The sequence below is a fragment of the Crinia signifera genome, chromosome 8 (genome assembly GCF_055691185.1).
Source record: "Crinia signifera chromosome 8, ASM5569118v1, whole genome shotgun sequence".
Classification (NCBI taxonomy): Eukaryota; Metazoa; Chordata; class Amphibia; order Anura; family Myobatrachidae; genus Crinia; species Crinia signifera.
The window spans coordinates 115,100,950-115,245,128 of NC_139224.1; the positions used below are offsets into that span (position 1 = coordinate 115,100,950).

The 144,179-nt window shown below is 44.9% G+C and overlaps 1 protein-coding gene across 1 annotated transcript; it reads right to left on the reverse strand.

Annotated features, from left to right (window-relative positions):
- Nucleotides 1-31,512: 31,512 nt before the first annotated feature.
- ALG14 (ALG14 UDP-N-acetylglucosaminyltransferase subunit) lies at nt 31,513-95,956 on the reverse strand. Its single transcript, XM_083157053.1, has 4 exons — nt 95,720-95,956; nt 91,442-91,593; nt 86,809-86,931; nt 31,513-32,058 (listed from the first exon to the last, which is right to left on the reverse strand). The coding sequence occupies exons 1-4, from the start codon at nt 95,862-95,864 to the stop codon at nt 31,828-31,830; spliced, it is 651 nt and encodes a 216-aa protein (XP_083013179.1). The 5' UTR covers nt 95,865-95,956; the 3' UTR covers nt 31,513-31,827.
- Between the last annotated feature and the right edge of the window lie 48,223 nt (nt 95,957-144,179).

Sequence of the window (144,179 nt, forward strand, 5' to 3'; positions counted from 1 at the left end):
AACTGTCTGCTGTATGGGGGCAGCCATTTTGTGAGGGGTGGCTTTCATTAGCACTGCAGGTCAGGAGGAGATGGTCCGGAGACAGGAGGAGATCTGCGCTGCGGGAATGAGGCGGCGGCATGAGGAGGGGTAAGGGGGGTGTTTAACTTTACGCAAGGGGGTGGATGGGAGGGCTAGGGGGAGGGGGGTGGCGCTGCCCACATGGCCCGGTCACACACAGATGCATAGTAACATAGCCCCTCAGACCCGCGCCCATAGTTATTCAGCACCTCCCCGCCATAGCGGGTGATGCAGGGCTATAGTTACGCCACTGGGGTATACCCACTATTCTCCACCCCACAATTCACAAGCACAGTGATTGTTTTTTGTTGACTGCATGACCTCTCAAAATCGAATTGAAGCTTGATTGGTTGGATCACCTTGCCATAGAACTTGATATTACAATTGCACAAACATTATCCTCTCCACATCACTGGCGTCTTAATGATACCTTACTCCTTAAACCCGCTACGATCACCCTTATACTTGCTTGACTCGGCCATTACTGAGTACTATACTCTGAACAACACTCCAGATATTCCTCCGTCAACAATATGGGAGGCCCATAAAGCCACTAATCGCAGCAATCATCAGTATTGCTGTGGCACAATGGAAAGCTACCCTAACACGCATACATAAATCGGAAACTACTCTAACATCTCTTTCTGTGCACCCTAAACGACACACTTTAGGGCCAAACAATTTAGCGCTTTCTATGAATCCCTTTATAATCTTGCATCCAATAATCCTTCATCTGTCACTGACCAGGAGACAATTTGGAATTACCCAGCTTCATGTCACCTCCCTAAACTTACCCCTACTCAAGCTACTGCTCTCAATTAATCGATCACCCAAGAAGAAATCAGTGGCGTAACTATAGTTCCGCAGCCCCCGCAGTGGCGGGGAGGCGCTAGGCAGGTGTGGGCGCCTGGGGGGTCTGCGGGACTATAGTTACCACCTGGTCCCGGCTCCTGACTCCTGCCCTCCCCCTCCTTACCCCATTGCCGCCGGCGCCGCTGCCTCTAACCCGACACGCAGATCTGTGTCGGGTGACGGGCGGTCCCCGGCTCCGGCTGCAGTGCTAATATAATAAGAGACACTCGGAAAATGGCTGCCCCCATAATGCTGTATGGGGGCAGCCATTTTCCGAGTGTCTGTTATTATATTAGCACTGCAGCCGGAGCCGGGGACTGCCCGTCACCCGACACAGATCTGCGTGTCGGGTTAGAGGCAGAAGCGCCAGCGGCAATGGGGACGGGTAAGGAGGGGGTTAATATTTCGGGGGGGGGGGGGGGGGGGGCGCCCTAAATGTCCGGCGAGGGGGCGCAAAAAAAGTAGTTACGCCTCTGGAAGAAATATTAGATTTGCGGCGCCCTGGTACAGGAAGAGTGCAGGCAGCTGACATCTGGTGACGTCATCTGCCTGCCCGCAGGCACCTGCGTCACCTGCGAATTACAATGGGAACGCCCAGCGTTTTCATGGGAACACCCATGAAACGCTGGGCGTTCTGATGGGTGCAAGCCATGTCCGCCGCTTCACTCCCCCTGTCTGCACTGATGCGTGCGAATTGGCCGCCGAATAGTCAATCTGGTGCACCTGCTCGCACAAAGAGGCTGCACATGCGCATAAATGCTTATACGCATGTGCAGTATCTAAACATCGCTCGACTGTAGACCACTGTCCCTGAAATCAGTGTCCCTCTATATGATATCCATAAGATATGGATTCAAATATTGTCACCGCGGAATAGCCTGGCAATTGCAATTTGCAAATAACTGTGAGAAATATAGGTGTTTAAATATCTACTATCATATGGAAGTCTATCCATATACACATGAATCTTCTTTTTCTTTGTCTTTTCACCGTTTACAGTCGTTTATCTTTAACAACAGATACAAGTTACATTTTGTTGATCTCTATAGAACACAGTGCTCTGCACAATGAGGTTAGCTTTTTTTGGGGTGATTCTTTTTTGACCATCCCCCCTGTGTATTCCGATACCCTACTCCTTGGTGCACTACCAACCAAACGAGGGGATGATTCCAACCTGCTCGTAGCAGTCTGAATTCATGCCCCAGTTCAACGTTTTGAGTTTGCGCATGCACAAATATGCGCATGTGCAAACCTCCTGAGCGAATTTCACACTCACAAAGGCATTTGGGCAGGGGACAGCATGGAGCGGAGGCAGGGGAACACCCAGCATTAATGGGCAAACCCATAGAAACACTGGGTGTCCCCCAGCAAATGCTGCTGGAAGCGGGCAGCTGGCATCACGCCAATGCTAAAGTAGTGAATAATAGATATAACTTAGGGGTTATTCAGACCTGATCACTTCTCTTCTAATTTGCAGAGCCCTGAGATCAGAAAGCCGCAGACCTGCCAGAAAGACAGCCCGAAAATATCGCAGATCTGCGAATAGCTGCAAATCCATTCGGAAGCCACTCACCATCTAATGATTTTTCCACTGTGTGCAGTCTGTGGTAGCCCAGAACCTACTCTGCCAGAGGTGACACCACACACCCTCCATGAAAATGCCTGGGCACACCTGCTTTTTTTCTGACACTGCCTGAAAATGGCCAGTCAGCACCCACAAACCCTGGCTTCCTGTCAATCAACTTTCCGCCGCTCGACTCCGGAGGGTTCGTGTCAATAAAATATATGCAGTGTATGGAGTGTGGTTCCCTGGGACTCAGAGGCCCATGTGCAATGCGCACACTGCACCCACATTGAATAGAACCTGATCTCAGTATTAATTAGGAGCCTAGTAATAAGTCACGAGTAATGTCTCTGCTGTACGAGGACGATACTGCGCATGCGCCGGAACCGGGATCCTGAATATGCCTCTGGGGACTGATTGAAGCAGCACCTAGAGACTGGGGGTCAGTGCAGGTGCAGTACCGAAGAAGCTACTGCGAATGCGCTGTCCCAGCGACGGGGACTGGAATGGTGACTGGGACAGGGATTGGCAGTGGCAGTGGTGGGGACCATGAGCGTGGCATCAGACGGCGGGCCTGTATCGTGGCAGCCCCCCTCCTTTGCAGAGGTAAGAGCCGTCGCTGACTAAATTGCTTTCTAGTCCAGAGGGGTGTTGTGCAGTGCAGAGGGGTTTGTGCTGTGCATTATAGTATATATATATATATATATATATATATATATATATATATATATACATATATTGTAGTAATTGTACTGGTTGTGTGTAAGGCAGGCTGTCAGTCAGTGTAGTGGGGTACAGTAGTACACAGACAGGCTGTCAGTCACCTTTTCTTTTTTTTTTTTTCTTCATTGTGTTGTGTGGTCACTGTGGTGTGCTGCATTGCAATCCAATACACCATATACTGCTGTCAGAAGAACAAGTTTTGTGTGTGATTATTCTGCCTCCATGGTCCACGCAGTGTTATACAAGCCCCGTCCATAAAAAAAAAATATATATATATATATACATTTTGCTGTTCTTTATTTTGTTGGTGTATACACGGAGTGTTATGCAAGCTGCACATTAAAAGTAAATTAAAGTAAAAAATCCAAATCAATTTTTCTCTTCTTTATTCATTGTTTGTGTGTACTGCACCATACCTCCCAACAGTCCCGATTTTATCGGGACAGTCCCGATTGTCAGGGCCTGTCCCGCGGGCGGCAGTGTCCCGCGGTGTGGGGGGGCTGTTGGGAGTCCCCCCTGTCAGCTGCTAAGCAGCGGGGAATAAACGCTGTGCGCATGCGCACAGCGTCTATTCCCGCAGCCAGGGGGCTGGGGGCATGGCTAGAGGCTCACAGAGCCTCTGGGTCATGCCCCCATAGCGTCAAAATGGGGGGGTGGCCTCGCGGAAGAGCCGCGAGTATAGACCACGCCCCAAATTAGGCCACGCCCCCGGAAATTTCGACGCGCCTACGGCGCGCAGCAGCAGCGTCCCGCCTGCTGGGATGCAAAAGTTGGGAGGTATGCTGCACCCATAGTATACTGTCAGAAGGTCCCTGTGAGATTGCTTGGCCTTTACCCAGCATTATACAAGCTGCACATTAAAAATAAATTAATTAATCCCTACTGTTTCCACCTTCCCTCTCCTTCCATAGTCTATGTCTACATTTTGTTATTAAGAGGATATTACCACTAGTTATTTTATCAACATTATTCTGTATTTTGATCTGACAATAATGGGAAGTACTGTAGGATAGTGGATTAGCTATTTATTTGAATGTTTATTATATTCACTGTCTGTTCTGTTACAAGTATTATACAACAAATTATTGTGACATTATTGTTGGTTGTATTATTCTCATTTTTCTTATACAAATCTATACTCATGACCATACTTACAGGTTTTGTACCTTAACCTTGTTAAAATCCAATAAAAATATTGGTACTTGTTTAGTTTCACGGCGGCAGATATATTGCATGCGATTTGCATAGGGTTCGATGTGCAATGCGATTTAGTACCTGTTCATAACTCCACTATCGACTACGGCATGCGCTCGCCACGGAATACATGTAATGTCTGCTTGCCACGCTTCGGGCTGGGTGGCTCGCTGTGCTCGCCACACTATATACACGCATGCGATATTTGCCGCCGTAAAACTAAACTAAACTAAACAAGTACAAAAATATTTAAATTAAAAAAAAAATTTAAGTTAAAAAATCCAAATCAATTTTTCTCTTCTTTATTCATTGTTTGTGTGTACTGCACCCCAATACACCATACTGATACTGTCAAAAGTTCCATGTGTTAATAACCAGCCAACTTGCTGAAGACCTCGGCCTAAATTGAATGAAAACATTGTGAGCTGTAAAGTGGACAAAATTGTTTGGACAGGACTGGAAATTCATGTTATTGAGGTTAATATTACCCCAGGGACAAAAAAAAAAAATTACGCGATTTGGGCGTTTTTTGACCATATTTGAAAAAATTCCAAATCCAAAGCCTTTCACCGCTGTTTAACAATGCCAAATCCAAATCCCGGCGACGTATCCAAATTTTCGGCCCCGGCGCTCATCTCTAGTTAAATAGCCATACCATTGCTACTGCAATTACTTTAAGATAAGGCATCTATCCAGCAACAAAAATCTCTGAAATATAATGTATATTATTATGGAATTAAAATGAGGGGTTTCTGCATTGTACCGCTGCCTTCTGCTGTCATGCACGCTTCCTTCTCCGACAGACAGAACAAGCAGCATGACATCCTTTATTTCCCCTAATTTGTGTTGGCACTGTATAGTCTATGTTCCTTTATTGCGGTTTTACCATTCTGCAATATAATTTGTTCAACGTGCTGTTTATGACATAGAACAAAGCTAAAATAGAAGCCACATCATTTATCTCATGTCTCTGTACATAAGTTCCATAGAAATAATGTGTTATGGTTACACTATTATTGTTATTATATACAAACAAGCACAATAGACACAACAATATATATAAAGACACAATTATAAATCTAAGAGTGTGTACACACGGTTCGATGTTCTGTGCGATCCGATGTACGATTCGATGTTTTGTCCGATTTTTACTTTTCCCTTTTTTTCTCTACTCCTTAAGATATGCCTTAAGATATGCTTAAGATTTTGACTTTTTACCATACAATTTGCTATGCGATTTCCTATTTGATTTACTATACGATTTCCTATGTGCCTTAAGATTTGCTTAAGATTTTGACTAAGTGATTTTGACTTAACAACAGGATGACTGACAGGGCCCTGGAAATCGTATAGCACATCGCATCTTAAGCATATCGCAAGGCACATACGATGCATGCGATATGCTTGCGATTTGTGCTAGATAGAGTGTGCTACCCACTCTATCTCCCCTCCGATCTCTCCTTAAACGGGAGCGCGCATCGGGCTAGGAAGCCCTTACAATGCATACAATCAGTATGCGATATGTATACGATATGGCTTCCGATGTTGACGATATCGTCAACATCGGAAGCCATATCGAACCGTGTGTACACACTATAAGATATCATGTAATGATTCTTACATAAACTTCAATAATGTAAAATACAGTACTGTATAATTTATATACAGCTATCAGCGGTGCTTTTTTTTTTTGTGTCACATCCAATCTAGGGGGGGTGACTTCAAGAGCCAGGCAGGGGGACACCAGGAGCCGGGTGGGGGGAGGTAGAGAGCCGGTCAGGGGGAACATGGCGAAAGGTAGATAGATAAAAACCATTCAAATGAATAGGCAGCCACTGATTGGCTGAGAGAGCTCTCTCTCAGCCAATCAGTGGCTGTCCATTCAATGTATGTTTTTTCTTTTATTATCCTGAAGCCCGGCTCCCGGCACCCCTGCCTAGTGCTCGGCGTCCCCCCGACCAGCTCCTAGCTCTGTCCGCCTGCAGCTTCCCAGGAATTGCATTTGATAAATCGCACACAGCAGTACGGGTGGGAGCAGGGGGTGGCAGTCTGTGGTCGTGCCCATGGGAACGCCCAGCGTTTCATGGGCGTTCCCATGAAAATGGTGGGCGTTCCTATGGTAATGCCGCCGTGATGCAGGTGCGGGAGGTGGTACAAAGTAGCTGCAAATCTTTGACACCAGAGAGTATCTTAGATGCATGAGCACCCTAGAAATCATTTGATGATCGGTGACTATAAAATGATTTCCTTCATGCAAAACACCCATTTGCATGTGTGCGGGAAAACTCAGCGTGCGAGGGGGGGGGATGGTCATGCGGGTGGCGTTTGGTTGACTTGCAAAGCTGCAAGTTAAATTTGCAAACAGTAGGTTATACTGGACATGCATTGGAAAGAAGAATGTTACTGTAAATGAACTGGTGGTCTGACACTCAGCTTAAATACAGTACATGAATCAAATACAGTTTACACTGTGCTATTAGCAATACTTATGTTTACATTGTTGGCATATTTTATAAAAAGCCAGATTAAATATTTCTCACTGCTAGATTTGTTTCCATATAGACTGAATATTAGATTCTGGCACCGGGCAGAGGGGAGTAGTCTCTGTACTGGAGATTAATATGGAACATCTGGCAGAAGCTACTCTGAGCTCTGATGGGAATTCCTTGGGGGAGAGAGATATTCAGGCTATATGCCATGAGCACTGCCTACCTATAACACATGCAAAAACACACCAGCAGGAACGATTAATGCTGTGCAGCATTTTACACAAACATATTCTTAATTCTTACAGGCGCTTTATACAGTACAGAGGTATGCAAAGTAATTCAGCAAAGCTTGCTTTTTTTTCTGAACTGCCCATCAGCTGTCACTCCATCTGCATCATCTCCAGCCCTGGGGCGGGAGGTGGGAGCAGATGAGGATCTCATATAGGCACTTAAATATTGTTACTCAGCGAGTGCAGGGTTGCCTACTTTTAGGCTGTCCTCTACGGGAGAGGAGCCAGATAGAGGAAGCTGGGGGCGGGGCTGGTGGGTGTGCCGCCAACCAAAGAGGGCGGAACCTGGTGTGGGGTGTGGTCATTGCGATCACCTCATTATGGCTCCCGGGAGGCATACCGGGTTTTCGAAAGCCTTGTATTTGGTAGGCAAGTACTATATGAGAGTGAGTTCAATAAGGTTCTGTATTAGATTATATAAAAAAGTACTTGAAAGCTGTGGGGTAAATGTATTCATTTTCATTATGACATGTTGTCTGCTCCAAGGGACATCGCCAGAGGGGGGAGTTTAAGCTCTCCCGCCTTTGTGGACAAGATGTTAATACATATTGTCAATGTCCCTACCTGAGGCGAAGCAGGAAGTGATATAACGGTGCAATAAGTGCCGCTATTATACATCTACCCTTGTATTCTGTAGTCCTCCTGAAGAAAAGTTGCTGTTCATATTCCTTTTATGCCAGGCACCTCCTGGTAATACACACACCGGTTTGATTCTATACATACCTCTTTGCCGATTAGGTGTGAGACACTTAAGGCCCCCATACACTATCCGATTTTGGGACGATTTCATCCGATTTCGGCACTTTGTGCCGATAATCGGGTGAAATCGGCCCAAAATCGCAGGTGTGTGATATCTGATCCAATCCGATGCGCGGTCCCGTGCGCATCGGACCGGATCAGGGAGGTCAGATGGTCAGTACATACGATCACGTCCGACCTCCCTGTATGCATATGCCTGCCCACCTGACAGGCATATGCATGCAGACACCGGGGGAGCAGTGGGGCGGGCAGCGGGTCCCTGAGCGCCGGGGAGTGCTGACCTGGCCGGGCGGTGATGTTCATATATATCAGCAGCGCTGCGGGAGTCAGGAGGGGACGTGGTGCCGGGTGCGGCGAGTTGCTATGGGTAACACCTCCATTTCTATAAAACTCACACTTTAGTAAAATATACCCCTAAGCATCAATATGTGCATGATGTTTAGATGCAGGGCCAGTGCTAGGGTGTTCGGCATCCCCCGGCAAACTATAAATTTGCACACTTCCATACTTTACAAAGAACAGCGCATGTTGAAGGCGCACACTGAAAAAAGTGTATAATGCCTGTAGTAGTAGTAGTGCCTCTTATACACCTGATGTGCCCAGTAGTAGCAGCACTGCAACTAGACATTTAGGTGCCCTTTGCCAGAAGAAAAATTGGTGTGTGTGTCCACAGACACACACACACACACACACACACACATTTAGGGCGCGGCTTTGTGGGAGCCGTGTGGGGCCACATAAAACTACCAATTCACATTACACCAAACAGTAGTGTCCATTGTTCATTTTACACCACACAGTAATGCCACTTACACACATTGAGCCAGCTAGAGCCCCTTAGGCAAATTGCACCAGGTAGAGTCCCGTAGACATGCATATCAGCACTTATTGAATGGGTCCTTAAATTATCCAAATAGTAATAATAAAGGATGGCAACAGGGGTGGATTGACGACTAAAGGTGACCCTGGAAAAATTACATATTATAAAACACTGTAATGCCTATTACATATTATACAAAACTGTAATGCCGGTTACATTTGATGCCACACACTGTAATGCCTATTACATATTATACAACACACCATAATGCCTATTACATATTAATTGAAAACTAAAACAATCCAATCAGGTGCTTCACATTAACTGGTTTGACTATAATTCTGGGGCTGTTATAGTGACAACTAAATACAGCAGCAGCTCAAGACTATTTGACCTCAATTTTACTCCACTTCTCCTTAATTCACGCTCAGGCCTTCAGTCTTGGAAATCGAAACCATTTTCCTGGTTTGGCAGACTGGGTATTCCCTTCCCAAAATTCTATATCTCCTCCAAACTCTGCCAATTAAAAGTCCCCCCAGGTGGTTCAGAGATGTTCAGATATTGATTAGAGACTTTGTCTGGGGTGGGAAGAGACCACGCCTAACACTTTCCCTATTACAGAGACAGAAACATGCAGGTGGTGTTCACCTTCCGAACGTTCAGGGATATTACCAGGCTTGTCTATTGAGTAGAGTATTGGATTGGTCTAGGATGCACACCTTCAAACAGTGGGTACAAATAGAAAGTTACATCTTACCATATCCCATTACCGGTGTTCCGTGGCTCTTCCACCTCCCTATTTCCACGCACTCCACAGTTGGCCCAACCCTGGCATGCTGGAAAGTTGCTCGGAAACGTCCCTCTGTCTCCTCGCTATCATACCCTTATAGGGCCTTCCTTTACGACAAACGTTTTTCCCCAGGTTCTGAGGCCAATACTTTTCGGCCGTGGTACAACCAGGGTCTCTTTTGCATAGGGCAGCTGGTGAACGAGAAAGGAGTCATTCCTTTTGAGATTCTTTGGAGGGAATAGAATTTGCCAGCAAGTGATTTTTGGTGCTACTTACAAGCTCTCAATTTCATGCTATTTCTAGACCCTATTACTTCTTGGTCTTCCACTCTAACTCCTTTTGAACTTCTTTGTGCAGCAACAGACCCCCCTTTACATCCTGTCTCCAAGATTTATAATTTGTTGTTAGAGGATACAACCGTAGTCGGAATCTCCCCTGTTTTGCTAAAAAGTGTAATAAAAACTTGAGGGTGGATGTAACACATACTTGCCTACCTGACCCTCTCCATGCAGGAGAAAATACTCTGCTCCTGGACTTCCCTGGTAATGTATGATTGCCAGCACCTGTGGTGAAACACCTTTACCTAGCTCCCCATCGGTGATGGCAATCATACATTACCAGGGATGTCCAGAAACAGAGCATTTTCTCCCGCATGGAGAGGGTCAGGTAGGCAAGTATGATTTAACATCTGCAAAATGGGAAAAAAATTTCAAGCTTGCGCATGCTTGCTCCCCCAGCACACTAGTGGTGGAAACACAATATAAACTAATGACGCAGTGCTATAGATGTCCTGATGTTATATCTAAAATGGGGATAGGTTTACCTAATGTGTGTTGGCACTGCTCCTCGGGCCCGGGGAACCCTTTCCATTTTTGGTGGGATTGTCCCTCCTTACAACCATAGTGGAATAGTATCATCTCTATATCCTCTAAGATACTGGGTGAAGCGGTCCCTTCAGATCCCCTGTTTTGGCTGTTTCACTATACGTCTGGTTCTGTTCCAAGATATAAGAAATCCCTCTTATACTGCATGAACAATGTAGCGAAGGCAGTCATTCCAGTGTGCTGGCGCACTTGCTCTCCTCCAATGGTCAAAGATTGGTTTCATAGATTGGATCTATTTATGTCCTCACGTTCAGCCTCACGTTTGGCCAGCCTCCCCAGAAACTTCCTGGTAACTTTAATGGCCAATCCACCACTGGTAAAATAATTAACACCACTGTAAGTAAACACACATACCATTTTCTATGTCCTGAAAATCCCATACAAAACACAGAACCTTACTTTGTCCCAAATAATTTGCTGCATTACTTCCTAATTAATATTAATTAGAAATGTGTATATTTGCTTTTATGCATGCGCAGAGCTGTGCCATTGTCCATTGCTGTAATTGAGTAAGTATGGGCGCCGAGGGTCTGCGTGGGCTATCGCTGTGCTGCACCACTGCTGGGAACTGCCTCACCCCTCCATTTCCTGTTTGCTGCCGGAACCCGCAGCAGGAGCCAGGAGGAGCGCTGGGACCGCAGACAAGTAGATCTGCGGGTCCTGGTAGCAACGGCGGCATACAGAAAATGGAGGGGTAAGGCAGGTCCTGGCAGTGGTGCAGCACAGCGATAGCCCCTGCAGCCCCCCGGCGGCCCCACTTACTCAGCACCTACCTGCCACCACTGGGTCCAAGGGGCTATTGTTACGCCACTGATTCAGAGTATACTGCACCCCGTCCCCCGTCAGCCAGAGCACAGTGACACTAGCTCTCCTAATATGTGCCCCAATGTGTAAGTAGTGCAGAGCCTGCTGTTATTCTTTCATATGACATCATACAGTAGAGTTAAAACAAAATAGGCTCTCAACTAGGTGGAGCTATAAATCATATCAAAGCATCATTACATTATTACTTTAAATCTAATATACTCCAGTGGTTTAAATATACAAAAATCCAGACCTCCCAACATGACCCATTCCATATCTACCTGAACTTATTACCCTCTTAATTTTATCATTGCAATCAATTCTGTTGACATTTCTTTATTCCCAATTAAATAGTTCAACACAGGTGATGACATACGGTACATACAGTATATTAAGAGGGAAGTACAGATAGAGATCATTTGTCCCTCCTGTAATGGGCTATGTTGGGATGTATGCACAACCTAATATACTCCCCTTCCCCTGGGCCCCCTGGCTTAAGTGCCAGAAGCCCCCCAATCCTTAATGCGGCCCTGGCGTCAAATGTCCATGCAATTTCCCCATTATTGAGAATCTGCACAGGTGACGGACCTATTGCACATGTGCAGAAGGGTCCTGAGTGATTGCCCCCAGTCCTCCTGCTGCCTCTATTGGTTCTTGTGGACTAAGCTCTCACCATGCGCGAGTCTTCCTGAGGTTTACCAATAAGTGACTTGTATGAACAAATAAATGACCTACTTTTACCTCATATTGCAGGACCTGTATTTTATTTTCTTCATTAACACCATTTGGTTGTAATACACCACAATTACACATTGTCTATTGGGTACATGAACACACAGACGGTGAGTGACTGCTTAGTCCACAGGAACCAATAATCTTCAATTTAATTGGGAATAGACCCCCCCCCCTTCATTAAAGCACTCCCTTTGAAACAATTTTCCCTAATTGAGCGCTGATATCAACCTATAGGGGGAAATTTACTAAGATGTGTATTCTACTTCACATGTGATGAGTAACCAATCAGAATCTACTTCTTATTTATTTAGCACCCTCTAGAAGATAGTAGACAGGATCTTATTGGTTGCCCAACATCACATGTGAAGTAGAATACACATCTTAGTACATTTCCCCCATAATATCACACCCCTTCTGCCTTTGCCTGATTGATAGGCAGAGGCATTTGGAAGGTGGGTGAGTATAGGAACAGCCGGCATTTCTGGAAACTAGGGCACGTCACCCATATTTTCTGTGAGTGGCAAGGCCAAGGTCTGCATCTAAGGGCGCATACTTTGGAGCCTCAAAAAGGTACCCCAGCTGACCATCTGCAGGAAACATTGCAACCACCTCCTTCTGGATTTGCATTTTCAGTGGATGCAAAGCTGCTTGTTTTTAAATGGAAAATCCATCTACTGCTGTAGCAGGCCCTTTGTTTTCTATGTAACAACTTGCTGGCAAAGGAGCAGAAGGGTAATACAAGGTCACTTTTGATTTTACAGTTGAGAGTATTAATCACTGAGAGATAAACATGACCACCCTCTTGAGATCAGGGAGGAGATGCAGAAGGAACCAGTAGTGGGACGTGAAGAACTGATTTGTGTAACCATGGCCATACTCCTCACTGATGCATACAATACCGTGTGGAATTTGGCAGGTAATCGAGGCGTTTAGCAAACATTCAGGATGAAACCCCAAAAAACAAGAAAAAAAACACAATAGTGTAATATGGTTTTAACAGTACATACAGTAGGAGCAAGTTTCATCTTTGCTCTTTTGGTCATGGCTAGCCATGGCTATTCTATTGTTCTCAGCTGCAATACAATACGTATTGCAGCTGAGAACAATAGAATAGCCATGGCTAGCCGTGGCTAGCCATGGCCAAAGGAGCAAAGATGAAACTTGCTCCTACTGTAACATGATGCTTTGAGAAAGATACCGCAAGGTATCAAAACCGGTTGGCAGTGGTCATTTGAAAACACTCTGAAAGGGGACCGGACGGACTTCACCTTACAGCCAGTATCCAGGGACGCCTGTGGTGGTCTAACATCTTATGCTTTTGTGTCTACAATCACTTGTGGACATAATTGAATGGTGAGAGTCCTGAGATCCCTTTCATTGTGTGATGTTTTAATTGTGTGTGAATAAAAGTATGTTATACTGCACCATGAAGTTTCTCTTATCCGTTTGAGATTCATCAGCATCTAAAGGAAGTGAGAGGAGTCCTTGGTTCCATTGTGACAAGCATATGTCCCTCCCTACGCCTTATTGTCTAACTCATATGTAGACCATTTAATACGGTACAAGTCAACTCCAGTATCATTTGAACTGTTATGTACTGTTAAAACCATATTTTACAGTACATACGTTGCTAAGCGCCTCAATTACCTGCCAAATTTCACACGGTATTGTATGTAACTATCCTTTGGAGTGGTTCTCCAATTTTTGGTTGTGGTTTTGGGGCTGCTAATTAAGCGCAAGATATATTAGTCCAAACCTTTTGTCTTTGTATCCTCACTGATGCACTTCTTGCATCATGTCTCCGCCATCATGTATTTAAGGGCAAATTGCTTCATCAAGGCCACACATTATCCCACTTCAATAGAAAATGAAGTGGGATAAAGGAGGATGGTCGGCGCTCTAGAGTGGAGTCCACAAAGTATGTTAACTTCAACATAATTCCGGGAGAGTAGACACACATATAAGACTGGGTCTCCTGCACTACAGCTTAAAAGTGCCAGTCACTTTACTGTACATGTGGCGGCTTACTGTTTGACACTGGCACATATGAAGCTTCATATAACAGATCTCACTATAAAACAATAGGACAAAACTACTGCTTTATAGGATATTTGTGTTATTGTAAATATATAGTTGACTCGAAGAGACAGACCACCACTTACTTCTGCTTACCCCAACTGAGGGAGTTGCGCTGGCTTTTCTGCTATGTACTATATTAATGCTGGTGCACAAAGCTCTCTCGCACTGACTGACCTGTGTATGGGGAGAAAGGAAAGGACTGCTGACTGGAAACCATTACTCACTTTATGGATTTTTGTTCCTCAGTTATAATATGTGGGCTGTATAACTGGTTTATGTGGGGTAATTCAATTGTAGAAAATTAGCTTTCTTTGAACTGGGCTAAATGTATTATGTATAATATATAGTATGTGTAGAGACATACAGTACTGTTGCAGTAATATCAGGATGCAGATCTAACAGGAGGGTCCACAAGTCCTGGAGAATGAGGCCTGATATAGATTTCCACATACAGTAAGTTATCATCAGTCTGCATCCGCACAGCCGTCGCCATGGTGCAAGGGATCCAACTGAAGGTGGACAGATCTCTGCATGTAGTCAGGATCCCTGTAATCAGAATCCTGACATGATACAGACAGCAGAATATGGATGGTAAGAGACCTGGCAGTAAGTACTGGAGGCGAGGATTAGGCACTAGTGCAAGAGTTACGGTTAGGCAACTGGGGGTGCCGGGGGTGTTTAAGGTTAGGCTATTGGGAGGATAGTTAGGGTTAAGCTACTTGGTGGGGGTAGTTAAAGTTAGGGTGTGCGGGGGGGGGGAGGGAGGGATACGGTCATTTGGTCTAAAGCATTATGGTCGACAGTCATTAGGTCGACATGGGTATATGTTGACATGGAAAAAGATCGACACGGTTCTAGGTCGAAAGGTCATTAGTTCGACAGGTCACTCGTGCGACAGTGTCTAGGTTGACAGTCAAAAGGTCGACATGGAGTTTTTCACAGTTTTTGGAGCCAACATGTGCCGACAGGCGGTATTTCATGCCCTACCATCCACTAGGTCGCGGTGGGAGAATAAAATAGTGTGCTGAGCATAGCGAGGCACCGTGCCCGGCACATTGCGAGCACAGCGAGCGTTGCGTGGGGATGCGGTGCACTTTAAACTGTGTCCATGTCGACTGTGTTGACATTCAGGTAAAAAAAACAGTAAAAAACCCCATGTCGACCTTTTGACTGTCGACCTAGACATTGTCGAACTTATGATATGTCGAACTAACGACCTGTCGAACTTATGACCTTTTGACCTATAACCATGTCAACATTTTCACATGTCGACCTAATGGTGTCGACCATCCGGCAGGGATGGTTAGGTATAGGCTGCAGGAGGGGTAAGTTAGCATTAGTTATAGGGGAAAGGTTAAAATGCTTACTGGGATAAATCTGAATTTAGGGAACCTGCTGTCGGCATCCTGGACTGTGAGTGTTCGGATTCTGTATCCAACCCATGATATGCCAATGGTAAATTTATGTGTGAAAGACCCATTCCTTCAATTCCACCCACTCAGGCCCAGGTGGAGCTACAACTGAGATCCAAACTCTGAATAAATTGTAATTGCTATAATTATTGATACCATGCATGATCAGGCTGCTTCACCAGATCTGTCCGCAGGGGAATTACATGCAGCTGTTAGAGATACCACCAGGATACTCACTTGACCTTCATACATACTGTGGAGCATTACAGTTTGCTGCACAGAGAAGTTAGCTAACTGGATAACAACATGGATTTGAGCTGTGCATGGTCGCCAACTCCCCCAAGCCCGCCGCCTACCATGAAAGATGCCTCAAATGGGTACAAGCTAAGCAATAGAACTGAAAAGCCGCAGTCCACTGGCCAAAGATGAAGAAGACTTCACGTAAGCCCCGGTGGAGGCAGCAGCCCTGCAAAAGAGATACAGGGGGAGATTCTCTAAAGCAGAAATGCAGTAAAAAACCCATAAACTTACCATCGGCAATCTTTATGCCCCAACACTTTAATAACTTATCTAATCTTATCTAACTTAACACTACAAATAAAGAGACAGACACAAGTGCTGGCGTTTCAATATGAATGTCAAATTTATTGATTGACAACTATTTATATTATTCTATAAAAAAGAGGGTGGCAGCCCTAAAGAGCAGTCATAGAGAAAAGAGGGGTAAGATGACATCACACCATTCACACATCATTGGTGTTCAACTCTCCCACGCTACCCACCCGGGCAGATGGTGTATCCCACCCCTGTCCAAGGGGCATGGGCTACTAGCGTATCATTGACGGGAGAGCGCACCCCACTATCCTCATATCACTTCCATTTGAACAAGGACCGTTCTTTACCACCGCCAAGAAAAGATAGAAAAATAGGGAGGGAGGGTGGGGAAAACCGGGCCAGAGAGCAGATCACCTGACTCTCTGGCTATTCCTACTACAGGAAACTACTCCCTAGCTCCCTTATTGGCTATTGCTGCAGCATCATAGCCCTTATCAAAACTACAACTTAAAGTGCAGGCATCTCAGTCTCCTTCGGTAGTTTATGTCACCTCTAGCTTAATCAGCCCTCGGTTTACTTTATCTTGGTTTTTACCGCATTTCTGTATGGAAAGCGCTGCGGAAGGAATCGCCAGCAAAATCTGGCGATTCCCTGCAGAAGCCTATGGGCTTCTTACCGCAGCGCTGTGTGAGGGAGACGTCACAGATCCCTCCCAGCATGCCCTGCGGCCGGAGCCGTGCTCTGCACATGCGCAGATGGACTCCCGGGTCACAGACCCGGAAGTCCAGCACCGGCGCCGCATCGCAAGGGACAGCTCTTATCACAAGAACTGTCCCTTGTGTTAATGATCACATATGTTAGAGCATATGCAATCATTAAGAATGCGGTAGCCGGCGAACAGAGCTGCGGATGTTAGAACATCCGCCCTAAATGTCCACACTTCCCACAGAATTCACGACTCGGGCTGACTAGTTATGGTGGATTAATGCTTTAGCCACAGGAACCGTGAATTAAGTATGTCTCCTGGCTATGGCATGGTCTCCTTGGCTAGTGGAATACACTTAAGCAGCCTATGGAACTGCAGGTCTGAGCAGTTATGCGGCACACCCATCCCACTCAATGACCACAATCATCCCACTCAGTCACACTCACTGAGTCAGCACAACAATCCCACTGTGTTACAACATCCATCTCATTCAGAATACACATTCAGTTTAAACTATAATATTCTATTGTAGTCTATTGCCTATGCATCTACACTTTCTTCCCATATATGCCTCAGCGCTGCTGTATTCCCCAATCCCTCCTGCTATGCGTTATCCCATTTGTATTAGTCAATATTTACTCATCCACACCAATCTCTTTCCACGGGACAGTCCGTTTTTTTGGGACTGTCCCGCATCCCACCTGGGGCCGAGCACGGTGACTAGAAACTGTGCACATGCGAACAGTGTCTACTCAGTGAGACAGATTGCCCAGCTCCTCTCAGAGTACTGGCCATGCCCCCCACAGCATGGAAAATAGGGGCGTACACAGGGCCGGCGCCACCACTAGGCAGCATTAGGCATTTGCCTAGGGCGCCGGCCACTGGAGGGCGGCAGTTCTGAGCAGCCAGGCCTCCCAGGTCCCCCCAACGGAGTTAGCAGAGATGAACAGCAACTTACAGAGCCCCGTCGGGTGCCTCTGTCCGGCCAGGAGAGAGGGAGCCACTTGCTGTACCGCCAAGCTAGAGTGAAGTGCTGCCCGCTGCCATCTATCGTCATCCACCGGGCGGCGGCACGGGAAGCGCTTCTGGGTTTGAAACCACTGGCCGCACGCTGAGATTCAGCCAATCAGCATGCAGCCACTGTTTTCAAAATCAGAAGCGATTCCCGCGCCGCCGCCCGGTGGATGATGATGGACGGCAGTTGGCAGCACTTCACGCCGGCTGGGCGGTACAGCGGGCAGCTCCCTCTATCCTGGACGGACGGCGGCACCCGACGGGTCTCTGTAAGTAGCTGTGGGCGCCGCAGGTACCCCTCAGACAGCACAGACCCCCCCTGTAGCCGGTGGGCACCAGGGCGCCCCATCACACCTTGCCTGGGGCGCTCCGGTGCCTTGCACCGGCCCTGGGCGTACATAGATATATACATCTGGGCATTATACAAAGGTATATACTTTTAGTCCGTCCGAGTCAACTAGAATAAGGGCCATAGTGACCTTTAAGGTCCATACACACTGGGCGATTATGCTCAGCGCGTATGGACAGCGATGACTGCTGTTATCACTGGGGGGAAAGCCGCTCAGTACATACACACTGAGCAGCTTTTCCTCTGCCTGGCGCTGTCAGCAGGGGGCGGGCGGCTTTGCATAGCGCAGTGCTATGCAAAGCTGTCCACAAAACCGCTCATCTGCTTTTAATACCAGCAGATGAACGGCTTTCCCGGCGATAATGCAGGATTGCGCAGCGGCGCTCACCGCTGGGCCATACACACTGGGAGGCTTTGAGCTGAAAGCTGCTCAAACTTGGTGTTTTGAGAGGCTTTCAACTCAAAATCGCCCAGTGTGTATGGGCCTTTATAATAAAACACATTGCACAGTGTTTAACTGTCTGGCTAAAACGTGTGAAATAAATCCGTTTGCTCAGCTTTATTCACCGCTTGATTTGCTTTTGGTAAAAAAATGAAAACAAATAATATTATCAGCTGTAAGGCATATAGTTTTGGTCACCATGCCCTCTGGGGAATACTGTACCAAGTTTTTCTTTCAGTCATTAAGCTCTCTTCCTACTGGAGCTTTGTGACCGGACATTTGAATCAGTATTTTTTAATAAACAGTTGAAGGATGAAAGGGGAAAGTGAAGAAGAATGTTACCAATATATGTAGAAAAAAGGATATAAATAGGAATTTGTCACAAATATGTAGTTCTGTTTTGTTATGAGTTATGTTATTATAGATGGGGAATTATTTTTGTATCTGTAATCTGGGGATATTTTGACATCATTTTAGTTTATTCAAATAATGTATTGCACATTTAGACCTTGCAAAACCCTGGTCAGAAGATGAGAAATGAATAACTTTATAAGATCATGAACATTCATTACAAAGGACTTGTCTTTATAATAACTGTAATTGAATAATATGTCAGGGTAAACGTTGACATTCTGCAGCATGGTCTTCGCTAGTGATGTCTGCCCTGCATGCAGGCGAGACGGAGAATGTCGCTGATGACATCTGGCAGCATGACTGCGAGTAGATAGCCGTAACTCAAGCATAAAGAAAACCCGCCGGTATAAAACTATCACAGATCACCATCCACTCGCAAATCCATGCCTAAGTAAACTTAGGCATGTCTATGTTGACTATGTCAACATTCAGGACAAAAAAACGCAGGGCATCTCAAGTACCCGGATTCTGACTGGAAGTGGGGCAGTGAGCGCACATGCGTAGTACAACTGCACGGATGCCAGAAAGGAGGCAGAAGTGCCTCTCCCAGACACACTTAAATGACTTACGATATTTAGTTGTTTCCCTTCATTTGTTTTGAACTTGCATTACTGGTACTTAATCTGTTGCTCATAGATAGCAGCTAGATACCCCCTAATTCAGTGGTTCCCAAACTTTTTTGAACCACGGCGCCCTAGAGCATCAAAATATTTTCAAGGCACCCCTAGGCCAAATGCTTCTTATCGAGAAATTCAGAAAAAACATATTAAATGCACTTAGCATTGTGTTTATATGTCACAGTTATCTGGTGAGGGACAGGATTGGCTTATGTTTGTCCACATACAGTATATTATGATTGGCAGCCACAAGCACTGGTTTTGCCTGGTACATTGACCATAAATAATATGAATTGATCCTGGTCCACCAACCCAAGGCACCCCTGCAAGTGTCCTGAGGCACCCCAGGGTGCCTAGGCACACAGTTTGGGAACCACTGCCCTAATTACTATTTTATTACCTGTATTCCTGAATTAGAAGCTCTGAATAATTAACCTGTAAACATGTGACAGGAAGTGGGGTATTAATACCAGCCCAGTCTCCGTGTTGTTTCACCCCTTGGCAGGATGAAACGCGTCCTTTTCCAGAAGTTAAGAGCTTTTTTTTGTTATCATTACTTTATTCCGCTGCTTATTTAATTAATTGTTTTATAATACTTCAAGCTTTTAAGTGTTTTTACTACTAATTGTTGATTAAATTGATTGAGCCATAGGTGGCTTACACCCATATTCACCTTTCCTATAGACTTGCCTTAGTGATTTACCATCATTATATATTTAGGGGCAGCTGACGCCTGTACATTACTGGGAGTGTCCACCACTTAGAAGCCTAGACCCTAGTGACCTTCATATGTGGTGCTGCACTTTTCTTTTGTGTCTGTGGGTGACATTTAATAGGATGAGAGTTTTAGTAACTTTTCAAAATCGCCCATTATCGCACTTTTTGAAATTGCATGGTTTTTTACGCAAATTCGCATATTTAATGACTAGCGCGTTCCAGGCAAAAAAAGTGCCATAAAGAGCGATAATAGTGCAATTTAAGTCATGAAAATGTGCGAATTTGAGGAACTGTGCGAATTTATGTTTAAAAAATGAAAAAAAAAAAAAATGGAGTGAGGTTAGTTCGACATGATATGTCGAACTAACGACCTGTCGAACTTATGACCTTTTGACCTATAACCATGTCAACATTTTCACATGTCGACCTAATGGTGTCGACCATCCGGCAGGGATGGTTAGGTATAGGCTGCAGGAGGGGTAAGTTAGCATTAGTTATAGGGGAAAGGTTAAAATGCTTACTGGGATAAATCTGAATTTAGGGAACCTGCTGTCGGCATCCTGGACTGTGAGTGTTCGGATTCTGTATCCAACCCATGATATGCCAATGGTAAATTTATGTGTGAAAGACCCATTCCTTCAATTCCACCCACTCAGGCCCAGGTGGAGCTACAACTGAGATCCAAACTCTGAATAAATTGTAATTGCTATAATTATTGATACCATGCATGATCAGGCTGCTTCACCAGATCTGTCCGCAGGGGAATTACATGCAGCTGTTAGAGATACCACCAGGATACTCACTTGACCTTCATACATACTGTGGAGCATTACAGTTTGCTGCACAGAGAAGTTAGCTAACTGGATAACAACATGGATTTGAGCTGTGCATGGTCGCCAACTCCCCCAAGCCCGCCGCCTACCATGAAAGATGCCTCAAATGGGTACAAGCTAAGCAATAGAACTGAAAAGCCGCAGTCCACTGGCCAAAGATGAAGAAGACTTCACGTAAGCCCCGGTGGAGGCAGCAGCCCTGCAAAAGAGATACAGGGGGAGATTCTCTAAAGCAGAAATGCAGTAAAAAACCCATAAACTTACCATCGGCAATCTTTATGCCCCAACACTTTAATAACTTATCTAATCTTATCTAACTTAACACTACAAATAAAGAGACAGACACAAGTGCTGGCGTTTCAATATGAATGTCAAATTTATTGATTGACAACTATTTATATTATTCTATAAAAAAGAGGGTGGCAGCCCTAAAGAGCAGTCATAGAGAAAAGAGGGGTAAGATGACATCACACCATTCACACATCATTGGTGTTCAACTCTCCCACGCTACCCACCCGGGCAGATGGTGTATCCCACCCCTGTCCAAGGGGCATGGGCTACTAGCGTATCATTGACGGGAGAGCGCACCCCACTATCCTCATATCACTTCCATTTGAACAAGGACCGTTCTTTACCACCGCCAAGAAAAGATAGAAAAATAGGGAGGGAGGGTGGGGAAAACCGGGCCAGAGAGCAGATCACCTGACTCTCTGGCTATTCCTACTACAGGAAACTACTCCCTAGCTCCCTTATTGGCTATTGCTGCAGCATCATAGCCCTTATCAAAACTACAACTTAAAGTGCAGGCATCTCAGTCTCCTTCGGTAGTTTATGTCACCTCTAGCTTAATCAGCCCTCAGTTTACTTTATCTTGGTTTTTACCGCATTTCTGTATGGAAAGCGCTGCGGAAGGAATCGCCAGCAAAATCTGGCGATTCCCTGCAGAAGCCTATGGGCTTCTTACCGCAGCGCTGTGTGAGGGAGACGTCACAGATCCCTCCCAGCATGCCCTGCGGCCGGAGCCGTGCTCTGCACATGCGCAGATGGACTCCCGGGTCACAGACCCGGAAGTCCAGCACCGGCGCCGCATCGCAAGGGACAGCTCTTATCACAAGAACTGTCCCTTGTGTTAATGATCACATATGTTAGAGCATATGCAATCATTAAGAATGCGGTAGCCGGCGAACAGAGCTGCGGATGTTAGAACATCCGCCCTAAATGTCCACACTTCCCACAGAATTCACGACTCGGGCTGACTAGTTATGGTGGATTAATGCTTTAGCCACAGGAACCGTGAATTAAGTATGTCTCCTGGCTATGGCATGGTCTCCTTGGCTAGTGGAATACACTTAAGCAGCCTATGGAACTGCAGGTCTGAGCAGTTATGCGGCACACCCATCCCACTCAATGACCACAATCATCCCACTCAGTCACACTCACTGAGTCAGCACAACAATCCCACTGTGTTACAACATCCATCTCATTCAGAATACACATTCAGTTTAAACTATAATATTCTATTGTAGTCTATTGCCTATGCATCTACACTTTCTTCCCATATATGCCTCAGCGCTGCTGTATTCCCCAATCCCTCCTGCTATGCGTTATCCCATTTGTATTAGTCAATATTTACTCATCCACACCAATCTCTTTCCACGGGACAGTCCGTTTTTTTGGGACTGTCCCGCATCCCACCTGGGGCCGAGCACGGTGACTAGAAACTGTGCACATGCGAACAGTGTCTACTCAGTGAGACAGATTGCCCAGCTCCTCTCAGAGTACTGGCCATGCCCCCCACAGCATGGAAAATAGGGGCGTACACAGGGCCGGCGCCACCACTAGGCAGCATTAGGCATTTGCCTAGGGCGCCGGCCACTGGAGGGCGGCAGTTCTGAGCAGCCAGGCCTCCCAGGTCCCCCCAACGGAGTTAGCAGAGATGAACAGCAACTTACAGAGCCCCGTCGGGTGCCTCTGTCCGGCCAGGAGAGAGGGAGCCACTTGCTGTACCGCCAAGCTAGAGTGAAGTGCTGCCCGCTGCCATCTATCGTCATCCACCGGGCGGCGGCACGGGAAGCGCTTCTGGGTTTGAAACCACTGGCCGCACGCTGAGATTCAGCCAATCAGCATGCAGCCACTGTTTTCAAAATCAGAAGCGATTCCCGCGCCGCCGCCCGGTGGATGATGATGGACGGCAGTTGGCAGCACTTCACGCCGGCTGGGCGGTACAGCGGGCAGCTCCCTCTATCCTGGACGGACGGCGGCACCCGACGGGTCTCTGTAAGTAGCTGTGGGCGCCGCAGGTACCCCTCAGACAGCACAGACCCCCCCTGTAGCCGGTGGGCACCAGGGCGCCCCATCACACCTTGCCTGGGGCGCTCCGGTGCCTTGCACCGGCCCTGGGCGTACATAGATATATACATCTGGGCATTATACAAAGGTATATACTTTTAGTCCGTCCGAGTCAACTAGAATAAGGGCCATAGTGACCTTTAAGGTCCATACACACTGGGCGATTATGCTCAGCGCGTATGGACAGCGATGACTGCTGTTATCACTGGGGGGAAAGCCGCTCAGTACATACACACTGAGCAGCTTTTCCTCTGCCTGGCGCTGTCAGCAGGGGGCGGGCGGCTTTGCATAGCGCAGTGCTATGCAAAGCTGTCCACAAAACCGCTCATCTGCTTTTAATACCAGCAGATGAACGGCTTTCCCGGCGATAATGCAGGATTGCGCAGCGGCGCTCACCGCTGGGCCATACACACTGGGAGGCTTTGAGCTGAAAGCTGCTCAAACTTGGTGTTTTGAGAGGCTTTCAACTCAAAATCGCCCAGTGTGTATGGGCCTTTATAATAAAACACATTGCACAGTGTTTAACTGTCTGGCTAAAACGTGTGAAATAAATCCGTTTGCTCAGCTTTATTCACCGCTTGATTTGCTTTTGGTAAAAAAATGAAAACAAATAATATTATCAGCTGTAAGGCATATAGTTTTGGTCACCATGCCCTCTGGGGAATACTGTACCAAGTTTTTCTTTCAGTCATTAAGCTCTCTTCCTACTGGAGCTTTGTGACCGGACATTTGAATCAGTATTTTTTAATAAACAGTTGAAGGATGAAAGGGGAAAGTGAAGAAGAATGTTACCAATATATGTAGAAAAAAGGATATAAATAGGAATTTGTCACAAATATGTAGTTCTGTTTTGTTATGAGTTATGTTATTATAGATGGGGAATTATTTTTGTATCTGTAATCTGGGGATATTTTGACATCATTTTAGTTTATTCAAATAATGTATTGCACATTTAGACCTTGCAAAACCCTGGTCAGAAGATGAGAAATGAATAACTTTATAAGATCATGAACATTCATTACAAAGGACTTGTCTTTATAATAACTGTAATTGAATAATATGTCAGGGTAAACGTTGACATTCTGCAGCATGGTCTTCGCTAGTGATGTCTGCCCTGCATGCAGGCGAGACGGAGAATGTCGCTGATGACATCTGGCAGCATGACTGCGAGTAGATAGCCGTAACTCAAGCATAAAGAAAACCCGCCGGTATAAAACTATCACAGATCACCATCCACTCGCAAATCCATACGCAATTTCCAAACCATTAAATGATTTTTCCAGTCTGTGCAAATGTGCGTAGCTCCGACCCTTCCACAATTCTGCGGCAGAGACAGGTTGATCGAGGCTGTTGCTGGTGTCACAGATCCTCCTTTAAAACGCTGAAACGCGCCTGCATTATTTCTGACACTAACAGAAAATGGCAGATGTCTACCCCCCAAACGCTGGCTTCCTGTCCGTCAACATCTGGCCACATTGCATATACATTTTCTGTCAGTATTTGGCCTTGCGCATGTGCAATGCGTACAGGACGCATGTGCAGTCATCGATAATCGATTGATTTGGGAATTCGCTAATCAGCGATCAACTCTGAATAAGACCCCAGATCTCACAATAGGGATAAGGTCATTAGGTCGACCCTCTTACGGTTGACAAGCATTGGGTCGACAGGCCTTAGGTCGGTACTCTTTACCTAGAAGGGCGCCCATCGCGGGCATCGCATGTACTAAAAAATCGCATGCGATGCGACCGACGCGATGACCGCGATTTCCCATAGGGAACAATGTTAAATGTCCCAATTGACCCCATTTTCCAAAGGGAACAATGTTAAATGTCCCAATTGACCCGATTTTCCATAGGGAACAATGTTAAATGGCCCACAGAGGCCAAATAGGCACCCTGAAGTGTGAAATGGCCCCCCCAATTGTTAATGCCACCCCGAGATCAACGTCAACCTGAAGCGTGGCGAGCGCAGCGAGCCCGCGACGGTACGCGTCCTACGACCTTTTCATACCCCCACTATCCACGTCGGCGTGGAGTTGAGAATAGAAAGTGTGGCGAGCGCAGCGAGCCACCGAGCCTGAAGCGTGGCGAGCTTCGGGCTCAGTGGCTCGCTGCACTCGCCACACTTTCTATTCTCAACTCCACGCCGACGTGGATAGTGGGGGTATGAAAAGGTCGTAGGATGCGTACCGCCGCCGCTCGCCACGCTTCGGGTTGACATTGATCGTGGGGTGGCGTTAACAATTGGGGGGGCCATTTCACACTTCAGGGTGCCTATTTGGCCTCTGTGGGCCATTTAACATTGTTCCCTATGGAAAATCGGGTCAATTGGGCCATTTAACATTGTTCCCTATGGGAAATCGCGGTCATCGCGTCGGTCGCATCGCATGCGATTTTTTGGTCGCATGCGATGCGACCGACGCGATTTTTTTTTCCTTACGATGCCCACGATCAAAATCGTGGGCGCCCTTCTAGGTAAAGAGTACCCTTAGGTCAACACCTGAAAAAAGGTTGATATGGCTAAGGTTGACAAAGCAAAGGTTGCCAGTCAAATGGTCGACATGAGTGTTTTACTTTTTTTTTTTATCCGACATACCGACGGGAGGTATTTCATGCCCTACTATCCACTACGGCGTGGTGGGAGAATAAAATAGTGCCCAAAGCAAGGCAAGCGTAACGAGTCATGCGAGGGGCCGCAGTAAACTTAGGCATGTCTATGTTGACTATGTCAACATTCAGGACAAAAAAACGCAGGGCATCTCAAGTACCCGGATTCTGACTGGAAGTGGGGCAGTGAGCGCACATGCGTAGTACAACTGCACGGATGCCAGAAAGGAGGCAGAAGTGCCTCTCCCAGACACACTTAAATGACTTACGATATTTAGTTGTTTCCCTTCATTTGTTTTGAACTTGCATTACTGGTACTTAATCTGTTGCTCATAGATAGCAGCTAGATACCCCCTAATTCAGTGGTTCCCAAACTTTTTTGAACCACGGCGCCCTAGAGCATCAAAATATTTTCAAGGCACCCCTAGGCCAAATGCTTCTTATCGAGAAATTCAGAAAAAACATATTAAATGCACTTAGCATTGTGTTTATATGTCACAGTTATCTGGTGAGGGACAGGATTGGCTTATGTTTGTCCACATACAGTATATTATGATTGGCAGCCACAAGCACTGGTTTTGCCTGGTACATTGACCATAAATAATATGAATTGATCCTGGTCCACCAACCCAAGGCACCCCTGCAAGTGTCCTGAGGCACCCCAGGGTGCCTAGGCACACAGTTTGGGAACCACTGCCCTAATTACTATTTTATTACCTGTATTCCTGAATTAGAAGCTCTGAATAATTAACCTGTAAACATGTGACAGGAAGTGGGGTATTAATACCAGCCCAGTCTCCGTGTTGTTTCACCCCTTGGCAGGATGAAACGCGTCCTTTTCCAGAAGTTAAGAGCTTTTTTTTGTTATCATTACTTTATTCCGCTGCTTATTTAATTAATTGTTTTATAATACTTCAAGCTTTTAAGTGTTTTTACTACTAATTGTTGATTAAATTGATTGAGCCATAGGTGGCTTACACCCATATTCACCTTTCCTATAGACTTGCCTTAGTGATTTACCATCATTATATATTTAGGGGCAGCTGACGCCTGTACACTACTGGGAATGTCCACCACTCAGAAGCCTAGACCCTAGTGACCTTCATATGTGGTGCTGCACTTTTCTTTTGTGTCTGTGGGTGACATTTAATAGGATGAGAGTTTTAGTAACTTTTCAAAATCGCCCATTATCGCACTTTTTGAAATTGCATGGTTTTTTACGCAAATTCGCATATTTAATGACTAGCGCGTTCCAGGCAAAAAAAGTGCCATAAAGAGCGATAATAGTGCAATTTAAGTCATGAAAATGTGCGAATTTGAGGAACTGTGCGAATTTATGTTTAAAAAATGAAAAAAAAAAAAAATGGAGTGAGGTCCCCCCTCCTGAGCATAACCAATCCGGGGCTCATTGAGCCGGACCTGGTTCCAAAAATACAGGGGGACAAAAAGCATAGGGGTCCCCCGTGTTTCTGAAACCAGTACTGGGCTCCAACAGCCTGTGTCATGCCACAGCCGGGGGACACATTTTACATAAGGTCCCCTTGCCATACTATGAGCACCGTGGGGGAGTGGGGACCCCCCAATAAAGGGGTCACTCCCCCAGGCTTCACCCGTCCAGGGCTGAAGCCCGGGGCTGTCACCGGCGTCCACGGGCTTTGGATGCCCGCCTGATAGGGTTAAATCACTCATTCATAACATTGCTTTATACATTTGAACTACAAGTGCCAGCAGGCCTCCCCCGTATGCTGGGACTTGGCGAACCACAAGTCCCAGCATGCGGGCATTAATGGGCCTGCTGGAACTTGTAGTCCACCTGTAAAAATAATGTTAAAATAAAACACACACAGAAAAGTAGAACTTTGCTAGCGTCGTCCAACCACGCTGGGACAGCGCTATAGAAGCTGTGATCAGCGCCGGAGGAAGCCAGCTCACCCCGCTGTCAGTGCAGGGTGAGCTGTCTCTGGAGGAGGGAGTCAGGGCTGGACCCTGGGTCGGTAAGTATATTGGTGTAAAATTGAGGTGTGTTTGTGTGTGTAATAAAGTTCTACTTTTCTGTGTATGTGTTTTATTTTAACATTCTTTTTACAGGTGGACTACAGCTGTAGTTGTAGTTCATTAATGGGAATTTTTGGAACCAGATCCGGCTCAATGAGCCCGGGGCTGGTTATGCAAATTCAGAAAAAACGGGCGATTTTGCCCGTTTTTTTTAACCTAAAACTCGCACAAATCACATTTTCGCATCTTATTAAATGTCACCCCATATATCTGCAGACGGTTACAAGACAGAATAAGTTTTGGCCATGTTAATCTGTCTAACAATTATTTCTTGTATTAAAATGTTTTGTACAAATATACATTAAACAGATAAAGACAAAGGGCCACTAGTTAAGTCTGTTTTGGCAGGATTAAAAAAAGAAAAATAACACATCAATTACCTGCAGAGCAGTGTTTAATCATAAACAGCATTATACTGTAATCATCTTAATGTTATATTCTTTCCAAGACACTGACTCTTTAATATGTAGAAACAGTCAGTCATTGTGTTCTATCTCATCCCAATGGAGAACACAGAACCCTTTGTACTGTTGTATTAAATCAGCAAATAAAAACTCTACTAAATAGAAATAAATAGAAAAAAAGAACGCTCTAGTAGTCACATATGTGTGCAAAAGTTTCCACACAGTGAATGAAGTTAGAATACTTGATAATAGGGGGTTATTCAGACCTGATCGAAAAGCTGTGAATTCAAACAACTGTGTCGTACGCAGGCATGAGGCCATCCTGGAATAAAGGCCTTTATTCTGGTTGACTCACAAAGGCAAATTCCTTTTCAAATGGACAAAACCATATGCACTGCGAGGGGGGGGGGGGCAGATGTAACATGTGCAGAGAGAATTAGATTTGGGTGAGTTATTTTCTTTCTGTGCAGGGTAAATACTGGCTGCTTTATTTTTACACTGCAATATGGATCTCATTTTGAATTAAAACCTCACCCAAATCTAATTCTCTCTGCACACGTTACATCTGCCACCCCCCCACCAGTGGACATGGTTTTGTCCATTTGAGAAGGAATTTGTCTTTGCGAGTAAACCAGAATAAGGGCCAAAATCCTGCTATTTTTTTTTTTATTGCTGATGGTACGCAAATTGATGGACAGGAAGTCGGCGTTTAGGGGTGGTAACCGGCCTTTTTTGGGAGTGTAATACCCCTTTCAGCCAGAGAAAAAAACCCTGTGTATTTTCCGGCTCCAGGCAGGTAGACCTGGGTTTTTCTCTGTCTGAAAGGGTTGACCCGGGTCTAACATGCCAGGGCTTCCACCCTGTAATTTACCAGGGTTTTTCCATCTTAATTAAAAAAACCTGGGTCGTCGGCTGTCTGAAAGGGTGCCTCAGGTCACGGAATATGGCTCTGATTGGGTGACCTGGTGGGGCCCTGGCTGATTGGCTGAGCGGACATGGCACTGTGGCTATTAGGGAGCTGCACATAAGAGAGCATGGCGCACCAATGGTGCACTGAGCAAGGTGCACACATGAATGCACACAGTGTGCAACAATGGCTCACTGAGTAAGGCGCATGCATGCACACAGTGCGCAAGCATGGCACACTGAGCAAGGCTCACGCACGCATGCACACAGTGCGCAACAATGGTGCACTGAGCAAGGCACATGCATGCATGAACACAGTGTGCAACAATGGTGCACTGAGAAAGGCGCACCTCCTCTCTCTGTGCTCAAAAAAAACGGTCCTTTTCTTATGACACACAGTATATGGCAGGGATATCCAGGCTTCTGTGTGAATTGGGACGACCCGGGAAATGTGCTATTTGAAAGGGGGCAAGAACTTTGAGCCGTGTCCTACCCGGGTTTTTGTATCTGGGAAAAACCTGGGTTTTGGGGATTTGTCTGTCTGAAAGTTGTCTAAAAGTGGTATAAGAGAAAACACAGGTGTGTCCAGGCGTTTGAAGGCAAGTTGTGTGACGTCAGCTCTGGCCCCGATTAGCCTGTTTCTAGTCCTGGGATACGCACAGACAGCAGCAACTGGAAAAATCATTTGATGGTAAGCAGCTTGTGTATGGATGTGCTGTGAATCACAGGACTGTGATATGTTCTCGCAAGCCTTGCACATGAATTTGCTGGCTGGGCGGCGATTACAAGATCGCATGGCTCTGCAAATTAGCAGTCCAGCGATCAGGCCTGAATAACTCCCAATGTATGTAGCCTTCCTAGTTACCTACAAGTCACTGTCTTCTGCCATCTACTTATATTACCCTCTGAAAGGCTCCAGGCACCTTAACGGTATATTTAAACAATATTTATGATGTATATAGGTATAAAAACCTCCCTCACCAAGGTTACCTAATATGTGGCCTATTTATTATTGGTGGCAATGGGGTCACATCAGTGGCGTAAGTTCAGATGAGGCGCCCGGAGGCAGTATAGACAGGTTGCATGTTGCACTATTTTTTTTAGGCAGGCTGAGCCCAGGGCCTGCATTATCAGCTGCAGACTGCCGAATCGCGGTTGCCAGTTCTGACAGCCAGTCTGAGGAAGCTTTAAATTACGCAGATTGCCAGAGGGCTGTGATCATCATGACTAGTGGTCTCTATAGTCAGATGCCGCGTTCTACCCTTCAACAAGCTTGATTGATAATGTCTCACCCACCTAAGTTGGTTCCATCCCACCTTAAAGGGCCCTTTTTTGTTCAGGTCTCAGGGCCAATTTCAACAAAGTCTAAAATTAAAGAGTGATTACTTAGATAAGGGGTACCCCAACCTTGGTCCTCAAGTACCACCAACAGTTCACATTTCCAGGTCTCCAAACAGAATTGCAAGTGAAACAATTAGCTCAGCCTTTGGATCTTTTAAAATGTGTCAGTGAATAATGAGTACACCTGCCAGATGACCTGGAAAACCGTGAACTGTGTGGGGTACTTAAAGACAGAGGTTTGGAATCATTTGCACTGTGGCATCTTGTAGCAAAGCACTGTAGCACCCTTTCCATATCTTTAATTAAGTAGGATGCGCAAACCAAACATAAATCCAGATGTGTTTTTGAGGGTCGTGACAGATTTATTTATGCCCAGCACCTCATCCATCTAATGGATTTTAAGCTATAGGCAAAATACCACAGGATGTTCCTTGTTTCAGAAATAAACTCTGGGTGAGAACATTCAATTTTTTGCCGCAATTCAATTGTTCTGCCATTTGGCCATGAGTGTAGTGACCAGAAATGTAATAAAAAGTGTCCAGTTTGGGAGCCCAGATGGCACTCCTTAAATTTCAGAGAGGACTTTAGTCCGATTTAGATACTTTGCTTAGGCTAATCCCGAGCATGTCAGAAGTAATGGGGACTTGAACAAAGCAACAATTGAATTGCTTTGACGGAAGCCCAAAAAACTGCATCGTCTTGCGGATGAAGTCACAAGCGTAGTAGATAAATATTCAAAACTTAAGAAAAATGTGCCAGAGCCTCAAATTTTATTCCATATATAAAAGTACACAGCAATATTGCAGATTGTATTACACATATGTTTTCTGATCACCCTAGTATTTCCTTAAGTGCACTCGTGTATTTTAGTTTGAATATTATAAGCAGGTAAAAAAGTGTAATTCCAGTCTCCAGACTTTATTCTTCTCATGTAACAGACCTAAGTAGCGACCTGCTTATTTGTAAAATACCAAGATAAAGAGTCACATGTTTTGTACAAAGTAGATAATACTTCTTGTTCCAAAGCAGACCAATGGGAAGTATGTAGCATCCACCTGTGATCACACTATTCTTCCCAAATATATGGAGTTTGGGTATTTGTCCTTGAGAAGAGGCCACTGGACAATGAAATAGTCTGCGAAGTAGTACAGAAGTTTCCCAGACAACGAGAGAGATTCCACCCGACAGATGCTTTCCACATAGACTATGATGATTTTCTTTAAACCCAATATTCCGAGGAGGAGTGCAGAGAAACACACAGGAATGCACGTCCCTGGCCCATTGCATAAGATCTAAAGGGATAAAGCAGAAATACAAATTACACACCCATTATAATCACAGACAAATGACTAGTCATTTATCCATCAGTCACACCAATGGTTAAATGAAATTACTGGGAGTTCACATATCCTTACAAAACATCTCTAATGTATATCATATGACGTACCTTGGCATGACACTACTGATATAATTAGTGATACACTACCCAATGGCACGCACTAGTCAAGTGGAAAAATAAGTTTTATCGTGCACAAGTTAAGCGGTCTTTTGATTTGGTTAAATGGCAGATATACAATGCCAGCATCTGTATGTTCCTGCTGAGACATTGTGTAATATCTTATACAGCTTGTAGGAATGAATAGGTGATAGATACCCTATAATCTAATCAACAAAAGTGCATTTACAATCAGAATTCACCTTTATATTAATATATTTAGACAATTCTCTAGCCAAAGCACAAGTGTTGATTGCTAAAGTTTGGGATGGATATTATATATTGTGACCAAGATCACAAACACAGGGTTTCAGATGACGACTTGGTAGTTTATTCTCATCAGCAGGTACAGCATAGCAGGTGACATTCATATACAGTTGGTATCACAGGCAGTAGCATACAGACATAGCAGACTCCTAAAAGGCTCCAATGGTCTCTAGCCTAACCCACACCCCCAGCCTATCACTCGGGTAGATAGTTCACCATCAAGAGCAAGGAGACTCTGCCATGGGAAGCATTAAACCCGGTCCTGCTGATTACACCTGCGATTCTGCCACTGCTAACAAAACCACTTTCATGTGGGGGAATGCTGACTGTCACAATATAATATAAATACATACTGTATATACTCGAGTATAAGTCGACCCGAATATAAGCCGAGGCACCTAATTTTACAACAAAAAACTGGAAAACATATTGACTCAAGTGGGACCCTCACTCGAGTATAAGCCGAAGGGGGGGGGGGTTTTCAGCATAAAAAAAAATGTATATATGGTATACAGACACACGCATACTTTGCTTATCATGAGCTGCTATGATCATCTTTATCAATATTAAGGTTATTTATCACTGTTGGCACTAGAGCCTGACAACTATTATTACTGCCCATTTGTAGCGATAAGTAGGGGGAGCAATAGCTGTTCTGACAAGGAACACGTGCAGAATCATTTTGCAGTACATTGAACAGGGATACAGTCACTAGGTGCACAAGCATTAGGTTGACACCACTAGGTCGACACAAGCATTAGGTCGACAGGTGGATGGTCAACAGTCAAAAGGTCAACATGGGGTTGTCACAATTTTTTTGAGCCGATGTGTGCCGACAAGAGGTATTTTATGCCCTACCATCCACTAGGGCTTGGTGGGAGAATAAAAATGCCTAGCGTAGCAAGGCACCGTGCCCGAAGCATGGCGAGCACAGCGTGCCATGCAGGGGGGCGCGGTGCTACGTTTCAGTGTCCATGTCGACTGTGTTGAAATTCCGGACCAAAAAAAAAAGGTACATATATGATGGTCGGGCGCCCACTAAGCTATTTGCTTAGTTTTCCGCGTCCCCTCCGGGGCTGGCCAAGCTTCGGCCTCGGTGGCGCGCTGTGCTCGCCACACTATATAAAATTAACTCCATGCCGACATGGTAAGTGGGGGTATGAGCGTACTAACTATATTGGGCGCCCAACTAACATATAAGTACAAAAAAAATTATGAAAAACCCCATGTCGACCTTCAGTCATGTCAACCTAGATGCTGTCAATCCAATGATCCATACCCATTGAACATGTGCAGCATCATTTTGTGCTGGAATGGACACCACCAGTATAGACCTTTACTGCTACTTTTAGCTGTGAAAGTGCAGATTATGTAGTGCTTGAAGGCAGAGCTGCTCAAGGTAGTGCCTGTCCCGCCACAGGTGCAATGATAGCTTGCTGTGATAGCTTCTCATTTAGTCATATATCATGGTGAGCTGGATTGGCAATTTGCACTTCTTGATAACCTCAGAACTTTTATTCACAGAAATACTGCAGCTCCGGGTGACCAGTGAAATGTATGACAATTTTGTTTGATAAAATTGGTTATTCTAGCTGTTTCAAAACCAAATATTATATCAAATGCCTGATAAATAAAAAATAATTCCTAACAAAAAGGATGTATTTCTGTAACCATTTGAGTGCCAACGTTGCTCTGCGATCCTCAAAATATCCACTAAAAATGCCACACGGCTCACAGCCAAGTCAATTTATTGACGTTTAGTTAAATACGACACCCAAAAATAGAACAGCCGCTGTGAGCGATGCTGGCATTTCTAGCAGATATTTTGAGGCTCACAGCAACGATGGCACTCAAAGGGTTCATTTATAATGCGATGCGCTATTTATTCTGAATTTATCCACTTGTTGGTATCGGGTCACTACTAGGAGTAAGCGACAACAGATACAGGTGCTGAGATCTATTGGGCATGGCCTGTTGGGTATGCCAGTGTTCTTCTTTACATACTGGGCTGTACACTGTAGGAGGCTTGGCCTCTCCACTTGGAAGCTAAGCTGTGCCTCCTCAGCAGACCAAGCCTCCTAGACTTTGTACCCCATCTTTCGAGATGCTATGGTGCGTGATATTGAGAGAACTTTAGTCCATCCCCCATCTACTTTTAATACAAAGGTGACTGGAGTGCATGTGCAAGACGGTGTTACTTCCTGATCCGGCAGGCTACACTATGCATCTGGTCCGGTGGGGAAGAGATACATTTTTTCCACCCTGTAGAGGTTGAGTGGGACTTGCCCTCCGCAGTAGTACATGCAGAGGATGATAGATAAATCAGTTTTCTGGACAGCAGTTTCACCACAAAATGAAATATCTTAGTGTTAACTCACTTTAAGAGGTTAGATATTAATAGCTTCTTCGTAACCTTGCCTGGAGTTCATATTGACTGTCCTGTTTGACTAATCTTCAGAAGTAATTAACATGATGTCCTATATGTACGCAGGATTAAAGTGACAACACTATCGTTGTTAAATGTTCTAATCCTCTGGTTTAACAATCAAACTGAACCAAGCAATAGATCACTTTGCACAGCCACTCCTATCTGTAATTAGGAGAAGGGTAATTGACCCCATTCTTTCTCTATGCGATAGGCTTGCGTCACATGACAGAATAATTACAAATGAGGAAATCCCAGAACAGATATTTACAGCCATTAACATGGTTACATTCATCAGACAGATTTCAAGAAAATTCATTGGCAATGCTCCCAAATCCCTGAGCTCCCACCCAACATTTAAAAATAACCAAAATTGACTTGGACACAAGTGTTTTCTTGCTAATTCAGTTTTATTATAATAATCCCTGATTGTATAGGGCTTCGTTCTGTTTAAGCTTTTCTGCTACATAAAAGCCCTGACCTAACCTTTTACCTAGTAGACTAGCTTTAGTATAAACCTTGGTAAATCATGAGTAAACTCCAAGCTAGTCTTCCTGAGAGTACCTGGGCACTGTTGGATCTGTGTCACCCAATATACTGTATAAACGATGACAATATTCAACAATGCAAACAATGATTTAAATACTATCTGCCTGGTCATGAAGATAACCCATTAGATAAATTAATGAATGGGAGTACAATGCACAAAATTAATACCTCATGAGAATCATTCGAAACAGAGTGAATTCGATAGTTGTAGTTTAAAGGAGAACTGGAGCTTACTTTTTTGGTAATCCTGCACAGGTGTACATTGACATGTCCACCAGGTGGTCTTTTTGGTACAAGAGGGAGCTTGGCCAAGTGTGTCTGGGCGTGGCCATGTCCTAAATACTAGGAACCTTGCACCACAGAAGACAGCATGGTTAAGTCTTCTTGACAGGCATGGACCAGCTCGGCCCTCTGTATACTTGTAGAGGTTTACTGCAAACCTTTCAGCGGTGCCATTCACAATGCAATTTGTCAGCGTTGTGTGCTAAGCGATCTGTCAGGGCCAGTGTTCTGTGGTGAGAACATTGGCCCTGCCTGGCATGCTGGATATTAATTGCCCAGTGATAGCGACATGCGGGGCCACGCATTCCTATAACTATGGCCCCCACACACGGAGCCATGCCTAGTCAGATCGCTTAGAAAATACCCTGAAATTGGCCCATGTGTAGGCGCCATCAGTCCCCATTATTCTCAATTTTCAGAGTTGGACTTAGATTTTAAATGCTAATGCAAGATTAACAGGAAAAGATCAGAAGATCCCTCTCCAGCAGTCTTCAGGTTTTTCATGTCCATTTATTAAGCTTTTGATCTGTATATGCATAACTGTGGAGTATCCTAGTCGGCAGTAGTGATATGCTATCCCAGCAGAAGACGGATGATTAATTGCTACCTATAATCTTTTCTTATGCTGTTTTATGCGGCCATAATTAATTATGGTTAATGAGATTGTTAAATAGATCCCACATTGAGCGGAGCTAAGTATAGACATTTTATACAGTAGTTAGGGTCCTATGGAAAAACCTCAAACACCACCAGACAGTGTGTTATGGGGAAGATAGAGCCTGTATGGTATGACTGCCAAGAACTCCTTCATTTACCCAGAAACTTAATAATGCAGATGTCTTAGTAATACGCTGCAAAAAAATTATTAAAAAGAAACAAAAACAAGTAGTCCATTTCCGGTAAAGAAATGCACATTACAGTACCAATGTCATTCCAAATTTGCACTTAAAGGGCAAGGTCATAAAATATTAAAGCACTTAGCAGCACTCCAAAAATAAATAATTTGAACTGTAAGTTCCATATATGCACATTGAAACAAATAAATATATATATATATATATATATATATGTGTATACTAGGTGATTCATCGCGCCCTACGGGCGATCTTCACACCATCGTAAGGGGTCACCCCCTTAATTTGTGAACGTTTGTATTGCGAGACATATGGTTAGAATTGTATGAAAGATGGCCTGTATTGCAACTTGAGTTATAGGTGAAATGTGTTAAATAGAGAGCATATGATTTGGGGGTGTGCATTGATTTGTTTAATTAAAAAGCGGTTACAGAGTAAGATGTACATTGGGGGTCCGCAAATCGCGGGTGGGGGCGCGGGGCGTGAATCGCGGGAGGGGGTCCGCAAATTCCGGGCTGGGCACGAATCGCGGGAGGGGGGCGCTAGAATCTCGGGAGGGGCGTGAAACGCGGGAGGGGGGGTCTCGGGGGGGGGGGGCGCAAATCGCAGGTGGGGGCATACATTTGCAAATCGCGGGAGGGGGACGCACTGAATCACGGGGGAGGGGGGAGGGGGGTTCAGCAAATTCCGGGGGTTTGTGTGTTCTGCGAATCGCGCGCGGGGGGGGGGGTCGCCCAAATCGCAGGAGGGAGGTTCGCAGGGGTCCCGCGAATCGCGGGAGGGGGTGGGGTATGTAGAATGTTATACACATAGAACACTTTTGCCTGGGGGGGGCGGGTTTGTGTATCCAGCTGGGCGCGAGCGTTAGCTATACAGGGGATGAGTGACAGATCTGGCTAAATATATAAGAGATAGTAAAAGATTGGCAGAACAAACTTTACTAGTAATAAAAGCTCACAGACACAGGGGTTACCAGGAGCTACCTGCACCTGCAGTGTGAAGCTGCTCATACTTACACGTCTGGCTGTCTGGGATCTGCTGTATTAACTGCTATGGTGATTATTGCTGAACCTACAATTTTAAACCTCTGTGTATGTGAGCTTTTATTGTAAACTTTGTTTTGCAAATTTACTTACTGTGACTTTCCCTATTGGCTTTTCATCAGTGACCAGAGATGGTGGCTGATGAAAGGGAACCTCTGCCGGGGGAGCCGCAGAGGGAATCAGCTGATCGCAGGAGCAAGCTGCTGCGATCAGCTGATTCCCTCTGCGGCTCCCCCGGCAGAGGTTCCCATTCATCAGCCACCATCTCTGGTCACTGATGAAAAGGAGAAACTGAGCAATATATTGCCCCCCCGTGTGTGTACACAGCTTAAGAACTGCATAGAAAGTGCTTCAGTACTTTGTGTGCTTAAAAAGACCGCTACTACCACCTGGAGGTTGTATAGTGATAAAAGCCTAATTATGCCAAGTGATCATTATTATCCAAGTGTGAGTATACTAGAAATATGACTCACTTTTTAAGGTTCCAGGTCTATGGGAACTTCTCATATGGTCAAACAGGAAAACCTTAAAACCAAAAAGCTCCCAGCTGGGAAAAAAACTTGATAGTGTGATATTGTTTCATTACAATTTATTTTAAAACACAAGTAATTAGTAAAAATGGACTCGTACAATAAAAAGTAACATATAAATGCTTATCTGAAACTCTGCTTCAGTAGTCAGTGGTGCCCAAATAGGAAGCACCTTTAACCCCTTCCTGACAGAGCCAGTTTTTGCGTTCCTGACAGAGCCATTTTTTTCAAATCTGACATGTTTCACTTAAGTGGGGATAACTTTTTTTTGCTTTTACTTATCCCAGTGATTTTGAGATTGTTTTCTCGTGACACATTGTACTTCAAGTTAGTGGTAAATTTGGGTCGATACAGTCTGTGTTTTTTTGTGAAAAATACCAAAATGTCGTGAAAAAATGGAAAATTTTGCAATTTGCAAAATGTCACATTTTCTGCTTGTGAGACAAATAAACATACCAATTAAAAATAGTTAATAACTAACAAAGACCATATGTCTACTTTATGTTGCAATCATTATTTCAACCTCCTTTTCATTTTTTTGGACACTAGGAGGCTTCAAATATGAATAGCAAATTCTCAAATTTTCAAGAAAATTTCAAACACTGATTTTTTTAGGGACCAGTTCAGTTCTGATGTGACTTTGAGGGACTTGTATGTGAGACACCCCCATAAATGATGCCATTTCAAAAACTGCACCCCTCACAGTATTCAAAACAGCATTTTGGAAGTTTGTTAACCCTTTAGGTGTTTCACAGGAATTAAAACAAAGTGTAGGTGAAATTTCAAAATTTCATTTTTTTTGCAGATTTGCAATTTTAATACATTTTTCTAACGAACACAGTAGATTTTACTAGAGAAATGTGACTAAAAATTGATTCCCCCAATTCTTTTGTTTTCATAAATATCCTATATGTGGCCCTAGTGTGCACGTTGACCAAACCACAGGCTTCATAATAGAAGGAGCACCTACTTGATTTTGGAGCCTCCTTTTTATGAGATTTTTTTTTAGGCACCATGTAGGTTTCTAGGCACCATAAGTGCTAAAAGTTAGGAACCTCCCCCACAAGTCACCCCATTTTGCAAACTACACCCTTCAGGGAATTCATTTAGGGGTATAGTGTACATTTCAAACCCCCAGGGGTTTCACCAATTTTGATACAACTGGGCTGTGAAAATGAAAAAATTTAATTTTTCATTTTCACAGCTCAGTTGTATCAAAATTGGTGAAACCCCTGGGGGTTTGAAATGTACACTATACCCCCTGATGAATTCCCTGAAGGGTGTAGTTTGCAAAATGGGGTCACTTGTGGGGGGGTTCCACTGTATGGGTGCTTCAGGGGTCATTCAACCAGAATCTGTGCTGCAAAATCCAAAAATCACTCCTTCCCTTCTGAGTCCTGCCATGCACCCAACTGGTATTTTTTGGTCACATGTGAGGCATTGCCATACTCGGGAGAAATTGGGGCACAGATTTTGGGGTGCTTTGTCTCCTTCATTCCTTGTGAAAATGAAAAATGTTGAGCCAGATCTGCATTTTTGTGTAAAAAAAATGTAATTTTTTACACAAAAATGCAGTTCTGGCTCAAATTTTTTTTTTTTGGCAAGGAATGAAGGAGACAAAGCACCCCAAAATCTGTGCCCCAATTTCTCCCCAGTACGGCAATGCCTCATATGTGACCCAAAAATACCATTTGGGTGCATGGCAGGACTCAGAAGGGAAGGAGTGATTTTTGGTGGTGGAATGAATGGTGGGTGCTATGTCGCATTAGCAAGACCCCCGAAGCACCAATACAGTGGAACCCCCCCACATGTGACCCCATTTTGGTCACCAGCTTTGGGAGGGGGGCTGGCGCTGCGGCTGGTGGGGGGTTGGGAGGGGTGCTGGCGCTGCGGCAGCCGGGTGGGTGGGAGGGAGGGGGGCTGCCGGGTGGGAGGGGGGGGGGGGGGGGGGGCTGGCGATCGGTGGTGATCGGTGCTGTACTTAACAGCACCGGTCACCACCGATCACTGTGTTACCGAGCGGCTTAGCCGCCGGTAACACAGAAAACGCTGCAATTGGCTGTTCACATTTGAACAGCCAATCGCAGCGATCGCCGCGAGGGGGGATGTCTGCTGTCAGGGACAGCAGACATCTCCAAACTGTCACCGCGTCTATAGACGCGGTGACAGTTTATAAAACCATGACGTATATATACGTCTTCGGTCGGGAAGTACCTCCCGACCATGACGTATATATACGTCATATGTCGGGAATATCTGTCTGGAAGCATATATATATATATATATATATACATACATATATATATATACATATATATATACACATATATATATATATACACATATATATATATGTGTATATATATATATATATATATATACATATATATGTGTGTATATATATATATATACACATATATACACATACATATATGTGTATATATATATATATATATATACATACACACACATATATATATATATATATTTATATATACTGGTATACGCTCGGCACTCCGGACAAACAGATGTATACTACCGTGGTGCCTTCACTATCCTTGATGCAAACTGTAATCCCTTTTGGCTTGTGGAGGAGCCTTTGGAGAAAAAGAGCGGCACTCACGGATTTATGGGAATAGATATTTATATCATATTCGTGCAATACATTGAAGTCTCATACAAGCGACGTTTCAAGGCAGGATGCCTTTTCATTCCCTACATCCCCTCACCAGCACTACCAGCACTTTGGGTCTCTCCTGATGAAAAGGCATCCTGCCTTGAAACGTCGCTTGTATGAGACTTCAATGTATTGCACGAATATGATATAAATATCTATTCCCATAAATCCGTGAGTGCCGCTCTTTTTCTCCAAAGGCTCCTCCACAAGCCAAAAGGGATTACAGTTTATATTTATATATATATATATATATATATTTCATTACAACCCATTTTATTATTTACTGCTGCAGCTTGCGGGGGGGGTGGGAGGGGGGAAGCGCTGCGTGCGCTGAGGCTGTTGCTGCTGGGGGAGCCGGGTGAGCCTGCTGCCCCGGAGCTGCCGGGTGAGTGCCGGGTGGGTGGGAGGGGGGTGCTGCCGCTCGGTGGTGATCGGTGCTGCACCGATCACCACCGTTTTCTGTGTTACCGAGCGGCTTAGCCGCCGGTAACACAGGAAACGCTGTGATTGGCTGTTCAGATTTGAACAGCCATCCACAGCGATCGCCGACCGGGGGGGGCACCCCTGCCCCCCCTGGGCGGCGAGGGGGGATGTCTGCTGTCTATAGACGCAGTGACAGTTAGAAGCCATGACGTACATGTACGTCAAATGTCGGGAAGTACTTCCCGACCATGACGTACATGTACGTCAAATGTCGGGAAGGGGTTAAACAAATATTTTACATATTGTCACAATCAGGGTTTTAAATCCTGCTACTGCTCTCTGGTTCCTGCTGCTTCCTCCTACATGCCTTACTGAAATTAAAGTATTTAATTTTGAAGTCCCGCTGGATCCTCACGAGTGCTGCCATTTTAGATTTGGTCAGCTGATCGTGGCTCCTCCAGTGAAAATGCTTGTTAATTTCTGTTGATTCTTGCAGACAACCGGAGACCAGCAATGTCTATTTAAGCCCTTCCTGAAGCGCTGCCTAGTTGCCAGACATTATACCAGTGACCCCCCCCCCCCCCCCCCCGTTTCCACTGATTGTGGTCACAGATGATACATACAAAATGACACCCCATAAAAAAAAAAAAACAAAAAAAAAAAAAACTATTTTTGTGTCAACCTTTTCTATGGTCTACTTGTTCCAGGTTGACCATGAAGTCGACCTAATGAATCTCAATCTAATTACTGTAGATCCTTCATACCGCACCCCATGATGATTACCCAAACATGCTACTACTATAGATATGGGTAAACATACCTGATCTCTGTATTTTGGCAGCAATTATTGACCTATCATCTCACACCAATTGGATCAGTGTAGTTTTTACTATTGTTTATACCCTGGGCCTCTATCACTAATAAGAAAAGCATACCGTATCTAATGACTAATAGTTTCTCGCCCATCAACAAAATGGTAGCTTGCATAAACCACTGAGGCATATAACTAAGTAATCATGCTCTATTGCGGTGTATGAATTTATAATCACTCGGAAACAAGGAGAAAAACAAAATACCGGCCATTGAAAGATAAAGTTACTTGCAGATTTGGTCTCCCCAGAACACTACTATTCTGGGAATGACACAGTGCATAATTATTATCCACAGCACAGGGGAACAAGATTTTCCAAATGTCAGCACACAGAACAAGTTACCATTATCAGTTCTGCTGCAATAAGAACCGTCTTTTTCCAGCATGCTCTTTAAGAAAACAAAGGTTTCATACAGGGTAGAATAACCACAAACTCCATGAGCTGGGCCACTGAATACTCCAGTAGGGTTATTGTTTGATTCATGTTCATCCCAAAAGGGAACCAATTAATAACTCAATGGTAATCTTGGTGTCCTTTGAGTATTCAAAGCTCATTTCTAATAATTTGTGTTTTGTGTGTGAACTGAACGAACACTTAGGGTGAGATTTAATACGATGAGAGATACAAAAAGTGAGAGATTTGGTAAGAAATCTCCAGTTTTTTTAAAGCGGCAAACATTTACACTGCAAAACCAGTTTGATTTTGTTTGCAGTGTAAATGATTGCCGCTTTAAAAAAACTGGAGATTTTTTCCCAAATCTCTCACTTTCTGAATATCTCATCCTATTAAATCTCACCCTAAAGGGGTGTACACACAGAGCAAATTTGTGCTATTTTCTGAGCAATCTGACTAGATTGCTTAGAAAGTAAGCACAGATCTCTCAGTGTGTATGCTCAGAGAGATTAAATATCTCTTGCTAACTAAGTCAGTGCATGCAGTCAAAATCAACTCAGATTGCTTAGCAAATGCCTGCAAATCTCTCTATGTGTACAGAATGAGAGATACTGATCGCAATCTCTCATTCTGATCCACTACCCGGCCTTTTTTTGCTTAAGCAAAATTGCTTAGCACAAATCTCTACATGTGTATGCCCCTTTAGGGTATTTCAGATCACTTCCCGATATATTTAAAAATTGATCTCAACCAGGATCGAGGAGAAATGGGATGGAAACTAAATTCATTCTGGCTAGAGGTAATAGATATGAATACAGAAATGAAAACAGAATGGGAAAATTATGTAACAGATAACAACATGTATCAAGATCTGGGAATATGACACGATGCTATGAAAGCAGTGATAAGAAGATCCTTTATTAAGAAGATATCAGAAATAAAAAAAGGGTACTCTTTACTTAGAAGGGCGCCCATCATGGCCATCTCGGGCATTGAATGCACTAAAAAATCGTGTGCGATGCGACCGACGAGATGCCCGAGATTTCCCATAGGGAACAATGTTAAATGTCTCAATTGACCCGATTTTCCTGTTCAATGCCTCAATTGACCCAATTTTTCCATAGGAAACAATGTTAAATGGGCCACAGAGGCCAAATAGGCACCCTGAAGTGAATAATGGCCACCTGAATTGTTAACGCCTCCCCACGGCGGTACGCGTCCTACGACCTTTTCATACCCCCACTATCCACGTCGGCGTGGAGTTGAGAATAGAAAGTGTGGCGAGCGCAGCGAGCCACCGAGCCCGAAGCGTGGCGAGCGCAGCGAGCCCCGCGAGGTATCCACAGGTATCCACAGGTATCCGCGTCCCCTCGCGGGCTTCACAGCTGTCCGCGTACCCTCGCCACGCTTCGGGCTCGGTGGCTCGCCACACTTTCTATTCTCAACTCCACGCCGACGTGGATAGTGGGGGTATGAAAAGGTCGTAGGACGCGTACCGCCGCCGCTCGCCACGCTTCGGGTTGACGTTGATCGTGGGGTGGCATTAACAATTCGGGTGGCCATTATACACTTCAGGGTGCCTATTTGGCCTCTGTGGCCCATTTAACATTGTTTCCTATGGAAAAATCGGGTCAATTGAGGCATTGAACAGGAAAATTGGATCAATTGAGACATTTAACATTGTTCCCTATGGGAAATCGCGGGCATCTCGTCGGTCGCATCGCACCCGATTTTTTAGTGCATTCAATGCCCGAGATTTTTTACTAACGATGCCCACGATCAAAATCGTGGGCGCCGTTCTAAGTAAAGAGTACCAAAAATAGGATTTTGGGTACCTACCGGTAAATCCTTTTCTCGTAGTCCATATGGGATACTGGGTTGTATACTATGGGGGTAGAGATCCTCCGCAGGAGAGACAGGCACATTAAAGCTTTCAGTGTGGGTGCACTGGCTCCTCCTCTCTACCCTCCCTCCACTAGTCAGTTAATGAAAAACTGTGCCGAAGGAGAGCTATGTGAGGAGGTATGTGAACAATAATTGTGGTGAGATTCTCACAGCACACCCAAACCAAAATAATAAAATAAAATAACAAAAGTAGGTGAACCATAACAACACTTCTGGGATCACCAAGAAACCTTGGAGAAGGTCCATATATATATATATATATATATATATATATAATAATAACAAGGCAACAAGCCTGAACAGTGTAAGGAACAGAACCATTACAGCAGAAAGCCGCACAGAGGCGGGCTCCCAGTATCCCATATGGACTACGAGAAAAGGATTTACCGGTAGGTACCCAAAATCCTATTTTCTCTACCGTCCAATGGGATACTGGGTTGTATACTATGGGGAGGTCCCAAAGCTACCAGAACGGACGGGAACGTGCGGAGTCTGCTGTAAAACCGCTTGTCCGAACTGGGAATCCTCCCTGGCCAGGGTGTCAAATCTGTAAAACTTGACAAAAGTGTTACTCCCCGACCAAGTTGCGGCCCTGCACAGTTGCATGGCCGAGACACCTCGGGCAGCCGCCCAAGAGGTCCCAAGAGATCTGGTGGAATGGGCCTTTAATGCTTGGGGAAGGGCCAAACCAGCCGATGCATAGGACTGTTGTATGCAACGAATCCAACGGGCTATGGTCCTGGTAGACGCAGGAGAACCCTTCTTTTGCGCATCCTACAAAACAACAGGCTATACGACTTGCAAAGTCTAGCCGTGCGTTTTACATACGCCTTAAGAGTATGCACCACATCCAAGGAAAGTGGAATATCAGGATGTACCGCGCTGGAAGGAACCACAATGGGTTGGTTCAAGTGGAAGGCGGACACAACCTTTATCAGGAACTGCGGCCTGGTCCTGAGTTCAGCCCTATCCTCGTGGAACACTAGGTAAGGACTCTGACAGGACAATGCCCCAAGCTCAGACACACGCCTGGCTGAGGCAAGGGCCAAAAGGACAACAGTCTTCCAAGTAAGGTGTTTTAATTCCACCTGTTCCAAGGGAACAAACCAGGCAGACTTAAAAAAGGTGAGGACCACATCCAAGTCCCAAGGCGCGGTAGGTGGCACAAAGGGAGGCTGAATCCTCAGCACCCCCTGCAGGAAGGTGTGGACCTCCGGCAACAGCGCCAGTTTCTTCTGAAAGAATACTGACAGAGCCGAGATCTGTACTTTCAAGGATCCCAACCGAAGGCCCAAATCCAAACCTGCTTGAAAGAATCTTAACAAATTGTTAAGACGAAATACCACTGGCGGCAAGGCCTTTCTTTCACACCAGGCTATATACTTCTTCCAGATTCCATGGTAGTGAGAAGCCGTGACTGGTTTCCTGGCACGCGTCATGGTTTTGATAACAGAGGGATGCAGGTCCTTAAGGCCCAATATCTGCCGCTCAACCTCCAGGCCGTCAAACGCAGCCGCGGTAAGTCCTGGAAGACAAACGGTCCCTAAAGGAGAAGATCTTCTCTTTGAGGAAGACGCCACGGGTCCTCTACCAGCATGGCCTGAATGTCCCCGTACCAGGCCCTTCGAGGCCAGTCTGGAGCCACTAGAAGGCTTCTACTTTCTGGTGCCGAACCCTTTTTAGCACCCTTGCCAGCAAGGGTAGCGGTGGGAACAGGTACACCAACTGGAAGTCCCAAGTCCAAGTCAGGGCATCCACTGCTGCTGCTCCTGGGTCCCTGGTCCGGGCACCGTACCTGTCCAGCTTGTGGTTCAACCGAGAGGCCATCAGGTCGATCTGAGGGAGCCCCCAAAGATCTACGAGGTCCTGGAACACCTGAGGGTGGAGTCCCCACTCTCCGGGGTGGAGATCGTGACGACTGAGGAAGTCCGCCTCACAGTTGTCGACTCCTGGAATAAATATTGCCGACAGGGCCTTTACATGGCCTTCTGCCCAGGAGAATATCCTGTTGGTTTCTCTCATACAGGGCATGCTCCTTGTCCCTCCTTGGCGGTTGATGTAAGCAACCGTAGTTGCATTGTCCGACTGGACCTGTACCGCCCTGCAGCATAGGCTCCGCCTGTAGGAGGGCATATTGAACAGCCCTCAGTTCCAGGTTGTTTATGTGCAACCTGGCTTCCATCGGAGACCAACGGCCTTGCAGGCAAACTCCCTGTATCACGGCTCCCCAACCCCTGAGGCTGGCGTCCGTGGTGATCAGGACCCAGTCCTGTATCTGGAAGCAGCGACCCGCCAATAGGTTCTGCAAATCTAGCCACCACTGAAGGGAGATTCGGGTCTGTGCAGACAGGCAGATCCTTCTGTGCATCTGCTGAGGGGATCCCGACCACTTCGTGAGGATGTCCAGCTGAAAAATCCTGGAGTGGAAACTGGCATACTGGATGGCTTCGAAGGAAGCAACCATCTTGCCCAAGAGCCTCAGGCACAGGTGCACTGAGACCCAAGGACTTGATAGAACCTCTCTTACCAAGTCCTGCAAGGCTGAAGCCTTCTCGGGCGGCAGGAACACCTTCTGCTCCTCCGTGTCCAGAGTCATTCCCAGGAATACCATCTTCCGGCTCGGGATCAACGAGGATTTTGGTATATTTAAAATCCAGCCGTGTTCCCTCAGCACCTGCATCGTCAGAGCTAACGCACTTCTCAGGGCCTCCTACGAACCTGCCATGATCAACAGGTCGTCCAGGTAGGGTATGACATTTACCCTCCAGAGCCTGAGAAGGAACATCATCTCTGCCATGAGCTTGGTAAAGACGCGCGGGGCAGTTGACAGCCCGAAAGGTAGCGCCTGGAACTGGTAATGGCTGTTTCCCACAGAAAATCTTAGGAAGACTTGATGGGGAGGCCAAATTGGGACGTGTAGATAGGCGTCCTTGACGTCCACAGTAGCCAGAAACTCCCCTCTTTCCAGGGAGGCAATCACCAACCTGAGGGACTACATTTTGAATTTGAACACCTGCAGAGAGGGGTTCAGAGACTTTAAATTCAAAATGGGCTTTACTGAACCATCTGGTTTGGGGACAAGGAACGGATCTGAGTAATAACCCTGACCTTGTTCCTGTCTTGGTACGGGTATTATTACCTTGGACAAGAGGAGCTTTTGAATGGCCCCCTGAAGGAGCGCCTGATCCTCCAATGAGGCTGGAAGGGCCGACTTGAAGTATCTTCGAGGAGGAGGCCCGGCAAACTCCAGCCTGTAGCCTGCTGAAATTAGATTCCTGGCCCAGGAGTCTAGGCAGGAGGCGTCCCACTTCTTGCTGAAGTGTGACAGATGGGCCCCCACCTCGAGATAGTCTCGTGGTGGGTGTACCCAGTCATGCTGCTGGCCTGGAGGCAGCAGGGGCGGTGGAACGGTCCTGATGGCCTGAGGGGTTGTGCTTTCTGAACTTCCCTCTTGTGCCTCTGCTAGCGTTAGAGGCGCCTCTGGCCTTGGGGCGGAACTTGGACCCGCGAAAGGACTGCTGGGAGGGTCCAGTGAAAAGGGCGTTTTGCTGCCGTGGGGGCTGATGGGAGGAAGGAGGATTTCCCTGCTGTAGCCTTAGAAATCCAATCATCCAGCTCACTACCAAAGAGCCTTTCCCCGGTGAAGGGTATGCTTTCCACACTCTTCTTGGAACCCACATCAGCCACCCACTGGCGCAACCACCGAGCCCGCCTAGCCGACACAGCCATAGCCGAATTCTGCGCATTTATAGCGCCCAATTCCTTTTGCGCTTCGCACAATATCCGTGCGGTATCCTGAATGTGGCGCAGGTTTTCCCCAATCTGAGCCACGGGCATGTCCCCCAACAAACCCTCTTGGATCTGCGTGGACCAAGTATAAATGGCCTTAGCCATCCAGCAACTTGCCAGTACCGGGCGTTGTGAAGCCCCGCTGGCCGAAAACATAGACTTTAGCGTTGCCTCAAGTCTTCTATCTGCACCATCCCTGAGTGTGGACACCCCAGGGACTGGTAACAGCACCTTCTTGGAAAGGCGTGAGACAGAGGAATCCACAGCTGGCGGCTCCTCCCATTTCTTCCTACCAGCAGGATCAAAAGGATATGCATTAGTGAAGCGCTTTGAAAGCTGGAATCTCTTTTCGGGGTTCTGCCAAGCACCGTTAAAAGCACTTTCCAACTCAGCCTGTTCTGGGAAGTACACCGGCTGTTTTCTCTGGGTCATGAAGAAGGAGTCACTCTCAGAGGATTCCTCCATAGGAAGCTCTAACACCTCCCTAATGGCCTTAATCAGAGGCTCAGAGCCATGAGCCAAAGACTGCTCCTGAACGATCTCTTGTTCATTCTGCTCCTCTCCCTCATCAAGGATGTCATCATCATCATAGTCAGAATCAGGGGCCATTGCAGTAGCAGGCCGCTTAGGAGGCTGAGCAGGGGGAGGGGTGAGGGTATCAACCCTGGCAGACAACATGGCTAACTCCCTTTGTACCCTCTGCGTCTGCTGTGTATTGGCAGAGAGCTGGGAAGCAGCAGAGTCCATCAGCGTTTTTATGCTGCTGGCCCAGGCAGGCTCTTGACTATCAGCCTGAGACCCATCCACAAGTTGTGGGGGCACCCCACTGACCTGAGAGGTCACTCCACTGGGTTGTGGAAGCATACACGGCTCACAGGTGACCTGTGACTGTGAAGCTTTGTATAAACTTTGTGCTGCACACCATGCAACAGGACACCCCCAGCAGCGTACTCACGCACACACATCAACACTCAAACTGATGTACTGTAATCTATCACAGTATAAGTGTAATGCAGCCTTGTTTAAAGACTATGTATGTGGACAAGTGGTTAACTAGCCAGTGGGGAGACTCAGAGCAATATTGAGGGGACCAGTACACCCAAACCTTAACTCACGGATTGTAGTGAGCTGGTAGCACAAAACACACAGTGATCTATATCAACACAGTGTAATAACAGAGCTAAGCAACACTGCTGCGCTGTTAAACTTGCTGTCTCTGCTGCAAGGATCACATCCAACCACGCCGCTGAGGTGCTGTAATGGCGACCTCTGGAAGCGTGAAGAAGCAGGCAGCAGAGACAGAGCGCGCCCAGCAGAGCCTGGTCCCGCTCTGAGTGAAGCCCCGCCCCCTTTGCACGGAGCTGGCGCTTCCAGTATATTTATACTGGCATATGCATCGTTTTTCACATAAAATGCATCGTTTTCCACATAAAATGTTATAAAACCTGCTGGGCATCCCTGGTGGTCCAGCGGCATTACCCTATGCCAGTCTGATGAGGGGGTTTCGCGCGGTCCCTGCGAGAGGGCCGCCGCTACTCCCGCCGCCATCTTGCCGCACGGAGCAGTTGGGGTGTCCCCTTGTGGGACCCCCAACCTGTACTCACCACAGACGTCTTCGGACCAGTCAGGGGGTGTGCGGCAGCTGGGGGGCCTGCTCGCTACAGCGCAATGCTGTGCGGTGACAGGCCCCAACTCAGGACAGATTGTCCTGCAGCAGGGTCGTCTCTGACCTTAAAAGGTCGTGGCCTGACCCTTCCCCTGACACCCTCGAAGTAGGACAGCTGCCTGGTCAAAGCAGCGCCCCAAAATAATAAACTAAATAAAACTTTGAAGAAAACTCTGGAGCATCCAGAAGCACTGCCTCTCCTGAGGCACATTTTTCTAAACTGACTAGTGGAGGGAGGGTAGAGAGGAGGAGCCAGTGCACCCACACTGAAAGCTTTAATGTGCCTGTCTCTCCTGCGGAGGATCTCTACCCCCATAGTATACAACCCAGTATCCCATTGGACGGTAGAGAAAAAAGAGAGTAGAAGGAGGGAAACGGAGTTAGAAAATAAGTTCCACCAGCTAGAGGAGGAATATATTAGCTCCAGTCTATTAAGCGGTAAGACAAATATTTTAGACGCGAAAGAAGAATGGGTGGAATATCTGTATAATAAATCTAAACGAAAGACACAGTTCAGCAGACACTGTCAATATTTTCAATCTGAGATAGGGGGCAGTCAACTCGCATTTATAGCTAAGGATGAAAATAGTTGTAACCATAGGCGAATCTAGGGGGTGGTCCGGGGGTGCACAGGACCAACCATTAGTCCATTTTGTAGCTGAGGGATGGGGCTTTTCAATGAGCCCAGCCCCGTGTCTCTAGCCCCCTGGGAACCGGAGATACTGCCAGGCAAAGCTGGAATGTTTTCCCTATAGGATAACATGGGACCCGCTAATTCCGACCCCCACCCAGTTCAATGGCTGCCAGTTCCCCCTTCGGCATCACTGAAGCTCAAGGTTGATTTCAGTCTAACCCAAATCACTGGGCCTTCAATCTGATACCAGACTGGATCCATATGGATTAATTGGTTCCAGGGATATTGAGGTTAAACCATTTTTTTTTTTTCATTTCTTAAATGTAATTTCATGACTGTTTATGTTCTTTGAGGACAGATTTCTCTGGAACCAAACAGCCCAGTTTCACGGGACCAAAATCCTTCGAAGCCAACTCAAAAGTTCTTGAATATGATACTGGTCTCATGTAAATGGGTCAGTTGTTTCCGAAGATATAGCTGGTTGGTTAAAGGGGGGTAGGGAGAGGGGAGTGGTTTTCTCTCCCCCTCACACCAGAAAATGCAGGGACTAGGCTGGTGTATAAGGGGTCAGCCTGGGAATGTCCCTGCATGATCCTGGGACCATATTCCCGGGTAAATCCCTGCATTTTCTGTTGTGAAAGGGGTATTATTTCAAACAGCCGTGACCTGCAGTGCTCTGAATACAGCCGGGCAGCCCCCTGCTCTCTGCCCAGCTGTCAATGACTGTCACCCCTGCAGCTTCCGCTCCAATTCTTCTCCCCGCTTTCACCTCAGCCCGCCCCCCCCCTTTAATCATGTGGTGCCGGCGCACAACAACAGCGGGCACAATATTTTAAATGTCCACTCGGCTAGAGGGGACACCAGGAGGGGAGTGGGAGGGAGCGTGCGCTGCGCTCTGCTCCTCTCCCCATAGAAGCAGCTGCACCGCTCTCCATCTCTCCCTGCAGCAGCAGCGAAGGCTCATATAAAAATTTACAGTAAGTGGCACTTTTGGGGGCATTGCTTAAGGGACGCTACAAGTGGCGGTATGTAGGGGCATTACGCATAATGTGTGGCTTAATGTGTAAGGGGCATTATGGTGTGCAGCATCATGTGTAAGCGGCATTATGTGTGCAGCATCATGTGTAAGGGACATTATGTGTGCAGCACAATGCGTAATGGGTACTATGGTGCGCGGCATCATGTGTAATGGGTACTATGGTGTGCGGCATCATGTGTAATGGGTACTATGGTGCCATCAAGCAAGAACCCCTTGGCAATGAGCACGTAGGTAAGCAGCACTTATGTGGCAAATATGTAATGGGCATTACGGTTTGTTATATAGTATGTAATGGGCATCATGATGTGTGGCACAATGTGTAATGGGCATTATGGTGTGTGGCCTTATGTGTAATTGGCTTTATGGCGTGTGGCTTTATGTGTAATGGGTATTACGGAGTTTGCTAAAATGTGTAATGGGCATTACTGTGTATGGTCTAAAGCAGGCATGTCCAACGTTGGCCCTCCAGATGTTGTGAAACTACACATCCCAGCATGCTTTGCCACAGTTTTGCTATTAGAGAATGCTAAAACTATTGCAAAGCATGCTGGGATGTGTAGTTTCAAAACATCTGGAGGGCCAACGTTGGACATGCCTGGTCTAAAGTGTAATACCACACCCCTTTTTGTGATGCCACGCCTCCTTCCCATGAGGCCACGCCCCCTTTTTGGCGCACGGCTACGCCGCGCAAAGGTCCCCCTGCTATTATGTCTGGATCTGGGACCACCCATTACCATAATTCTAGATTCGCCTATGGTTGTAACCTAATATCAAGGATTTAAAATTCCCTAGGAGAGGTATGCTATACAGACAAGGATGTAGTTGGGGTTTTTCGATTATATTACTCAGAGCTGTATGGGTCCGGAGAGAGATGCACTGACGTGGAACTGCAGGAATATCTGAAGCAAATTTCTATGCCATCCCTATCGATAGAAGATATAAATATGCTAAAAGCACCAAATACTAAAGAAGAGATAGCAGCAGCTATCACCTCTCTAAGGCACTAGGGAGGGACGGAATCCCTACGGAGGTCTATAAGAAATATGGAGACTTCTTTATTCCCTATTTGACAGAATTATTCAACTCAATTGTGGAATGGGGTTCTCCCTCCCCCCCCCCCCCCCCCCTTCCCCCCACAATGATGGAAGCAGTGATTATCCTGATATTAAAGAAGGGAAAGGATCCTCTCTCTCCGGACTCATACAGACCTATTTCACTTTTGAACACAGATGTAATAATACTGGCTAAGGTTGTTGCCACAAGACTAAATAGGGTTATGACATCTGTAATTCACCCAGAGCAATCTGGATTTATGCCAGGAAGAACTACAACTCAAAATCTAAGACATTTGTTCTGCCATTTGCAAAGGGGACAGAATCTGGAGACGGAGGCCTTGGCGGTGTCCCTGGATGCCGCCAAGGCCTTCGACACTGTCGACTGGAACTATCTATGGGCAGTGTTACAGAAGCTTGGGTTTGGACCACATTTCATTAAATGGATCCAGATGCTATATGCCTCACCACTGGCAAGGGTATCAATAAACGAATATGTATCAGACACCTTTGGATTAGAAAGAGGAACCCGGCAGGGATGCCCTCTATCGCCTGCATTATTCTCTATTAAAAAAGAACCGCTGACTTGCAAAATGCGATCAGATCCTCAAGTCAAAGGAATAAGGATCGGTGAAATTACAGATGTTATAGCACTATATGCCGATGATATGCTGATATGCTAGACTTAGAAAATAACTTTGGGACAGTCTCAGGACTGCGGATTAATTGGGACAAGTCAAGTATGCTCCCAATATCGTGTAAAATACCCAAGGAAAATAGAAATTTATATCCACTGAAATGGACGCTCAAGTATAAATACTTGGGAATCTGGATAACTCCAAATATGCATAAATATGTAGAATTAAATGTTGAACCAATTACATCTGGGTTCAAAGAAAAAACACATACATGGAAAAAACTACCTATAACTGTTACAGGGTGTATAAATATGTTCAAGATGATTATACAACCAAAGTATTGATATATATGGCAAAAGTCACCTGTATATATTCCTAAAGCAATATTTATAACAATAGAGAAAATTATAACATCTTTCATATGGAAGGATAAACAGACCCGAGTGGCAATTAAAATCTTATATAAACCAAAGGAAAAGGGAGGGCTTGCCCTTCCAAATCTTAGGACTTATTATATGGCATCACAACTGGCATTTATACAAGAATAGGTCGTTAATGAACTAGACCCGACAGTACGTGCCCTTTTAAGGGAACAGGTAGGATTATGGGAGTCCCTAATACAATTCCTGTTATCTGGATTCCCCTTAAATGGAATCCCCCCAATACTAAGTAAATTAGTGTTAGTCTGGAGATATGCGCACACAGTATCAGAATGGACAGGACTGGAAACTGAATCCCCTATTTGGTTTAATAAAAAATTTACTGAACTAGATAAACTGTCCTATGATAACATATGGCAAAAAAAAAGGTATAACAGAGATAGGGCATATACATAGTAATGGGCAGTTTAAGTTATTCAGTCGACTACAGAATGAATTTAATATATCAAATAATCATTTTTTTAGATATCTACAGATGAGGCATGCCATACTGTATACAGACCAGGGCTGGGCAACAACGGCCCTCCAGATGTTGATGAACTACACATCCCAGCATGCCTTGCATCAGTTTCAGCATGGCCACATAGCAAAACTAATGCAAAGCATCCTGGGATGTGTAGTTCATTAACATCTGGAGGGCCGGTGTTGCCCAGCCCTGATATAGACAGTTTGGAGGGCCCACTTTGGAAATCTCCATATCACCTATTAAAATGATGCTACGTAATATGAGTAAGAGAGGGCAGGTATCGCAACTATACTCCAATATCAATACAAACCAAAACCCTGAATTATTAGATCAACTAAAAATTAAGTGGGAAACTGATATAGGCCCATTATCAACGGAAAACTGGAAAAGTATACTGGGTTCCGTAAAACACGCTACATCAGGGGTTCCCAATCTTTTTCGAATCACGGCACCCTAGAGTATCAGAACTTTTCCACGGCACCCCTAGGCCCAAAACAATATATATATAAAATTAAATATATTCTGTTTATATGTGCTTCTTAGGTTCAGTTATGTGGTAAAGGGCAGAATTTGCTTCTGTTTGTACACATATTTTATGATTGGCAGCCACCAGCACTGGTTTTGTCCATAAATAATTGATAATAAATAATTTGAATTGGTCCTGGACGTCCAACCCGAGGCACCCCTGCCAGTGTCCCGAGGCACCCCAGGGAGCCGCGGCACACAGTTTGGGAACCACTGCGCTACATCATGTATCAGATATCAACAGGTTCATTTTTTCATTCTTCACAGAATATATTGCACCCCGATGATGCTAGTTAGAGCTGGCTTGAGGGATAATATTAGATGCCCAAAGTGTACAGAGGAGGGGGCGGGCTTCTGGCACCTAATATGGGATTGTCCCAAGATACAATCATTCTGGGAAGAGGTATGGAATGATGTTAGGATCTTGGTGCCCAATATTACACAACTAGGCCCTAGGGGTATGCCTATTTGGACTAGGAATAGGAGGAGGCAATGTAGTACAACTATACTCGTACATCATTAGTTTGATTACTCTAGCAAAAGTGGTTCTCTGTAAAACAACCGGAAATAATTAAATGGAGAATTTTAGTTAAAGACGTGATCAAACATGAGAAGTATATGTTCCACACAAGAAAAGCGATGGCCAAGTTTCATAGTAAATGGGATAGATGGTGCGATCCAGTCTATATAGAATAAGTGAGATAGAAGAAGATCCAGCAAATGAAGGGCATTGACTCAGCCAGTACAATTAGTGAAATATCTTATAGTTTACAAAAAGGGGGGGAAAGAAGGGAGGGGAGAAAAAAAAAGTGGGCAAGGGTATAGGCACACACATATATAGCTGGTAGTTTTAGAATATTAATATATCTGGGGAGGGGCCAACGTGTAGGTCACAGGGGTCCCCTTGTTGGAGGCTGCATCGCCAGTAGCACCATCCAGCAGCTTCCCCAGCTGCTTGGGTCACCAGCATGCTGGTGAGCCGATGACCGTATCCCTTTTTTACATATCATTGAAGGCGATGTCTTCTTGTGCTGTGTGAATGCTTTTCACAAAGTAAGGGGTATCTGTCAGTAAGTGGCATAATGTCAGTAAAAGGTTTCAGTAACCTATATTTGTATCATTAAAACGGTGTCTCAGCACATTTATAAATATATACAAATATATTTGTCTGTGTCAGTAAGCGGGTGGTGTTTGTGTGTGATTTCATGCAATTGAGGGAGTGGGGCTCCAAACAGATATCTTGCTTAGAGCCCCATGAGGTCTACATCACATGTCACAATAGTGTTATCTGCACAGATGCTACAAAACAATAGATCTTGGTCACAAAGGAATGCGCAAAATCTATCATACAGAGAACCGAGATTTTTCTGTTCTGTTCTATGTAATTAAATGCAAACTACAAAGTGATTATAGGGAGACAGATCCCATTTGCAGAAGTAATATTGGAGTCTGGATGCACGTAAGTGATTGTTGGCTTATTTAAACCACACTGTTTGATTCACTCTTCACACATTGAAAAAGAGGCTTAGCGCCTCGAAAACGTCGGTCTTCATGTGACAATACAATTAATTTGTTTCACCAAATCCGAGAGTGACACCTTTCCGCACTTTAAGTCATCACAGGGGAGCTCCCATAAGGTGTAATATACCCTGCTCAAAAAAATAAAGGGAACACTTAAACAATACAATGTAACTCCAAGTCAATCACAGTTCTGCTAAATCAAACTGTCCACTTAGGAATCAACACTGATTGACAATTAATTCTGCATGCTCTTGTGCAAATGGAAAAGACAACAGGTGGAAATTATAGGCAATTAGCAAGACACCCCCAATAAAGAAGTTGTTCTGCAGGTGGTGACCAGAGACCACTTCTCAGCTCCTATGCTTTCTGGCTGATGTTTTGGTCACTTTTGAAAACTGGCGGTGCTTTCACTCTAGTGGTAGCATGAGACGGAATCCACAATCCACACAAGTGGCTTGTTAGAACAGCTTGAGACTTGGTGTCCAGGCTCTGGGAATAACCCTGAACCAAGGCCCTGACTCCATTGCCCTTGACCGCGGTTGACAGTTGCATGCAATGCTAAGCTTCGCCTATAATAGCCGCGTTCGAAGGAGCTGGTAAGCCCTTATGCCACCAGGTCTTTGTGGGTGAAAACGCAACTGTCAAGACGGGAAGATAGCAAGAGGAAACGCTAACTAAACCCTAAAAATGGAAATGAGTATCCCTGCAGGTGGAATTGCAGTTATGCAAGGAGTAAAAGGAATGCAGGGCGAACCCTGACTTATCTGAGAGATGGACACAATCACAGATGGAAGGTGGACTGCAGCAGCGCTGACACGAGGAAACACTTGACCAGATATCCAGGGAACAGGAACTGATACAAGGAGCCAGACACGGGTGACCAGGACAAGACGCTATAACCGGCGTCTGTGTCCAGCAGACGCCGGCTATTTATTCAAAATCTGCACCTCCCATCTGATTATGTCAGCCGATGTGCGGAGGGCGGAAGTTTGGGCCGTTGCCTAGCAACGCCTGACGCTTCTGCCCTGAGCGTCCAGAGGAAGCCGGGGAAGATGGCACCGGCTGCTGCGTCCTGCGGCTCCAGTACTGAGAGTACCCCCGGAGCTTGCAGGCGCCTAACATGGCTCAGATAGTGCAGCCCATCCAGGATGGCACATCAATGCGAGCTGTGGCAAGAAGGTTTGTTGTGTCTGTCAGTGTAGTGTCCAGAGCATGGAGCCGCTACCAGGAGACAGGCCAGTACATAAGGAGACCGCAGGAGGGCAACAACCCAGCAGCAGCAACGCTACCTCCACCTTTGTGCAAGGAGGAATAGGAGGACCACTGCCAGAGTCCTGCAAAATGACCTCCAGCAGGGCACAAATGTGCATGTGTCTACTCAAGCGGTCAGAAACAGACTGCATGAGGGTGGCATGAGGGCCCGTCGTCCACAGGTGGGGGTTGTGCTTACAACCCAACACTGTCGAGGACGTTTGGCATTTGTCAGAGAACACCAGGATTGGAAAATTCGCCACTGGCCCCCTGTGCTCTTCACAGATGAAAGCAGGTTCACACTGAGCACATGCGACAGACATGACAGAGTCTGGAGAAGCCAACGAGAACCTTTTGCTGCCTGCAACATCCTCCAGCATGACCGGTTTGGCAGTGGGTCAGTAATGGTATGGGGTGGCATTTCTTTGGGGGGGCCGCACAGCCCTCCATGTGCTCGCCAGAGGTAGCCTGACTGACATTAGGTACCAAGATGAGATCCTCAGACCCTTTGTGAGACCATATGCTGGTGCGGTTGGCCCTGGGTTCCTCCTAAAGCAGGCCTGGCCAACCTGTGGCTCTCCAGATGTTGTGAAACTACAAATCCCAGCATGCTTTTCCACAGTTTTAAAACTACCTTATAGCAAAACTGTGGCAAGGCATGATGGGATTTGTAGTTTAACAACATCTGGAAAGCCACAGGTGTTTGCCAGGCCTCTCCTAAAACAAGACAATGCTAGACCTCATGTGGCTAGAGTCTGTCAGAAGTTCCTGCAAGGAGAAGGCATTGATACTATGGACTGGCCCGTCCGTTGCCCAGACCTGAATCCAATTGAGCACATCTGGGACATCATCATGTCTTGCTACATCCACCAGACTGTCCAGGAGTTGGCGTATGCTTTAGTCCAGGTCTGGGAGGAGATCCCTCAGGGGACCATCCGCCACCTCATCAGGAGCATGCCCACGCATTGTAGGGAGGTCATACAGACACGTGGAGGCCACACACACTACTGAGCCTCATTTTGACTTGTTTTAAGGACATTACATCAAAGTTGGATCAGCCTGTAGTGTGTTTTTCCACTTTAATTTTGAGTGTGACCTCCGTGGGTTACTAAATTTGATTTCCATTGATAATTTGTGTGTGATTTTGTTGTCAGCACATTCAACTAAGTAAAGAACAAAGTATTTAATAAGAATAATTCATTCATTCAGATCTAGAATGTGTTATGTTAGTGTTTCCTTTATTTTGGCTTGCCCCTGTGCCCTTCGGAATAAATTGGTATCTTCTAAGAATCAAACAAGTTGTGGCAATCTGAGGACTTTCAAAAGCGTGCATTAGGGCATTAACAGGTAATGCAGGCTTCCGACGTTTCGGGGCTCGCACGCCCAGTTTTCAAGGTGAAGATATATAAATATATATATATATATCGCCACTCAGAGACTTGTTGCTTGGTGAAATATCAGGATATTGATTTAATCCATGTGTGACAGACTACGTTTCGGGGCATGGTGGCCGAGTCGTCAGGACAAAATATGCATATAGCCAAGAAACGTAGTCGGTCACACATGGATTAAAACATAATCCTGATTTTTTTCATCAAGCAACAAGTCCCTGAGTGCCAAGAATAAATATATATATATATATATATATATATATATATATATATATATATATATATAGCGATGCTGCACGGGTGGCACTCCAGAAATAACGACAGGTAGACAGGTGTCACCTGACACCTGTCTACCTGTCGTTATTTCTGGAGTGCCACCCGTGCAGCATCGCTATATTGGACAGAGATTGTCTCTCTCCCTCTGGGAGGGCACCCGACCCTATTGCTTTGACTTTTGGAGTGCCGGCCATCCATCGGACATTATATATATATATATATATATATATATGTGTGTGTGTTCATTCTAGCACCTGCCATCTTTTAAATCCCATGCAGTTCCTCTTCCCTGCCTGGGGTGTCTGCTGTAGTTCTTCTAGCATAATGTGGTCTGTATATCCGCACTGATATGTTATCCAGGCCTGTGCTAGAAACACCAAAGCAGACAGCGACACCCCAGGCAACTGCATATGAACCCCAGGCAACTGCAATATATATAAAAACACATATACACACACACACACACACACACACATACATACACATATATATATATATATATATATACACATACACACACATATATATATATATATATATATATATATATACACACACACACACATACATACACACACACACACACACACAGGAGACCTTACCCCCTCCACATTGAGGGCCCTGGAGCAAGTAACCATTTGGCATTTACCCAAGTCCCGGACCCTACCTGTGCTAGATATATATATATATATATATATATATATATATATATATATATGTGTCCTTTGGTGGCACTCCCCGTTGGTTAGAATGAAACAGGCAAATAAGTCGGTGCCATCCTGCAGAACACAGCAACAGCTGTGGGTACTATCTGTAGCGTGGGGGGTTGCGGCGGCACTCGAATGAAAACGACACAACAGCCAGTGGTTATGGTCACCAACGTTTCAAAGCTCCGTGGCTCCTTTATCAAAGTGTGTAGGAGCTTTGAAACATTGGTGACCATAAACAACCAGCTGTTGTGTCGTTTTCATTTGAGTGCCGCCGCAACCCCCCACGCTACATACATATATATATCTGTTCCAATCGATTCATTCATAACATTTACAAAAAATAATATGATACATAATAATAATTATTATTATTATTGCAACCCATTAAATATACAGTAATTCCAAGTTAGATCTATAGAGAACCGTTGTGATGTATTCAAATACAACCTTGATATATAAAGATGACACATACGGTGTAATTCCAAGTGTTGGATTTTCATATACTACAATAGCGATCAATAACAAGATGTTACTTTAATCCATGCAGATATATAATACAGTGTAGCGTGTGATGTAACCTAGGACAGTCATCCTAAATCACCACTACTGTCTAACAGAACTTTTCTATATTCTTAATCTTTATTTGTAATATATTTTTAAGAATAGGCCAAATGTAATAGGGTGTGAGAATCAGAAAAAAAATCAGGTTGATTTTTCCATATCATTTATTGTCGTTTTAAATTTTTTTTGGAAAAGTCTCCCACAATCTCTCACATTCTGATACTCACACCCTATTCCATTTGGCCCTATATGCTAATTCAATGAATATTAGAAGTTACATTAGTTATTGCTCCTAGTGCACCACATTATACCATCGAATATACTGTACAATTCTTTTAGTTGTTCTATCAGTGCATTAGTCCCTTTCCTAAGCATAGGTCCTGCAGACACCTCTAACTGCCAGCTGTTTCTGTGATGTCACAATACACCATGTCTGTGATGTCACAATGCCACAGACCACCTATATAAAGTGATGCCTGGCTGCTGCCAGTCACTTGTTGTTGACAGCTTGTGCCACAACAACAAGTATGGCTAACATTGGGGAACAAATACTGAATACTACCCCTCTATTCATATCCAGCTTTTACCAGACTACAAGACTGAGTATGCTACCGCCGTCCTCCCAGGAGATCTTGGATGAACTGAAACGCCTCTACTCTCATGTGATAAAGCGATGCCTGCCTGAGATCATTACTGCTATGCCACTGCAGAGCATCATGCAGAAAATTCACACAATGGCGTATGTCATCAAGAGCGAGCTGCACTGGATGGACCTTACAGAGAGACACATGCTGTTTGATTTTCTGAGCCAGGTCTTACAACTAAGGATGAACGTTAGCAGCTTCTTCAGAGACGTGATACCAGCTGTTGTAAAGGCAATGCTGGAGGCAGAGAGTGCAAACCACGAGGGAACTTGGTTTTCAGCCAGCAAAGTCCTTTTCTACTTAGCCAAGGACTACATGGAGGCCACTACTGAAGAGCTTGTGACTGCCACTAAAGACATCAGGTTCTCCTCTTCTCTGTCTATATTTACCACCCTGGCTGCTATAATGGCTTATCCCACCGTGCCCTTTTACCGTAAGGTGTATTTGATAGCCGAAATATGTGAAGGCATGGTAAATGCATCTGATCCTGCCACCCAAAAGGCCTTTTCCATGTGCATCAATAATGCTGCTGTGGCCCACGGAAGCGGTGATATGAAAGATCCCAGTGTTAATCTATTCTTCACAAAACTCTGCAAGATTCTAACCAAGTGGAGAATGCAAAATGTGGATTGTGCCGAGGTCCAAAGGGTAATAAATGCCACTATACACCAAGTGGCTACCTTACTGGCTGGCAACCAGCAGTGCCCAACACCACCCAGCACTGATGCCAGCCATGCAGACCAGCACCCCAAGGCAATGCTCATTATTTATGGCCCTGAAGCGGTATATCAGAAAAATCTATCTGGCTGTCTGTATAATGAGAATGAAAACATAGATGACTTTGTTGAGAAAATTATCGAGACCGAGAAGTGGAGAGAAATTTTGGATCTTCTTAGACCACTATGTGACTCGTACGATGCACACAACCAACAAACAAGTGTCAGCATTTGTGCTGCTCTCCTGTCCTTCCCATTGAGTCTACCAGCAGACCTACATAAAGGCTTCCTGTATGATCTGTTACGCATAATGGATAATGTTGATGTCAATACTCGCCTGGAGGTTTTAGTGTTCATTGAATACTTCATGAAGACCTATCCAAAAATGGCTATACAATTCCGAAAAGCCCTTACAGAGACGTTTATGCGAGAGATAAAGAAAGAAGAAAATCAGACTTTGGTCCCCATGATCCTGAAAATGTTCCTGACAATTGCTGGACTAGATAAGAAGAAAGCTTGGCACAAATATAATAAGGACATCCTTGGCCACATCGCAAGCTATCTGAATAATAGACACCCAGCCAGTCGCCTATATGCAACTTGGCTGTTTGGCAAGCTAGTCCACCAATGCAGAAGACTTCCACGTAGTTCCATCACCAGTCTGATTAAGGAACATTTAAACACCTTATTAATCAATCTCAACAGCTCTAACTCAGAAATGGTATTGGCTACAGTGGTCTGCCTCAACCACTGCCTTCCCCACCTAGGCTGCAGTGCCATTGTCCTGGAAGAGGGCATAGAGTTGTGGGACCCCAGGTACATATATGCAATTTATCGCATACTGGCCGAGAAACGCCTTCTTCCATGTTACAGAAGGCGGAAGAACCTATTCCCAGTGCTGCAGAGACTGAGGCCCTTGCGAGGAAAAGCCTGTATACGTGCGACTGTGGATGAGTTACAGCCTTCCACCATCTAACAACTTCCATCATCTGCCTGCCATCCTGTACCATCTAATATGTTAAGAAAAGAGCGCTATGGGATATTCAAATTAGTACTGAGATATATGCAGTAAATGTATGTAAGAGTGGTACCTGTAAAAGAAAATATTAGTTAGGGTAATGTCTACACCCTTTTGGGGATTTTTTGGAGGATTATTATGAAAACAATTGTTTTTATAATGATCCTCCTAAAAATCCTCAAATGGGTGTTGACATTATCCTAAATAATATTTTCTTTTACCCGTGCCACTCATACAGTATACATTCACTGCATATATTCCAGTATTAATTTACGGCTAGACGTTTCTCTAATAAATGTAGCCGATTTATATTATTTGTTTGTCTGTGATTTTTGTTATATTTAGTAGTGTTCATTCTAGCACCTGCCATCTTTGAAAACCAATGCAGTTCCTGTTCCCTGCCTGGGGTGTCGCTGTCTGCTGTAGTGTTTCTAGCACAGAACTGGTTTGCATATCAGTACTGATATACAGACCACACTGTGCTAGAAGCACTACAGCAGACAGCGACTCCCCAGGCAGGGAACAAACTGCATGGGTTTTCAAAGATCACATTCTCCAGTAGAGCAATAACAGTATGACCATAGGTGATAACTAAGGCTTGGTACACACCTAAACATTTATCTGTCGTGGGGGGGACAAAAATCTGGGAATACATGGGAGCAAATTACAATCAACATTTTGCTTGAAAATGCAGAAAATCAAAAACAATTGCTTGGATAAAATTGTTAAATCAATTGGTTTAACCAATTTGTCTGACCAACCACTGTCTGTTTTCTAGTGTTTAGGGTCAAACCCTGTTCCTGTGATGCACACGCGGCATGAGAGCTCATTGCAGCAAGAGGCTGTGATTCATTTGCAGCCTCTGCTTTTCCATAGAAGTGAGTGGATTGTGCGGGTGATGCATATGCTTGCACCGTGAATCCAGGAGCCGGCTAAGCAGCAATGCTGTAACAGGACACTTATACATACACACATATATATTACAATTTTTAGTTTAGTGGTAAAGGAATAGAATAGGTTAGAACCCAAGAATACGGGATTTAGTGATTATATGCCGCCATGATTTGTAGGTAATCCTGGTCTGATAATAATAATAAAAAAAAGACATTGATGAATTCAAGAAGTATATGATATACAAGAAAATGTAAAAAATGACAGTGAAATACCTGCTGACTATAGTGTCTTAAACATAAATTGAAGTAGTAAGCGAATAAAAAATATTATTAAAATACAAAGGAAAACTAGTTAAATACAGTAACCTAAACCTCCCCAGCCCCCCTACTGAGTCATGAAGTAACACAAAAGTCACTCCAATGAAAGAAGAAGGAACCATGGCGTACCTCCCAACATCATAAGTATGTGAGATTGCGTATGCTTATCCATAAAATCTATTTAAACTCACAATTTTTTATGTAAGCGCGCAACTCCAGTCTCAATATGCAGTAATGCATACCCTCCAACATGACTCATTTCATTACGTACAAAATGCTCTGCTTCTGGACTTCTTTCTTAATTTAGGATTGCCTTCACCTGTGCTGGAACACAGTTATCATCACTGAACTAGTTCAACAAAGGTGAATGCAATTATCAATGAAGATGGAAGTCCAGAAGCAGTGCATTTTGTACCTAATGGAATGGGTCATGTCAGGGTATGGTAATGTAGCCTTCCTATCTACGTAGAAAAGATGCACTAAAGCAGACTTTACTGCAGACTAAGGAGGAGGAGTCGGGACTGTACAGCAGCGGAAGATAACCTTCTGGTCCCCACAGTTGTCAGAAAAGGTATGAGCTCCACCCTTCTACCTATTTATGACAAAGTGCGTGTGCGTGCCCTTAAACTGTGGTCGTGATTAAGTAACAGCAGGGAGCGTGGGCGGCGAAGAGGCTTTTTGGGGGGCGGTACGGACAGTACACGAATGTCAGTATTGTTTGGGGAGAGGGCCTGCCCCTGTGCGAGGTGATGTATGAGCACTTTGCTGTACAGGTCCTTACCCTGTAATGTGTGGCCCTCTGCAGCATGCTGTAGTTTTGCAAGGGCCCAAGCGGAATGAGGCTCTTTGTCCCCAAACTTGTAGAATGTAACATTTGTAGAGTTTTCTCCACATGTGTAAGCAAAGCATTAGCGCATGTCATTTGCGGAATACAACCTCTCATGTAGGTGATAAGGGGCTCAAATCTTTTCTGGATTTGCTGATAATAAATCTGGATAAATAAACCTGGCTTTGTAAGAAACAGAGACACCCGGAAAAAAAATGTGACTGCAAGGGATCCGCTACGTCCGATTGCAGCAGGGGTAATGGAAGAGATTCTGCATAATGTCATAAGGGCTATATACACACAGGGTGAGTTCAGCCCCATTTCTAAGCGATCTGACTAGATTGCTTAGAAACGGAGCATGGATCACACCATGTCCATAGCTCCTGGGCGTCACTATCGCCTGACAAGATTTTGACTGCATGCATTTAAAATCTAGTCATTGCCAGTGTTTTCTCTATTGAGAACAGGGGCAGTGACAGATCACTCAGTACAAAGCTTCCACCGCAACGTGCAGGGTTTGTAAATACATTCTATAGCACGTATTTTACCCACAAATAGTGACCTGGGACTTACTTTTTTAGCACTGTGCAGATTGGTCAGGCAGCGAGTGGCAGGATGTACATGGGCTCCTGGGCGGGTGTAAGTGTAGCAGCATTGGGGGCGTGGCCTGGAGGAGCATGGAGTAACAGCAGCACGCTGTAGCTCCCACACACCAACCGTGATGTAGCGCCCGCTCTCCCTAGACAAAATCCCCCCTAGCAGTGTGCAAGCTATACGGGCACCCTGGGACTGACTGCCCGCTTACCGTGAATCTACCGGAGCCCTGACGCTGTGCTGGCGGGGACTTGGTGAGGGGAAAACGCTGCTGGATACTGGTGCACGGGGGACGAGGAAGTAGTCTGGACCCGCTCCCCCGGTGGCCGCGCTTCCGGCCGGGCGTGCAGGCGCCGGGTGGGAGAATTGAATAAAGGAGGCTGCAGCCTGTTGGTGCCTCTGACTCCTGGGGCCTGCTGGTTCGTGCGGGCTGGTGACACTGCTGGAGACGGAGCCTGTTTCTGTTTGGCGGGGCTGCTGAATGCCGGGCTGGATTGTTTAACGCAGGAGTCAGGGATATAGAGGTGACTGCATGTGGATGGTGCCCTCCTGTGCCTTGCAGTACCTCTGAGTGCCCCAAGCTAGATGTGCATTGGTGATCCTCATTTCTGGTACCCAGACAAGTTTATTACTACATGCGGCTGGTGTTCCCCTGTGCGCTGCAGTGCTTATGAGCGCCTCCAGCCGTATCATATTGCATGAACTATTGGTGGCCCTCGCCCTTAAAACGTATTGCTTCATGTGGCTGGTGCCACCTTGTGCCCTAGTGTCTCTGAGGATCTCCAACCGTTAGTTGGAGTGGAGGCCTATGAGGGGAATGGGATCATTCGTCAGACTGCATTTAGGTCTACAGTCATTAGGTCGACCCCACTAGGTCGACTGGCAGGAAGGTCGACCTGACTTAAGGTCGACATGGGCCAAGGTCGACATGACTTAAGGTCGAATTTGCATAAAGGTCGACATGAGGAAGGTCGACTGGTCATAAGGTCGACATGGGTTTTTCACTGTTTTTTGATCCGAATGTCGACATGGACACAGTTGGCAATGAGAATCGGACGCTCGCAATGCTTCGGGCACGGTGCCTCGCTGCGCTCGGCACACTATTTTATTCTCCCACCACGCCCTAGTGGATGGTAGGGCATGAAATACCGCCTGTCGGCACATGTCGGCTCAAAAAACAGTGAAAAACCCATGTCGACCTTATGACCAGTCGACCTTCCTCATGTCGACCTTTATGCAAATTCGACCTTAAGTCATGTCGACCTTGGCCCATGTCGACCTTAAGTCAGGTCGACCTTCCTGCCAGTCGACCTAGTGGGGTCGACCTAATGACTGTAGACCTAAGTTCATTCTAATAGATGACTGCATCCCCTATGAGGACCAAGAGATACACTGATGATCCCAAGCGGCCATCTCTCCCTTCAGCAGAGGTGATACACAATCAATTATTTATATGGTTAAAGTGCACAACAGATAAGATATAATTAAGAGCGGGACTATACCTGAATAAAACTGATTAATGCTAAATCTCTGATTGGGGCCCCCTATAATTGAAAGCTAAATAGCCAGTGTGGTAAATAAAGTGAAATACTACATTCTGCCCCCTAGAGGTCAAAGATAAAGGTGGAATTGGAAAACATGGGAAAAACCTCTGCAGCACCAGCTGCGGCTAAACTAGAGAGATATGCACGCAACACGCAAGTCTCTAAGTCTGCCTCGCAAAGTGTTCCCAGCTCCCCTTCCTACCGTGCAGAAATGGAAACTTCAATTACTGAGTCGACGCAGTCGAAACAACAAATTTTACAGACAATAAACCCCTCTTAGCAGAGAATAACAGAAAGGATTGGTCAAGTACAATCGGATGTCTCTCTATTAAGACAAGACTTGCAAAATATTAGAGAGGGTGCAAGAAACAGAGCTCCGTATCTCACAACTAGAGGATACTACTGCCCTTGAGAGCCTTTCCTCTCAAATAGTGAACATCCAATCTACGGTATCAGATATGGAGGGGAGACTCCGGCGAAATAACATCTGTATAGTTGGGCTCCCAGAGCGAGCAGAGGGATCAGATCCAGAGAAATTTATAGAACAATGGCTCAAACAGACCTTCTCAAATGAAGCATTTACCCAACAATTTGCTGTAGAGAGAGCGCATACAGATGTAGCGCCTCTCATTCAGCCTACCCATGGCAGTTCTACCGCCAGCCCGCCATGGCGGGTCACAGCGCATGGCAACGGAACACATTTTAACAGCTTGGTGATTGCCGGATGAGTGCAATACCAGTGATCATCCACCAGGTGCCACTTTTTGAAATCTTAACTGCGCATGTGTGAAATGTGTGCTGCAGCGTGTGCATGAAGTGACTACAGTATTAAAAAGCTCTGTAGCGCGGGAACTACTTTGCTACTACTGTACTGTCCAGTAAGCTACAGTACTGTAGATAATCAGCTCTTATCAGGTGCGTAGGCTAGTGGATAAGCGCGCTGCTCTGCATGTTTTACAGTATGCCTGAGTTTGATTGATAAAAGGGTCATTTTTTTTTACGCAGCTATAGTACAGTAGGTCAGTTAGAGTATACAGTATATAAGTTTAATGGGGAGAGATAAAAGCTCCTCCCTAAGTTCTTGGATGCAAAAACACTGTCTTTAGCTTCTCTATACAGGATCTCCTATTTGCGGTACTCAGTAGTAATGAGCTGCATTGGGTGGACAATTGGAGGGGACCCTAACTACGGATGCTTGCCGCTTCCCTTCCTGATGTCATATATACATCGAATGTAGAACCGGAGATATCAGGGTGCAAAGTAGACACATTTTTCCCAATTGACTAGAATGGACCCGTTAATTCAGACACTCCAATTGTGGTTTAGTGTTGTAGGTATTGTATTCAGCCCTCCCCAACCCCCGCCGCCTAGTTTTATTAAATATAAGGTTTGTAAAGGTTTCAATTAAAAAACTAATTATAATAACAATTAAAAAAATTGTTCCTAGCACCTCCATAGAGTTTTTCCTATTTGGGTAATAAGTGGCACTTGCGTCTAAATAGCACTTTGTGTACTAAGTGGCACAAACAGCTTTTTTTTGTAATTTGCTGTAACAGTTACAGCTATAAGTGATAGCCATATAAGTATAATTGGGAGATATTAAAGCTCCTCCTTAAGCTCCTGGATGCCAAAACACTGTGCTTAGAACCTCCATAGAGTTTTTCCTATTTGGGTAATAAGTAGCACGTTTCACTCAAGGTTTACTAATAAGGCAAGGGGTGTTACAATTCTGATAAAAAAAATCTATGAAATTTAAAGTAGAAGCGAGTGCTATTGATCCATATGGTAGATTTGTTTTTTTTTTAAAGCGGTTTTAAACTATAAACCCATGTACATATTGGCGGTATACATCCCTCCCCCGTACACTAATGATATTATGATATGATATGTTTACCTCGGGGTCACCAGAAATCCCGGTGATATGTATGCGGGACTATAATAATATAATGTGTAATAAATCTGATAGATGGAAAGGTAGTAAAGGTCAAATGGTGGTACCTGATAAAGCCCAGCCAACCACATTCTCTAAACTAATATCAGAAATAGGATGGCTGGATATATGGAGGATTAGGAACCCTGAGGCCATACAGTTTTCCTGTTATTCACCCACACATAATAACTTCTCTAGAATATATATTTTTTTTCTATCCCCTATACTGTATTAGCAACGGCAATAATCAAAGCTGAATATCTGTCTAAAGGGGTGTACACACGGAGCAAATTTGTGCTATTTTCTAAGCAATCTGACTAGATTGCTTAGAAAGTAAGCACAGATCTCTCAGTGTGTATGCTCCGAGAGATTAAATATCTCTTGCTAACTAAGTCAGTGCATGCAGTCAAAATCTAGTCAGATTGCTTAGCAAATGACTGCAAATCTCTCTATGTGTACAGAATGAAAGATACTGATCGCAATCTCTCATTCTGATCCACTACACTGCCTTTTTTTTTGCTTAAGCAAAATTGCTTAGCACAAATCTCTACGTGTGTATGCACCTTTAGAGTTCACCAAACAGTGAACAGTGTGATTGGGTGGTTTGGTACCAAATGACCAGATTAGTGAGCAGATAGACCACACATGCTGATTTTTGTCTCACAGGCTGTCATATGGTCATGGATAATGATAAATTCACAGTTATACACTTGGGAAGGCTCAGTTGACACCAGATTGTCGACGTGGTCAAAAGGTCAACATGATTTAATGAGGAAAATAGTAAACATATACAGATGTGCCCACATACATTTCACCTATACACATTAAATAGCCCTTCTAGTCACCATGCCATGACGTGATGTGACTCAATAGCATGGAGCTTCTTTTCATAAGAATTGTTCAATTAAAATGCATCCTACTCGTAAAACAATGTAATCAGAATTCACAAGCATCTTACACGGATAACAAGCTGTGTGCGCCTGTATCTGCATATGTAATGCTAGAAAACACTGTAATGTTCCATTTCCTATGTAGGTGCGGTCGCAAACAGAATATAGGAAGAGCACATTTCATTTCAATCTGAAGAGTCTGCTTAGGTGTCTTATTACATAGCCATGTGAATAAGATGCATTTGATGCATTTGAATGATGAGAAATCTGTAAAAACAGAAAAAACATAAATCCTAGTTTGAGCAATGCATTGCAACATTGGGCCGTATTCAATGCGGATCGCCATTTAACCCCCGCACTGGCCGCTCACTCTATTCTATGTTCTGGGGGAATCCTCGTTGTCACAGGACGGTGAGGATTCCCCCCAAACAGTCAGGCTCACAGCTAAAGCAGGGAGCCGGCTGCATTTAGCTGCGAGTCTCGCTGTTTTAGCGGCCGCACATGCTGTTTCCCCTTCGTTCCAAAAACCTGGCAAGGGGGAAATGGCGTGTGCAGGGATCAGTTGAATACTGACCCTGTGAGCTGCGACAGCGTGCAGGCAGAACTGCTCGCTGTCACAGCACGCAAGAATCATTGAATACACATCAATGTATATTTTACTTGGGCCATTTGTACATGAAAGGATTAAATAATACATAGCTGAGCGCTGGTCAGGCTCAGGATTCTATAGATTTGCTGAATCAGATGTAATTGTAGAGGGGTCATTAATAACTGCCTGGAAATGTAATCTCAATGTCACCAGATACAGACACAGAAAGATTCCTAGTGGAGACTGTGGTCTGATTTTGAATAATAATCATCCTGTAAGCACTTAGCTTAATTTGCAAGGGAATGATTACAACGGCTGTGAGCCAATGTCTTCTTTCACTTTCCTATAATATGTCACTGTGCTATCCATAGGAATACAGTATCTTAACTGGGCGCTTCTGTGAATTTACAAGAAATCAGACAAGTTTCAAATGGATCCAACAACCCTATCCTCCTGTGTTGTAGGTAAATGATAGCATCACACACCATGAACATGGAACGCTTCTCACAAGTATAATAGCAGGTATACCATCAGATTTTGGCTTACTGTGTCATTCGTAATCTAAGAAGATACTATTATCCTCTTTAGGGTAATCTCTATGCCTTTGCATTAATGAGAGAACTGCAGCAAATGTAAGTGGTATAGAAAATGAAGGGAAATCTTTATAATAATTGACGGTGATCTGTCCTGTCTTTGTTATGTGCAGCAAGAGGGGGTGGAATGTGACCCCTCCTCTCAATGGTTCCCACCAATGAGAAGGGGCAGTTCACCAGGAACGGAGGACCATTGCACTGGCAACAGGGACTACAGCCTGGTTTGAAAAAGATCTGTATATAAGCAGCACTGCGCACCTAAGTAGTCAGCATGTTGACTTCCTTCAAAACTTGTTATGGAGCTCAATAGGAGGTCAGTGGAGAGTCATAATCTTCAATGACTGCTAGAGTGGTCTGTGACAGTAGTAGACTTATGACTGACTGCGTTCTGCTTTTAGGGAGGAAGCATTTTCCCAAAGCGCTGTGTTTGAGTGGTTTTCAGAATTTTGGCTAGACGGTACATGGAAGATGAGAAGCGATTTGGCCGACCTATGCCCGGAATCGCCCAGGAAAACATTGTGGCTGCCTGGGGCATAGTTGAGTTAAATGCAAAGGTAATTGTGGCCAAGTTAGTTAGTTAGAGAAGCTCGGCATCGCATCTGGATCCCATCCACCTGATACTCTGCAAATAGCTTGGCCTGAGCAAAGGTTTCTGCTTGCTGGGTGACCCATTAGCTGACTCAAGAGCAGGAGGCAGCTCGGGTGACTTGGCACTGCTGCATGCTGTCCAGACCAGATGATGATCACTCAAGCTTTCTGGAAGATCTCTAGTGGCAATGAACCGTGGCTCTACAGGTTCGACCTCTAGACTAAACAGTCAGCCCAGTGAACCCCAGCTGGAGATGAGCACAGTATGGCCAAGCAGATGGTGGCTGTTTTTGAAACCAGGATTGCTCATGTAACACACCATCACTTGGGACTGGTATGCCTACCAATGCCTGCTGCAAGTGATGGAAGACACTTTCAGGTGCCATCAAAGAGCCCGTGCTCATGGTACCCTTCTTCATCATGATAAAACACCTGTACACATATCCAGGAAAGTGGAACATTTTCGGGCCCATAAATGCATCCAGGAGCATGGTCAACTGCCATACGGCACAGAACTGGCACCCTGTGATTTTCTTTGTGTTCCACAAATCAAGTGCAAGATGCTTGGGATTTGTTTTGAGTCACCCGAATCTGCAGTGTAGCCCTTCATCCAGCATGTAGGTAACATCCTGCCTCACAAGTAGAAGAGTACTTTTTGGGTGGTATTCAATGCGAGGATCGCCAAAAGCAAGCCATCTTCGTCATCTAACCACCACACCGGCTTCTCACCCTATTATATGTTGAGGGAGTGACCCTCGCTATTTTGGCGGCCACACTCGCTGTTTCCACCTCACTGGGAAAACCCAGGGGATCAGTTTAATACTGACACCCAAGTATTGACGGCAGGCTATCGCCACTGCGCACAGCTTGCCATAGGGCATTATATATGCCATAGGTCATTATATAGCGGATAACAGGAAAACATTTACAGTTCGCTTTTTTTTTGTATTCTTTTTGTGCATCCAAAAACCTATTGCACACCCCTTGTATTACCAAATCTACGGAAATTGAATCCAGAAGTATTTCAATGTGACCCAGACAGGCAGCTCTTGTAAACAAATATTCTGATACTTACAAAAGGTAGTATTCAATGCAGCCGGCGAGGGGGTTAAACAGCGAGGTTTGCAGAAAACCAGCGATCCTCGCTGTTTAACCCCCTCGCCAGCCGCTCGCCCTATTCAACGTTCTGGGGAAATCCTCACCGTCACAGGACGGCAAGAATTCCCCAAAACAGCAAGACCCGCGGCTAATGCAGAAAATCTGCTGTATTTAGCCGCAAGTCTCGCTGCTTCTGGAGCCGTATACAGCAATTCCTCCTCGCTCAAAAAACGGAGCGAGGGGGAATTGGCGTATGAGGGGGGTGCGTTGAATACTGACAGGGTGAGTGGTGACAGCGAGCAGGAAGCCCTGCTCACTGTCGCCGCTCGCCCACGGCATTGAATACACCCCAAACAATAGATACTGTAGCTGTGCCTATGTAAATCAAGGAGAAATTCACAAGGAATAATCAGGCGCTCAGACAGGGGCCGGATTTCTATATAAGCAGCTGCTCAAAAGGGGGGATAGTCAGTCTCCACTTAAATGAAGTAAAAAAACACACACAATCACGCACAAGGCACATGAGCAGCACTATAAATTAAATATATTGATGGCACTATAAATTAAATAAATATATTGATCCACCTTTGATAAAGCTGCAGTTGGCAGTGAAACGCGTTAGGTGCTAGGACTATTGTGGACCCTTATTCTGCTGTGGACATTGTGGTCTCATTTGGCTCTGATTTCCTTCCACACTGGTTCCATCTTGCCTCTTCATTTGGCGGACATCGCTCCACGGACACCTCTGGTGGCTCAACACTCCTACTGGCCACCCGTGAGAGAGAGAGGACGTCAGTCTTTGGGAGCGGAAGCCACATATACCCACCTCCAGCGGTGGTCCAAGCCGCATTACAAAGTGAGGATCTGTGCTTGGCGGGCACTGATACCTCCGGTGGCTCAACACCTCCACTGGCCACCTGTGAGAGAGGACACCAGTTCTTGGGAGCGGAAGCCACAAACATCTACCTCCAGCGGCGTTCCCAACCGCATCATATGGTGAGGATCAACATTGCATGGAGAGGGGAGCCGACCACCTTCATCTTGTTACACCAGGTTTGGTAAAGTGCACTTACCTGTGACTGTCCTTTTCTTCCCATGGGTCCATTTTTTTAATTCTAAGTTAACTCCTGAGGCGGGACAGTGTCATTCTTATTTTTATTCCTTTTTAATGATTTCATTATTTTTATTTTTGTGATTCATGTATTGTGTTTTGTTGTATTTCATATGGTCATACATTTAAGTAAAAATTGTCCCTTTTTCAAACATTAGTGGAATCAATATATTTATTTAATTTATAGCGCTGCTCACATGCCTTGTGCGTGATTGTGTGTGCCTATGTAAATGTAGCTTTGCAGGAGGTATGAAACCACTAATATATTATTCACATACAAACGCACACACAGCTTAGAGCAGAATGATGCTCATGTACTGTACTTAAATGATCAATACATATGACATACTGCAGACCATTACTGTATAAATGTAACACAAAGTAATGACTCCAGCCTGTGAAGCAGGAACAGAGTTTAGTGTCTTAGTCTTTTAGTGTTCTAAGGATTTATGAAGAGGGTCTAATGATACAGCACTGGAAGGGTTAATTGCATCTTTAATTATTAAAAGAAATAATAAGAAGAGGAAGCAGTTGTATTTATAGATTCTTTGTTGACAAAAAGCATTATTCTGTGTAAAAGAACAGGAACCTCTGCATGTTAGTGCTGTAAACAGCATGATGTTATTTTAAATCTTACAAAGGTTTGAAAAAACAAATACTGTGGGTTTAGTCTAATCACCTGAAATACAAAAATCCAACCTTTTACCGTGAACACAAAAAATACTGAAATACAGAGATAGTTTTTTTTGTACCTAAAGACAAAGCACCAATAAAGGATGATCCAAAGCAAGAAAATGAAATATAGGGTGTGAAATTGAAGTACCGCAGACGCCCAGAAAGTGCAGCGCTGTGATTGACAGATCAGTTCAGACTACAGTGTAATCACTGCACATTTTATGGTAACATTTTATAAGCCAATGACATGTTTATGCCCTATTAGAGATAGCTTGGTGCTTCTATAGAATTTGTGTAGCAATAAAGATGGGGAAGGATTGTTCATTATTGGTACTGCTAGAATAAAAACATTATTACTAGTGAGCAAAGTGCAAATAAATAAATACTGGTTTTCAAATATTAACCCCTTCCTGACAGAGCTAGTTTTTGCCTTCCTGACAGAGCCATTTTTTTCAAATCTGACATGTCTCACTTAAGTGGGGATAACTTTTTTTTGCTTTTACTTATCCCAGTGGTTTTGAGATTGTTTTTTCGTGACACATTGTACTTCAAATTAGTGGTAAATTTGGGTCGATACAGTCTGTGTTTTTTTGTGAAAAATACCAAAATATCGTGAAAAAATGGAAAATTTAGCGATTTGCAAAATGTTAAATTTTCTGCTTGTGAGACAAATAATCTTACCACTCAAAATAGTGAATAACTAACATAGACCATATGTCTACTTTATGTTGACATCATTATTTCAACTTCCTTTTAATTTTTTGGGACACTAGGAGGCTTACAATATGAATAGCAAATTCTCAAATTTTCAAGAAAATTTCAAACACTGATTTTTTTAGGGACCAGTTCAGTTCTGATGTGACTTTGAGGGACTTGTATGTGAGACACCCCCATAAATGATGCCATTTCAAAAACTGCACCCCTCACAGTATTCAAAACAGCATTTTGGAAGTTTGTTAACCCTTTAGGTGTTTCACAGGAATTAAAACAAAGTGTAGGTGAAATTTCAAAATTTCTTTTTTTTTGCAGATTTGCAATTTTAATACATTTTTCTAAGGAACACAGTACATTTTACTAGAGAAATGTGACTAAAAATTGATTCCCCCAATTCTTTTGTTTTCATAAATATCCTATATGTGGCCCTAGTGTGCACGGTGACCAAACCACAGGCTTCATAATAGAAGGAGCACCTACTTGATTTTGGAGCCTCCTTTTTATGAGATTATTTTTTAGGCACCATGTAGGTTTCTAGGCACCATAACATGCTAAAAGTTAGGAACCCCCCCACAAGTGACCCCATTTTGCAAACTACACCCCTCAGGGAATTCAGCTAGGGGTATAGTGTACATTTCAAACCCGCAGGGGTTTCACCAATTGTGGTACAACTGGGCAGTGAAAATGAAAAATTATTTTTTTTACACAAAAATGCAGTTCTGGCTCCAAATTTGTCATTTTCAGAAGGTATGAAGGAGACAAAGCACCCCAAAATCTGTGCCCCAATTTCTCCCGAGTACAGCAATGCCTCACATGTGACCAAAAAATACCAGTTGGGTGCATGGCAGGACTCAAAAGGGAAGGAGTGATTTTTGGATTTTGCAGCTCAGATTCTGGTGGAATTTTGGTGGGTGCTATGTCGCATTAGCAAGACCCCCCAAGCACCAATACAGTGGAACCCCCCCACAAGTCACCCCATTTTGCAAACTACACCCCTCAGGGAATTCATCTAGGGGTATAGTGTACATTTCAAACCCCCAGGGGTTTCACCAATTTTGATACAAGTGGGCAGTGAAAATGAAAAATTACATTTTTTTACACAAAAATGCAGTTCTGGCTCAAAATTTTTCATTTTCAGAAGGTATGAAGGAGAAAAAGCACCCCAAAATCTGTGCCCCAATTTCTCCCGAGTACGGCAATGCCTCACATGTGACCAAAAAATACCAGTTGGGTGCATGGCAGGACTCAGAAGGGAAGGAGTGATTTTTGGATTTTGCACCACAGATTCTGGTGGAATGAATGGTGGGTGCTATGTTGCACCAATACAGTGGAACCCCCCCACAAGTCACCCCATTTTGCAAAGTACACCCCTCAGGGAATTCATCTAGGGGTATAGTGTACATTTCAAACCCCCAGGGGTTTCACCAATTTTGATACAAGTGGGCAGTGAAAATGAAAAATTACATTTTTTTACACAAAAATGCAGTTCTGGCTCACAATTTTTCATTTTCAGAAGGTATGAAGGAGAAAAAGCACCCCAAAATATGTGCCCCAATTTCTTCCGAGTACGGCAATGCCTCACATGTGACCAAAAAATACCAGTTGGGTGCATGGCAGGACTCAGAACGGAAGGAGTGATTTTTGGATTTTGCGGCTCAGATTCTGGTGGAATTTTGGTGGGTGCTATGTCGCATTAGCAAGACCCCCCAAGCACCAATACAGTGGAACCCCCCCACAAGTCACCCCATTTTGAAAACTACACCCCTCAGGGAATTCATCTAGGGGTATAGTGTACATTTCAAACCCCCAGGGGTTTCACCAATTTTGATACAAGTGGGCAGTGAAAATGAAAAATTACATTTTTTTACACAAAAATGCAGTTCTGGCTCAAAATTTTTCATTTTCAGAAGGTATGAAGGAGAAAAAGCACCCCAAAATCTGTGCCCCAATATCTCCCGAGTACGGCAATGCCTCACATGTGACCAAAAAATACCAGTTGGGTGCATGGCAGGACTCAGAACGGAAGGAGTGATTTTTGGATTTTGCAGCACACATTCTGGTGGAATGAATGGTGGGTGCTATGTTGCACCAATACAGTGGAACCCCCCCACAAGTCACCCCATTTTGCAAAGTACACCCCTCAGGGAATTCATCTAGGGGTATAGTGTACATTTCAAACCCCCAGGGGTTTCACCAATTTTGATACAAGTGGGCAGTGAAAATGAAAAATTACATTTTTTTACACAAAAATGCAGTTCTGGCTCACAATTTTTCATTTTCAGAAGGTATGAAGGAGAAAAAGCACCCCAAAATATGTGCCCCAATTTCTTCCGAGTACGGCAATGCCTCACATGTGACCAAAAAATACCAGTTGGGTGCATGGCAGGACTCAGAACGGAAGGAGTGATTTTTGGATTTTGTGGCTCAGATTCTGGTGGAATTTTGGTGGGTGCTATGTCGCATTAGCAAGACCCCCCAAGCACCAATACAGTGGAACCCCCCCACAAGTCACCCCATTTTGCAAACTACACCCCTCAGGGAATTCATCTAGGGGTATAGTGTACATTTCAAACCCCCAGGGGTTTCACCAATTTTGATACAAGTGGGCAGTGAACATGAAAAATTACATTTTTTACACAAAAATGCAGTTCTGGCTCAAAATTTTTCATTTTCAGAAGATATGAAGGAGAAAAAGCACCCCAAAATCTGTGCCCCAATTTCTCCCGAGTACGGCAATGCCTCACATGTGACCAAAAAATACCAGTTGGGTGCATGGCAGGACTCAAAAGGGAAGGAGTGATTTTTGGATTTTGCAGCTCAGATTCTGGTGGAATTTTGGTGGGTGCTATGTCGCATTAGCAAGACCCCCCAAGCACCAATACAGTAGAACCCCCCCACAAGTGACCCCATTTTGCAAACTACACCCCTCAGGGAATTCATCTAGGGGTATAGTGTACATTTAAAACCCCCAGGGGTTTCACCAATTTTGATACAAGTGGGCAGTGAAAAAGAAAAATTACATTTTTTACACAAAAATGCAGTTCTGGCTCAAAATTTTTCATTTTCAGAAGGTATGAAGGAGAAAAAGCACCCCAAAATCTGTGCCCCAATTTCTCCCGAGTACGGCAATGCCTCACATGTGACCAAAAAATACCAGTTGGGTGCATGGCAGGACTCAAAAGGGAAGGAGTGATTTTTGGATTTTGCAGCTCAGATTCTGGTGGAATTTTGGTGGGTGCTATGTCGCATTAGCAAGACCCCCCAAGCACCAATACAGTAGTGCTTGGGGGGTCTTACAAGTGACCCCATTTTGCAAACTACACCCCTCAGGGAATTCATCTAGGGGTATAGTGTACATTTAAAACCCCCAGGGGTTTCACCAATTTTGATACAAGTGGGCAGTGAAAAAGAAAAATTACATTTTTTACACAAAAATGCAGTTCTGGCTCAAAATTTTTCATTTTCAGAAGGTATGAAGGAGAAAAAGCACCCCAAAATCTGTGCCCCAATTTCTCCCGAGTACGGCAATGCCTCACATGTGACCAAAAAATACCAGTTGGGTGCATGGCAGGACTCAGAAGGGAAGGAGTGATTTTTGGATTTTGCAGCACAGATTCTGGTGGAATGAATGGTGGGTGCTATGTTGCACCAATACAGTGGAACCCCCCCACAAGTCACCCCATTTTGCAAACTACACCCCTCAGGGAATTCATCTAGGGGTATAGTGTACATTTCAAACCCCCAGGGGTTTCACCAATTTTGATACAAGTGGGCAGTGAAAATGAAAAATTACATTTTTTTACACAAAAATGCAGTTCTGGCTCAAAATATTTCATTTTCACAAGGAATGAAGGAGACAAAGCACCCCAAAATCTGTGCCCCAATTTCTCCCGAGTACGGCAATGCCTCATGTGTGACCAAAAAGTGGCAGGACTCAGAAGGGAAGGAGTGATATTTGGAGTTTGCAGCACAAATTCTGGTGGAATTTTGGTGGGTGCTATGTCGCATTAGCAAGACCCCCCAAGCACCAATACAGTGGAACCCCCCCACAAGTCACCCCATTTTGAAAACTACACCCCTCAGGGAATTCATCTAGGGGTATAGTGTACATTTAAAACCCCCAGGGGTTTCACCAATTTTGATACAAGTGGGCAGTGAAAAAGAAAAATTACATTTTTTACACAAAAATGCAGTTCTGGCTCAAAATTTTTCATTTTCAGAAGGTATGAAGGAGAAAAAGCACCCCAAAATCTGTGCCCCAATATCTCCCGAGTACGGCAATGCCTCACATGTGACCAAAAAATACCAGTTGGGTGCATGGCAGGACTCAGAAGGGAAGGAGTGATTTTTGGATTTTGCGGCTCAGATTCTGGTGGAATGAATGGTGGGTGCTATGTGGCATTAGCAAGACCCCCGAAGCACGGTGAAATTATGAACCTAATATTCCATAGATGTGTGGTATAATTTAAAACACTCCTTTATACATAGGCCGGGTTTGTCGGGGCAAGTGTCACACTGGAAAATAGTTTGCTTTCTTATTCCCTTTTTATAGCAAACTTTGCACCTTTTTTGTGTCCTGCCCTTTTTTCCAGTGGAGGGGATTTCATCAGGAAAATGCTGCCCTGGTACAATACGGGGGCCAGTACTAGAAGTACTGGGGCCCTCTGCCTGCTGGTTCCCAAATATTAGGCCCTTTATGACTTCCTCTTGAAAGTGCATAAATGTCCCCCTCTGGCCGGTAGAACGGAATAGCACGTAAGCGTTATACAGTGCCATCTGGATGATATACACGGCCACCTTCTTGTACCAGATTTTTGTTTTCCGCAGGGCACTGTACGGCTTCAGTACCTGATCTGAAAGATCCACTCCACCCATGTACCTATTGTAATCCAGGATACAATTAGGTTTTGAGGTGTGGGTACTGGTACCTCGTACAGGGACGGAGGTGGTACTGTCTCCGTGAATTGTTGTCAGTATAAGGACATCCCTCTTGTCCTTATATTTGACCAACAACATATTTTCGGTGCATATTCCCCTGCTTTCACCCCTTCTCATTACTTGGGCAATGTGCGTTTTTGGGAGGCCTCTTTGGTTCTTGCGCACAGTACCGCAAGCTGCTGTACCTCTTGAACCAAGGGCCTTAAACAGGGGGATGCTAGTGTAAAAGTTATCCACATAGAGGTGATAACCTTTATCCAGGAAGGGGTGCACTAAATCCCAGACAATTTTCCCACTAACACCTACGAGGGAGGGGGGGCATTCTGGCGGTTGAATTCTTGAATCCTTCCCTTCATAAACCCTAAACCTGTGGGTGTACCCTGAGGTGCTTTCACACAGTTTATACATTTTTATGCCATACCTTGCCCTCTTACTGGGAAGGTACTGGCGGAATTTAACCCTTCCTTTAAAATGTATAAGGGACTCGTCGATACAAATAAATTTTTCAGGGATGTACACCTCTTCAAATTTGGCACTGAAATGATCAATGACCGGCCTGACTTTGAATAGCCGGTCAAAGGTGGGATCATCTCTGGGTGGGCACTGTGCATTATCGGTGTAATGTATGAATTTAAGAATTGTCTCAAATCGAGTCCGGGGCATGGCCATACGGTAAAATGGAGTACTGTACAGAACATCTGTACTCCAATATTGCCTAATTTCTGGCTTTTTTACTATGCCCATATGAAACACCAGACCCCAAAACGTCATCATCTCTACTGCATCTACAGGGGTCCACCTAGCAAATGATGACGTGGGGTTTTGAGCAATAAACTGCTGGGCATATAAATTAGTTTGGTCCACCATTAAATTTATAAAATCATCAGAGAAAAATAATTTGAAAAAGTCAATTTCTCTGAGACCTGTGGAATCAAATTGGATTCCTGGCATGGCCAAAAACTCAGGAACCTGGGGCTCAAAATTGTCTGGTGGTGGGGTCCATACTAGATCAATTATTGGGGGGGGAATCTCAGCTGATCTACGGGGGCGTCTTTGAGGGGGTCCCTCATCAGCAGAGGAGGAAGAGGAGCTTAAGGCAAATCCTTCAAATTCCCCGCTTGCATCACTGGCTGTGTCAGAGTCAGAAGCAAGCATGGCATATGCCTCCTCCACTGAATACATTCTCCTGGATGATTGGGAGGACATTTGGGAGGACATTTGGGAGGACATTTGGGATGCCATTTTTATTTTTGTGTTACCGGTAGTGAAATGTTTCAACACGTGTATAGTGTAGGGGGGGGCACAAACTTTATTTCAATCCGGGGGGTATGTAGTGTGTAGTGTGTATGTAGTGCAGAAAAAAAAAAAAATACTTTATACCAATAAAAAAAAAAAAAAATGAAGGTGTTAAAAAAAAAAAAAATGAAGGGTTAAAAAAAAAAAAAAAGGAAGGGGTTAAAAAAAAAAAGGTCCTGCGCCAAAAATTGAGCACAGATGTTGGTCAGTAACGTCTGTCACTGAACAGCGCTCAAAGGCAACAGGAATTTGATCAAAAAAAAAAAAAAAAATAGATCAACCCTGTGCCGAAAGAGATGATCAGTGATGTACGTCACTGATCAGCGCACAGCGGCCACAGGACACCCACAAAATCACAGTGTGTGTAAAAAAAAAAATTAAAAAAATACCCCACAGCACACACACAAAAAAAAAAGGTGATCAGTGATGCGACACTGATTACCAGTGAGGTGCAGCAGGTGCACAACCTTTGGTGCAACTGACAGGTATATATAAAAAAAAAAAAACCTCTGTACCCCCAAAAAAGTTGCTGATCACCTCAGATATAGTGATCAGCACAAAAGGCGGGGACAGCAGACACAAAATTTAGCACTCTCTATCACTATCTCTCTCTATCTCTCTATCTCTCACTATCTATCACTATCTATCACTCTATGACACTGCAGCAGCAGCACTGACAGGTATATCTATATATTAAAAAAAACCTGCGCCCCCAAAAAGTTGCTGATCAGTTAATTTATACTGATCAGCACAAAAGGAGGGGGCAGCAGTCAGTTATATAAAAAATATATAGCACAATCTGTCACTATCTCTCTCTATCTCTCTCTATCTCTCTCTATCTCTCTCTATCTCTCTATAACTATCACACTGCAGCAGCACAAAATATAGCACTCTGTCAGTAGGCCTCTCTCTCTATCTCTCTCTCTCTCTCTCTATCTATAACTATATCACACTGCAGCAGCACAAAATATAGCACTCTCTGACACTATCTCTCTCTCTATCTCTCTCTATCTCTCTCTATCTCTCTCTCTCTATCTCTCTCTATCTCTCTATAACTATCACACTGCAGCAGCACAAAATATAGCACTCTGTCAGTAGGCCTCTCTCTCTATCTCTCTCTCTCTCTCTCTATCTATAACTATATCACACTGCAGCAGCACAAAATATAGCACTCTCTGACACTATCTCTCTCTCTATCTCTCTCTATCTCTCTCTCTCTATCTCTCTCTATCTCTCTCTATCTATCTCTCTATCTCTCTATCTATCTAGCTAGTACACTGCAGCAGCACAATTTCACAGGAAGGCACAATTATTGAACAGGATCCAGGAAGCAATCAGCAGCGATCAGGTAAGTATTGCAGCAAGTATTCTGGTCAGTATGGCGGCAGGGGGGTACGGTGACCGCACTGCACGCTTTCCAGACCGGAATGGCGTCTGCAGTGCAGTCACCGTTAGTTTAAATCCCCCTCCTTGGCTGTGATTGGTCCGTCGGACCGACGGACCAATCACGGCCTTTGGGGGCGGGCGGGGTGAGGTGGGGTGACACCAGTGTCACCCTTACACCCCGCGGTGATTGGTGCTGTACTTTACAGCACCAATCACCTCTGATCCCGTGTCACCGGCGAACGTTATTCGCCGGTGACACAGGAAAACGCTGTGAATGGCTGTTCACACTGAACAGCCAATCACAGCGATCGCCGACGGGGGGGCGGCATCGCAGCCCCCCCGGGGCATGCACGGACATGTCTGCTGTCAGGGACAGCAGACATGTTGAAACTGTCACCGCGTCTATAGACGCGGTGACAGTTTAAATCCATGACGTACATTTACGCCATGTGTCGGGAAGTGCTTCCCGACCATGACGTAAATGTACGTCAAATGTCGGGAAGGGGTTAAACAAATTAACATGTCTTAATTTCTCTATCCGTTGCTCCCTGCCAAGGCTGCCATCAGAAATTCTGAGGCCCAGGACAAAATAGGCAGCCCCCGGATCTGCACAAACGATATGGCACTTTATTCACAAGATTTATTTATAGGCCTGATGGGCCCAAATCGTGTGGAATAAGGCTCATATATATAGAGATTTTGATTAACAATTGTGGGCTTTAATGAAACAGAATTGCATGTGGTTCTGTGGCTAAGTGAATTGGATGCTATGGGGGTTTATTTACTAAAGGTCAATTTTAATTAATAAAGTTCAAACCAATGGAAATTGATATAAATCAATGTTGGGTTTCAGGGGCTGAAACACACCTTATTAACATGATTTTGTTACGGGGGTTATTTAGACCTGATTGCTGGGCTGCTAATTTGCAGAGTGAAATCCCGCCCTCTGCAAGCAACAATATATATATATATATATATATATATATATATATATATATATATATATATATATACAGTATATCACAGTATAAACCACTCTAAAAAGTTCAATATAATTCTATACACGTCTAACTAAAGTTTTTGGAGAGTCTACCCAATGTTTTATAGGGCCAATCATTGCATATGCCGTCATTTTAATTCACTGTAGTGAATCCCTGCTGGATGTTACTGCTCTATACCTGATTATATTGGTGATTTCTCATTCTACAAATCCCTTAACTATCATTCAATCTGAGGACGAATCTTTGTTGCCCTGAATTATATCGGACAGCTCCGTCAGTATTCAATGTTCAGCTTACAGTCAGTTATTTGCCATTTCCTTTGCACAATGTGGATTTTTGTTATTTCCAACATCATATAAAGACACAATTTTCTTAAGTTGTGTCTCTGAGTGACGTAATTTATGGTCTATTGGTACAAAGAAGAGAGTTTTGTCAGCCGCACAGATAGTAACGGTTATATACTTGAAAAGGACCCTCCTTTTATTATATTCTCAAATTGGTATAGAGGATGTGAGGGTGTGCTACCATTGACTAGATAGTTATAGTTTTGGAGGATAGGAAAGAGTGTCTGCTGCTGGTGCACCAAGAACAAATTAGACTAATAAAACATGACTTTTAATAAATCTATTAAAATAGTTTCAAAATAAAACCAAACAGACAAAGTAAGTCCGCCCACAGAACAGCCGCATACGGATGGTCACAAACACCGACAATGGGGAGTTCACTTGAGCGTAGTGGTGGGCGGATTGACACCTCCACCTAGCAGGGGATAATGCCCCTATTGCCTGCTTATATTGGCGGTCACAGTAATTAGTAGACAGGGGGCCAAATGTAATAGGGTGAGAGTTTCAGAAAGTGAGAGATTTTGGGAGAGTTTTCACATGTTTTTTTAAAGCAGCAATCACTTACATGGCAAAACCAGGTTTGCCATGTAAGTGATTGCTGCTTTAAAAAAATGGGAAAACTCTCCCAAAATCTCTCACTTTCTGAAACTCTCACCCTATTACATTTGGCCCAGGGTGTTTTACTGATATAGGGAAGATAACCCCAGCACAGCATTCGTAATGCAGGGACGGCTGGCGCCGAATACAGGTGCTGATCCCGCTTCAGCGCTGCCGTTAGCTGCTGGAGCCGCTGGTTCCCCAGTCTGTGTACCGCCCGTGGAGCCAAGTGTGAGGTGTGCACTTGCCTTACTCGTTTGGGTCAGTAGAGGCAGGGAGGATGCTGAATCTGGTGCCAGATACCGCGTCACTCTAACTACAGGAATCCGTGTCCAACGGATACCCGGGATTGCGCCACCAGCCTAGTACAGATCAAAATACATTGGTATGTGGGGAGGGGTTAGTGGGGTTCACACACTAGGTGTGTGATCAGCGTGCGCTTCGCAAAAAACTTCCTCAGGACCACCCAACGGGCGTCCGGAAGCTCATTATATACCAACTACCTCATACATATTCATGAGATGTAAATTAGAATGGGAATGTTCCTCCTTCGTCACTGTTCTGAGAGAGAAGTGCTATCCGTGGGTGGTTAATCCCTATTTGATGATACACAAGGTGTGTGTATCTTGCAAAATGCACATATACTGCTATGGCTGCTTGTGATGATATAAACGCCGTCTGCACACATATCAATCAACAGGTGATCACATCATTAATTTGCACGGTATAACATTCAAAAGTACTGATAATTAGCATTATTGTTTCCGTACTTGCTGGTATTCCCAATGAATCATTAGAGAGATATATTATAGAAATACGCTATTGAGTGAAAAAATCCAAGGAATATGGATACATTCTTCAGAATAAGATGCTCATTTTAGTTTATTGGTTCAAAGAACTATACTTTTGTGATGTATGTGTAGTAAACCAAGCGGCATAACATGGTGTCCAAAAAAAAGTTTTTTTTAAAGAACTTTCATGCACTTCCGAACGGAGTTTAATAAATCTTGGGTGGTTGGTACGGGTTGTTAGAGGACGACTCAAAAATGATTGCCTTCATTGAGAGTGACCTAGGGGAAGTTCATTTATGGTCTACACTGAGGAGTCTATTGTCAGTGCCAGGCTTAACACATTGGGGGAAATTTACTACAGGAAATTTGTAAAAAAATAAGTGTATTTCTGGATACAAATACACCTATTTTTGACAATTACTATCCCGAAAATACGGCAATTCGTAGTCGTATTGATGTGCTATCAATACGAATTGCCGTATTTTCGGAATAGTAAATGGCTTTAGGTCGACAGGGTCATTAGGTCGACATGGGTAAGACATTGAAAAAAGTCGACATGTGTTTATTTTTTTTTACCGGAATGTCAACATAAACACTAAAACATAGCACCACGTCCGCTCGCCATGCTTCGGGCACACTATTTTATTCTCCCATCACGCCCTAGTGGATGGTAGGGAATGAAATACCGCCTGTCGGCACATGTCGTGTCAACATGGACCCAGAAATATAGCACAGCGTCACCTTGTATGGCTCGCTACGCTAGCCATGCTTTGGGCACGGTGCCTCGCTATGCTTAGCACACTATTTTATTCTCCCACCACGCCCTAGTGGATAGTAGGGCATGAAATACCACCTGTTGGCAAATGTGGTGTCGACATGGACACCGAAACGTACGTCCGCGTCCCCTTGCATGGCTCACTATGCTTGCCATGTTTCGGGCACGGTGCTTCACTAAGCTCGCCATGCACACTATTTTATTCTCCCACCACACCCTAGTGGATGGTAGAGCATGAAATACCGCCTGTCAGCACATGTCGACCATCTATTTGCAGACCGCGTTCTGGACAGTCCATATTGGCGGGCACCTGTATTTGCTTTCCAATAGGTATTTGTGAAGTGCTGCTTATGTCAGTGGTTTATACAGATGTGTCCTCATACATCTAGCCTCAGTATGCCACCCAGCATAAGTGACCTACCAGGTACCTTTCAACTCTCAAGTATACAGTCCATGTGCTACTGTTATGGAATGGTGTCAGAAAATATGTAGTACTTACCAAGTCTGGCTTTAACCGAACAGTTAAGGGAACAGAGTAAAACAAGGACTGTAAGGTAGTCAGCAAAGATGAACTCCAGGACTGTCTGACTTCTCTGCTCCGGGGAATGCGATGAATAGTATACTGCATAAAACAATACACAGTCAGGAAGATGTACGAAGCAATAAAAGGACTTATAAAAGTTACAATATCACAAGTAATGTTTCATTTGTTGTAACAGCCTTTTGGGGAGAATTACCAAAGTTTGGAGAGAATACTAACCTAACAGCTTCTCGGAGAGAGGTAGGGGGGGGGGTGTACCCGAGGGAACAGCTTAACAATCGAGAAAAGAGGCACACGACAGAAAATTACTTTTGTCCCTTTTCAACTAGGTATGTCTAGAAATAGAACAACAGGGATTTGTGTTTTGCTTCTGGTGGGAAATGGGCACAAGCCACTATGTTACAATTTAGTGGAGCAGAAGCTACTTGACAGCAGCAAAGAATCAAAATCAGAACAACTTCCCAGAAAAAAAGAGGTGTGAAAAGTATGGTGTGCCGCCAGTACAGTTCTGCTGACTCTAAGCAGTCACTAGTTTCCTTCTCTGTAGTTTGCTCTGAACTAGGGATTAGGGCTACTGGCGACACAATATAAAAAAAAAAACACTCAGTGGCCACCTCATGGGTGTGTTGGAAGAGCTGCGAAGCTGCTAATAATTTTTAAAATGCTGACAGTTACGTCAATTAATTGATAACTTAATAAATTGAAGAGTTAAACCCAGACAGTGCCGGATACTTTAACTAATGGGGCTGAATCTGTTTGAATTGATCGCAGCTTACCGAGTGACAGAGAGCCCGCCCCCCAGTCCCTTCGCTACCATACGAGGGGATGTATGACAAATACACATCCCCTTGAAACATCATTTGGGCTCCGTCCAGCGAATGATTTCTCCTGCCTTCGAAAATAAGTCAGTGGAGACTGACTTTCATTTGCAGCTGCCAGGACGAAGTCAAGACAGGGGGCTGACGTCATAGGAGATCAGCCGCCCGGGACCAGTACACTTTGTCCCCCCGCATTCCCATGGGAACGCCCAGCGGTTTCATGGGGATGCCCATGACAAGCTGGGTGTTCCCACTGGCAATACTTCGTCCCCCCGCATTCCCATGGGAACGCCCAGCGGTTTCATGGAAATGCCCATGACAAGCTGGGTGTTCCCACGGGCAATACCCGACCCCACTGCTGTCCACCTACGGCCCGCCCCGATCACTGCGAACAGCTTGGCGACTATGCAAGTCGCCGAAGCCATTCACAAAGGGGGCCTGCACACGCGCATAAAAGACCCTGTGCATGCACAGTTCACAAACCATTGGGACGGGCCCGAATTCGGCCCTGTCTGAACAAACCAGAATCACCCCAATGTTTCATAAAACAAAGCTGTACATCTTCTACTACTACAGTCACATTACAGAACCTGCACCCATGGTGGGAGCAATGCTTTTATTATTTTTGTAATCAGAATTCAATCACAATAGGGGCAATGTTGGATGCGATCATATTAGTATCAATCTTCATCTCACAAAATACACATCATTTTGGTGTGCACATTTATTTATGCCAACAAATAAAACATTGTTTTTTGTTACACAGGGTGTCATTGAAAAAGTGAAGTATATTTCAGATCATAACATTAAAATAAAGAGGATCTGTGCCCATCCTCAGTAGCAAATGGGCAGGTAGATCTGGGCTCAAACACATCGATACATGCAAGTCAACTTATTAGATTCTGTCTTACTAGTTCTTAAATACAGCAATCATTTCTAGAGACAGAATAATTGGAAGGAGGTGGAGATTTTGTTATTCTTTTATTCCATAAGACAATTGTATGTTTATAATGCAAATATTACAAATAAGACATGATTATAAAGGGCAAATAAACCAAACAAAAACTAGATACAGTATATTAGTCACTAGGTATGATATCATCACATAAAGGGCCCAATTCAGCTGTCTTGAAACACTGTCAACTGTCTTCAGGAGGTACATTTGAGAATACTGTTCTGGGCCTATGTGGCGCCTATTTAAAGGGCACACATGATTCAAGGGGAACCTGAAACCTGTGTTAAGTGTGGCCAACATAGAGACACTTTTTTCCATCACTTCTGGCAGTGTGGCAAGATAGCGACGTACTGGAACAAACTTATTTACCTTATTAATAATCTATTCCGCTAAAGGTATCCAAGAAACCCATTGTGTGTTTGCTCTCCCTTTTTAGTGACTGGGATCTAGATGGTCGCAAGAAAGTCCTCTTGCCTATCTTGACAGGGATTATGGGGGTGGCGAAAAAACTGATACTAACACATCGGATTAAATGTACGGCCCTGTCAATTCTAGAAACCAAAAATATGCTACAGTACTCAAAACATTGTATATGGAAAGACAGGCCACTTTGCCGCATATAGAAACAAGGGTGACACGCTTTTATAAAAAATGGGGTCCATACATTGAAACCCTGCCCACCAATAGCCAAACACAGATATTCCGTCTATACGAAAAAACCTCATGGTACCTGATAAGACAATTACATAATGGAAGAAGTAGGTTATGCTTGTTTCCCCAGGGTCTTTCCTTGCTGATTCTGAATCTGATACAACCAAACCATCAGGTAATGTGCTGACTAGCACATATGACTCGCCCTGATTTATATAACTATTAATGGGATGTCACCCTTTAACCCATGTCTTTCACCTCTGTTCTCCCCGTGTCTTGACTGTTTGTCTGATCCCCTTGTTATGGTTTTCCTATATTATATGTTATTTGCATTTAAAATAATAATAATAATAATAATTACATTTTGGATGGTGATGACTATGTAGAATGTATTCTGCCTGGTGATGTTATGTGGCCCCAGTCATGCTTACAATCAGTTCATTAAATTTATATGAGACACGTGCGACTCTATGACTTGATATTCACTGTTTGTCTTCTTAAACTGTACTATTGTAAATCTTCAAATAAAATGTGTTTGACAAAAAAGGGCCCAATTCAGACCTGCTCGATAGGCTGCATATATTCACTGCTTAGCAAACAGGTAAATGCCGTCCCACCAGAAGCACATAAACCCCGCCGCTTGAATCCCTGCGCTGTGAGCGGACGCGTATACTTACACATCGTACACATGCGCCAGCACAGAGGAGCAATTATATGACGGTTACTCACGATCGAATGATTTGTCCTCTGTTCATTGTGAAAAGCCAGCGCTTATTTTTCATTTGAACAGTTTCCGACACATTGGGGGCGGGCGCTGGCGTCATCTGCCCGCCCTGAGCTGTCGGGGGCACTACTGCGTTTAATGGGGTCTGCCGGGCGTTTCTATGAAATGCTGGGCGAACCCCAGTGAATGCCCCCTGCCAGTCACACAGGCTGCGAGCGCCTCAGCGATGAAAGACTTAGCCGAAGGCGCTCACAGCCGGGGGCCTGTACATGCGCAGTGGTGGCAATGTGCATGCGCAGACCAAAAACATTGGGACTGGGAGGAATTCGGACCTGTGCGGACAGGTCTGAATGGGCACCAAAGCGTGTTCTAGTAATAGTATTACATTTAATAAAAGCTTTCATTGTTACACTTCCTTGTTTATTTCCCACATTATGAACTCTAAAAAGTCTGGCCTCTGGGGTGCTCCCATTTCTGACACTTTTATCATCTATTTCTGCATGTTGTTTCTGTGATGTATTCAAGGGCAGCACTATCCTTAGTGTTGGTACACGATGACAACAAAACTGGGAGCTAAATCCATCCACTCCTTGCAGTAATGGTTACATATTACAGTGTTGTGCCATCTAGTGGTACACACAAGACCAACATCACAGCTTATTTATACTGCAATTTGCCGCACATTAATAATAATAATAGACTGAAACCTAAGAATTTGCTGGGGTAGGCCCAGTCAACCCAGATGCTGCTTATGTTTATAAGAATCAGACTTAAGCCCCATACATACTAAGCCAGGGGTTTCCAATCTTTTTCGAATCACGGCACCCTAGAGTATCAGAATTTTTCTACGGCACCCCTAGGCCCCCCAAAAATATATAACATTAAGTAGATTGTGTTTATATGTGCTTCTTATGGTCAGTTATGTGGTAAAGGGCAGGATTTGCTTCTGTTTGTACACATATTTTATGATTGGCAGCCACCAGCACTGGTTTTGGCCATAAATAATTGATCATAAATAATTTGAATTGGTCCTGGACCACCAACCCACGGCACCCCTGCAAGTGTCCCGAGGCACCCCAGGGAGCCACGGCACACAGTTTGGGAACCACTGTACTAAGCAGTACAAAATCCCTCAGAAAGGGCTTTCTGAGCGTTATTCTTCACAATATTCTTTAGTGTGTACAAATAATCGTTAACGATGCATGCTCCCAATATCACCCGCTATCTACAGTAAAACTACAGTGTGATCTCTTTTTAACTAGTTCAATTGCGATAATTGCAATAATATCTAAAACAATTAGTGGTAGTTTTCATAATCGATAATGATTGGTATTTTTTTTTTATTTACTTTGACCTCTTGTATACTGTGTTTCTGAATTGGTCACTGCAGAAACTTGCAAATCAAACATAATGTCGTGCAAATGTCATTATACACTGACTTACTAATGGGTGGGACGAGCCCTTATCCTTTGTTCTTTCAAATGAACGGATCTTCTCCTCACTCATTTGATCTGTATCAGCCATAATATAGTGTGTTGGGGAATAGGATTTGGACAGACTGCTCAACAGTCTCAGGATTTCAGTTGTATGCCCTCCTAAAAAGCAGATAGAAATCAGTTATTCCTCCATGGCTAGAATTTCCATGCAAAATACACTGAAGCATGTACTTAATAGAAATCACTGTAGGCAACTGTATGTTTACACCATTACATGACTGCTCGGATACAAAGTCTGCAACTATCCAATTGTTATAAGCTCCAACAATAAGAAGAATTAAATGAAGGGATACTAATAAAATTGACATCTGACGAAGGGAAAATTAAGTAAATGAATGAGGTGCAAAATGTTTACAATAATAAACCATGCAGTAGATTATAAATTAACAGTGTAAATGCACATACAGTATGCTGGACATTAACTGAGACAACTGTGTGATAACATTTATCATTTGTGTATAATCACTCTGACAGGATAGAAAATGCTTTTCTCACAAACTTCCAAATCCATTTCCATTACAGTTACTTGAGCAGAATTAAAATACTTGTTAAAAAATGCTCTTAAAACTATCATTAATTCAATAGTTACAGAGGCAGTATGGTTGGCATGGGATACGCTCACTAGGTCTACGAGCATTAGGTCGACCCCACTAGGTCAACATGCATGAAGGTCAACATGGTTTAGGTTGACAGGGTCATTAGGCCGACATGGGAAAGATCGACAGTTAAAAGGTCAACATGATGTTTTTCACGCTTTTTTGAGCCAACATGTGCCGACAGGCGGTATTTCATGCCCTACCATCCACTAATGCTGGGTACACACCAGGACGACTAGGGCCCGATCCTCTCAATCTAGATCCAATTCCGACCAATTGGATGTAGATTGTGTGGGGATTGGGCCCTTTTCTGTTCTGGTGTGGACCGATACTGATCCGATGCGCGGTCCCGCTGGTCGGTCGTTATTCAGATCCTACCTGCTGCAGGTAGGATCTGAATAACGACCATACTGCCGGGTGCGGGTCGCCATTGGATCGGACCCGCTCACGGTGCACATCGTGAGCGGGTCGTCGTGGTGTGTACCCTGCATTAGGCATGGTGGGAGAATAACATAGTGTGCCGAGTGCAGCGAGCCATGCGAGGGGACGCGGAGCTACGATTCAGTGTCCATATCAACACTGTCAACATTCAAAAAAAAATGCGAAAAACCCCATGTCCACCTATTGCTTGTGTCTACCTTCAGTCATGTTGACCTTTACATGGATTTCCCCCATCCTTCAAAGCGTGGTAGTAAGTGAACTGGCTTTTGACAAGAAATGAACCCTAGTCATTGCATAAAGTGATATGCTATATATGGTACTTGTTTCATAGCACGGCCACACCGATTTCCATCGGGGTGGTCGTGTCGGAAAAATCGCGTCGGTCGCATACGATGCGACCGATGCGACCCAATTTTTTAATTGAATCAAATGTAAATAGGGTCCCTGGGACCCGATTTTACATTGGATTCAATGTAAAATATTCCCTAGACCCCCAAATTTAACACCGTAAACCCCACTCCACGATTGACGCCAACCCGAAGCGTGGCGAGTGCGAGCACACGGTGTGCGTCCTCCGACCTTTTCATTCCCCTACTATCCACGTCGGCGTGGAGTTGAGAATATAAAGTGTGGCGAGCGCAGCGAGCCCCGTGAGGGGACACGTATAACTTCACAGTTATACGCGTCCCCTCGCCTCGCTGCGCTCGCCACACTTTATATTCTCAACTCCACGCCGACGTGAATAGTAGGGGAATGAAAAAAGGGGGTTTGGGTTGGGTCAGTCGCACAAGACTTCTGTAGGTTAATGGAGGACCCCTTGGTCTGAGTGCTTGGATATCAGTATTTCTTGAGATAGGGGTGTGCTACCTTTGGACATGGATTGGAGACAATATTGAAGAAAGAAAAAAGATATGTCCTTAAATGGTGCACCAAAGAGATGAATAAAAATAAACTTTTATTAAGTATAGGATAAAAAGACTGCGAAAAATATGTTTAAAAAACACAATACTAACATACATAGGTGGGGTTTCACACAATTAAAACCAAGGTGGCAGGCAGATGTTGCTAACAATGATTATGTAGTGGATAGAGGGTGTTTGAGTGTGTCCCTTATTAGCAGTTAATGGCTACACCTGGTGTAGCCACTGCTAATATGCTCCCGATTTCAATGTTAAAAATAATTTTAACATTGAAGCCTATGGAAAAATTGGGGGCATCGCGTCAGGGCCAATGTTAATGGTCCCGACCGACGCGATGCCCGCGATTTTTCCTTTGCCGGCAAAATGGACCTGATTTCAAAGGAAATCGGGTCCATGTCGGGCATCGTGTACCTTAACTTAAAGGTACACGATGCCCAAGATTGTGGCCGTGCTAGGAAACAAGTACCCTATATATATATATATATATGCAGGCTGCCTTACCCAGGGATCAGCAGCCCCCGCAGCACGGGTATGCGGTCCCTGGGTCGACAGTCATTCGGCCAACCAATAATGTTAGACAGTGACTAGGTCAACACCTGGAACGGTTGACGCACCATAGGTCAGCATTGACAGGTCGACACGGGCAAGAGTTGAAACTCACAAGGCCGATGCAAGTTTTTCATATATATTGGCGTAGACAGTCTTGGTTTATACTATACTATCCAAGTGGGCATAGAGTGAGAATATTGATACGAAATCCCAATGTTCAAAATCCCGATGCTGGAATCCCGACAAGCGCGCGGGGGGGGGGGGGGGGGGGACTAGGATCGCCCCCCCTTGCGGGCTAGCTACGCAGCAGGCCCGGTGCCATGCTACACTCGGCACACTAATTTATTCTCCCTCTGTGGGTGTCGTGGACACCCATAGAGGGAGAAAGTGTCTGGATTTTGAACTCTGGGATTCCGACCCAACTATAGTAGGGTACCAAGCGCAGTGAGGTACCGTACCTGAAGCATGGCAAGCGCAGTGAGCCATGCAAGGCAACGCTGTACACCTATCCAGTGTCCATGTTGATATAAGTTGACATAGACACCACAAAAACCTTGTCTCAAGCTTGCCTATGTCGACCTTAGACTTGTGTCAACCTTCTGCCAATGTCGACCATTTTCAGGTGTCGACCTATGGACTGTCACCCTAGATATTGTCTAACTCTTATACCATAACCACAGCATGGGACACAGCTACATAGTCCTCAACCTGTCTATCTTCAATAAGCCCGCCCCCAGACTCCCATTCGTTAGTTTCACAGCAGTATGGGGGAAGGCTTATAGAAAATAGACAAGCTGCGTACGGTGTGCTAGGGATGGCCATCGTTCTCTCACAATCGATGGTTACCATCAATGATGGAACGGTGAGTGATCATCCACGGTCACCAACTATTCTATAAGAGATTTCGGTCATCTTGTTCTTCCAGTGATTATTTTGTGCCATCAAGGGAAACCATCTGGTTCTCTCCTACCAATGGCAAAAGCTTTCGACTTCATTCATGAATCATTGATGGTCGACGGCCAACCCTATGTGTGCCTGTGCCTTGTACTGCAGCTGATCCCCAGGTAAGGCAGCCAGCACATATATTACATACTATATTTATACATGCTGTCCAGCTCTCAACTGCAATCTGTAGTTGAAGCAGCAGCAGCCGCCACTGGTGGGATAATATACAACAACAAAAGAGAAATCAGTTACAATTTTATAATGATGCCTATGATTGGATTGATAGCCATTAATGTTTTGCCTTGGGGCAACCTTGCCCCTAAATCTGTCCCTGCCTGTACTGACAATTATTCTCTTTGTATTTTTGTGTAGCACAGAAACTGATAATAAACCACCAGAATATTTCTCTGCTCAAGTTCAGAACATGGGACCTCCTGGGCTAGCAGAACTATACTGCCTCGATCTGTAAGCACATATGTTGGGGTGAACAGATTTTAATGTACTGAACAAATTTAATTAATGCTCTGAAGCAGTTGAGTTCTGCTAACCCAGGGGGTCCCATGTTCTGAACCTGAACAGAATTTCACATGTAAGGGTCAGGTGTCAGCACCTGGCACTTAGTGATTCCAGCTGTTGTAGTACTATAAGTTCCAGCATGTTAGATCCCTTTTCAGCCAAACCTGCGCTAACTCTGTCTCCTAGGTGACCTAGCATATTATCTCTGTGAGGGGATACCAAGGGACAGGTCACAGGCCGCAGGGATGGAGAACTCACCAGAGCCCGCCACCACCAGCAGGCTGACGCAGCCCTTGCTGCCAGGTCGATGCTTAGAGGGCCGCCTCAGCACCAACCACAGCCTGACCCCCAGCACCAGGAAGGTGAGCAAGAGGCCGCTGGCCACAGGAAGCAGCCACCCCATCAGCCCGGTGCACTGACAGACACACAGCACGTCCGTGCGGAGAAGAGCGCGCTTCCGCAACTGACGTAGCAGGAGAGCATTTTGCTATGGCAACTCTCGCCCGCCATAATTGGCTGACGGGCCGTGTATCGTCTGATCATTGGCTGGATGGCAGCGTGAAGCATCTTAGTTGGACTGGCTGTGTTATGCATGCTCATTGGCTGGCTGTGTGACGCATGATCATTGGCTCTCTTACATTCGCCTAGTGGTTGGTGCCCGGCCGTGGCGTGGGCTCAGCCTCAGCTGTGATTATTAAATCGTCTCACAGTGGTGGTGTATAACAAAGGCAGCGCTGTGTGCATATGCTGCATCTGGTAGTGTTCAATCAAAAACAAAAAAGTAGTGTTCTGCACATGCTGTAAGGGATCAATTGCTAATAATCGTATTTGCAATGCGAGATGTGCGTGATATTTAGTACCCAGTGCTGCTGAGAGGTCTGACGGGTCCCTACTCCCTAAATTTGGGGAGGGAGGGAGGTAGGGGGGGCGTGGTCCAATAGCTGCCGCGTGGTCACGCCCCCTTAGTGGAAAAAGGTAATAAAAAAAACTTTTTTTTTTTTCAGCCACCAATCAGTGGAGAGTGAACCTCTCAACCAGGGCAAGTCGAGTGTGATCAACCCCCCCCCCCCCCCCTCCGGCCAACATTATTTGCCATTATTTTGTACTTTGATTTTTTTTTTTTTTTTAAACAGTGAGCTGAACAAATAAGAACATACATGACCTAGTAAAACTGATCGATGGCTGGGTGCAGAATCGCGTCTGCACTGATGGCCATACCCTCCAACATTTTTAGGGCAGAAATCGGTACACATACTGAAAGGGGGCGTGGCCATGGATAAAGGGGCGTGGTCATGGATAAAGTTAACAGAGCCCTGGGGGGCATATGGCACCCTCCCCCCCCCCCCCCCCCCGGCCCAGCACCTGATGCAGCTCATGTCACATGGTGGCTTGGTGGGCTGCTGGCATATTAAATCAGTATAATTAATATACTTATTTTAAAAGTAAGTATATTAAATATGCTTATTTAATATACCAGCAGCCCACCAAGCCACCATGGGACATGAGCTGCAAACAGGTGCGACATGATGCTGGATACTATAAGACACCACTTAAGTGAGCCACCTACTTGCTGCACCCTGGATTATGTGCTTGCTGTTACTGTGGCAGGCTCCGGACCGGGGCTGCGACCACTGTGTCCTCATGGAGAATCATCCCCCCCCCTCATGCGCGCGCCGGGGCTGGCCACCGCATCCCTCTCTCCCTCACAGAGTTCTCTGTCTGCACGTCCTTCCCCTGAGTGCGGTGCTGGCGCATGACGTCATGACGCCATGCAATGCCCACAGGCCGCAATGCACTCATGGGAGTGGAGGGGGAGAGGGGAGAGACGGCGCACCACAGGGAAGCAAGTAGCGGGGCCCAGGAACTGACAGCAGCAGCCAATAGGAGGATTTATTTTGCGGCGCACTGTAAGTTAAAAAAAAGCGGTACATTCGGTACAAACTGATTTTGCCGGTACAAACTGTTAAAAAACGGTACTGTACCTGCAAAATCGGTACAGTTGGAGGGTATGCCGAGGGCCATCCCTAGAAGCAGCAGCCTTGTTACTCTTTATTTTACTTGCAGTCACAGCACTGTAACTCAGGGCCTTATTCTAGTTCACTCTTTCTGACAAAATCCTTCTTAGATGGACAAAACCATGTGCACTGCCGGGGGGCAGATGTAAAACGTGCAGAGAGAATTAGATTTGGGTGAGTTATTTTGTTTCTGTGCAGGGTAAATACTGGCTGCTTTATTTTTACACTGCAATATAGATCTCACTTTGAAGTAAAACCCCACCCAAATCTAATTCTCTCTGCACAAGTAACATCTGCCCCACCTGCAGTGCATATGGTTTTGTCCATCTAAGAAGGATTTTGTCAGAAAGAGTGAACTAGAATAAGGCCCTCAGTCTCCAGAGTTAGTACATCTCAGCTGCCACAGGTGGCAGTGCTGAGATCAGGCAAATACATTGTAATGAAAAACGAAACTGAAAGTAAAAGAACGACTGGTCACCTTTTTGGGATCGGCGGCTCCCTCTGTCTTTTATGGGATCTGTTCAAAAGACCCGATTTGTTCATGAATGACCCATCTCTACTTCTGCAGTTGGGATGGTGGTCATCTGTGCAGTTGCCAGTGGCGATACCATACCCTCCAACTGTACCGATTAAGCCGGTATAGTATCGTTTTTTTTTTAACGGACTGTACCAGCTATAAAATAAATGTACCAAATGTACCAGTTTTCAGACGATTCCGGGGGCACCTCTAATTCTGCCAGGTCCCAGTGCTGCCTTGCGGTCCCGGCAGCAAGCGTGTTTCGTCAGTATGCACTACGCAGCCCACGCTGGTAGTAATGCCGGGCCTGGCTGCGGGTATCGTGTGTGTCTGTGTGAATGACCGCTCAGGACTGTAATCAGGCCTCACAACCACTGTCCCCGGCGTGCCGCTTGCACGCAACTCCCCTGCCCCGTGCTGTACCTAGCGCATGTCCCGTGGATTGATCAAGCTGTCAGGACTCGAGTGATCCTGGTGTGTGTGGTTTGGGTAGTCTTGTTCCCCAACTCCCATCGTGTCCCTGTGTTACGTGACAGTGTGTACTGTATGGTGTGTGTGGCCGCGCTTCTTTATTGCCAGAGTAAATAGGACGTTTATAATTGCATCCAGTGTAATACTTGGTGACATTTAAAACTTTCTTTATGGCCATTGCTACAGGCACTTGCTGGGGAATGTGGCTTCTGGTACGTGGGATTGACCCTTGTTTGGATAATTGTGTTTTTTTCAGACTTTTATAAAATGGAAGGGGGGGGGGGGAACCGGAAAGGGGGCGTGGCCACACACACATCACTTTCACGTGACCATGCCCCTTTACACATTGGTCACGCCCCTTTCCGAATGTGTACCAATTTTTTCCCTTCAGATGTTGGAGGGTATTTAAACCAGCCATCGATAGACATAAACTATGTGATGGATAGTCATCGATCATTTTAGCTATCAATGGTCAGCCATCTTTGACTGAATGACCTGTGGGCAAAAACAGCATGTGGGGGTGAAGCTTCTCATTGTTGGGGGGGCAGAGCTATGCTTTGTGTCCCGGCACCTTAGGAAAAAAAAAGAAACATCGGTTCTCCTGTGCTATCGATGTAGGGAAACCATCTGGTTCTCCCATGTCGATGGCAAAAGTATTCAACTTCGGCCAAAAACCATCGATGGTTGATGGCCATCCCTACAGCAAAACACACTACAGCGTGTGCTCAGAGCCGGCCATAGCCTAAATGACGCCCTAGGCAAGATTTTGGCTGGTGCCCCCTAGCACCGCCATTAGTTCCGCCTCTGACCCTGCTCCCCTTTCCCAGCACCATCAACCCTCATCATAGCAGTCATCATTTTAGTGCTCCTACCCGCAATATTTTAAATAGAAACAGTGCACACATTCGGTGCGTGGCCCAAACAGGGGTGTGTTCTTGCTGGGAAGGGGCATGGCCACACAATAGTACCCCCAATTGGGGTGTCCCTTATTCACGCTACATCACACAGTAGTACCACTTTACCTTATGTACATTACTCCTCACATTATACCCTTAGAAAAAAAATCCTGAGAAAATATTGTATTTTAATCACCTCCATGGCCACACTGCAACCCAGCACAAAGCAGTGTGTTCTGGGCAGGGAAGAAGAGCTGCAGCTGTTGCTGTCACTTAAGGGGAGGGCGTCCGGGGCCCCCACTGGGGCCTTCCATCAGACTTTGGCCTGGGTAATTTGTACCCCCTATCCCTTTCTCTCTGCACCCCTGATAATACCACACAGTAATGCCCCTTACACATGACACACACATTATTAATGTCCTTATAACCATAATGCCCCTTACACATTATGACAACCTTTATTAATGCCCTTCATACACATAATGACACACATAATGCCCCTTACACATATGTTGCACATTATTACATTATTAATGCCCTTATACACATGACACACATAATGCTCATTACACATATGTTGCACATTATTAATACCCTTATACACGACACACATAATGCATGTTACACATATGTCGCACATTATTAATGCATTTTGTACATGACACACATAATGCCCCTTACACATATGCCGAACACTATTGCACAACCAACCCACCCGCAGACAGCACTCGCACAGCCGTTAACACTGTGACCTCTGCCTCTGCTTGGATACAGATGTTTCCTCATACATCTTGACTCAATAAGCCATGCAGTTCCTGGACAGTTAATGTTGGGTGCCTATTTTGCTGAAAATTCATCTTATTTGCATTGTTATGACCAGAACACACAAGAAGCTTCCAATGATTAAAATGATATGCGGCATGGCTATATTCTGTGTGCGACTGTGGCTGTACCTGCATACAGAATGCTATGTTACAGTGATTTCAATGAATACACTATTTCATATGCAGATACAGCCTCGCTCACATACAGAATATAGGCATGCTGCATATCATTTTAATCAGCAGAAGCTGCTGGTGCCCCTAAGCATTCCACATGCCCTAGGCAAATGCCTAGTTTGCCTATGCCTAAGGCCGGCTCTGCGTGTGCTGTGCTGACATCCAGAGCCGGGTTATGTCTTTGGGGGGACCGGGTCACTTTAAACAGGGGGGCCCCCTCCCACTTGTCACTACTGGCCGCAAACTGCACGGGAGAATATTACAAAACATAGAGTAAAGGCAGTATAAACTTGGTCAATGGGTAACTGCAGGGGGAGCAGTTACCTGATGTACCTGACACACTAGCGTCTCTGAGTGTAACCACTCCAACATTAAGTGTGTTTGCGACACAAATACCTTTTGCTGTTTCCGTGTGGTTGTTGAACTGCCAATTGTAGTACGTTACCCTACACTTGCATTTACTTGGAAAATTATTGTAAATAAAATCCTTCTGTCCGTCATATATTGCACTATGGAGCGCTCTTGTTTATTCCTATAGAATATATATAGGGGGTTAAGACCATTTTATTTTAGACACCTGTTCAATGAATTTAATGAAATTAATTGTGGGTGAAAAAAAGAAACAGCTTAAAGAAATAGAAAGTCAATTATTGGTGGTAGAGACAAAGCTTGACCAACATACTAATTCCAAAAATGTACATGATTTTAAAGAATATATAAACGAGAAAGTACCAAAAATTGAAAATGAAATCATTCAGACAAAAATTAAAAAAATTAAGATATTGTCTGAATATGTTGACTGTCATTTAAAGAAATATGTACCTGTTCTTGACTCATATGTGAAAGACAGCACTGCAATTTTACAAACTGTGAATGACTTAAAGTGGGAATCAGACTTTAAGTGGGGCACTATAGATGTCAACGCTCTTTATACGTCAATTCCACATAAGAAGGGCTTAGAATGTATGAGAGCAGTCCTTGTAAGAGATACTGACTTGCAAGCAGGAAAATCTGACTTTATATGTAACTGCCTCCAGTTTGTTCTGGAACACAATTATTTTGTGTTCCAAGGAGAGTTTTATAACCAGTCAATGGGGGCGGTGATGGGGACGATTTGCGCACCAGGGTATGCAAATTTGTTTTTAGGTGAGTGGAAAAAGAATTGCATATATGCTAATAACCCCTTTGTGAACTATATAGCGCTATACAAGCGCTATATAGACGATATTCTAGTTATTTGGAGGGGCACGGAATTACAATTCAAAGATTTTGTGACCTTTATTCATAATGAGGAATATAATTTAGGTTTTACCTCAAATTTCAACCCCTCACAGATTGAATTTCTAGATTTAACCCTAACTGCAAAATCGGACCCATCAGCCGCCAAAATAGAAACCTGCACATTTTTTAAACCTGTGGACAGCAATAATTACCTAGATTTTAAAAGTTGCCACTTAGATCGTTGGAAATTGAACCTGCCGTACTCTATACAACTGTACAGACTGCGCCGGAACTGTAGCAGTCTGGATAGATTTGAAGAACAATCTCTTACGTATATTCAGAGATTTAAAGTCAAAGGATATCCTCTACATGTGATTAATATGGCGGTAGATAGAGCAAGGAATCTGAATAGAGACCAGCTAATAAAGTATAACACCAATACTGATAAACACAGGGATCCACCATTCTGCCACTTTGTCACGCAATATAATGCACAGAATAAAGATATTTCCAAAGTCCTTAATAAATACTGGCATATAATCGCTATGGATCCTATTTTAAAGGAACAGGTTACAAACAGACCTGAATTGGTCTTTAAACGATTAAATACATTAAAGAATAAATTATCGCCCAGCTTATTACCTCTGCCGACAATAGTTAGTAATGATGAAAGGTTCTTACACAAACCGAATGGTTTTTTACATGTGGGAGATGTAAAATGTGTACCCGTGGAGCCAATGCAACAAAAAGCTTTAAAGATAATAAAAATAGAGTGAAACCAATCAAAGGCTTCATAAATTGTAATACCACCTATGTTATTTACTATCTGTGGTGCGAGTGTGGTAAAGCTTATATCGGGAAGACTGAAAGGTGTCTGAAAGTGAGAATTCTCGAACACTATAGGAACATAAAAAACTGTGTTGAGCATCACAGTGTACCCCGTCACTTTAAATCTTACCAGAACAGTGATCCAAAAAATATGAAATTTATTGGTTTAGAGCATGTGCAATTGGATATAAGAAAAGGCAACAGAGATAACCTGCTGTCTAAACGGGAGTCCTTTTGGATTATTAATATGGGCACCTTAAGCCCAAATGGGCTAAACGAAGGAGTAGAAATTACCCCTTTTCTACCATGATGAATTTTATTATATGATGTTTCTGTCCTTATTATTGATATACTTTGTACTGGATGTATATGGTATAGTTATATAGTTATATACATGGAATACCAGCTATTTGCACGGGCGGTATATCCATGTATCGTAATATTTATAATGTTGGTACTTTTCTCCTCTTTTTTTTTTTTTAAATGTAATGCAGATATTTCCCTTTTAATCGGAAAATATAATGCTAGCACTTTATATAAGAAAAATGTAATGCTGGTATCCTCTTTTGTATAAACATGCAATGTTGGTACTTTCTTTCTTAAAAATCCAATACTGGTACAGGTTGAGTATCCCGTATCCAAAATGCTCGGGACCAGGAGAATTTTGGATAACGGATTATTCCGTATTTCGGAATATTTTTATATTTCAATTATGTATTTTGAAGTATCTTGCATGTATGCTGTATAAACACATAAAATACACACAAATATATTTTATTACCACATGAAATACACACAAATATATTTTATTTGTTCAAAAAACAAGGTTTCAAAACAAGAAACAAAATTTGTGTACTATCTCAGATACTGAATTTGAATGCCAAGCAGTCATTTTCTTGCACATATATAGTGCCAGTTACATATCATGTCCTCAGTAGTGCTGTTACAAATGTCCCCAGTGAGTTTTTAGCAAAAAAAATTTTTTTTTTTCACTTTCTGGAATGTCTGGTTTTCGGAATAATTCGGATAACGGATACTCGGATACGGGATACTCAACCTGTATTTTCTCCTTTGCGAAGAAATATATGTATATATGCCACTTTTTAGGTTTTTACTTATGTTTTTCATGTTTGTTTTAAACTATGTTTTCACCGTATACATACGAGCTGAAGCTATAATGAAGGGTCAGGTGATACTGAAGCAGCTACAACCGCAGAGTGATGTTAAGGTTAATCAACCAGATGCCTCGGATTCACTTGATGAGTGGGGCTATATAGAGGCAACTGACCGACGCTAGGCCAACCCTCTGACAAAATCCTTGTGACGAAATGCATAGGGGCGTGGCCTAGCGTCAGATAAAGGTGACGTTGCAGCCGCTCTAACCAGACCGCTGAGTCTGAGATCATACGCTGAAAGCTGCGGTTGTCTCAAACCGCTTTTTATGGTACGTGACCCATTAATTGTCATTTGTGAGTGGTTTTATGGAATAAAGAAAGTTTTCCTATTGATGCACACACTATGGAGCGCTCCCTTTTGTTCTAGAGAAATCAATTGTTCACCTATCCAAGTGAAGTCCGGGAAGCTGCCGATCGCTGAATTGTGATTAGTGCTCATTGAACTTGTTCACCATCTGGGACTACTGGTTCCCTCAAAAAGACTTGCACATTATTGTTTCTTTTATATATATATATATATATATATATATATATATATAAAAACACATGAAAAGCCTGTGTTTGTCCCTCTGTACTTTACTCTGTAGGAGACCTCACAGGCTCTGCGCTGCCTCTGATTAAAAATCCTTCCATGACGTGGCCGCTGCATCCTCCTTGGGCCTGAGAAGTATGTGATGAGCTCCACCAATCAGAGCTCAGCACAAGCCTCTCAGCCTCTGACCTCTTGTGAAGTCTCATGAGACTTAGTCAACTCCCAGTAATGCACTGCACACTTGTGCAGTCAGTGTGCCTCAGCTCCCTATGCTTGGCACCATTAATTATTATCACATTGGCAGACAGGTGAATCGATTGGGGAGAACCAGATGGTTTCCCTTCATTGATGTCAAAGTATACCAAATAGTTGATTTTTTTTTCTTAAAGCCAAGTGGCCACGACACGGAGCATAGCTCTGCCACCTACACCTATAAAGCCACGCCACATGTTCTGATTGGCCTGATAAGCCTGGTAAAGTGATAAAGTGGAGGGTGATCAGCTGTTTTTGAAAAATGTTATGAGTTGATTGGCTGGTGCTTTATCACTAGGGGTGTGCACTGGGAACTTTTCGGGTTTTGGATCTGGATTGGTAACCGCTCTTCAGGTTTTGTTTTTTGTATATATATTTTTGAAACAACTAAAATCACCGCAAAATTTGTTTTACTATGCTATTAACCTCAATAGCATTAATTTCCACTCATTTCCAATCTATTCTGTACACATCACACTATTGTTTTTAGGTCAATATCAGTGCACAAGTGGTTGCTTCCTTCTTCAAGAAAAAGATTGCTGAAATCCAAGATGAAATGGCATGCTCTTCCTCAGCCAGAGACTTGCTTACTTCCTTTCCTGAGTCCTTTGCCACTTTCTCCTCATTTGACCCCACAAGTGAGGATAAAGTATCCACACTCTTCTCCTCTTCCTACTCCACTAACCCTCCCCTTGATCCTATACCCTTACAAGTAAGTAAAGCTGTCTCCTGTGCTTATCCCAAGCTTAACTAAAATCTGTAACCTCTCTCTCTCTCTCTCTACTGGTATCTTTCCTTCTCTGTTCAAGCATGCACTTATTACTCCCATTCTAAAAACACACAATTCTGATTCAAACTGTCTCTCCATCCTATCTCTCAGCTCCCATGCCTCTCCGAGCTACTTGAGAGACTTGCCTACACTCACCTCACACACTTTCTTAACTCCTACAACTTAATGGACCCACTTCAGTCAGGCTTTCGCTCTCAACACTCCACTGAGACAGCACTGACTAAAGTAGTCAATGATCTGGCCACTGCTAAACAGAACATACAGAAATGCGGTAAAAACCCAGATAACAGGGTTTTTGCCACATTTCTGTGTTAGAGAATCTCCCCCTTCTTATTCTTTTAGATCTCTCAGCCGCCTTTGACACTGTCGACCACTCTCTACAATCAAAACACTACAAAACTCTCTACAACCAAAACACTGCAATCCCTAGGTCTTCAGAACACAGCCCTTTCTATGTTCTCTTCCTACCTATCTAATTGCTCTTTCAGTGTTCGCTTCTCTGATTCTACCTCCTCCTTACTACCACAAGGTTCAGTCTTAGGTCCTCTGCTTTTTTCAATATATACCTACTCACTTGGGAAACTAATCAACTCTTTTGGATTTCAGTATCACCTGTACGCTGATGATATTGAAATCTATCTATCCTCCCTGGAATTGCTCTGTGTCTCTGAATGTCTTTCTGCCATTTCATCTTGGATGTCATTTCGTCACCTCAAACTCAACATTTCCAAAACAGAATTAATTATATTCCCACTAGCCAAGAGTACTTACCAATCTGATATCTCTATCACTGTTGAAACCACAACAATAAATCCTACTCCACAAGCTCGCTGCCTAGGGGTCATCCTCGACTCTGAACTGTCCTTCATTCCTTACATTCAATCGGTCTCTAAATCATGTTACATGCATCTAAAAAACATAATCCATGCACTCATTATATCATGCATTGATTATTGCAATGGCCTCCTTACCGTTCTTCCTAAGAAAAGACTCTCACCACTACAATCCATTTTGAATGCAGCTGCGAGGCTGATCTTCCTGTCTAGACGTTCATCGTCTGCTGATCCGCTCTGCCAGTCCCTCCATTGGTTGCCTGTATGTTGCCGCATTCAATATAAAATTCTTCTACTTACATACAAAGCCATCACTCTGACTACACCGACTTATATTTTTTTGCTTATCTCAAAATATATCTCCACCCGACCTCTCCGCTCTGCACAAGATCTGCGTCTCTCATACACACTCATTACTCTCTCCCACTTACACTTGCAGGATTTTTGTCAGGCAGCACCCATCTTATGGAATGCCCTTCCACGCACACTAAGACTCTCCTCTAGCCTCCAAATTTCAAGCGTTCCCTGAAAACTCACCTCTTCAGGCAAGCTTATCATATTCAGGACCCCCACACAACCTCCAGTAGCATTCATATCTATGTAGGATAGAGTACAGACTAATAGTCCGTGCACTAATAAGCAGCTTAAGGGAAATTAATCCAATTAGTGAAGATCCACTCCACACACAATGGGCCTTATTTTGGTTCACTCTTTCTGACAAAATCCTTCTTAGATGGACAAAACCATGTGCACTGCAGGGGAGCATATGCAAAATGTGCAGAGAGAGTTAGATTTGGGTGGGGTTTTACTTCAAAGTGAGATCTATATTGAAGTGTAAAAATAAAGCAGCCAGTATTTTCCCTGCACAGAAACAAAATAACTTACCCAAATCTAATTCTCTCTGCACATGTAACATCTGCCCCCCTGCAGTGCACATGGTTTTGTCCATCTAAGAAGTATTTTGTCAGAAAGAGTGAACCAAAATAAGGCCCAATGATACAATGCCAAAGAAGTATGGATCATTTCCACAGCGCTAGTTGTGATGCTTCCTTATTCTCATGTGGAATGAACCCAAAAAGAAAAAAGAAAGACAACAATAGTGTAATATTGTTATTGAAATACAAGGCAACAATGTGAAACCCCTTTGAAAGTGATAAACTCGTACCAGATTTTTATGTCTACACAGTAGACAACAGAGTTTTTGATTGAGGGGCATAAAATACCACCAGAGGATTCCCTTTGTCTTTTTCTCTTCCAATATGCCGTTAAACATGTGAATTTGTCCACAAAACAAATTGTAGACAATTAGAGCATGAGATGGAAATTACAGGCGTCCCTGGAAGCTCCTCCACAGTGATGAGAACCTCTGCAATACTCCTTAGCATCCGAAAAGCCGACCGGTTCCGATATCAAGTATCTTCTTCCAGGTTAAAAAATGAATGGCACCCTGTGGGATTTTATACCCAAAAGGAGCAGTGCAGAGGTTCAACCTAATTCCAGACATAGATAACCTATCCACTAAGGACTCCCAGGGGTAACATATACAAGTGTATTGCAGTCCGTTACATAGTTTCAAATTCTCTGCGCTGCCGCAGCTGACTACAATGAGAGCAGTGTCTCGCTGGAGACCGAACTTCCGGCGTCTTCGTCCGTGGGAGGATGTGACGTTTTGCGTTCCATTAGCCGGCTTGCGGGTCACGCTCAAGGCGGAAGTGAGGATGGAACTTGCGCATCGCTGTTTGTTCCACTGCTTCTGTCAGCGTAGATCGGTTGTACACATAGCAGCATATATTCATATATCCATTTTTAAAGTGCAAGTGTATTTTTATCCTTGGAAATAGAAAACATATATCAGTGACAATAAATCCGGGGCATTAATGGCATAAAGTGCATAACATGGACAATGGTAACATAATGATAATCAGCATAATAAAATCAACCTAAAACCTAAAGAAAGGAAAAGCAAATCGGATCAATCCGAGCGCTTCAAATGGTCCTTCATAACTAATTTTACTTCTCAACATTATAATGTCAAGAGAATACTCAGAAAACACTGGGTGTCTCCTAAAAAAGGACCCAGTAGTTGGTGATAAAATTCCTCCAGTCCCTAATGTGATTTTCAGAGGTGCTCCGAACCTAAAAAACAAGTTGGTTCAAAGTGTCCACTTTCCCACAAATTTTCACAAATGTTTAGGATGTGCCACGTACACCTACTTAGTGGCTGGTGACACATTCAGACACCCCTTCTCTGGAAACGCATACAAAATTAAATTCGCCTTAACATGTTCCTCCAAATATGTTGTGTACTTGCTGTCTTGTCCATGTGGCTTGCACTATGTGGGCAAGACAATTTAAAGAAAGAATGGGACAACACAGGGCAGCCATTAGGGCAGCCTGAGAGGGGGAGACAGGGACAGGCAACTGTTATGTCTTAAAAGCATATGGATAGACAGATTAAACACAGTGAGCCCACAAGGCCTCAATGAGGCAATATATTATGGCTGTTCCTGTAACCTCAGAAGAATAACAACTGTGACAAGTGATGGGCATGAGCAGGAATTAATTTTACCAAATAAAACAATTGGTACTTGTTTCCTATCTGGGCGCCCAGGTTTTCTACGTACGGCACCGTAATGAAATCGGATCGCATCGCATCGGATTCGGTACTCGATGATGTACGATGGTATACGATGCGATGCGATCCGATTCGATTTCCCATAGGAAACAATGTGAAATGGCTCAATTTAGCCAAATTATCATAGGAACAATAGTAAATGGGCCAAAAACACCCCCGAACATTGAAATGTCCCCCCAAAAGTAGTTGACGCCACCCCGCCATCAACGTGAACCCGAAGCGTGGCGAGCGCAGCGAGCCCGCGAGGGGCGGCGGTACGCGTCCTCCGACCTTTTCATGCCCTACTATCCACTAGGGCGTGGAGTGAGAATAGAATAGTGTGGCGAGCGCGAAGCGTGGCGAGCGCACGCGGATACCTTCACAGTTATACGCGTCCCCTCGCGGGCTTCCCAGGTGTCCATGGCGACGCGGACACCTGGGAAGCCCGCGAAGGGACGCGTTTACCTGTGAAGGTATCCGCGTCCCCTCGCGGGGCTCGCCACGCTTCGGGCTCGGTGGCTCGCTGCGCTCGCCACACTATTCTATTCTCACTCCACGCCCTAGTGGATAGTAGGGCATGAAAAGGTCGGAGGACGCGTACCGCCGCCCCTCGCGGCCTCGCTGCGCTCGCCACGCTTCGGGTTCACGTTGATGGCGGGGTGGCGTCAACTACTTTTGGGGGACATTCCACTGCTCTGTGGGTTTTTTTGGGGGTTTCTGGCCCATTTACCATTCTTCCCTATGCTGATTTGGGTAAATTGATCCATTTAACATTGTTTTCTATGGGAAATCGGATCGCATCGCATCGCATCGTTCAATATCGTGTATGTGTATTTGTGGTATCCGATGCGATCCGATTTTTATACGGAGAATAGCATGGTTCGCAATTAACTTAGCGGGCGCCCAGATAGGAAACAAGTACCAAACAATTACAATAAAAAAATATACATACATTAAGATTGGTTAAATCAGCACGGTTTAAATGAATCCAATATTTGTAAACATAGACTAATAGATTTATGATAGAAAAATTATGGCTATTTTATGGCTAAAATAAGGTTTGTCATTAATAATGGAATGCCCATTGAAAGAAACAGGTGCCCAACATAAAGTGTCAAATATAATTCAGCACTTAATAGAGAATACAATATACAATAAGAGGGTAATTTTTCTGGTTTTGTTGAGTGTAACACACTGAAAAAAACACCTAGTTTATAATTAAAAAAAATTATTTTTTATAGTTTAAATAGATTAACAACAAAAAGTGCCTATTGTGTATGAACATGTATGTAATATTTTAAACATATATTTTAATCACAGATAACACAGAAAAATGCACGCTGAAAGTAAAGTATAGGAGTCACAGTGTGACAAGCAATGTCCACAGAGTGACACCTAGTGGTCACTATATTTATTAATCAATTAATTCACATAGGAGTGAGACAGACTACTGTAAAATAAGAACAATATATTTGTAAACACACCACACAATGCTCAATATAATTTGCACTATAATACAAATACAAAGTCTGTAATTATGTCTTTGCACATTTTGTGTTGCAGGGTTACCTGTCAATCACCGCGTCCCCCCGGGATGGCGTAACGTCACTTCTGACAGCTGAACCCGGAAGTGGACGGAGGAGCACTCAGGCGGATTGATGAGAGAGCGGGCTGCACCAGCATGGTAATGTATAAATATGTCACCTTTGTATGTTTTTACTTTGTATGTCCTGAAGATGGGTTAATCCCGAAACGCCGTAGGCACAGTAAAAAAACTGCTTTACACTTACAAGACCCGGAGTGACTTCTTTTTTTGGAGGAATCTATGAGGTGGGACGAAGTTCCCTTTGGAGGGGCATCCGGGTGCAGATTGACTTACAGTCGAGAGGGGGAGTGCCGGACCTTGCACAGCATATATATAGATATATATATCTATATATCGCAGGAAGATGGGGCAACAGGGCGGCACTCCACGGGTGAAATCAGTCTGGTGCAAGGTCCATAAGAGAAATGCAAATACACTTACCCCCCCAGGGTGAAGGAGTTCAGACCAGCACTCAGTAACGTAGTGAAGAAAAACGAAGGTTTATTTCAGGTACATCAGAAACAAACAGCAGCTGTCCCGACAGCTGTTTCTACTGGGCTTGAGCCAGTGATGCCCCTGATGACAACTGGCTCAAGCCCAGTAGAAACAGCTGTCGGGACAGCTGCTGTTTGTTTCTGATGTACCTGAAATAAACCTTCGTTTTTCTTCACTACGTTACTGAGTGCTGGTCTGAACTCCTTCACCCTGGGGGGGTAAGTGTATTTATATCTATATATCTATATATAGATATCTATATATATCTATATCTATCTATATATATATATATATATATATATATACAAAGGAGAAAAAACCAGTGGCGTAACTATAAATTTTGCTCCCCCCAGCCAAAAAATGAGTGGCGCCCCCCCCCCCCATGGCATATTATATATATATATATATATATATATATATATATATATATATATATATATATATATATGTCGAAGTGGAAATTTGAAAGTGGGGGTGTGGAAAATATAAGGTGTGTGCTATGTATGCGCTACAGAATTAGGGGGTGTGGGCACTTAAAAAGAGGCGTGGTCACATACAAGGGTGTGGTCTTGAGTGCAGTGTGCCACGCCATATACCTCTTATATACATTATGCAACACAATAGCAGACTCCCTTATACTTGCCTCTTAAACTTTATGCCACACAGAATAAACCAGAATTCACCTTATGTGACACACAATGAGTCAAAATTCAAAGCCAAAAATCACATTATACTACCCAGATGGAGAAAAATTCACTAAGGTGCCCATACATGGATTGATGTGCTCTGTGCGTTTTAAACTAGATCGTATTGCATAGTTATGCAATGTGCTAAAGCAGCATGCGTTTTGACATATATATGCAATGCGATCTAGTTCAAAAAGTACATTCAGCACATACTTTTTGAAAGGAACCGCCCATCGCCTCGCAAAACAGGATCCCTTTGTGTATGAGCACCTTTATGCCAAAATGAAAGTGCCAAAATTCACATCATGCCACCTGGACTGAGCCTAAATTCACATCATGCCACCCAGATTGAGGAAATTCACATTTTGCTACACGGTTAAGCCAAACTTTACATAATGTCACACAGATTGAGCCAACATTCGGGGACACAGGGACTGCTAGGAGATAGGGACACAGGCACGCATGGGCACAGACAGGACGGGACAGATAGAGGCACACATGGGCAGGGACAGGGGCAGAGACAGAGGAACACATGGGTAGGGGCACACAGGGCAGGTACAAAGGAACACATGGGCAGGGGCGCACCCTATCAGGGACAGAGGAACATGTTGGTAGGGACACACATTGGTGGGACACTGGCACACATGGCTGGGACACTGCCACACATGGGCAGGGGCACACATGGCAGAGACAGAGGTACACACAGGCAGGGGCACAATCCTCCTCCGCTGCAGCAGTCCCTGCCAGAGCAGACGACGGTTAAAGCACACAAATAAATATATATCGACTTAAATCCACTTACGGCCCTAGGGTGGAGAGGGGCTGCCTGCTGACTGCAGCTGCAGGGCGGGCCAGGAGTTGCTGCTGGTCGCCCACAGCCGTCGGGTTGGGAATGCCAGTTAAATGTAGCCGCCGGGAGGGGAAGTGAAGTGGCTGACCGCCTGCACTCCTGCGGAGGTGAGTGTGGTGCGGAGGCGCTGCCCGGTAATTGCAACCGTGGTTTGGGAAGGGAGGAGATGCTGGCCACCCATCCGCTTCAGTCAGTGAGAGGGGCTGCCGGGTGGGGAGAGAGGTGATACGGGCTGTCCGTCCTCAACCACGGAAGGGGGGGTAGTCTGGCGCGTAGGGGCTGCCTGCTGATGCTAAAGTAAAAACAAAAAGTTCAGTACTTGAAGTGCACACACATATATACAGTATATGTATATATATATATATATATATATATATATATATATATATATATATATACTGTATATATTTTAAATATTACTGGTGTAAATAAAACCTCACCTCTGTCATTAGCAAGTTAGGTGTGAGTGACTGGGTGGGACACTTTCTCTCAGCTGTCTGCTCCCTGGCTTCCCGGCTCCTCTCCTCTGGGCTCTGTCTCCAGCGTGTGACGTAATGACGTCACACGCATAGAAGAAGCTGAGGCAGGGACCAGCAGACACTGCTGCTTCCCCTGCCTCTGACACCATCCCAGGCCGCGCCCCTGCCCGCCCACCCTCCCTCCCATTGGACAGCCTGCCCGCACTCCCGCACTCCCATTGGACAATTTTTTTTTTTATGACACTGTATGACACTGACAGGCACAGTGTCATGGCCGCGCCCGTGCCGACTCGCCTGTGATCAGCGAGCGCACGGGCAGCGGCAGGCGGCGGCCGTGGCACAAAAGCTCAAGCAGGCAGCCGCATTATAGTGTGGCGTGAGCGTGACAGACTCACTCTGGGAACCTGCGCCCACGCAGCCCCCGCTCCCCCAAGCAGCAGCGGGGGCTGCCTTACGGTATCTCCGCCCCTGGAAAAAAAAACAAAGCGCACACAGAATTAATAGCAGCACCTCTGAAGATCCCCTGTTAGGCGGGACCCAGTGGAGTTTGATGTTATATTGTTATTGGGGCTAGTAAAAAGAGCCCCCTCCATCTAGCACTTGAGACTAAGTACTATTGGGAGCACTCATATGATACACATACAGGTGATATGTAAGTAGGATTTTTTTCCATTATTTCTTTAATAATATAAGGTACTTATTTCCTAGCACGGCGCCCGCGATTTTGATTGTATGGATCGGGTCGGATTAATTTTTGCAGCCCAGACACTGCATAGTTGCCTCCCCCGAAAGGGTCCAAATCATCTCTCACCTGCTCATATAAGTCCAACAGGTTATTGCGGTTCAGCCTAAACATCCCCACAACCTGTTGATCCGAGAGGGAGTCCAGGTACAGCCGAGCACGATACATACGTACGCAGTAGTCGGGGGGCTACCTGGATCTGGTGTGCAGCTTCCTCCCTCCTGCGCAGCTCCTCCAAATGGGCAACATCACAAATGAGCAACTCTAAACCACTCTGCAAAATCTCCATGTCTCAAACCCTCACAGGTGTCCTTAATGATGTTGGGGTATATGTAGGGGTGTTTCTGAGTGAAATTGAGGGCACCTGTGCTGAAATTAACCATTTGTGCACTTGACCAAAGTGAGTTCTGGGCCAAATCGCCCAACAGAACCTGGTCTGAAAAAAGTGCGATTTGCGAAAACGCATCCCATTAAATAAGCGATTTGTATACTTTTCTGTACGAAAACATCTGGATGCGATAAAAATGCAAATTTTTCACACACTTTTGAGTTATCGCACATAATATGCGATATCCGTCCCTTAGCGCATCCTATTAAATATGCGATTTCAAGGAAAAATGCGATGTCGCCATTTTTTTTACTAATATTCGCCAAGAAACACAAATCTCATCCCATAGAATGTCACCCTGGTTGTCTAAAAGTCTGCTAGATATTGTGAACCCCAGAGAAAGTTCCACCACTTTTCTAAACCTGACAGGTTGTTTCCCTTGCAGCAGATGTAAAATCTGCCCATTAGTCGATAAAGGGTTGTCTTTCAAATCATCATCAAATAATAAAATCAAGCAATTTATTAATTGCAATTCATCTTACTTTGTATATCTGTTGGTCTGTCTGTGTGGCCTCCGGTATGTCGGGAAAACGAAAAGATCTTTAAAAACCTGCATACTGGAGCACACACGGAACATTAAACATGACTAATTTGTATGCTTTTTTATAATAGTCGACATGTGTCGACCTATACAATAGAATGATATATATATATATGTATTTTTTTCTCAATATTATGTATTGTGTATATGTGGTCATTTTATGTATGTATTCTTGTACCTCTTTATTTATGGTTTGCTATGTATCTAATTGATTGTATTACTGTGACTCAGAGTGATCATTTGTGTCATCAACACTGTGATCTGCTATTGCCGGCCGCCAGTGTATATAAAAAGTTTTTTTCTGTATAACCTAATTAGATTATATTTTTCTTAAAAACCTCATATTTGAGGTGTAAACTATGTCTATACGTAAAGTTAAATTATTCCCCTTCCGTTAGTGCTTCTTTTATTTTATTTTATTTTCCCTATATAGAAGATACAGTCCTTTGACTTTAGACCACCTGCGGCAGCTTAAACTAATGACTAGCACCGTTTCATTCAGCACTAGTATAGAGCACCTTTTTGCAGTGTCCTGATTGGATGATCATTCTGATAAATATTCTGAGCTGACGGTCACAGGCCACGCCCTCTGACGAAGTTTTACTACGAAACTAGTTAGGGCGGGGCCTGTGACGTCTGCTGTGTGTGTACCCAGCTCCCCTGCACGCCTCTGTTTCTACGGCTTCCAACGACACGCTGTTCTCACCATCGGTGTTCCCAGTGGGTGATCCTGGTTGGCGATAGTGCTCCGGACGGCTGGAGTTTGCCGGGTCGTGGTGTATATACAAAAGCCTTGTGGTACCCAGCCCACAGTGTTCTTTTTTATGGTACAAGCAATTGTTTCTCTCTTTTTTTTTTTTTAAGTGGTTTTATGATCATTTTAATAAAACTGTCATTTATGCACTATGGAGCGCCCCTCCTGTCCTCTTTTTTGACATATATATATGGAACTGGCCTGTTCACTTGGCTTACATATGCCACAGACCTGTCATTGGTCACTTAATATTGTGGCTGAGGGGTGACATCTACTGGACTAGTACATGTTAGGGATTAGCAGATAATGAGGACGAGTATACTAACCTGTAAATATAGCCAGCAGTCCACAATTCATTCTACCATAGCTGATATCACATTATAGCCCCATCACTGCTATATCACACCCCCCCCCCCAACCTCTGTAGTAACAGATTCCCCTTTCCCCTGCAGTAACATACAGAAGGTCTTCTCCATCCCACCCACCTCTGCAGCTACATAGTAATTCCCTGTCCTCCCAGGCAGTACAACTATCATACTTGCCTACTTTCATCTTCACCTCTCCGGGAGAAGCCCGTAGAGGCAACACATCAGGGGGGCGGGAGCAAGGCTGACATCACTTGGCTCCGCCCCCCCATGATGGAAACCTCCGTGATTCACGGGTTGCGGAAAGGGGCGGGGCTTAAATGAAGCGAAATGCAGAGATCGCGTCATTTAAGCCCCTCCCCGCGGACCCGCGATTTCATGTAATTTTAACCAGCGGGCAAGGGACGAGCGGGGCAAAACCCAGAATGCGAGGCACTTGCCCACCTTCCCGGGGGGCCGGGAGAAGGACCCGATTTCCGGGAGGCTCCCGACCATTCCGGGAGGGTAGGCAAGCCTGCAACTATTGTGACACCATGCTCCCCCATAGCTACCGATGGTCTGGGGCAAATCACAGTGTAGGTCAGCCCGGTCCAACTTGTGGTTCACCAGCTTTTGTGAAACTACAAGTCCCAGCATGCCCTGACACAGATTTAAGCCTTCCTTAACAACAAAGCTGTGCCATGCTGGAACTTGTATTGTCACCACCGCTGGCCTGGCAGAGGTCATTTATTTCTGCAGCATGACTGACATTACTTACAATCAGCCTCATTGTGGCTGTGATGGTGAATGCTCACTGCCAGGACAATGGGAGACAGCACAGATACAGGGACAGTGGCCATTATTTATACATCTAACAATGTAACATTAACTTGTTTTCTAGGTACTTATATGTTAGTTGGGTGCGGCTATTCTGCGTAGGGAAATTGCATTGCATCGCATGGGCCATTTTAGTGCCATGCGATGCGATTTGATTTTTAATGTAATTTATTCACTGCTCTGTGTGCCCCCAAGGTATCACAGCGCATCTGCCGCAAAATCGCATGCGATTTTATTGGGTGTGCGATGCCATAACATACAATAATATGATTGTATGTCCTAAAAATAGCTTGTACGCACCCCCCCCCCCCCACTATCCACGCCACCCGGAAGCGTGGCGAGCGCAGAGTGCCCCGCGTGGGGTGGCGGAACGCGTCCTCCGACCTTTTCATACTCCCACTATCCACGTCGGCGTGGAGTTGATTTTAAATAGTGTGGCGAGCGCACCGAGCCCGAAGCGTGGCGAGCGCACGCGGATACCTTCACAGTTATCCGTGTCCCCTCGCAGGCTTCACAGGTATCCGCGTCCCCTCGTGGGGCTCGCTGCGCTCGCCACGCTTCGGGCTCGGTGGCTCGCTGCGCTCGCCACACTTTCTGTTCTCAACTCCACGCCGACGTGGATAGTGGGGGTATGAAAAGGTCGTAGGACGCGTACCGCCGCCCCTCGCAGGCTCGCTGCACTCGCCACGCTTCAGGTTCACGTTTATACTTGGGGGGTGGCGTGGGGGTGCATTTAAGCATTGTAAGCACCAATTAGGGTGCTTATACAATTTAATATCGAATATGAGTTAAAATCGCGTCGCATCACATGCCATCAGGTGTATGGCATGCAATGCGATTCCATGAAAAAATCGGGCGACTAATTATTTGGGCGCCGTGCTAGTACACAAGTACCGCATCCCCTCCCCAAGACATATATAAGCGTTGGCGGAACAGCATCCCCCCCCCCCCAAAAAAAACATATATATAAGCATTGGTGGCATAGCGTCCTCCCCAAGAAACGCATAAGCATTGGTGGTATAGCCCCCCCCCCAAAAAAAAAATTATATATAAGCGTTGGTGGTAAAGCACCCCCCCCCCCAAAAAAAAATAATATAAACATACATAAGTGTTGGTGGTATAGCGTTCACCCCCCAAAAAAACATATATAAGCATTGGTGGTATAGCACTCCCCCCAAAAAACATATATAAGCGTTGGTGGTATAGTGCCAACCCCAAAAAACATATATAAGTATTGGTGGTATAGTGCTCCCCCCAAAAAACATAAATAAGCATTGGTGGTATAGAGCTCCCCAAGAAAACATATAAAAGCATTAGTGGTATAGCGCTCCCCCAAAAAAACATATATAAGCGTCGGTGGTATAGCTCGAACCCCCAAACATATATCAGCATTGGTGGCACAGTGTGTGTGTGTGTGTGGGGGGGGGGGGTGTCCTTATCCCACACCTCAGAAACCACAGCTTGCAGACGGCTGGCGGGCAGAACAGGCAGGGCGGGCAGAGAGACAGGGCGGATTCAGAGCACTCGATCTGAAGGCCTTGCTCCCACGTCCTCACCCGCCCGCAACCTGGACTGAGATGGCGGACAGTGAGCAGGTGGGTGGACAGCGGGCGGGCAGGCAGGAGAGATTCAGAACACTCGCTCTGACACACACACACAGCAATTCTCAGACATTTTTTGAGCAATTAATTGAAATGATGTAAAATCACATTACAGGCTGGGTCGCTGTGAGGAGGTGACTGCTCAGTATAATACTCCATTTACATAATATACAGCTTTTATCAGTCCCTTCGGCCACCAGCAAATAAGCAAAACACTGAAGAGAATTATTATTCATTTGACTTTTAATGAGTATATGTGTGGTTATACACGGCATCCAGAATGTCTGCCAGCTGTATACTCGGATTTGTCTCACACACTCAGGGGCTGCCTCAGCAATGCTCCTGTAACCTGTATTGCTATGTAGAAACAGCTTGGCTTGTGGGCCATCATAATTATAAGTATAATGCCCTAGAAATCAGCGCACCAAACCTGCAGGCTGACTATAACTTAGCCCAAGTAATGAAATAGCATTACACTTATTTTTGACATTTACTAACCCGAAAATATAGCAATTCGTAGTCGTATTGATAGCACATCAATACGACTACGAATTGCTATATTTTAGGGTTAGTAAATGTCAAAAATAAGGGTATTTCTGAATACAAATACACCTATTTTTTACACATTTCCTTTAGTAAATTTCCCCCATCATCTCAAGAGCCATTTTAACATATGATCTTACTGGTAAATAACCCAAGGCCCCCCCCCCCCCCCCCCCCAAGCAGTGTCCCCCAGGCTAGTGTCTCCTGAGCTTCTTGGCAGACAGATTACTGTCCAGCCACTCTCATTGTAAATTCCATACAATCATACTGGGTGTATACAGCATGACACTGAATAGCAGTCAGCATGCTGATTGGTTGGTGGATGGCTGGAGGCTATGCACCAATCACAGTGCTGACAGCCATTCACTGCATGGAAGAAATGGTGCAGGACTGCAGGAGGGGTAAATTCTGATTTTTTTTCCCTCCATGAATGATCGGTTAGGGGCTCCAGTGCATTGTTCTGCCCGGGGCCTACAATATGGTTAAGATGACCCTGCTCATCCTCACTTTCCCAGACTGGACAGTTACTTACCTAGACTGGAGAGTCACTTACTTAGAGCAAAGACTGATTGAGCTGCAGTACATAACATTACCTATAAGAGAGAATCACTGGTCTAGAGCAGAGAGTCACTTACCTAGACTGGAGAGTGCCTTACCTAGACAAGAGAATAAATATCCTTATATATGTATAGGGGGGTATTCAATCCCTGCTGCTATTTCTGATGTCACACCAGGGGGCTCAGTCGACGAGACTGAGACCTCTGGTGGGGACCTGGACCGGTGAGGTTGGAGAGGACCCTTGCGCATGGAGTGCGCGACAGTGCACCCAGAGCCAATAAGCAGTCAGAGGTAAAATACAACCGGAGTTTATTTGCAGATGGTTGTAATATAAACAGACAGTAAAGTATGCAGGAGAAATGACAGAGTTCATGCAGATTGCAATACTTTACAGATGTGATGATATGTGGGATCGATGGTGGAACATCGGATGTGAAGACTGTGGGTCCGGAGTGACGGACGGAAGACTTGAGCTTGACTGTGGGTCCGGAATGACGGACGGAAGCTTGGTTTGGAGATCCGGAATATCGGACTATCGATGATGATGTGGGAACATCGGATTCGGGTATCGGATATGGAAGATGACTGTGGGTCCGGAATGACGGACGGGAGATGACTGTGGGTCCGGAATGACGGACGGAAGCAGGAGATCCGGAATATCGGACTAGCGATGAAACATCGATGGTGGATGATGCTGGAGCATCGGAAGGACCAGAGTCCCGGAGCTAGGCTTGGTCGCTGGGCTGAGAGGCAGGATCACAGGCGGTGGAATAACCTGGACTTCACAGGAGATGGAACAACCTGGAACACACTGCAGCATGGAAGACAACACCAGCAGAGAATACACTTGTACAGAGACAAGGACAGCTGACCATACACTGGAGACAACTGAAGCACTAGCAATGGTTCTGAGAGCTCCCAGCATACTTATCCCCACTGGGTGGCCAGGATTGGCCGAGGAAGTATGACAGGGAGATCAGAACCAACAGGATTGGACAGCACAGACATGTGACTGGAAATAACATGGCAGCCCTCATGTCTGCTATGGCTGGAAAGTGTGTTTGTGCACACCATGCTGGATACTGGGAGCAATGGCGGCGGACAGGTGGATTGCCGTGCACTGGGGACTGTCACTGGGAGACAGGAGGCCGGCAGAGATGACGTCTGGACCGCAAGCTGAACCTGCGGAGGCACTTAGCCGGTAAGAAAGTCTGTCTGACAGCTCGGATCGTGACAGCACCCCCCCTTTAAGGGTGGCCCCAGGACACCTTTTAGGCTTGCGGGGAAACTTGGAGTGGAACGCCCGGATGAGTCTGGGAGCATGGACATCGATGGCATTGGTCCATGATCGCTCTTCGGGGCCGTAGCCCTTCCAATCGATCAGATATTGCAGACGACCATATCGGATGCAAGAGTCCAAGATTTTACTGACCTCATAATCTGTTCCACGCTGGGTGCAAACCTTAGGAGCCTTGGGGAGCTTGGAATGAAAGCGATTCAGAACCAGCGGCTTGAGCAGCGAAATGTGGAATGTAGCTGGCACTTTCAAATAGGGCGGCAACTTGAGCTTGTAAGCTACTGGATTGACGACTCGCTCAACTGGGAAAGGACCAATATATCGGGGAGCGAACTTCATCGATGGCACTCTCAATCGAAGATTCTTGGTTGACAACCAGACACGATCTCCTGGACGGAGGGCTGGCACAGCTCTGCGTTTCCTGTCGGCAAATTTTTTGTACCTGCTTGAAGCCTTCAGAAGTGAAGAACGAATGAGCTTCCAGGATTTGACGAACTGCCGGATGGTCGTGTCGACCGCTGGAACAGAGGACACAGGTTGCAGAGTGAAGTCAGGAACTCGAGGATGAAACCCATAATTGGCAAGGAATGGAGTGACATTTGATGAAGAATGATATTGGTTATTATGGCAGAACTCTGCCCATGGAAGGAGTTGAGCCCAGTCATCTTGGGAAGAAGAGACATATGTGCGGAGAAATGCTTCAAGGTCCTGATTCACCCTCTCCGTTTGGCCATTGGTTTGAGGGTGGTAGGCTGTGGAAAACTTTAACTTGATTTGAAGCAGGGAGCACAGGCTTCGCCAGAACTTGGCTACGAATTGGACTCCTCTATCGGAGATGATTTCAAGAGGCAGCCCATGAAGCTTGAATATCTCTTTGATGAAGAGCTGGGACAGCTTGGAAGCTGACGGAAGACCGGTGAGGGGAACGAAGTGAGCCATCTTGGTGAACCGGTCAACAATCACCCAGATGGTGGTGAACTTGTCAGACTCTGGAAGATCAGTTACAAAGTCCATAGAGATATGCGTCCAAGGACGATGTGGCACTGACAGTGGCATCAATTGCCCAGGAGGAGACTGACGACTGGTCTTGTGCTGAGCACATTTAGCACAAGAGGAAACAAAGTCCTGTACATCCTGTTTGAGGGACGGCCACCAGTAGGACCTGGTGATAAACTCGTAAGTTTTCTGAATGCCTGCATAGCCAGCGAATTTTGAAGAATGCGCCCAACAGAGCAACTTCTTTCTTAGAGCTGGCTTTACATATCTTTTCCCTGTAGGGGGCGTGAGATTTTAAACTCTCGTTGCGGAGAAGGCCACTGGATCAATAATAAAATGTTGATGTGTGGACTTAGACTCACTTTCTTGCTCCCATGAGCGGGAAAGGGCATCAGCTTTTCGGTTTTGTGTCCCTGGACAGAACGACAGCTTGAAACGGAACCTGGAAAAGAAAAGTGTCCATCTGGCTTGACGGGGATTTAAACATTGAGCAGACTTGAGATACAGAAGATTCTTATGGTCTGTGATAATTGTGATCTCATGAACAGCGCCCTCTAGAAAATATCTCCATTCTTCTAATGCAAACTTGATGGCGAGGAGCTCTTGGTCACCGATGGCAAAGTTACGCTCTGCAGGCAGGAACTTACGGGAGTAGAACCCACAGGGATGAAGACGACCATCGGGCGCTTTCTGCGAGAGGACTGCCCCAACACCCACGGAGGAGGCATCAACCTCGAGAATAAAGGGCAAGGTGGTATCAGGTTGTCTTAAAACAGGAGCGGAAGTGAACCTCTGTTTCAACAGATGGAAGGCTTCGATGGCTTCTGCCGGCCACTTCGCTGGATTAGACCCCTTTTTCGTTAAGGCAGTGATGGGAGCCACAATAGACAAGAAATTACGAATGAATTTTCTGTAATAATTGACAAAACCCAGGAAACGTTGAATACCTTTCAGCGAAGAGGGAATTGGCCAATCTTGGATGGCCTGCAGTTTTCCTGGATCCATTTGAAGACCAGAACCGGAGACAATGTACCCTAGGAAGGGTATAGACTTCACCTCGAAGACACACTTCTCCAGTTTACAGTAGAGATGATTTGCTCGCAGCCGGGACAGAACCTCTTTGACCCAATAACGATGTTCTGTGATGTTATTGGCATAGATTAAAATGTCATCGAGATATACAACTACATGACGATACAGAATGTCCCGAAAAATCTCATTGACATAGTGCTGGAACACGGCTGGGGCATTGCTGAGCCCGAAGGGCATGACGAGGTACTCATAGTGGCCGTCTCTGGTATTAAACGCCGTCTTCCACTCGTCGCCCTCTCGTATGCGGATGAGATTATATGCACCCCTCAGGTCGAGTTTCGTGAAGATGGTTGCACCGCTGACACGGTCAAACAGCTCGGTGATGAGGGGCAACGGATATCGGTTCTTTACTGTAATGTCATTGAGGCCGCGATAATCAATGCAGGGACGTAGGCCTCCATCCTTCTTCTTTACGAAGAAGAACCCTGCGCCAGCAGGAGAAGTCGAAGGACGGATGAATCCCTTTGCCAGATTTTCCTTGATGTAATTGGTCATGGCTTGAGTCTCTGGAAGAGAGAGAGGATAAGTTCTACCTCTGGGTGGTTCTTTGCCTGGGATAAGGTCGATAGGGCAATCCCACGGTCTGTGAGAAGGTAGGACATCAGCGCCAGACTTGCTGAATACATCTGAGTACTCTTGGTAGGGAAGAGGCGGAAGGTCTGCTGCATCGGCTGAAGAATGACGAGCTGGGAGTAGCTTTTGGAGACAGGTACCGGAGCAGGAAGGATCCCAGGAAAGGATTTCCGATGTCTTCCAATCAAGACGAGGATTGTGAAGACGGAGCCAGGGTAAACCCAGAACCAGAGCATGAGTGGCTCGGGGTAAAACCAGGAAGGACAAAAGTTCAGTGTGCAGGACTCCCACTTTTACTGTAAGTGGCAAAGTTCTGCGGGAGACTGTCGCATCAGGAATCCTACTGCCATCCACAGCAGTAAGGAAGACAGTCTTGGAAAGACTTTCAGTGGGTAACCCCCACTTGCGGACCAGTTCTGCAGTAACGAAGTTGCCAGCGGCACCGGAATCAAGAAGTGCGGAGACAGTCTTGAAATGCTGACCAACTTGTAGGGAAACTGGAAGGACACAATCAGTTGCTGATGGAGAGGACTTAATTACTCCTAGCCTACCCTCTCCTTGACGGGCTAGGAGGAGGAGTTTTCCTGACGCTTTGGGCATGCAGAAATTTGATGTGCAGGATCGGCACAATACAGGCAGAGCTGTGCCAACCGTAGACGTCGACGTTCTCCTGGAGACAAACGGAAACGGTTTATCTCCATTGGTTCTTCTTTGGAATGGACCGCAGGAGCAGTGGGTAAAGAAGGCGGAGGAGTTGGCACTTTAACTAGAGCGCTCTTGTGACGTTCTACAGCCCTTTCTCGGAAGCGTAGGTCTACTTTGATACACAATGATATAAGGTCATTTAGACCTGAGGGTAAGTCTCTGGTAGCGAGTTCATCCTTAATATGATCGGATAGGCCATGCCAGAAAGCTGCGTATAAGGCCCCATCACACCAGGAGAGTTCAGACGCCAGAATCTGGAACTGGACCAGATATTGCCCGACGGAGCGGGATCCCTGTCTGAGACGGAGGAGTTCAGTGGAGGCAGATGCTGATCGCCCAGGCTCATCGAAGATACGCCGGAATGTTGACACGAAGTCCTTGTAGTTGGACAGGATGGCATCAGATCTTTCCCATAAGGGAGACGCCTATTCTAACGCTGCTCCACACAGGAGGGAGATGATGTAGGCGATCTTGACCCTTTCAGTAGGGAAGTTGCTGGGTTGCAGCTCAAAGTGAATCTCAAACTGATTGAGAAAACCTCGACAGGTCTTGGGGTTCCCATCATACTTGGTGGGGACAGAGAGATGAAGGCGAGGTGCAGCAGCCATTACAGGAGGATGAACTGGACTTGGAAGTTCTCTGACAGGCTCAGGGCCACTGAGAGTGGTCTGTAGCTTATCCAGCCGGGAAGACAGATCTTGCAGACAATGAATCACTTGGCTCTGCGCAGCCTCTTGCTGATCCAAGCGAACAGACAGTTGCTGTACAGGGCTGGGTGGAGATGCTTGGTTTGCGGCTGGATCCATTTTGCTAGTGCTTACTGTCACACCAGGGGGCTCAGTCGACGAGACTGAGACCTCTGGTGGGGACCTGGACCGGTGAGGTTGGAGAGGACCCTTGCGCATGGAGTGCGCGACAGTGCACCCAGAGCCAATAAGCAGTCAGAGGTAAAATACAACCGGAGTTTATTTGCAGATGGTTGTAATATAAACAGACAGTAAAGTATGCAGGAGAAATGACAGAGTTCATGCAGATTGCAATACTTTACAGATGTGATGATATGTGGGATCGATGGTGGAACATCGGATGTGAAGACTGTGGGTCCGGAGTGACGGACGGAAGACTTGAGCTTGACTGTGGGTCCGGAATGACGGACGGAAGCTTGGTTTGGAGATCCGGAATATCGGACTATCGATGATGATGTGGGAACATCGGATTCGGGTATCGGATATGGAAGATGACTGTGGGTCCGGAATGACGGACGGGAGATGACTGTGGGTCCGGAATGACGGACGGAAGCAGGAGATCCGGAATATCGGACTAGCGATGAAACATCGATGGTGGATGATGCTGGAGCATCGGAAGGACCAGAGTCCCGGAGCTAGGCTTGGTCGCTGGGCTGAGAGGCAGGATCACAGGCGGTGGAATAACCTGGACTTCACAGGAGATGGAACAACCTGGAACACACTGCAGCATGGAAGACAACACCAGCAGAGAATACACTTGTACAGAGACAAGGACAGCTGACCATACACTGGAGACAACTGAAGCACTAGCAATGGTTCTGAGAGCTCCCAGCATACTTATCCCCACTGGGTGGCCAGGATTGGCCGAGGAAGTATGACAGGGAGATCAGAACCAACAGGATTGGACAGCACAGACATGTGACTGGAAAGAACATGGCAGCCCTCATGTCTGCTATGGCGGGAAAGTGTGTTTGTGCACACCATGCTGGATACTGGGAGCAATGGCGGCGGACAGGTGGATTGCCGTGCACTGGGGACTGTCACTGGGAGACAGGAGGCCGGCAGAGATGACGTCTGGACCGCAAGCTGAACCTGCGGAGGCACTTAGCCGGTAAGAAAGTCTGTCTGACAGCTCGGATCGTGACATCTGACAGGGGAAATATCGACGGCCGCCTATTCAATGCTGTAGCATCTGAAAGTATTGAAGGAGGAAGTTGACATAACGGATCCGACTTTAAAACCGGTCTAATTTGTTGTTGAATCCACGGCCATTTCGCTAGCTCGCCCCTTTTTTGCCACTCGACAGGCAGAACAGTACATTCCGCCTGTCGATAAACTGTCGAGCCCAGTGAAAACAGGGCAGGATTTTGATTGTTGGAATGTTCCGACAGTCAAAATCCAGGATTGAATACAGTAGTCTCCTAATCTGGAGAGTAACTGACCTACACCGGTGAGTCATTTACTACCCACCCAGGAATTCGGCCCAGGGATCATGCCGGGGCATTCCCGAGTTGGCCCCTTTCTCACCAGAAAAGTCTCTGCATTTTCTGGTGTGGAAAGTAGGCAGGAAGGAGGCGGGGAGGAGACCAGGAGCGGGGATGGCGGCAGAGGCAGTGGACAATATTCACTCTGGGTTGCTAGTGTGGGAAGTAGGCAGGATGGCAGGTGCAGATGACGCAGCTCTCTGGCAGCAGTGAGGGCTCTGGAGAGCTGCGTCATCTTCATTCGCCGCCTGTCCAGTCATTTGCCCCCACCACCTGTGTGGATCCCCGGTCTGACAGCACACCGAGGACCGGCAACCCGGGTAAGTACCCCTTACCCCTTTCACACTGGCCAGGGTCCTTAGCAGGGTTGAAATCCTGGCAAATGTTGACGGGATATTGGCCCGGGAACCTTACACACCAGCGATAGTTGTGGCACCCCATTGCAGTGGCGCCCTTTACCTGACCCCCAGTGCTGTATAGGTGGACCCTTTGCTACTGACTGGGCCAGCAGGGGTTAATGGAAGTGCAGTGTGTGTGCCCCAGCTCACCTTCACATGGACAGCGCATGCTGCCCTCCTGATTGGCTCTCCACGGCGCGAAGTAGGAGGGTCAAAAGATGAAGTATGGAGGGTGGGGAACGCGGGGGCTGAAGGAGTAGTCGGGCGGGACAGCTGAGCGGAGGAGAGGAGCCGGGCGAAGAGGCGGCAGCGCTGCTGGCATAAGGAAGCAGGCGCGCCTGTCACCAGTGACCCCCGCCGACCCCGAAAAGCTGTGAGCGGCGCAGGAGAGAGCGGAAAGGAGGCAGCCACCACGGAACTGAGCGGCGCCTGTTTGCAGCGCGGTGGGGGAAGAAACGTCCCGGCCGCACCAGTGACAGCCGGAGAAGGACGGCTGCAGTTGGGTGAGGCTAAGCCTGAGATCCAGAGCCTGCGCCCAAGCCAAGAGGAAAGGGAGCCGGAGGAGGCAGCCAGCGCGGGTAGGAGAGGGAGAGCCAGCGCAGCAGTGTGACATCAGGCGACACCGTTCAAGACCAAGGACACCGCCGCACTCCAGCACCCAGGGTGATTGACAGCACAGCAGAGGACAGCGGGACGGATCGTGACTGGCAGGAGCCGGCAGTGGCAGCAGCCCCACAGGTACTTGATTCTCTGCCCTAGTCACCCAGTGTCTCTGCCACCCCATAGCCGCCCTTGCCCCAAAGCATAACTGACATCCAGGGGCCCTGCCAACCCCGGGCCGCCAAGGTCACCTGCACCCTCCTTGCCCCTGGAAAGGAGTACCTCATCAACCCCATTGCCAGGGTATTGCTGCACCAGGGCCATCCCTGGCAGTTGCTTGCTTAGCAGGGAGTTACCCCAGAAAACGGGAATTCGCCTGTACCCTTTTAAGGGATTGTTAATCTGTTCTGAACCATCCTCGATAGTGTGCACACTAAAATAGGCCTACCCTTTACCCTGAGGATTTGCCGTCGTGGGACCTTTATTTAAACTCTGGGACAGTATCTTCATCCTAGACTGTGGGGTAACCTGCCCATATAAAATTGTACGACGCCATCTTGTGGACATTCTTTACATTCTTTATTAAAGCAGGACAGTTAACTTTTTGTAACATCCGTCCTTAAGGTAGTCATCTTTAGTCTTGTTCTTATCCTTGTTTTTATTGCCGTCTGTCATTATTTGTACTGTCATGTCATGTGCGATTGCTTAGTGTTACGGTACCGTATTGTTAATGGCGATTTAATATGACCAGAGAGACAATAAGTGAAAAGCGCAGGTTACGTAATAAGTCCGCAACCTGCGTACCCTTTATACCTAACTACGTGCGAACAAAACGTAGCGCAGCGTAGCGTACCTTTTATTGTATATTGTACACCAAGAACCAATACCTTAATAAGAGATTCCTTCGCAGTAATTTGTCTCTAAACTGCGAATATACCTTTATGGACAGTGTCCGTAATATACCTTTATCGCTAAATGCGAATAACAGACACAAACCACAGTATAGAAGTAAGGAGATAAGAACTCCATAAAAAGGTTGTATTTAAGTCCCTAATGGACAAAAGGGGGTTACAGGAATAGAAAATACAGGTTTAACAAGTGATACAATATGCTAACAATGAATACTAAACAGGCTCTGCTAAGGGGAAAGAATACAGATACAAGACACAATCAGCCAACAATACAATAAGAATAAATACCGTTAATGCAACCGTTACCCGTCTCATCAAATATGCGAAGCGCAGTCCGGTCAGAGCTCACTATCGTTCAGGGCTGAACTATAGTCCGGTAGAAAGTCAGGGAAAGGTAGATGTGCCGAAGTGACCAAGGCAGCCCTGGGTCACCTTTCTTATAGGGTCAGAAGGGGGAGGTCAAAGGCCATTCCTATTGGTCAGAGATCGTATGTCAGGTCCACTGTGATTGGGGGGTAAGATGATACACCTGGTTTGACTAGGTGCAGGGGAGTGAATTTTAAGAGTCCTTTGTTTGATGGTTTCGGCGTCAGCAGTGATAAGAACCAGTTTCATCTAGATTCCTTTGTTACATACTTTCAACAGAAACTGTCCCTGGAATATGGATTATGTCCATAACTATCGAGCCGTGTATATTGCGAAATATTCGCAATGACCGGAATACTGCGCATAATGAACGGAACGGAACGGTACTAAACATGATACAGACAGATGCGTGCAGGGCTAACTAAGCTATGTGTGGCGTTCTAAACCTTTAACTATATTTCATTTAGTGTAAGTATGTTATTATGAATTTATGTGTGATAGTATGGCTACTCTTCTGGTCCACTTTGTCACACATACTCGGGTATGGAAACTTTATTTGCGCAACTCTGCGAACCAAAATGGCGGCCATACTATCCTAAAATGGCGTGTGTGTAACTAGACTTCCACAGTCCACCCTTTAACAGTAAATATAAAACTGTTACAATACAAAACATTTTACACGACAATACAGAAATTCATAATTCTAACAAAGAAATTGGGATCCATGAAATAAACATATAAGGGGAGTAAACCATCTGCTCTTGGCCGATCCAGGATCACGGATAAACGATGGGCCGCATTTATTGAACAATCTACTCAGGGTCACGAAGGATAATGTACAGTTTTGGGATAAAAATAAAAACAGGGGTGGTTACAACATATACACGTTTTTCAGATATGGCATCCTTTGGTAGGTATTGTTTGTGACAACAGACCCTTGAACTCTTTGTTGTCTCTCTTTTTGGTATGCTTTTAAGTATGATGGTATTATCACTATCAAACATCCGGTCCTGGGTAATGTGTCAAGTTTATAGATTCTACCTTGACCTAAACTGGGATGGGTAACACACTCTCAGAACTCTGTATCGTCCGTCCAATGCCTGGCAGCAGTGCGGCGGCGGTATCCTTGATTTTGAAGATAACGGATAGTGGGGGGGGGAGACAAGAATAGGACCCACAACAATAGAGAAAACTGAGAAAGGAAAAATGTTGTTAGTGATCCTTCCAACCTGTTACCAGTGGGGTGTGTCACAGTCCCTTTTGTAGCTTGTACAGGTTGCTTGACCTTAGCTGCTCTCCAGTCCTCCCGAAATGGTGCCTCTTAGCGATTTCTTTCTTTCGCCCTCGAGTGTAAGGACCTTTTGCTTTTCTGTTCCTTTGGCAGTAGGACGAACGTACCCGAATCTCTCTCTCTGCGACTTTGTTATTGAGGTAGTGCTGGTCAACAAGATCTGGGGTGGTCCTTTCCAAAGGTCTATCAAGCAACCTGTATATATGGCAAAGCAGGGGAAACAACAACAACATCTCCTGGTTCATGGTTATGACAGTTCACAACAGGTGTCAACAAAGTCCTTTTGCTGCAGTTTTCCAGGTGTGGATACATCACTTGCATTTGTGGTCTAGGATCTCCTTGTGGGATTACCATAACCTGTGGCTGCCCGCCAAGCAATGTTTCGATGGGGACCAATGAGGTGGAGTTCTGAGAGTGATTCTACTACTACAAAAAGAGATTATGGGGTGTACCATCAGTCCCTGAAGGTTCACACCTGAATTAAACCTTTCATATATATATTTGCATACTCAAGGGTGCTTCTGGGCTGCCATATCTATACACACAAACGTCAACATATATATATATAAAAAAAAAATAATAATAACTTAAATGCTTCTAGAGTGGACTGTACAAAGCCAATTTTGTATTACCTGCAGAGGATCCTGCTGGAGGAGGGATGTGGAGATGGCTCTGTGGGAACAGCCGTTGCAGTTTCTTTCCCCCAGACAAGTAAGGCATGATCCTGTCGTCTTACCTGTCTGTGGGCACACTAGAAATTTCGGACTAATTTTCCACATACCTTCCCTGTCAAGACAAGTCAGGCCATGGGCTATCTCTGTCCTGACAGTTTGGCATGTTCTCAGAGTCACTGGTTTTCCTTGTCCATCTTTCTATTCCTGTCCACATCCCTTCGGCTTCCAGACTGCTTCTCCTGCAGGGGACACAAATCTTGTATTTCTATGTGAATATACTGACATTTACAGTGGGAACACAAATCTTATCCGCAGAGCGCATGGCTCACCCAGCTGCCTTGCCAGCATGTTCATTATCAAGTGACACTGAATCCTCATCGAAGATGTGGGCTTTACACTTGATAACAGCCACTCTGTCCGGCAGCTGTGTGACTGTCAGGAATCTTTTGAACTTACAACGCTTGCGCCACTGGAGTGCCAGCTACTGAAACAAAACATCTGAGGCGCTGTAGGGCCTAAGATCTTCTGTATTACCCCAACAAACATACTTGGAGTCGGCATGAATATTGGCTGTTTTTCTCTCAGCTCGCAGTACTACTAATGAGACTGCTGTTGCTGAGTGAGACGTCCAATGGGTTCAGCCTCTACTATGCCTTTTCCATCTATTACGGTATAGCCAGTGTACAATTTTTCCTCTCGGTGTTGTGGAAAGAACGAGGGAGAGAAAAAAAAATGAATTACCTCTTCCAATGGGTTGTTACCACCCTTTGGGGGCATGCTGCAAAAGGTCTGACTCAAACATGTCATGCAATCAGAAGAGGAAAGAAAAGACTGTCATGAGTGTGGCGCACTCAAAGTAGAGAATTGTTAGTCATAAAAATTAACTTTTAATATTTATTTTTAAAATGGCGACATATAAAACACAACATACATGGGTAGAAATGGGGATAAGAGTAAAAAGGAAAAATAAAAGGAAATTTTTCCTGCTTAGTGAACCCCGCTATCCCTTAAATCACTGGTTGATCTTTATCGATTGATTATAGTGCACGTTTTGTATCTTTTTATTATTCTCACTGTGGAGTAAGTACGTGCATGCACTAATATCACAATCCTTATTAGTTCGTGAGATATGTGAATCCCCTTGAAATTAAATCACACCTAATAGATGCGTTTTTTCAAAATCTCCTAGTGTGTATCCAGTGTTTTACAATAAATTGGTTACACCCCTCATTTGTTGTGATATTTTTAAATAGTGTTACTGCAGGTCTACACAGAAACCTCATCAACACAAGAATTGCCTTACTGTATACTGAGTGCGTTAAATCGCATTAAAGACATATGGGTTTGTAGGTTCACACAATCCTCAATTATGTCAGGTATCCACATTCAGTGGATTATTTGTGTGACCTGATGTGTCTTTGGTGGGATCATCTGGTGTGTACATACAGGGGCAAATAAATTGGTTGGGGGTAGGTGTGACAATTTATCGCTTGTTAGATGAAAAACTGTCTTGTCTCTGCAGGCCTGTGGGGGAGCATATTAGAAAAAATGAGAAGTGGTGTATAAGCGATAGTCCAACCATACATGTTATGTATATACTATAGAGCAGGGTTCATTGCGTGCAATCGCCCGCTCCTATAGATAAGGGACACACAGCACTGGTATAAGTGCTTTTTAGGTTGCTGATATTGCCTAATGTATGTCAGTACAGAGCATGTATGTACTATAGAGCCAGGTTTGCTTATTTGCGATCACCCGCTACTATAGAAAAAGACACATAGCGCTGATATAAGTGCTTTATAGGCTGGAATTGCCTGGTGTGTGTCTATTAGTACAAATTGATACAGTGTCCTAATTGGTATGACTTTGTTGGTTTAAAACACGGTGGTTTATAACAATAAATTGTTGCCAAATGTCTTCAAAAAGGATACATATATTTAGACATACTGCTTATACATTTTTCAAAGTAGAATCGCTCCTAGCAGTAAAAACTGCTATAGATTATACCCAGAGGGTACTTGTCCCAGATGTACTGAGGGCTAGTCAAGCTACAGTAAATCGCTTGGTGTGTACCTTCATACAATCTCGAATTGGATTGTTAGGTAATTATCATTTGTGTTAGGCAAATTTGTCACTCCAAAGATGACAGATATTATTTACAGGTCTGCAGTGAAGTGTTTCACAAGATAATGCGTTTATTTCACTTTAAGTGTAACACTCTGCTAGCGTAATGTATGGGGGTTGATGCTTGTGTTACTGGTACAATCTACACCTAGGAGATATCACGTTCAGTATATACAGGTCGGAGTTAGAGGGAAAGGACACCGCAGTGGAGCCGTCACAACGCGACTCTCCCTGCCAGTGTCAAACCCCGCTCCGTGTTAGCGCTCGTCGGGTGGAACAGAGAGTGCAGCTACTGGTTCAGTATTACAGCAGGGTTGCTGGCTGCTATGCAGCAAAAAGTCTGGAGTCCGTGGTCAGGGTCTGACTCCACGGCTCCCGACCAGTACTGTCTCTAGTGCTGTTGATAACATGCGATGTCGAAAGCTTGTATACGAGCATTATACATGACTTTGGGATTCAAGCAACCAAGTACTTTTTGAGTATGGACCGTCACACACCAATGAATGACTTCATAATCAAACTGTTACATTTTGTTCTATCAAAAAATTACTTCGTATGTGAAGACCGCTTCTACCTCCAGGTACGGGGGACTGCGATGGGGAGCACTTGTGCCCCCACGTATGCAAACCTGTACCTGGGGTGGTGGGAGCGGGAGCGGGTCTTCATAGAAGAAAATGAGGTGTACACACTACATATTCTTATGTGGTTACGATATATCGATGACTTGCTCATAGTATGGGAAGGTGACAAAAATGTATTCATCAAATTCATCGATATGCTGAACCTGAATGACCTCAACCTAAAATTAACCTTCCACATGAGTCAACAACAAGTGGAATATCTGGACCTTCGGATTTTTGTGGAACCCAATGGAACAATCGCCACGGACATTTTTCGCAAAAACACAGCGACTAATTCACTGCTTCACTGTGAGAGTTCACACTTCCCTCCGGTGATCAGAGGTCTCCCAAAAGGGGAATTTTTAAGAACAAAGCGCAATTGCTCTGACCCAGCCATCTACAGTGACAGGGCTGATGAATTGGACCAGAGGTTGAGAAACAGAGGTTACAGCAAGAGAGCCACACGGAAAGCAAGAAAAGAGGTGGATACATATGATTGAGAAAAACTCCTTGTACCAAAAACTAAACCAATAAATCAACAAGAAAAGATCAGATTTATAGGCACGTTCTGTAACGAGTGGCAAGAGATTCAGAGAGCCTTGGATAAACATATCAACATCCTTAAAACGGACAAGGATTTGGAAGAAATCCTTGGAAACAAGGTGGATATCAGTTGGAGGAGAAGTGCTAATCTTAGGGACCTCCTTGTCCACAGCCACCTTGAGAAGGAAACCAAAGTAACCATCAAGAAGCAGGGCTCCTTCAAATGTGGAACTTGTAAAATATGTACCTACATGAATCCACAAGAATCTTACACTGACAGATACAACAAGAAATGGAAAATCCAAAAATATATTACATGCGACACAGCAGGGGTGATCTACAACATCGAATGCCCCTGCAAAAAGCATTATATTGGAAAAACAAGAAGACCCCTAAAAACCCGGATATCCGAGCACCTCCTCAGTATAAAAAACGCTGCAAGAGACCAGGCGAATTTTAAAACTCTGACGCCAGTAGCGAAACATTTCGCAAGATGCCATCAAGGCAACACAAAAGGTCTAAAAGTTTATGGAATGATCCGAGTGGAAATGGGGATAAGGAGGGGAGATTGGGATAAAGAACTCCTCAAACAGGAAACCCGACTTATCTTCCTAATGAATACCATGTCTCCGAATGGTCTAAATGAGGAGAACAATTATTCAGTATTTTTATGAGGCACAGACATCATCAGTCCTTCAAGTGACACTAAGAAAAAGTCTCATACTTTTTGTCGGTTGCTCCTCCTTCCCTTTCTGCTCCCCGTATCCCTATAAACACAAATATGAACAATAACCAGTCCATTGGATTGGAAAGAAATTATGTGATCAAAAGAATATTTACCCCCTCTTTTTGAAGTTAACGAAATATATAGAAACTATGAGAATATAGGGAAATCAAGTCCCAACCAATGGTTTTTCCTCACTCATGATCATTACCGATCCCTGCACTATTATTATCACATACCCGAACACTACCATATACGCTATCACTCTCACTTTTATCACCAATTTTTCGTTTGCTGTTCTCTTCACGTTTATTTTATTTTGTCACTTTCATCACAATTTACTTATAACAATTATTAATCGATCAAATCATCTAACATCGTACCACATCCACACTCCATCTCACCCTACTTTATTCCATATATTTATTTGGTATATTTAGCATACACGGACTAGTTCCAAATTATATTGTATGTCACATCACTTAACAGCACAATGTAATCCCATATTCTCAAATAATAAAATAAAACCAAGATTAAAAACCAATTTGTTTCTGAATAAGAGAAATTGCTCTATATGTAACACAATATATCATATTACAATTGAACATCAATATGATCATATATTCTCTCTTTCCCAATACTAATGACAATTGCAACATAATCCCAAACAAGAACTACAAGACATAATATGCGTGCGCATACAGAACATAGTGTTATAGCGCAACAGTAAAATTCAGTTACTCTTTTAAAAATTTTAAAGTATATATACTGAACCAATTATTGGCTTATTTAAACTATGTGTTCCAACACAAGCAAGCAGAATTTCTTATGAAAAGAATCCTGCTGAAGGACAAAGCTTTAACATGAAAAATATCCCTCCAAAGGGAATTTCTGACAAAAACACTCCCACACCTGAACTCATGAATATTCATGAGGAGGCAGGTATTTAAAGGGCTTCCGGACTCACACCTGGTGGTCCTGATGAAGCTGAACGGCGATACGCGCGTTAAAAAAAACCGACAGCACTAGAGACAGTACTGGTCGGGAGCCGTGGAGTCAGACCCTGACCACGGACTCCAGACTTTTTGCTGCATAGCAGCCAGCAACCCTGCTGTAATACTGAACCAGTAGCTGCACTCTCTGTCCCACCCGACGAGCGCTAACACGGAGCGGGGTTTGACACTGGCAGGGAGAGTCGCGTTGTGACGGCTCCACTGCGGTGTCCTTTCCCTCTAACTCCGACCTGTATATACTGAACGTGATATCTCCTAGGTGTAGATTGTACCAGTAACACAAGCATCAACCCCCATACATTACGCTAGCAGAGTGTTACACTTAAAGTGAAATAAACGCATTATCTTGTGAAACACTTCACTGCAGACCTGTAAATAATATCTGTCATCTTTGGAGTGACAAATTTGCCTAACACAAATGATAATTACCTAACAATCCAATTCGAGATTGTATGAAGGTACACACCAAGCGATTTACTGTAGCTTGACTAGCCCTCAGTACATCTGGGACAAGTACCCTCTGGGTATAATCTATAGCAGTTTTTACTGCTAGGAGCGATTCTACTTTGAAAAATGTATAAGCAGTATGTCTAAATATATGTATCCTTTTTGAAGACATTTGGCAACAATTTATTGTTATAAACCACCGTGTTTTAAACCAACAAAGTCATACCAATTAGGACACTGTATCAATTTGTACTAATAGACACACACCAGGCAATTCCAGCCTATAAAGCACTTATATCAGCGCTATGTGTCTTTTTCTATAGTAGCGGGTGATCGCAAATAAGCAAACCTGGCTCTATAGTACATACATGCTCTGTACTGACATACATTAGGCAATATCAGCAACCTAAAAAGCACTTATACCAGTGCTGTGTGTCCCTTATCTATAGGAGCGGGCGATTGCACGCAATGAACCCTGCTCTATAGTATATACATAACATGTATGGTTGGACTATCGCTTATACACCACTTCTCATTTTTTCTAATATGCTCCCCCACAGGCCTGCAGAGACAAGACAGTTTTTCATCTAACAAGCGATAAATTGTCACACCTACCCCCAACCAATTTATTTGCCCCTGTATGTACACACCAGATGATCCCACCAAAGACACATCAGGTCACACAAATAATCCACTGAATGTGGATACCTGACATAATTGAGGATTGTGTGAACCTACAAACCCATATGTCTTTAATGCGATTTAACGCACTCAGTATACAGTAAGGCAATTCTTGTGTTGATGAGGTTTCTGTGTAGACCTGCAGTAACACTATTTAAAAATATCACAACAAATGAGGGGTGTAACCAATTTATTGTAAAACACTGGATACACACTAGGAGATTTTGAAAAAACGCATCTATTAGGTGTGATTTAATTTCAAGGGGATTCACATATCTCACGAACTAATAAGGATTGTGATATTAGTGCATGCACGTACTTACTCCACAGTGAGAATAATAAAAAGATACAAAACGTGCACTATAATCAATCGATAAAGATCAACCAGTGATTTAAGGGATAGCGGGGTTCACTAAGCAGGAAAAATTTCCTTTTATTTTTCCTTTTTACTCTTATCCCCATTTCTACCCATGTATGTTGTGTTTTATATGTCGCCATTTTAAAAATAAATATTAAAAGTTAATTTTTATGACTAACAATTCTCTACTTTGAGTGCGCCACACTCATGACAGTCTTTTCTTTCCTCTTCAAATTGTGTTCAATTCCTGTCTCAGTGGCAGCACACCCCAACATAAATACTCAGAGAGTATAAAATCAAATAAAGGGGTACGCAATATATACAACTATCCAGCTACCTGTGCGATTGGAAAAAGCTCTTTTTATGTCATGCAATCATATTCGTCTCGGCTCCCACTAAATTCCACCATTCCAGCAACCTCAGCAATCCACCCTTTGTGCCTTGGCGGGCACACCTGGTAAGAGTGTTGCTGGGTTTACAATATTACCCATTTTACTGGTAAAATCAATGCAAGTTACCATTTAGTGAACTTGGCTGATGAATATTTTTCACATGTTTAGGCAGAATTTTAGGAGTGTCCAGACTATATGAGGAGCATAAACAGTTAAAACACACCCCAACACCACATTCTCAGTTTTGTTTACCAGTAGTGCTATGGCAACTACACTGTGTAGACAAGTATGAAGTGCTCAAGTAATAGGATTTAATTGCACACTGCAGTACGACATTGGTCAGGCTGGCATCACCAGGTTTCTTACGTCACTATATCTGTCGCCCCCTCAGCAGGTCTAATCTTCTAAATCACATGGTCCCTTGTGTCAGTTTTATTACCTATGGCAAAAAGATATATTGACTACTCGCTTTATGGGGTACCGCATATTCACAATGGGTATTTCTCTGCTGGGAGTGCGACAGATCTTTCAAACTATTTTTCTATGATTTGTGGGTTTATGGTTACTAATGTGTCCCAGATTTCCCTCCCTCTCCCCCTCTTGTTCAGGCGCAACCGCAATCCGTCCTGAGATACCTTATGTCCTGCCTCTGGAGGATACACCAGAAGTTGTCTATCGCCAGGGGCGGATTGGCCATGTAAGTCACCGGGAAGTTTCCCGGGAGGCCGGACAAAGGTGAGGCCGAAAATAGACATGGCTCCACCCACTCGCGGGTGGAGCCATGGGCTGGGACCACTAGCATAGGACCGGCACTATGTACTTGCAGGGGCTATTTCCTCCCTCCTTCCCCTCTCCCCGAGTCTCAGCAGGAGCATGATGTCAGGTTACGGTTACACAGCCCCCCAAGGATAGCGGAGCCTGCTCCTGGCCTCCTCCTGCAGCCAGACACTGTTTGTTTAGTGTTGTTGTGGTTTAAAGGGGCGTGGCCACGGGGGTCCGCGATTAGGCCACGCCCCCCACTTTATCTGGTTAGGGACGGCTAGTCTCAGACTCTGAGTGCAGCAGCAGCCAGCCTGGTCCTTCCTATTGCTGGCTCCTGGCCTCCTGCGGTCTCTGGATCAAAAGGTAATGCTTGTTTTGGTACTAGGAGGTCAGAAAGTGGTGTGTGTGTGTGTGTGTGTGTGTGATATGGTGGGAGGAAACAGGCTATGCATGTGTATTTGTGCAAGGACTGAGGGGAACCATCTGTGTGTATTGTGTAGGGATTAAGGGGGGCAGGCTATTTGTGTGTACTTGTGTAGGGACTGAGGGGATCAAGGTGTGTGTGTGTGTGTGTGTGTGTATGTGTGCGAAGTGACATAGCAATGAGCGTACAGAGACCGCAATGGCTCTTCCTACCCCCCCACCCCAGTGAACTGTTGCGCAGTTCCACCTTTAAGGGGATACTGCAACCACATATTTCATGAGCCTGGACAGCAGCATTTTATTTTGGGGCCAACACCAAGCGAATCGTCCTGATTGGCTTTGGGTCTGTGGGGGTAGGTGGCTCACTGTTGCTCTGGGAGATTTGTTTCCTAGCTCCAGCACCCCTTTGGTGCTTGTCACCTTCAAGGTCAGCCTGCACCTTCTCTCTGCCACTCAGATTGCCCAGTTCCATCAGTAACACACAGCAGCTTTAGCAACTCATTACTGACCTCTCCCAGGCTAGGACCAGCGGCATCAAAACCTGCACCACACTCCCTCCATCAGTGTCCACTCCCCCCAGCTGGCCGCGTCCGCAGCTGGGCACCATCCACTGAATGGTGGCAGCGCACACAGCAAATTACGGCTTTAATATCCCCGTAGTTGAACTCAGCTTCTCCTCCTTAGAGTGCATTACAGGGCATTACTGTGTCTGGCATAATGTATTCAAGGGCATTATGATGTGTCGCATAATGTATCACAGGCATTATGATGTGTCGCATAATGTATCACGGGCATTACAATGTGTGACATAATGGGCCTTATTTTGGTTCATTCTTTCTGACAAAATCCTTCTTAGATGGACAAAACCATGTGCACTGCAGGGGGGGGCAGATGTAACATGTGCAGAGAGAATTAGATTTGGGTGAGTAATTTTGTTTCAGTGCAGGGTAAATACTGACTGCTTTATTTTTACACTGCAATATAGATCTCACTTTGAAGTAAAACCCCACCCAAATCTAATTCTCTCTGCACAAGTTACATCTGCCCCACCTGCAGTGCACATGGTTTTGTCCATCTAAGAAGGATTTTGTCAGAAAGAATGAACCAAAATAAGGCCCAATGTGACAGGGGCATCAACTTAGCTAGGGCCTGCTCTGCTCCCTCCTCGGGCACCTCCTCCTCTGATGCGTCTGCAGCCAGGTGAGGTGACCAGTCTCCACGGCTCCTCTGAAGGCCGTAGATGCCGATGGTGTGGTCACACACTCAGCTGCTACCCTGTCATTCGCCCGTGCGTGCCCCTGTTATTTCCAGCATTTTACTGCAGTGTAAAGAAAGGTCCCGCAGCATCGTTAGTTATACTGCGGGCTGTAAATAAGCAGGAGCTTTGCAGCTGTAGCAGACACTCCCCCGCTTTCTCTATTGCCGGGACTCGATTGATGTCACTGACTGCCCCGGCTTCCAGGAACAGCAGTGGGAGAAGGTCTGCGGCTGCCGGTACCTACTATGGAAGAGATGGCAGGGGCGTACAGCTGTCCTGCTGTTGCCGTGGCTGTATCAGAGGTCAGCGGCTATTTCAAATGTCCCGCTGGCTCGCGAGCCAATTGAAATTGGCGGCAACCTATCAGGCAGTGGTGGCTCCTAAATTGGCTGCTGGACTGTGTGGTCGCAAGCCGGCGCGACATTTGAAATAGCCCCTGACCTGAGCCGCTGGGTTGCCCACCGCTCCCATTAAACCACTCTGTCCAGCTTTAATGGGGACAGCAAGTGCACTGCTCTGCCCAGGGTGCACTCGCTGAAAGGATGTAATCCCCCATGGCAACCAGCATTTAACTACCCCTGGCATCAAGCATGTATTCCCCATTCCCAGTGGCAACGAGCATTTCACCGCCCCTGGCAACAAGCATGTAATAGCCTGTAGCAACGAGCATTTAACTCCGCCTGACATCAAGTCATTCCTCGAGGCAAAGAGCATGTACCTCCTGACAACCAGCATGTAGGTAAGCACCAATTATGTGGCAAAATATGCAATATGAATTCCGGTGTGTGGTGTAATGGGCATTACGGCATGTGGTAATTGCAATAGGCATTATAGCGTGTGGCATAATTATGGGGCATTACCATGTGTGGTCTAATGTGTAATGGGCACTATGGTGTCAGAGTGTGGCATGTGAGAGTGTGAGGGACCTACCTATGGGTAAGTATAGTAAGATAGGTAAGTATCAGTATGAAAGGGCTTTGGATGTATTAAAGTTGTATTTTTCATGTGTCAGTGTGTGTGTTTATTTTACTATTTTTAATACTGTAGAACTACAAGTGCCAGCGGGCCCTTTAATGCCCCGCATGCTCGGACTTGTGGTTCTCCAAGTCCCAGCATGCGGGGGAAGCTTGCTGGGACTCATAGTTCCACAGTATCAAACAATAGTTTATTCTATTTTTCAGCCCGGTGACCACAGCCCAGGGTCACCGGGGACAGCAGCAGTCTTCAGCTTGGTCTGGTAAGTCCTGGAGGGGGGGGGACCCCTTTATTGGGGGGGGTCCCCACTCCCCCAGGACCCCTGGCCAGGCTGACTGGTCGGTAGGGTTAATACTTTGGCCGGGGGGACTTGTATAAAAAGTCTCCCCCCGGCTGTGGCATTACCCTGCTGGCTGGTTGGGCCTGGGGCTGGTTCTTAAAATATGGGGGGACCCCTAGTATTTTGGCATTGGAGCCTGGGGCCAATTGTAAAAAATCGGGGAACCCCTAGTTGCCGGGTTTCCTGATTTTTTATTACCAGCCCCAGCTCTTTCTTTTTTTTAATTTATTTATTTTATTTTTGAATACTTTAAATATTTTAAATGCTTAGGGTTATTTATGATCTACGCACAATCCTGTAGTCAAGTGTACCTCTTTTTTAATGTTTCTGTATTTGTACTGTTTACAATTTATTTTCGTTTAATGTTCATTGTATGTGGACGTTTTATGATAAATAAAGATTCTATTCTATTCTATTCTATTCTATTCTTATTTTTCTATTATTTTTTTTTACACACTGCAGCCTGCACGGATCTGACTGATCTGTGCAGGCTGCCTATTCGATTTCGTATTAGCGGCCGTATATACGGACGCTAATATGATTGGATACGCCATTGGAGGATTACAAAGCAGTCGTATTTGACTGCTTTGTAAATTATCCTCCGGAACACAAATTTGCATACGGCTGAAACAGTCGTATTCATTCGTATTAAGAAAGCAAAATTTCATATTCATATTCTTAGTAAATTTCCCCCTATGTATGTGTGTGTATATGCATGCATGTATGTATGTATGTATGTATGTATGTATGTATGTATGTATGTATGTGTGTGTATATGCATGCATGTATGTATGTATGTATGTATGTATGTATGTATGTATGTATGGATAGATAGATAGATAGATAGATAGATAGATAGATAGATACATACATACATACATACATACATACATACCATTATGGAGCATTTATGGTCTAGGTCCTTGCTATAGTGGTATATCCACTTCTTAATTATTCACTTTTTATTTTATGTATTTTTATACCATGTTCATGTTATTGATGTACTTCATCAGCATTTATAACTATTGCTAAAATAAATATATTGTGTTTCCCTTTCATCAAACCAAGTGCCACTTCTTTGTTTGTTATTTCCTTGGGTTGTGTAGGACTGACAATCCTACTTTTAAGTGGCTGCTATTGACAAAGTACCCCTGGCAGCGCTTGCTTACGTTACATTGGTAACACCCCCTTCTATACATACATACAAACATACATACATACACACACACACACACACAGAGGTGAGCCAGCCACGGTACACGTCGTACTGTTCTGAACAAATTTAATGAAGTCCATCATGGCTTCAATCCAGTGCGAATAACGAAACAAAAGATGTTTCAGCACTTTATTGTGCTTTTGTCAAGCATAATACATGAAAAGTGTACAGGCCAACCTACTGTATATATGCAGATTGTTTGAGTGCAGCAGGGACAGCAACTACAGGTGTCAGCTGTCCCTTGACAAGGGCTGGGCTGTCAGCGACTTGCGTACATGTGCAAGGGTCTTGGGCGCACCTCATGTGGCATTATGTGTGTAAGCAGCACCACAAGTGGCATTGTGTGTGTAAGCGGCCCTGCAGGAGGCATTATGCGTGTAAGCATAACCTCACAGGGCATTATGCGTGTTAGCAGCACTAAAATTCCATGGGGGGGGGAGCAATATGTATAATTACGCTACTGAGGGAACGCTGGTCCCACCAGGAGAAGATGCATCTTTTGCCATGGAACCCCTGGCATAATATGTAATGGGCATTAAAGTGTGTGGTATACCATGTACTTGCCATTATGGTGTTTGGTATAATGTGTAATGGGCATTACAGTGTGTGATATTACATGTAATGGGCATTACGGTGTATGGTATAATGTGTAATTGGCATTACGGTGTGAGTTGTAATGGGCATTACGGTGTGTGGCACAATTTGTAATGGCAATTACGGTTTGTGGTATAATGTGTAATGGGCATTACGTTGTGTGGCATAATATGTAATGGGCATTACCCTGGCATAATGTGTATTGGGCACGTCTTTTTCCAGGCTAGGATACACCCCTTGTAATTAGGCTCCACCCATTGTTGATTTGGTGCCGCCCACATGAGGCCACTTCCAGATATTTTCCAGGGCCACTTTTAGTCCCCAATCCGCCCCTGTCTATCGCTAACTGCTGTTGCTGTGGATGAGGAAAGGACATAACAATAGATCATTAACCCATTGTATTGGTATTTACCCATTTGTGGGCCGTAAGGACAGTGTGCGATCTTGCAAGACCCGGGGGAGGGGCTTGGTGGCTCTCTGAGGTTTCTGGAACAGAAAAGTAGGGGAAGGAGAAAAAAAAAAAAAAAATTGGAAAAAGAGAGAGAGAAAAACTCAAAAAGGGTAGAAAATATTAATGACAGTAATGTGTACATTTATTTTCAACCGAAAATTTTTCTTTTATTTTGATGACACCAGGATTTAGCACTATGGGGGAATTGGCTCTCAACTATTTGGTTCTTACCCTTTTCAACTCCTGTTCTGATTTGTAAGCCCTCCCTTTCTTTCTGTTTCCCAGTGTGGTTGTGACTATGGGCTGTGTCTAGGGGTATTTAGCTAAAAGTTCTCTTTTGGGAACCTTGTTATTTCACTGGGTATTTTTCCAGCTCAACCTCAGATTTCAAATGGTGAAGCTGTACTTTGGGGCGCTATACTTTCTGTTTTTAACAGGGTTTCTATTGAAGCTATGGTTGCCATTGATCCTGTGTCCTTCCCATCTTTAGTTCAAAGGGAACTCGGTATTTGTGCTGTAGTTTTTAGCTACCTTAGATGGATTTGACTCTATAACAGTGGAATACAACATTAGCCTCTGAGGACTGTCCAGCATATCTTGCACTTCTTGTGTAAGATTTCTAGGAGTGTCTAGAAATACCCCATCAGGGGTGCAGTAGATGACACATCCCATTTTACATAGTAAATCTCTACCCAGGAGGTTAGTCGGGGCCGCTGCAGCCAACAGAAAAGAGTGTTTGGTATGCAGAGGCCCGCTTGTAACATCTGCTGGTTTCGTCAGTGGGTAGTGCTGTATTTTTCCTGTTACCCCAATTGCTGCTACTAATTGCTTGGCACAACCTAGACCAGGAGGGAATGTTGTTAACGGGTTTGATACAAAAAGAACTTTATATTTAAACTATTCCACTTACCCATATCTGAGGCTCCTCCCTCAGATATTGTCTTATGTTACCTGGATGTGGGGTGTATGTGTGTCCTACTCCCTGTTTGCATATATGTGTCATGCTTAGGGCGGCGTTGGCTACTAGGTGGGGCTATGGCTATGTGTTGAGACCTACCTGTCTTCTCCCATTGTGTCTCTCAGTTACTTACATATGTGTTATGTTTTCTATGGTTACTT

Excerpts from the sequence above, each read along its gene's own strand:
- ALG14 (XM_083157053.1), bottom strand. The coding sequence starts at position 95,864 with ATGGGGTGGCTGCTTCCTGTGGCCAGCGGCCTCTTGCTCACCTTCCTG. Across the intron at positions 91,594-95,719 it reads GCTGGTGGTGGCGGGCTCTG|GAGGGCATACAACTGAAATC; the intron begins GTGAGTTCTCCA and ends TCTGCTTTTTAG. Across the intron at positions 32,059-86,808 it reads TTCGGTTAAAGCCAGACTTG|ATCTTATGCAATGGGCCAGG; the intron begins GTAAGTACTACA and ends TTATCCCTTTAG.